This window comes from Equus quagga, chromosome 11 (assembly GCF_021613505.1).
Source record: "Equus quagga isolate Etosha38 chromosome 11, UCLA_HA_Equagga_1.0, whole genome shotgun sequence".
NCBI lineage: Eukaryota > Metazoa > Chordata > Mammalia > Perissodactyla > Equidae > Equus > Equus quagga.
The window spans coordinates 48,789,962-48,934,140 of record NC_060277.1 but is presented as its reverse complement, the minus strand read 5'-3'; positions in this window follow the sequence as shown (position 1 = coordinate 48,934,140).

The window sequence follows — 144,179 nt, the reverse complement described above, 5'->3', positions numbered from 1 at the left end:
GTTCATTGCAACATTATTCACAATAGTCAAGATGTGGAAGCAACTCAAGTGCCCTTCTACAGATGATTGGATAAAGAAGATGTGATATATATATACACAATGGAATACTACCCAGCCATAAAAAAGAATCATCCCATTTGCAACAACATGGATGGGCTTTGAAGGTCTGATGTTAAGCAAAATAAGCCAGACAGAGAAAGACAAACACTGCATGAATCACTCATATGTGGAAGATAAACAAACAGATGGATAAAGAGAACAGATTAATGGTTACCAGAAGGGAAGAGGATTGGGAGATGAGCAAAAGGGGTAAAGGGGCACATATGTATGGTGATAGACAAAAATTACACTACTGGGGGTGAGCATGATGAAGTCTACTAAGAAATTGATAAATAATAATGTACATCTGAAATTACACAATGTTATACAAATTATGATCTCAATAAAATTACTGGAAAAAAGTGTGTGTTAATTTGTGGTTATTTAAAATATTGATTGTTACTGAAATAGTTACAATTGCTAAGAGAGAGTTTGAGGAACTGCCTTTCTAAACGTGTTGAGTGTTTACTACATGGCAGGCATTATATTAACTGATTTGTAAGCATGATATAATTTAATTCTCACAGTTATTTATGAGACTGGTTACTATTACTTTTTCAGATAAGAAAACTGAACCTTATTCAATATAAGTAACTGCCCCAAAGCCACACAACAAACAAGTAGGCTTTAACTCCTCTTTCCTCAGATCTCATCTACTTGGAAGCCTTCTGCATCCTCCCTCACGTGGGCAGGGCGTCCCCAGACACCCTGTGCTATCATGGCATCATGTATCTCTCCTTGTTGGAGCATCTATTTTTATCACTAGATGATCCATGAGGGTATGGTTGATGAACAGAAATGCAACCTTGCATGATGCTTGGCATGTAATAAGCTCTTCATAATTATTTGTGAAATAAATGCATAAAGTGGGAAGTCACTGTCTGGTATCAGGAAGTCTGTTTTAGTACTGGTGCTCTGTACCACAATGCTATATTATGCTTATATTTGAGAATGATAATAAGTAAAATGGTTAAGTCATGTTTACATGAATATGAATTGCAGGCTTTATTCAGTTTGAATAATTGCCTCTGGACCATTGCATGTGGAGAGAAGGCAGACTAAAATTCACCTTCTCAAGTTATAGTCAAATGTGAACTTCACTACTCAATACTCTCAAGTTCTAAGAAGATAAACTCGTCATCTTTAAGGTAATCTGATGTTTTAATTACCCCTGTAGTATTTCTATCTGAGATAATTAATTGTATTTTCCCTATGTATGTTGTTAAAAGTGTATTGTAGAACTATCTAGCTAAAGGTATAGTAGGAGTCTAAATTGGTAATAAAGACTCCTAAATATAAGGCACAGAAATTGTTTCATAATTTGCTTTCTAATTAAATTCTTTTGTAAATTTGTGCTTTGGAATATAATGACTTTGGAATCAGGCAGACTTCAAATTTAGCCTCCTTAGGAATAATTGACTATTCCACTTTGTTAGAAGATGAGTTTAAAGCATAGTTCTAAGGGCATTTTCAATAGCTTGAGTCCATTGATTCGTATTTTTATGTATTTACAAATCAAAATAGTTATATTAAACATTAATTACCACATACTTTGATATATAAATATACTTCATAATTTTATGAGATAACTGTATTTTATGTTTTTATAGCCTACTGCTTTATATGAGGAAATTTCATGTTTAAAGGAAGTTGTTTTATGCACAGTAGGGAGTAAAACTGCGTTTGTTTACTCAAACTTCCTCTGAAAAACTACTAAAATAAGGAGCAGATATTTTTGGAAATTTTCAAGGCATATTTACATAGCTTGTGTTCAACAAATGGAAAATGATTTATAAATGATAATGTTACTTAATACCTTGAGAAGAAATCTTCAAGCGTATAGAAGTAAATATCTGATTTGGTGCCAACACTTTTTTAGCTGCAAAATAGCAAGACAAGTCATACAAAAAAAAATACTAGCAATCTTACTGTGTCTCCCATTTTAATTATTCTACCTTTACAAGTCTCTGCCTTCTAGTGTTTTCTGTTCCACTGATATTATAGTAAAATAGCTCCTATGCAGAATTCATCTCTAGCCGCAGCATCTTCTGGAATTCCACTGAGAATCTACACATTAATTAAAGAGGCCTTTGGTGGCCATATTAGATGTCCCAAGTTCCATGCACCCAAAGTTTGTATACTTTGTAGGAGGGATATTTTATGCTTGCACTCATGTCTAATTTATGTACATTTTAACTTCAAGTTTAATAACTTGCTTATTTATTTTCCAGGATAACGAAACATTGGAAGCAATATTGGAGGTGGAAACAAGAGCAGCTGTAGCCACGCACACTGGAAGAAGTGTTGATGGATTTGAGAAATGGGACAGGGACATGCAAATTAAAACACAAACTGGGAATAATCCTCACAGGCCAAACCAAACAACAACAACGACAAAAGAAACAGTGGCAACAAAAAGAACCACAGACACGTCATTTAGGCTCCTTTAGTTGAGAGGCAAACTTCTGTCTTTAACCAGTTCCTTCAAATTCCTGCATTGATATAATTGATGTTTATAATAATGACAAAAGATGATAAAAAGAACTTAAAGTTAAAATGAATTAAATATATTTCAACTGTTTCTTTAAGTTGAATGACAATATTGGTGCTTAAAGGAATTAATAAGGAACACTGGAATTCTTAATCAGCCAAAAAATGTTTTATAATGACTTCCTATAATCATGAAATTATCTTACAGTGCCCAATAATGTGATGGAGGTAGAGGGCGAAAAACAGAAGAAGAAACCATCATTTAGTGAGTATCTACTCTAGGCCTAGTACTCTGCTTGGATTAAATATTTTACTTTATTTAATAAAAAATGTTTTCTTGCTAATTTGTACAGGAAATTTACAAAAGAAGATTACAAAGTAACTGGATACACATGTTGTGAAATGCTGTCAAAGGGTCTTGAACAAGGCATTCTGGCAGCTCTCACCAGCGACGGGCAGTGAGCTGATGAGGTAAAGCTGACCGGATGTCCAATTTGAGCGCCCGGGGCAAGCTCATGCTGGGTCCAGCCTGGGATAATATGCAAGGAAAGATTCAATCTGTGAGGGAAGGAGTAGGTCTTTGATGAAGCAGAAATAAGAATTATATAGTTTGTTAACCAAACTGTCACTAGTTCCCAACTAACTTATATAGTCTGAAGTGAAGAGAAATCTAAGATGCGGTTAGCTCAGAAAACATTCTCGTCTCAAGAGAACTGTGTCTGTGTTGAGCAAGTGCCCTTCTGACATGTGAATTGACTAGCACATCCCAAACTTTCGTTAATGGAAAACTGTTCGGTTGAATATTAATAAGTGTAATGATAAAACAATAAAGTCTTCCCCTATAACTATATACATGCATACATGCACATATACGTATAGATGTGTACACATACACATAAATGTAATGATAAGAAAAACAAAGTCTGTATAGTCACCCTGATAAGCAGAGTTTTTGGTTGTTGTCCTTGTTGGGTTTGTTTTGGTTCATTGCGAAATTTCTCAGAGACTATACTATACTATACATTGTGAGTCTCCAAGGTGGAGATGAAAAGGGAATAACAATTGCAGTTACTACTCTTGGGCCCTTTCTACGTATCAAGCACTGTACTAATCACTTTAAATTCATTATTTGATTTTACCTGTAAAGTAAGAGGTAAAATTTTATTTCCATTTTACAGATAAAGAAACAGAAGAATAGAGAAGTTAAACAGATTTTCCAAAGTCATGGAGTCGGATGGGGTGGAGTCTGCAGTCAGCCTCCAGAGCCGACGTGTTACTTAACAGCATCCTAAGTTCATTTGGCCAGTAGCATTTTGTTCATGTAAAAATCGCTAACGTTTCTAAGAGCAGGTGTGTGGGGAAAGATCTTTAAGAACTGTTGGGCTAGATTGTGAGTAAGTCCAGATGAGAAACTATGTCTTGCTCATCTTTGTCTTTCTAGAGCCCTGAATAGAACTTACTACTAAATAGTTAAAGCATAATCATTATCATCATCATCATTATGGAAATAGTGTTCTAAATGCCACAACTTGGAAAATTATTTGAGCCAACAGTAATGACAGAACACTAGTGAGAAGATGGAATTGACAAGTGTGACAGTATGTGAATATGGCTCAGTTCAGGGGGTAGGTCGGTGACTATATGAGGGAGTGGCACTTACCAATTTTTTCTTTTACTCATCATTGAAAACTCATGGTAGAGGAGAAAAAAATTTAAAAATTAGTTTAAAATATATATTATGCTCTTTAGTACATACTTGAAGAGGTGTAAGATAATTATTATCCACTGGGCATCATTTATGCATTCAGCAAGGAATGCAATTGCCGTTTGAACACAAGATATTTGTACTAGCTATAAAAGGTTAACTTCTGTAACAAATAGACCAAAATATGTATAATATTTAATTGTCATATGTTATAATGGATTGCTCTTGTTCTGCTAGCAGTACTGGATGGGTGAAAATATTGGAGGCATCTCTGCTTTATACTGTTCTTCAGGGGCCAACACTGACAAAGTCTCTGACATCTTTAAGGTTACTCTGGGGGTCTTCTCCATGCTAGCTTGTCAGTAACAGAGAAGAGCAGAAAGGAGCATGATATTGGAGAATTTCACAGGCCAGACATGTACATGGCACTCATTTCCTCCATTCACATGGCAGTGGTTGGAACTCAGTGATGTGGCCACGCTTAATTCCAAGGAGACTGAGAAATGTGGGGCCTGGATAGCCAGCCACTTTCCAGTCTCAAATCTGGCATATGTGAAGGGAAGCAAGAATTTTGGTGGACTGCTAGTCACAGTGTTTCTGCTGTGCAACCTAAACTCCAATCCATATATTGTTTAGCTACCGATAACAAGTTTTCCTCTGGAACCTGATTCAGTGGTATAAGAAAAGCTGAAAACTGCGAATCGACTAGTCAGAATTTGGCCGCTAGACATACGTCTTTTCAACACGTAATATAATGACTGCTGCAAATACAAGATGATTCTGCTTTTGATATTGAACTACGCCTGGTGTTGAAGGAAAAGAGTACAAACACTTTTTGAAATGAGGAAAAAGTAAAATATTTTAAAGTGATACTAAAGCTAATAAAAACGTGTGCAAGATTTTCAGTGTTCATACGTAAGGCATGATATTTTCACTATTTTGAAATGTCATGATTTGTAAAAGCTGAGGATATCAAGATTGCTAAAGTAGGTTGGACTTGAGTGCAAATGTTCCAGTAGCTACTATCATGTCACTGTTAGACTAGGACAGACCTATGTTGCAGAGTAAAAGTTTCCTTGAAACTCCAGTAGCTCAAAATCATAAAGATTTATTTCTTACTTACTTTCTGACCATTGTGGGGCAGTCAGGGCTCTGCCTCACAGAGCCACACAGGAATCAAATCTGATAGAGGTTCTACGATCCTCTAGTTGCCTCATCTGGAACACACAACCTCCCAGTCACTACAGCAGAGAAGGAGAGAGACTGGATGCTGACCTGCACGCTTCTCAGTGCTTCAGCTTGGAAGTAATGTGCATCAATGTCACTTTCATTTTGTTGGCCAGAGCAAGTCACATGGTTCTACTTAATTGCAGGGAGACTGGGAAATGTAAAAGAATAATTAATGGGCATATTTGGTTAGTGTTACAGCTTCTGCTACAGGCGCATGACCATAGATTGATAAATTTCTTCACTCTAAAAGATAAATTGAGGTCATATGCCTAGTCATAATTTAGAACCATATCCAAATGTTGTTACAAAATATGAAGTAATAGTATTCCAGAGCCAAATACAACAACAGAGTAGACAAGGAATTTGTGCCTATCACAGGTTAAGACAGGCAACCTTCCAGCATTTGAGCAGGAAATAGTCATCTGTTGATCAATTAATGGAACTTCGAAAATGCTCTTTAGTGAGACATTGCTCTGTTATTCCTGGGTCCACGTCTATGTAATTATGCAAAACTATCTGACCAAGACACCAAATGCTTTGTTGCTGTCTCACAGATAGGAAACAATTATTAACAATAATTTCAAATTAGATGATATTTTAATATTTCTAAATTGTTATGGATTATTCTGCATGAGAACCAAAACCCATTAGGTGGATCATGGATGTCAAAACTTTGAGAAACAGTTCCAGACACAGTGTGGTCAAGCTCCAGAGGGTACTTGAAGCACTTGGAATTAATTGTGTGTGAGAATTTTGTGTGAATGGGCAAGCCTTCAGAGAAGACTCATTAAATTCTCAGCGAATTACTGAACATCAAAGGAAACAAATCACCGACTTTAATCAGTATTTATTTATTAAATGAATAAATAAATGAATGCTCACAGACGTCATTTAATTAAGAATTTCACCAAATGTGAATTATACAAGATTGAACAATATTTTGGAGCTATTTAGGCTGCAAAGGACTCCTATGCTGTTTTGGTACAGTAGTGTACCAAGTAGTGTCCTCTGAAACAAAGAAGAAAGGCAAGTTCCCAATGGGTTTGAGTACTATGTGAAGAAGGGAAGCAGAAGAAATTAACAAGGAGGAAAATGGTTAAGAAATTTAAAAGTTTAGGGGTGGGCCCCGTGGCCGAGTGGTTAAGTTTACGTGCTCCACTGCAGGCAGCCCAGTGTTTCGTTGGTTCGAATCCTGGGCACAGACATGGCACTGCTCATCAAACCACGCTGAGGCGGCATCTCACGTGCCACAACTAGAAGGATCCACAACAAATATACAACTATGTACTGGGGGGCTTTGGGGAGAAAAAGGAAAAAAAAATAAAATCTTTAAAAAAAATCCAAATATTTCTAAAAAAAAAAAAAAGAAATTTAAAAGTTTAAAACTTTGCAGTGTCTCCAAGTGTGTTATTTGTAACCAGTAGATAAGGAAAAAGTACTAAAAAGACATTCAAGACCCTGAGCACCAAATTAATGAGAGAGGAAGATGTCTGCTCTTCTCCCATTCACATTTATCATGGAGCAGGTCTGGAAAGCATTCCTTTTTGGCAGTATTTTACAGGAATAATCAGAAGACACTTAGTAGATGAATGGATAGTTTTGAAGACTTCAGGAAACCTTGGAGAAAGGGATCAGCTGCAGCTAGGGGGTAGATCAAAGCTCTGCTGTGGAATAAGGCACCTGGCCTTGAAACGCAGGACTTCAGCGCCAGGTCTTTTTGGCCTCTTCCACCCCAGGATCTCACAGGCTGAAGAAAATGGTCTGGGCTTCCAAGCATCCATTATTATGCTGCATGAATTTGGGTCTAAGATTCAGGTCATATGTTACTAGGAGCAATGGTAATTTCAGAAGAACGGCAGGCAAATTAGACATGTTTACATTAAAAAGACCTTATTTATTATATTTGTCTTGTATGGACATACTGTCTAGGTGGGTATTGTATATAGTTTAGGTAATTAGTTCACAGGTGTCAAAATATTTTGAAGATGAGCTTACAATTGCTTGCAGTGTTAGCCACTTAATTATTTTTCTCAGCCTATCCTTTTCTGTTTTTTGTTTCCCTTAGTAGATGTTAACTTAAGAACAATCTTGATAAATATTCATCTTGTTTTCAGCTCACTTTTGCAAACATTTATTGAGTGTCTATTCTGTGCTGCATTTGGTGGGCCATGGGAACACATAGGTGAGTAAGACCCTGCCTTCACATAGCTCTCAACAGAAAGTGTTTTAGGTGCTATGGTAAAGGCATATAGGAGTTTGGGAGAACACGAGGAAGGAAGTGAATTCAGGAAACACAAGAGAACATAAAAGATTTTACAGAGGAGAGATATTTGTAGAGTTTTGAAAGATAAGCAAGAGTTGGAAGGTAAAGATGAATAATGGAGACAAGGACATTTCAAATGAAATAGCAAAGTGCGAGAGCAGGAAACACATAGGGTGTGCTCAATGAATGGGAGACATTTCAGTAGATATGTGTGCAGTGCATACAGGGTAGGGAGACTGGAAGGAAAACTGAGAGTTGGGCAGAGCCAGATCATAAAGTCAGTGTACCCTGAAGGGAACTCAATAACCATATTGAAGCTCTGCAGCTCTTCTACTGGGCTGGAGTGCAGAGGGTGAAAGAAATGTGGGAAAGAGGGGAGGCAAGATGAAGTCTTAGGAGGCTCTCCAATGGCCTAAGGGAGAAACTTACGTAATCCTGGGCAGTGAGGATGGAGGAGAGAGGAGGGATTTTAGAGAAGCTAAGGAGGGAAGTAGGCAAGACTTTATGATCTATGTGAAATGGATGATGAGAGAGAGGAACAGAAATGGAATGAGTTCCAGATTGCTGTCTTAGGTGATTGGGTTTCATTAAATAAGAAAGGGAATATAATCTGGCAAATAACATGTTTTAGAAGCATCTGACAAATTCTCTTTCATCATGAATAGAATATAGCATATGCCAGACTGTAAATTATACCCAACATATTCTGTAACATGGAAATACTGTTAAGCTTCTTTCTGGGTAAAAATATGAAATCTATAACTAAACATCCATGAACAAATTGTTTCAATATGGCACTCTTGACAGGCCCATCCACCCCAGAGGCTTTGGTATAAGAATGTGCTGCTGTGTATTTTCTAAGATGGATGCAGACCTGTGTTTAGTTAAGAAACTTGCAGAAAACAATTTTACATTAAAAAAAAAAATCTCATTTCAGCTCTCTCCATTTAAGAGGTATAGTATAAAGTGTTTTTCTGCCTCTCTTATTCCTCAGAATTTTTCTAACTGTTCTCCATGCCTGTAGAACAATAGGGGTCAACACTGGTAAACATATTTCATTCTGTTAATGTCACACATTTTTCTTTTTTATAAAGATTTTTTTTAATTTTAATTTTAATTTTTCCTTTTTTCTCCCAAAGCCCCCTGAGTACATAATTGTGTATTTTTAGTTGTGGGTCCTTCTAATTGTGGCATGTGGGATACCGCCTCAGCATGGCTTGATGAGCGGTGCCATGTCCGCACCCAGGATTCGAACTGGTGAAATCCTGGGCCGCCAAAGCAGAGCGCGCAAACTTAACCACTTGGCCACGGGGCCGGCCCCAATGTCATACATTTTCCAAATGAAAATTTCAGTTTGAACTTCTTGTCAATTCTTCTTTTTTTTTCTGTGTATGAGGTGGAATAACTAAGAAAAATTTGCTGTTTGAGCCTACAAGAGATTTTTGGGGTGGTCCTTAGATAAAGTGATATGATGACATCTCCATTTTGAATTGTTAGCAGGGAGTGATGCAAGGCCTGGAAGTGTTGTGGTGATGATTGTGAGGACCTGGCAGGCAGCTACATCCTTTGCTGCGTATTTTGTTATGAGCTGAGAGGTTCCTTTGGGTCTCCCTCCTGGTCAGACATGGCCTTTTCCAGGACTCTCCCTGCATGCCCTGTTTCTGGTTCAGCTATAATTTCAAGAATTTGGCACTTGAAGGTGAAAACAAATTGTTAATATTGTGAGGTAGCATCAGGCAATTAACACTAAACACCTGATTTTTATACTCCAACTCTAGTCGTAAACCACTGGAATATAAATTAAAATGAGGTGGGAGAAGAAGGCATCTAGAGAAGTTTGTCTTTATTCTAGCTACCTTTTCTTAGAGAATGTATTCTTTTCTTTTATGTTTTTGCAAAGATAAATAACAAGCTTATTCAATTAATAACATTCATTATTTAAGATTATCAGTAGTAGTCTAACATGATACGTGTGTGTTTTATTTTTCAAATAATTCACAAGTCGGATGAGGAAGTAAAGCAATAAATGACTGTTATCATGATTTCTTTTCCATTGATATATTTTAATCTGTAGAATTTTGTTATTAAAGTAAATAATGAAATTATATAGCCATGGTTCACACTTTTTAATTTAAATTTCTAGAGTGTGTAAGAGTATAGTTCAATTAAACAGCACTTTTTTTGTTGCCCTTTAATCTTAGTCTTTACATAAGTTTGATCATGACTAATCAGTGCAATTATAAATTGTTCAAGTGTAATGTATTTTGGAATTTTTCAGAGAAGTTCCAGATAGTTAAGGTAAAATAACAAAGAGATTAAAACTAAGATCACACAATGCCTTTTAAAAAATATTCATTAGAGGGGCTGGCCCCGTGGCCAAGTGGTTTAGTCTGCGCGCTCCGCTGCCAGCGGCCCAGTGTTTCGTTGGTTCGAATCCTGGGTGCGGACATGGCACTGCTCATCAAACCACGCTGAGGCAGCGTCCCACATGCCACAACTAGAAGGACCCACAACGAAGAATATACAACTATGTACCGGGGGCTTTGGGGAGAAAAAGGAAAAAATAAAATCTTTAAAAAAAAAAAAGTATTCATCAGAGTTTTTACACCCTATATCATAGATCTTTATTCCACCTAGTGTTAATCCCAGAGGCTCTTTTTGATTTTGTTTTGTTGTTAATTTGCATTGAAAGATGCTGAATTTGGAACTGAGGGAGATGTTACTTCCATAGAGTCTATTGAGGAGGACTGCAGGATCAAGACATCTCAAGTTAGTGTCTGATGACAGAGATGTGTCCCTCACCAGGCCATAGTGAGCTTGAAGCCTTCTGAAGTAGGAATCAGAAGACCCGATTCTGGTCTCAGGACTGTCATTTACACTCTACGTCACTGAAACAATCACTTCACCTCTCAATGATCAGCTGACAGATCCCATCAAACCTCAACGTCCATGACTCTGATTCTAGTGTGTGCAAGCTTCCTCCCTGCACAGTGAGATCATTGAAGCTCTCTCTCTTCAGTCTGCCCGTGACGCCTTCATGCCTAATGTACTCCCCTGCTAACACAGAGGGAAGCATAGCCCACTTGATGGTCATACATCCTCACTCTTCCCCCAGAGCAGCTTCAGCTAGGCATCATGCTCTGTTTTTTTCTTCTTTCTCTCTCCTTATTTCTCTAGCCCAGGAACCTCAGCTTCTTCCTTTGCCCATCCTCCCACACCATGATACACCATGAGTTTTCAACTCCTAGCTAAATCTAAAAGCAGTCTTGTTTCTAGCATTCTTTGATAATATATCAATACTGGTTAGTGGCTTCATGCTCTACTGGTTCTGGACACTGTATATATTTTGAGTCTCAGGAAATAATGAACTTAAGGAAATGTCAAGAAAAGTTCTGATGTTTGTCCCTAACAGGCAGGTGTTAATGAGTGCACATAACCTCTGCAGCATGGATTATCCACTAAAAATAGTTAGGATGGAGAAACACTGTGGGAGACTTAGAGAGTCTTCCCATTTACCTGGGTTCAAGCCTAAGCTCCATGCCTAACTGGACTCCTTGTCATTTGAGTACAGATAAGAGTAGAAGATAGTCAAGTAGATTTCTTTCTTTGGTTTACACAAAATTTGAGGTTTTAAAGTATCAATTGAAAACACATGATTTCAAAAGCTCCTCTGAGCATGTTCTAGGGTTTAGCCAGTGACGGTCTTAAAAATTGATTCTTAATTTCTTTGTTCTTTTCTTAGTGTGTTGATTCCAACTTTCAGACCTTAAACTCACAGAAGCTCCCTTAGAATCAGCACCCCTCCTAGGCCCTGCAGAGTCATGAATTTCCCTGTTGGGGAAATAGAGGCTTTGGACCGTGACTCATGCAGGCATTTCTGGAATTTGAGGCTGGATGGGATAGGACTAGCCTATGGCCATGGGCATGAACAAAACAAAACCAAGATCTGAATTCCCAATAAGCAACTGAGGTGGGAGTTCAGCAGTAGGAAATCTCTTCAAAATATTAATTCCGGAGCAGGAACTGGATCCATAGTAGTGATTTACCATCAAGGTAAATGAGAAAAAATGACGGTGGTGAAATGTTGGCCATGGCATACAAGAGAAAGAGAACCTTTGGGCAGCATCTGCAGTAGAATTCCTAGCAAGAAGATAACTGGTGAAGGCACTGAGCCTGGTCAGATACTTTCACATTAAGCAGAAACTTACTTAATTTTTACTTTGATTTTTCCCATTAAATAAGACTCATGTATTACTGAAGAAACGGAAAATTCAGAAAATAAATGGAATTTAAAAATATGATATGAGAGTTAAGGAAACAGGTTGGGAGCCTGGGTATAGGAAATGTCTGCACAGAAATGTGCAACTTCAGATCTCTGAGCTCACTATGATTCTGATGAAGTTCAGAGTTCCTCTAAATGGGACAAGTCAAGGAAGGAGAAGAAATGTACCTGCTGGGAGAAGCTGTGGATGAGAGCACCGGCAACTACCCTTGTATACCTTGTGGGTGAACATGCTATTTTTAAAAATGCTGTTTGTGAATTGGGAACAAGAAGAACTGCCCTCCATAGAAGGAAGACTCATTGTCTGCAACACTGAGGTTTTCAAAATTGTGTAGAAACAACCTGGGTTCGTATGACAGGCTGTCTCTTTCTATAAAGAATACAACGTGCCCTCTTGCAGTTGTTTTTGGACTGACGTCTACAGAAGCTAGAAGATTTCCTTCAGTGTACCATGTGCTTTACGAGAGAGGGGCGTAGACCAGAGGCCACTTCTGTTAGTTTAAGGTACAGTTTATACTGGGCTTCTTTTTATTCCCTACACAGTGCTTCAGTTCTTTTATAAAACTCCACCCTGGTCTTCCTCTAGCCACAGGCTCTGTTGACCCATTCATTTTTTATTCCCATAAAGTCCCAAATTACTCTTCTTCTATGAGCACCACTGTAGTTTCCAGTGTCCTCAACCTCACCTTTCACACAAACAATTATAGATATTCAGGAAGAAATATTATTTGTAAGTGTAAAATGTTTTAAACAGAATAGCAAAGAGAACAAGAAGGTTAGAGAATCATGGCTAGGAGTGCTAAAGTGCTGTGACATTGCAAGCATGTTTTTTTCTGTGAGTCTGGTCACCACTTCTTCCAAGGACAAGTGGGCCATCTTAGATATGCCATTACTGCATCCAAAGCACTGAAGACCTGTCTTAAGCCACACTTTCTGTGCTTCTGGTCGTCCATGCATTTAACTCCTCTGTTAGGTTCTGGAATGCAATGATATGCAAATAAGACACACAGTCCCTGTCCTCATAGGATCTGGTTGGGGAGACATACGATTTAACGAAATCATACTCAAATATTAAACTCAAGCCGTGCTAAATGACATGAGAGAAAAGTACAGTGAGCTATGATGAAATCTGTATTGATGTTGCAAAAACAATTCCTTCACACGTGACACCTAACATTAAAGGCAAGAAGTGAATCAGCCCCACTTAACGTCGCTGGATTTGATATTTTGAATCACAGAAAAAAGACTCCAGTAAATAGTAAGTGTAGATTAATTCAGCTGTGATCCATATATCTCTAGTCCGTTACTTAACAACTTTGTAACTTTCCTTCGGTTTCTCTAAAAATGACTTTCTGTAAAAATGTGTGGAATTTTGATCACTAATTATCTGATATTTACATGGGTTCTATATATTCTCGATTCACTTGCCTTGGGGAAATCCCACACATCGCCTGAGAAATATTTTCTGGCATATAAATGAAGACCTTTTATGTTCAAAACCAGGAGACTGAATGTTCAGTCATAACATCATAATCATGATAGGTACACAGTGTTTTCAATGCGTAGTAAAAGGAGTCATTGAGCATTTCACTTTTGATAAATGTGTTTCTCAGTTCCTATGGTCTGGTCACGCTTGTGGTAGGACAACCCAGCATTGCGAGCCAAACCATGCCCTCAAATTACACACTGAAATACTCTAAAATTCAGCTGTAGCTATTTATGTGTTGACTGATCGCTATTATGATAGCAAAACATCCTTTTAGTTTAATGAAGTTATTTATAGGGCTGAATTTGTTTGAAAATACTACTATATGTATTATTATGTATTGTATAATATATTTGTATATATTATATGAAAAAACTTTATATGAAAAACATGAGTACTCAAGAAAGCACATTTTGTATTATTTTTTATTACATTCTTTGTTGGCTGATATCTAGTATATAATTACCAACTTTTATCAGTTATATAATAGTTAAGTTTTATAGACAGACAAGAAGGCAAGAAGGGGCATTTAAAAGATAAAAAATTCACTCAAGGTCATATTTGAGGTAGGCAAAGTATGTTTTCCTGGGAAGCTTTTGTCAATAATTCCATCTGTATTTCCACAAGAGAACATATATTTTCACTCCCTTGTTATTAGGAAACAGCCATATTTGGAATCTAATACCAACTCTATTTTTATTGTCACTTTTGGTTTTAACCTTGGCTCTGTCTCTTATGCCCTTGGGCAAATAACATATTCTCTGAATTTCAAACTTCTCGTCTAAAACTGGGGATAATAATTTCTCCATTGAATACTTCAAAGGGTTGCTATGAAGATCAAGTAAAATGATATTTGTAAAACAACTTTGTAATCTATGAAATGCTATGCAAATACATTACTTAAGTCATCTCCCTTCTTTCATTTTCAGTGGAAAAGCTGACCTATGGTAGAAAACTGCGTAGGATATGATGTTGTACCTAAGATCAGTCACTCTCAACTTCAGGCTGAGTTCAGAAGGTATGGGGTAGGAACCAGGGTTGGGAAGAGGTCGAGGGAATATCCTTGGCATGAACAAGTTTTAACAAGATGGAATAAATTGGTCTGATCAAACTCCAAAAATTTATTAGGATGTTCTTTCTTGTAGTGAGTAAAAATTTTCCTTCTTTCCAGAATTGATTCTAATTTTGATTTCTGAACACAGTGCTCCATACTTTGTTGATATTTCCAAAATTACAACACTTTATTCTATTACATATTATCTTGTTAGATTTCGCTGTTATTCTACAGCATCCTAAGAGCTCTTTGCATCTTATTTTAGTCAGTTAATCAAATGAGTGGATTTCTTGGTTTCAGGTCATTTTTGAGTTTGATAAGCATATTATCTATAATTTTTCTTTTAATTAAGATTATGATAGTTTACAACCTTGTGGAATTTCAGTTGTACATTATTGTCAGTCATGTTGTAGGTGCACCGCTTCACCCTTTGTGCCCTCCCCTCACCCCCCCTTTCCCCTGGTAACCACTGATCAGTTCTCTTTGTCTATATGTTAACTTCCACCTATGAGTGGAGTCATACAGAGTTCGTCTTTCTCTATCTGGCTTATTTCACTTAACATAATACCCTCAAGGTCCATCCATGTTGTTGCGAATGGGATGATTTTGTCCTTTTTTATGGCTGAGTAGTATTCTATTGTGTATATATATATATATATATATACACCATATCTTCTTTATCCAATCATCTGTTGATGGGCACTTAGGTTGCCTCCACATCTTGGCTATTGTAAATAATGCTGCAATGAACATAGGGGTGCATGGGACTTTTGGAATTGCTGATTTCAAGTTCTTAGGATAGATACCCAGTAGTGGGATGGCTGGGTCATAAGGTATTTCTATTTTTAATTTTTTGAGAAATGTCCATACTGTTTTCCATATACTATCTATATTTTTATTGCATTTTTTTATAGGAGATTAAGTGCATGCTAGTATATGCTAGGCCCTGTGCTAGGTCTTGGGTAGACTATAAAGATGAGTAAAAATCATGGTACCTAACTGCCATTTAGACTTCTCATAGCCTACTGGGAAGAGAGAAATAATATACTATGGCAGCTCAGAGAAAATAGTGATTTTATATGAAACAAAGCTAAACTTACCCAGTAGTCATGTAAGTCAACAAACCCTAAGGTTTTCAAAGAAAGCCCTCTAAATGTAAATGAAATCAAGAAATGGCACTAAAAATTTTGCTATCATTTTCTTTTGTTGGTTTTCAATTCAATTTCTGCTTATGGAGGGAATTTTAAATATGTTTTCTAAGAAAGGTATTTATGTTCCTTAAAAATTATAGCATTGATGTTTCCTGAATATAAAAGTTAGCAAGTTCTCAGTTGCCTGTCTCAGGGAGGCTGTTATGTAAGCTAGAAGAATAAAGATAGTAAAAAAAATGAAAGAAGTCAAAGAAGATTAGGGATTTCTATGAGAAAGAGAAGAAAGAAACAGGAGAACAAAGGGACAATGTAGAAGGTAAAGAGAGAGTGGAAGAAATACAAGATAATTGGTTCTGTGGTGAACTCATATTCATATTGAGCCATAGTGCTAAAAACTTTATGAATGCCTTGTTAATTCTAACAAAAAATATGTGATATAAGAACTCTTATTATCCTCATCTTTGGATAAGGAACCCAAGGTAAATATCATGCCGCAAATCCCTCAGCTGTTTAGTGATGGGGATGAGATTCTAACTCTGGGGAATTAACCTTTACCCTAGAGCTGCTCTGCTGGTGTCTATCTTTTCTGACATTTCTGAAGACATTGCCTTAGAATGAAACTAAGAGAGAGAGAGGATGAGAAAGTGAGAAAAACAAACCAGAATTGAGAGCTGGAAAGAGACAGCTGGGAATGTACAAGGTCAAGTTATGTCTGAGGACTAGCCTGTCCTGGACTTTTGATTTCCTTTGTGGTTGTCCTTAGAATGCCCTTAAAAGCCATAGCTGAAGTTTAAGACGCATGACAAAATCTAATCATAAGTAATTTCAATGTTTTTAAGAGTTCTAAACCTGGCTGATGAGAATAATATAATGTAGGATTTGTTCAAATTAAAAGAATGTCAAGATCCCATGCAATAGCTTTCATATCTTAGTAGAGGTCTCATCTAGGCTCACAGTTTCAGAAGGTCCTGCTTACATTATGGTCTATGGTGCTTCCTGGAGTTGTGCATGTGCAATGTGGCATCCAGTCTTAGAGCTAAAATAAGTGACATAAATGTCTCTACAGAGCTGAAGAACACAAGACCAACAGATCATTTAAGGAATTTAGTTGTGTGTGTATGCGCATGTGTGTATGTGCACATACACATGCATATAGCTACATTTATATACAGTGTACACACACACATAATGCTATGTATAATACTATACTGCAGTGTGCATGTGTGAGAGAGTATATATACAGATACAGGTATATACATATATATGTGTGAATGTATATATTTATGTCTATTTGTGTATATGTACAATACATATGTATATGTACAGTACATATCATATATGTAAATACTATGTGTATATATGTATACATTAGTCATTCAGAGAAATAGTAGTGTATCTGAAAAATTTTAATTTTCTGCGATAAAGTGCAAGAGTTAGAAAATGATAGGATTTAACCCAAAGATGTGAACTCTGTGGACTTCTAAGCAAACTCTATGACACACCAAACATAAGTTTAGCTTAGTTGGTCAGGTCATGACAAACATTGCCCTGGATGTGTCCAATTCCAAATTTCACACCCAAGACAACACCCCTGGTTTTTAAGCAACCTCGGCCTCGCAAGCTGAGCAGGTAGTTGCATCCTAGGGGTTAAGTCTCTTTAAATCTGAAGAGAATTAAAATTTTAGCTCTCAGAACTGAGTGTAGAGTAATGAAGCAAATCAAATCTACAATACTAAAATTTTTTTGTGATTAAATATAATTTGTGCAGATTTCAGCCTTTTAAAAATTGATGGGAGATTTTATCCTATTAGAGTAACAAATAAGTAACTGAGTAACAAATTGAATAATTTGCTTAAACTTGTGATTTTTAGTTGAAATCTTACAGCATTTTAAAATAATATTAGAATGTGTAGGAAATCCCAAAGCTTATAATATTTATAAGACCAGCTTTATGAGAATTACGGAAGTACATAGGAAGACTGCTTTAATAATTTGGGTGTAAATCAAATATGTTACATTTGTAACTACAGTTCAAAAGTATTTAAGGAAATATACATAATTACATTGCAAAAAATATTATAAATGATTATTAAAATAGGCTTAATTGATAAATAGAATAATAAGACGTAAATTGAACTAGAAGATTAAGGAACAAGTGTTTTGAACTGGTAACTTTTCAAAATGGAATATTAATATACCAAGGTTCACAGTGAATAATTATTTTGGCTCGCAACATCCACCCTCCTTGTCCTCAAAAAAACCTCAACTTGACGATACAACTATGCTTGAAGTAAAAAAACATCCTTGGACTTTTTAGCTATATAAACCAATATATTTTCTTTTTCTTTTTCTAAAATGTAAATTACTCTGCATTGGTTATCTAAAAGTTGGAACTGAAAGTGTTTTGAGTAATACGTCACATTTGAGGGGATTTTGGAGTGTAGGGGCAAAGAAAGACTTTAGGAGATATGTTGGGTATTTGAGAGTATTTAGGGGAATAGGATTTTTTAAAAGTTATGCTTTTATTTGAATAAAATTCCACATTGAAACTGAGCAATATTAGGAATTTGCTTTTTGATTGTTGTAGAGAAAATTTGGAAAATGCCAAAACATCTAAAACAATTCGGCCGTGACCCCACCACCCAGAAATAACTAGAGTTAACACTTTGGTGTCTTCTCTTCTAATCTTTTACTCTGTATATGTGTGTATATTTGTGTGTTTGTGTAAAATACATAACAAGACTACATATCAATATATCTGTTCTATGTCTGTACGTACATGTGATATATATATGTATTATACAGACACAGTTTTGTATCCTACTCTTTCAGTTAACTTCGTATCGTAAAATATTTAAAATCTATTTTTCAAAATCCTTTTTTTGGGATAAGCCTACCCTGGTTTTAAAAATGAAGTCTAATTCCTGCTCATTCCACACTACCCAGAAGAAGTGACCTAGATTCTCTATAGGCATTAGAGCCTGGTGTCAGACATTTATCCATATCCCATGAAGTACAACTGCCTAGAGTTTTAGATTTCAAGAGATCCTGGCCCTTAGAATCTGGACAGCTATGAGAACAATCACCTTGATTTGTGAAACAGGCTATGTGTTAGATGTGATAAAGGAGACACAAGTAAGACATTTTGAATCCTTGACTCAGGTGTCACCACCACTTACCTCCCTTCCTACCATCCATGACCAGGGCTACCAGACAAAATACAGGATGCTCAGTTAGGATAAATATTGGAAATGCCCTTAATGTTCGTTAACAGCAGATTGAATATATATTTCTACGTAATAGAATTTTACCTATTCACACATAAATGTTATAGAAAAAGTGGAAGGATATAAAACCAAATGTTAGTAGTGATTATCTGTGTGGCAAGATTACAAGTGATCTAATTTTCTTCCAGCTACTTTTATTTTCCAATTTACTATAAAGATCATGTATTACCTTTGAAATTCAAAAATATGCTAGTTAATAAACAGTTATTTAAATAAAATTATAGAATAGTGTTGCATGCCTTTGAATCTCAACTTTGGTGATGGAGGGAAAATCCTATTAAAACCATTGCTTCATGGTTTAAAAAACTGAAAGCAAACTAACAAGAAAAAATTCAGTTCTTCAAACCTAGGAGCCCACCTAAAATTTTTACATTTGGAGAGTTGATCTAAGTTTTCTAGTCTTGTCAAAAGACGACCTCCAGCTTTTAAAACCGTATTTTAAAAAGTGTCCCTAAAATGCTGGAAAGACTTTTTTGGACATAAAAATTGCTCTTTAAATAACATTTGATGACTTGTGTATAAAGGAACTAGAAACATAGATTTAAAATTCAAAAGCAAAAATGCTGTGAAAAATAGCTTTTAAGTTTTGTTCTGACCCTTTGAAAAATAGCTTTAAAAGGTGAAATTAACCTAAATTGAAAGTCACTGTAACTTGTAACTTGAGGCAAAGTATCTAAACCAAAATTTAACCATTTTACATGATTGATATAGACCACGTAGATTCCCTGTAAATCTATTCAGTCCCCAAACAAATGAAAATTCTCTGAAACCAAACTATAATGACTCTTGAAATAGAAAGTTTCTTGAGGTTATGGGGAACCACAACCTTGCAGCCACCCAAAAAACATTCTACAAGTAGGACTAAGTGTCTATTTTGGATGAAGTATTTTGAGTCCAATTCTCAGTGACAATGCTGAAGTTATTCCTTTGGACATTTCTAGGGTGGTGCTAGGAAGAACTAACATTGTGTGTGGTCTGCATTCCTGTCATCATGAAAAATGACTGAAAACATCTCAGAAGGCCAACAGATAATGCACCCAAGTCTCATTCGTGTCAGTGTTCTCTGGGCAATGATATCTTCAAGGGATGACACAAACAGAATCACTTTGTTAATTTTAGTGGGTATCGGTGTGATATCATCTGCCTGAAGTTTGTTAGGGAATACCAATTACTCAGTTTAAACAACTGCTTGCCCAAGTAGGTTATTCTTAAACTTAGTGTACTGCTCACCACTTACCATGGCCTCGTTTTATGGTTGCATGAGATACTGCTGATTCGGTGACTCTGAGCCAGTCTTTCTGTTAACAGCAGGGCTTATGCCTGAGCTGTTTCTGGAGGAGATGACTTAACACATGGCTTCAATCTCCTTTCCCCAGCACCCTGTGAAGCCATCCAGTTGGCAGATCTTAGGTCTACTAGCAGAAATATGGGCTGCTATTCTTGCACTGAGCTGGGGTCCTGTTGTTATAGCAGAAATTAGCTTCTCACAACATGTGGAGTATTATCTTAGAAGAAAAAAGGTAAGGCAGGGATGGCAGAGATGGGGGGCACAAGGAGGCACATATACACAATGAAATACAGAAAAATAATACAGAGCCGATGCTGTCAGTTGCGTACGGAGAGCTTTTGCGCAAGAACAAGCAGATCTCACAGTTCCAGTTGGTCGTGAGTGTAGTATCTGTTCAAAGTACACTGTTGTTGCAGTGGTTGATTCTCTCAAGCTTCGATAATTGTTTTCCAGGATGGAGATTGTCAAAAATATATTATTCCACTTCCATGTTTCTTTTTATGGATGAAGTAAAAATTGAACTGGGAAGAGTCAGAAATCTGGAGCTCTAATCCAGTTCCACTGTCTGTTAATTATGATATGAGGCAATTAATTTATCTTCGTTGGACTTCGGTTTTTCTTATCTGTAAAATGAGACATTTGGAGTAGATGATCTCCAAAATTTGCATTGTAATCCATCTTTCACAATATTGGCCTGTCCCACCTGGAATGGTGGTTCCTGAAAGACTGACTTGAAATGTCTGGTCTTCTTTTATGTAATTCCCCCTCTTGCAACTCAATCCTTCTCCTCAGGGTTTTAGGCTTAAGCCTCTTAATTCAAGTATATCTGACCAATATGAGTATAGGCTGGGAATAGAATGATTTTCCATGTAAGTAAAGAACCACTGGATGAGAAATTATGATAGATAAATCATAGCATAAATATATTTATTAAATAATTGAGTGATTTGGGGCAAGACGTTTTACCTCTTATGAAGTAAGTTTCATTTATTGAAAAAACATGACACATTCCCTACTTCTTTACAAAACTTTGAAAATATCAGAAGAGAATGTTTGAGATATGATAGAATTTTGAGAACATGTTAATTTCTGTCCATGACCATGGTGATTTTCTACATTATGCTTATGAAAGTAACAAAACAATATGACAAATAGTTGAAAACCTTAAGTCAAAGCTATTATTTCCTGGCATCAGTAAGATCAGAATTTGTTAAAAAAAAGAAATTTAAATATTTTGGCATTATTTGTTTATCCCGTTAACAAATATTTAATGAGTGCCTATTATGTAACAGGCACTGTTCTCAGTGTTTGGAATATATCAGTGAAAAAACAGACAATGATTTCTGTGCTCATGGAACTTAGACTCTGTTAGTTTTATTAGCCACTAAGGAACATGAATAATTTAAAAGATTCTGAAATAATTTTTTTCAGGAGCAAAAATTGATAGCTAAAGTGTAATTCTTAACAACTTCTCCATTTTATTACTTCTAAAAAAATACCATATGGTCTTTCTCCAACTACCTGATAACTTACTAAAGTCACACATGTTCTCCAATAACCTGTAAATGAGTTGTTTTAAATAATACAAATGACAGTGGTGTTCTCTTTTGGGTGGACTTTAGTGGGTCTCAGTGTCGCAAGAAGATTGTGTTTGGACAATTGAAGTATAGAGCTACAAATATTTCCTTAACAATACAACACTTCACAATAAAACAAAAACAGAGGCAAATAAACATATAGATAAAAACAAAGTTTCTTGTGGCATTATTAATCAGGTAATAGTTCTATTTTATGTAGACAATTTAAATGCAGGGTTCAATTTGCCAATCCTCTGGGTGGCATCAAACTATTAAACACATTTCATATTATACTTACTTTATTTGATTATTTATGACAATTATGTCATATAAATATAGGTCAATGGCATATAATTACCTTGGTTTTACACACTTTTTAAAATAAATGCATTAAAATGATTTTTTCAGCTGATAGTGACTGATAATTCATCTTACTAAATGTTACAGATAGTTTTCTTTTTTCCTCCTAAAATTCTGACGCATATTCTCATTTATCAATCTTTTTGCCAAGAGCTAAGAAGCTGTATGTATTTGCAAATAAAAAGTGGAGCAGCTTCCTTTTAAAAAATCTTTGGAAGTTTAAATTTCCTTAGCCAGTTCTGAGGTTCATACTGAAAATAAAATTTAATGGCTTTTTAAAACTTTCTTTTGCTTTGTCAGTACTTTGGCAATGAATTGTTTTCATGTATTCCATCCCTGTTTCCTCTAAGGATCATATAAAAACTAGGCATCAATATTATTCTTGGTATTAATTGCCTGAGGAATAGATTCCTTGATGAGTATTTGTTTATGGATTGATGATCCAGAGTTACCCCTGACATCCAAGATCTAGCACTTCATGAAATATTGTGGAAATATTTGTAACACCTCAGGAGTATTTTTTTCTGCTTCAAAAAGCTTCCATCGTACAGCAACAAAAAGGATGGCACAACTAGGCTGTGGCGGGTACCATTGTTCCTACCCCAAAGTGAACTAGAGATGAATCTGGCTTACTACATTTACAATAGCACATCTTAAAATTTTGGTTCAAGTGTTTTAATGTAGCTTTTGCAAGAAAACAATAATGTGGAGTACATGGCGGATTACACCTTTATCTTTTCTGAAACAGTTATGAGGGGCAGTGAACATTCCTCCATCTTTTTTCCTTTCTACTCAATTGTCATGTAATCAATAAAGATTCTTTGATCTGGAGTTTTGCGATTAGTGATTGCAATCATGAGAAGTCAATCATGTTTAGTCAAATTCTTTCTTCTTCTTCCTTTTTTTTTTTTCTAAACATGAATCATACAATTGGGACATACAAACAGTCTTACATTGCCATAGGGCTCCATCAAATATTTGAGCACCTCAATCCTGTGACTCTAAGAAAATCAATAAGGATCTGTTTTTTTTTTTTTAAGATTTCTGTGATTAATCATTTTTCTTTTCTTGGAGAATTTTTATAAATTATGGAACTGTCACTTAGAAATTCTCTCTGATAATCAGCTCATTTTGCATTGTATTCCAACAATTATTATGGCCATCAGAGAGTAATGTAACCAATTGGAGAAATATCCAGCTGATCAATCATTGATCAAGTTAGTGTTTTCTTCTACTGAATACCCAAAAACATGATTTGATGGATTACCCTACTCCTTTAGCTATTTTGGTGCTGGATTAACAAAACTAAAACTTTGCATATTCTTTCACTGATATTTATCATGAAAGGGCCTATGCTTCTGGTTACAAACCAGAAGCATAATATTGAGATTGTTCATGGTTTCTGCAACTCTGCCTAAAGAATAAACACAGTTACAGCCGATAGTAGTTTTATATAAGGTGATAAGTGTGTCAGACGAAATTATCTGGATAAACCTTGATATTTGTGCCACATCTGTGAACCCTGGGCCCAACTTGACCTTGAGTTTACCAATCCTGGCCAAAGCCAACTATTGAGGCCCCAGGCAGATAACGTGGAGGTCAGCAAGCTATAGATAGCCAGTCTGGGCCTGTAATTGCCAGAGCAGCCTTTAATGGAAAAAATTTTCTGTGTAGTTCTCTGATGAACCTTGTAGGCTCTCTGCAGCCTTGTAACTGTCACACTCAGAGTTGGAAGTCTCTTATAAGAAAAGACCCAGGGGGGTAGTTGAGTGAGCACAGGACTGGAAGGTAGCAATGGCAGATTCAGGAATGGCAAGGTTGATCGTCAGAGGAGAAAATCACAAGAGAAAAGAGATTCACGCAAAGAATAAGGGGAAGAGATTCAGAACAAATCAAGAGGCAGAGGGTGCGGAGGAAAGAACAGGCTTTGAGGTCAGCAGACCAGGGGATGGAAGTGCTAGAACGCTTCTACAGATAGGGATAGAAGAAGCAGTCCTCACTTGAAAAGGAGCCAGAGACTTGTCTCGAAGTTTCATTTCAAAGCAAATGATTTCAACTAGAGTAGTGGTTTAAACTTGAGCATGTGGCAAAATCACTTGGAGGACTTCTTAAAACACGGATTGCTGACTTCCACTCCATTCCTAATTCAGTAGGTTCCTACAGAGGACTGAGAATTTGCATTTCTAACAAGGTCCTTGGTAAGACTTCTCTTGCTGGTCTGAGAACCACTAACACAGCGAGCATGCTCAGGTGAGGAGAGTCCCATGGGGATTTTGAGGGTACTACATCCTGCCTGGCAAATGGCTGAATTTCTCCATGCCTCATTTCCCTTCTTGACAAAGGGGAAACAGTATCTACCTTAACTGTCTGGAGTAAAGATTAGTGAGAGCAAATGTTAAGTGCCTAACATAGTGTCTGGTTCATGCTAGGACTTCAAAGTACCGTAGCTATGGTGGGAAGAGCAATACAATTAAAGGATGCAGACAGAGGACTCAATCATAACACTGACATTGTAATCACCTCTGGAAGTCCTGAGGCTTCATAAAACAATATCTTGATAGTCTTCTCTGACTTCATTCAACTTCTGAGAAGCTTTATATTTTAAAAATTTAGTTTGCTCAAATACATCTTGTGTAGACTATTATTTCTTGTGATGTACAAATCCCCTGACCCCATAATTAGGTTAAATGCAGTTATTTAAAATCAGATTATAAAGGAAGAAAATGAATGTCTATTTTTCCTGTGAAACTAGTATGGAAAAAGTGTGTTTTCCAGGTAGGCTCAAGATTAATGGGAAAATATTAGATTTTTAATTGCAGTTGTTTTCTTATGAGCTGATCTTTTATCACTTATGGTCCTAATCTTGTGATTGCTACATATGATTCTATTCCAAAATATAAGCATGAAAGGATGATTGCTTTTAATCCAAACACATGTTTTACTTTAAAAAAATAAACTATTTATAAAGAATGATTTTTCCTGCCTTCACACCCTTCCAAGCCTCAAACTTCACTTTCAGACTATGAGCTTGTTATCAAGAACTTGGTTCAAAGAGATTCTTTTCATTGTTCTGAATGACAACTGAAACAATTTAGAGGTTCTTATGATTAAAGAATATGCACTCTTCAGCAACAGTGCTTACAAAATTAGTCTGTTTTACTTTAAAAAGTGCTTTCAAGGCCAGATTTTTTGACTGAGTAACATTTTCTGAAATCATAGACCATAGTTTTATAAAGTTCCAGATGTTTTCTGATTTTGCTATGATTGGGAAGAAAAGTAAACATGAGCACCTGAGGGACATTCGGCTTTACATGAGAGATTATAACTATCTGCACAAAAAGTGGAACTTTACGTTGCTGCTTGTTCTGATTTGTTTTTTAGATATCAAGTTTTTGTCTCGGTTTATTGTGGATGTTTTAAGGCATAAGTGCAGCAAGAGGAAGAAGTTATTTGTGTGCATACTCTGTTCATTCATTCATTTAGCAAACATTGTTGAATACCTTCAACGGTCCAGTCACTGTTCTAGGGTTGGATTTTTACATTTTGTGTATATAAGGACACTAATCAATTTTTTTTATATGTTCTTTCATTTATTTACTCCACAATCATTTATGGACAATGTCTCTTATGCCAAGCTCTTTTCTAGATTCTGGATTACAAAGATAGAATATGTCTTGGCACTGTCTTTCAAGGAGTTTATAGTGTAACAGGGAGAGAACCTAAGTCATTAATTAATTAATTAAACAAATCTTTAATAAGCTTCCACCATGGGTGGGACAATGGGCTGGGACTAGAAGATATGCTATGGCATACAATCAGGCAAGAGTCTGGTCCTCATGGAGTCCTCATGTTCTAGGGAAGAAGACAAAGAGTGAGCGAGTAAACAAATCAACAGAGCATTTAGTCTACATGGAAAATGTGGTAATGTGAGCTAGAGTAATTGAGGGAGGGACTACTTGATAGAGAGTGATGAGGAGCTGTTCTCCAGGTGATATTAAGCAGACCTGAGGAATGAAAATGAGAATGCCACGTGGGAGCTAGGAGACATTATAGAGATGAACAAGGGGTTATTTGGTGTTTGTAGAGCAGAATGATCCCAGTGTTGCTGGAGAATGATGGGCGTTTGGGCTTGGGGGAGTGATCTGAGATGAAGTTGGAGAGGCAGGAGGAGCCAGATCAGAAGGGCCTTGCAGGCCCTGGAGGCACTTTAGGTTTGATTCTTAAAGCAGCAGGAATGCATTAAAGGTCTTAAAGCAGGTTACTGATCTAATCTGATGATATTTTAAAATGATCGCTCTAGAGGCTGAATGGAGTATGGGTTGGAAAGGGATGGAAGGTGCCAGGGTGAAAGAAGAAAGATGAATTAGGACAGTATTGTAATCAACAAGACCAGAAATGATGTTGGCATGGATTGAGATGAGTGGTGGTAAGGGAGATGAAGAGAAGTGGGTATGTTGTGTTTTAGAAGTAGAACCAATGGGGCTTGCTGATGGATGGAACATAAATTGATATATGCAGTGAAGTCTTATAGGTGTTATGCTAAATGGCCCATATGAAAAAGTGGTGAGTCCTCCTCAGAATGTGTGGAGCACCAGGAAAGGCTTGAAAGAAGATGGTAATGCCTGAGCTGAGTCTGTAAGGTAAGTTTGTGTTACAGGCAGTCAGGGGAGGTGCAGAGCAGAAGAAGGGTAATTTGGATAGATGCACTGCGTGAGTGAAGACATAGCAAGGATTGTGGAGTAAATAAATGATTGTGAGTAAGAGCAGATATGGCAATTGCCAGGCAGGGTCAGGCACTGCAGGTCACACTGAGCAGTTTAGATGTTTTCTGGTAGGATATGGGGAGATTCCTTACCTGGAAGAAGAGGACACCATAATTGTAGTGTGAGGAAAGAGTACTAAACTTTCCTATTGGGAAATCTTTTACACTCATTATTGAGTCATAGCTCGAACAGTTTTGAATGCCATTAGTTTAAAAATTGTATTCTTAAATTTTTATCATATGTAAATTTTAAGTGCTCCAAGTCATTAATGTTCTCTAAACATATCGTCCTTTTCTAATGAACTACATTTACTCTGGCAAGAAAGTCAACTTCATTATTTGTGGTAAGTACTATAGTACATGGAGGGCATAGATCATTTATATACAATTCAAATATCTTTCTTTAACACCTTATTCTCAAATTTATTCTATCAAGCCAGATACTAATTAAACATTAACAATGGTGAACACAGAATTTATTTTCTCTTCTCCTTGTGCTCTGTAGCTGTGATTCTGATGATTGAAATGACATGATGGTCTGAAATCTTCATATCCTATAACAAATCTCTGATATTCTTAAGGCTTTTTTTTCTTGGTAAGAGATGTTGTTTTCCATTTTTTTACTATAAAATGTAAGTTTAAGTTTGTTTTTGTAGTATGAAAGTTCCTCAATGGAGAATTTTGAGAGCAATCATAAGTGAAAATGGGATTATAACATAGATTGTCTTGAGACTATAATGAGGTAAAAGTGTTTTGTACCACAAAAGCTACAATCATACTCATTTTGGCATGACCAGCATGTCATGCACTTTCAAGGTAATGAATACATTCCAGAAGATTGTCTGTATTTCTTCCACACTTTAAATAGCACGAAGATGGTTGAAGCAATTTGTTGTGGCATCAAAGGCATTGTGACGGGCGTTGCCCTCACAATTCTGAGGCAGAATTTAGCTTTGGCAGAGAGTGGGTATTTTAATGAGTACTAGCTTACATTTTTCTTGGCATTAGGTTTATATAGGGCCATATTTCTCCCCCTTCGGAAAAAAATACAAAAATGCAAAAAATGACTGTAATGGTTAACCAAAATGAATGTCCATTGCTGCTAGGTATTTTAAAGAACATCAGGTAGCATTTTGTGAAAGGTTTAGTGATTTGTTGCTACTGTAGGGGGGTTGTTGAAGTGAGAGAAACACTTTTGAAAATGTGAATAAATTTTTCTCAGGACTTCACTACCTGCAACAAGGTAAAATTCAGGAGAATGTTATATCTACAAAAGTTAATGGGAGTAGTTAGCAGTTTGACTTGCTGGTATTTTGATGTGTTACATTTGACCAAAAGAAGAGCTACGTTTATTTTAAGTGGTAAATCCTTGAGTTTCCCCAAAAGATATCCAGGGCAGACTTGTTGACTCCATAATCCCACCTGGGGTTATTTTCATATGATATATAGGTAGTTTAAGGAAACAAGTTTGAACCCAAGTAAAGATTTAATAATAAATTTGTCATAGACAGCAATTGATATAGACAGACTTTAGGTTTTCTCTAATTTTAGTCTTATGAGAGAATGGAAGAATATATTCTTATTTTTTCAGAGAAGCAAATGTCCCTTGACACATGCCATATAGGGATGTAGGATAAAATTCTTTCCAAGACTATGGATTTAATTGTACAAAGATCTCCTGACATTTCAGGGAATTTTTATTGCCGTTTGGTGAAGTATCCTACTTCCACAGTCTTTATATGTTTAGCCCTCTTGTATGCTGACGTTTGGTATAAGTTTTCAAACTAGTTTAAGTTGTGATTTTAAAACTTGATTTTAATTCTTTATAACAACTTATTTGAGAAATTTTTTGATCCTAAGTAACACAGGAGAGAACTCCTAACATAGAACTAAAAGTATGTGGCTTGCAAGTTTTACATCATGTGGCTTAAGGATCTAAATTAAAGAAAAAACTTTATCAAGACTGAAATAATTGTATTTTAGTCCATATGGAGCCCATATAATTTATAGACTATAAATACAATTTGAAGCACAAGCATTCACATTTTATCAAATGTATAATGAGGTGTGTGGTGTAGCATTATTATGGTCCAGCACCTCCCTCAGATGGGCTAAACAAACGAACAAACAAATCAAATAAGCAAATATTTTATTGGGAACCTTCCATGTGCCTAGACTCGGTGCTCAGTGCTATTGAAGAAGGAATTACCGTTAAGATGCAGCTTCCTTTCTCAAGGAGCTTCTAAGGTCATATCATTTTCTCATATTAACTGAAGGTAACACAGGCAGATATGGTAAATGGCGTCAAGGTAAACAAAGCCATGAGGTTTTAGAGGTGGAAGAGATTGCATTGATCAAGGGGAGCTGAATGGGGTGGCATTTTAAACGGGATTTGAAAGATTGAGGAGATTTTGACTATCAGGAAGAATACATTTCAGATGGAGAAACAAAGATGGAAATGTCTGGAGCATATTATGAAAGAATGAGTAGATCAATTTGGCTGAGAAGGGTTTCTGTAGAGGTTAGGATGAGGCTGGGGCAGAGGGCTGAGTTTCCTGTGGAAGGCTTTGATTAGGGGTCACATGGGTCCTTCATTCTCTCATCAATAGGGCCATTAGTGATTTTCGAGTAGGGTAGTGACATGATCAGAGGTTTTTTGGACAGATAAAATTTCCAACAATATTCAGGAAAAATTTGCTTAAGAAAAACATTGGAGGCATTAAGATCATATAGGATGTGTCTATAGTAATCTTAGTGAGCAGAAGTAAGGATCAGATGGTGTCAGGAAGATGGAAGAGTGGGTGCTGATCCAAGCAACCCTAAGAAATTTGACTATGGGAAGTTGGGATTCACAAGTGCTTTAACCTTTTTTCCTTTTATGGCAAGAATCTGTCTTTTTCTTTTTTTCCTTTCTTCTTTTTGTGGAAGATTAGCCCTGAACTAACATCTCCCACCAATCCTCCTCATTTTGCTGAGGAAGACTGGCCCTGAGCTAACGTCCATGCCCATCTTCCTCTACTTTATATGTGGGAGGTCTGCCACAGCATGGCTTGACAAGTGGTGTGGAGGTCCACGTCCGGAATCTAAACCGGTGAACTCTGGGCTGCCAAAGCAGAACATGCAAACTTAACCGCTGTGCCACCGGGCTGGCCCTTGTCTTTCACTTTAGCAAACATACTTCTTTAAAGATTTCATGCCCAAGTGGAAATAAATTCCGTGTGAAGTAAACTTAAAACTTTCTGTTTGTGCATAGAACTTAAAAAGGGAAATAGAGGAAAGGTGCTATCACTTATCAATTTAATCTGTTCCTTGGTGGGTACTCAGCAAAAAACAATAAAAATACCAGTACTGTGGATGATTAAGCAAATGGATGCATGTTTTTGTACTATTATGCCTATTGGTTTAACTGTAAGCTATTAAGATAATTTTGACAGTTTGTTTTCTTAATAATCTCTCAATAATTATGATTTTTTTCCTCACCAAGAAAATTTTCACCCATATGCTATTAATAAAGATTTCAAGTGTAGATGAAGGTGAGTAGCATTTTTAAATCTGTGATGAACACTTAAAAAATTATTAAGAAGAGTAAATGCAATAAAGTCCTGTCTTTTTATTGCAGAAGCTTTCCCAATGAAATAAACATCCTGACAAGGAAGTTCAATTTTCTTTAACGTTTGCAAATCGGTAAGATGTAAATGCCACCCATACTAAACCCAAGGTACACATTGTATTTCCCTGTAATTTCTTTTGTGAACTCTGTTTATATATTTTGGCTCATATATATATTATTATATATTTTAGCTCATATATATATTAGTATTTGCTGTTGAAAATGGCAAACCTTGATTATTAGCAAATAATATCATTTCTCAAATTACACCTTGACATTTATTCTGAAGTGCTTACCCTTGGCCAATCTATTTCATAATAAAGACTTTGCCAAGGTAGCACAAACAGTTGTGAAGCTTTTGAAAAGTGCTTTGCAGTAAAAAGATAAGAATGTGTTTTTCTAACAATTCTCAGATCTCACATAGAAAACAAACTGCATGTAAATCAGAATGGTATTTATTTAATTTACTGAAAGCATAGTAAACATTTGAATGAATATGTATAATGCAAGTGTAATGTAGATCTTTGGAATGATATTGACTATTTGGCACATTTTTGATTGCCCAAGTTTGCTCTCACTTTAACTTTGAAAATCTATTCAGAGCAGGGGCATATTAGCAAGATGTCAGCCCACAAGCCTTCTCACTTCTATTCCCTGTGTTTTAGCCTTCCTGCCCCTGCATAAATTAGGGGCAGAAGTTACCTTTAGAACTAGGACTAGTTTCATAGTATACACAGTACCTCTGAAACGAGGGCTTCTCATGCCACCTGACTTTCACTTGCCTTCCAACGTCTACAGGATCTGCTACTGCCTTTCTTAGCTAATTTCCCTGAGCTTGCTACCTTATGTGCTCAGTGACAGCTGAAAGGTCATTCATGTTTATCTGAACTGTCAGTCTTTTGTTCTTGACAAACTCAGTCCATTTCTTCATACATCCTAGAAGTGACTGAGGAACTTGGTGGACTGATAGTGCCCTTTCTACATTGTCTATTTTTATTAAGTCAATAAAAATAGTAATGAATTTCCTAGACTTCAAGATACTACTGATTTTAAGTTATTTCTTCAGTGTAGAATCTTTATATTAAATATATGCAACAATTTTATTATAAACCTTTATTAATATACAGTTATTCATTCTCAAAAAGCTACTTTGCTAGTGCCATATGTATGTCTTCTTTCATAATCCATGCCAGATTCATTATTTCTGAGGATTAATAAATTATTTGGAAGGTTATCAAAGTATATTCTTAGCTTAAGATATGAAGTATTGATTTGTAACAGACTACTACTTTGAGACATAATATATCATGTAAGCTTCTTTTGTAAAACTCTTCTCACCATTCAGAATGTAGACATGAAGTTTCCGTTTGGTGGGAGAGTAATCAGGAATCCAAATCTGCCAGATTATTGACTTCCGAGATTAAAAGCCTACTATGTGGGTGATGGATGGAGAAGATTTCAAACTACTATTAAAATGACACACTCTGATAGGTTGGCCTGATCCCCTCCAAGTGTGGTCAACCATTCCACATTTCTAGTTTGCCTAGGACTGGGATTTCAGTGTGGAACTTGGGAAAATCCTGGGCAAATTGGGACAGTAGATTATCCTACCTAGCCCTATGCTGCTTCTTACCCTTTGGAGGAGGCAGAGAGGACAGGGAAGGGTAAAGAAACTGACGTGAAGACAATGAGGGTTTCTGTTACCCAAAGTCATTCAGGGGCAAAGAAGAATAGGTAGAAATACAACTGGATTTTCCCTTAAATGATTTTTTTGGAGTTTTGGAGAGTGTGGACATGTACTACACCCTATTTTGCCAAGATTTCCAATATATGGAAGCCCAGCAGTTGGATCCCACCCCATGGGTGCTTAGGGAAAGCAAGAGAAATAACAAGAGTGGCCTGATAACAGGGCAGTGGAAGAGAAAGAAGTCAAGCATCCTGACTGGCATAAAGAGCAGAAATGTAAATCATTCCTATAGGCCTAAGTGGTAGAACCCAATGTATTTGAGGTGTCTGTTAGTAAGTGTTCTCCAGAGAGACAGAACCAATAAGAGATTACACACACACACACACACACACACACACTCACACATGCATGCACACACAGAGAGAATTTTATTTTGAGGAATTGGTTCATGTGATTACGGGGTTGGCAAGCCTAAGATCTGTATTGCAGGCCAGCAGCCTGGAAGTTCAGGTAAGAGTTGAAGTTGCAGTTTTGAGTTCAAAATCTGCAGGCTGGAGACTTAGGCATATCAATGTTGCAGTTGAGATGGAATTGCTTCTTCTTTGGGAAACTTCAGTCTTTGCTCTTAAGGCCTTCAACTGATGGGGTGAGGCTTAGCCACATTGTTGAAGGTAATCTGCTTTACTCAAAGTCTGATTTAAATGTTAATCCTATCTAAAAAATACTTTTAAGATGACATCTGCACTGGTGTTTCACCCAACAACTGGGCACCATAGCCTAGCCAAGTTGACACATAAAATCAGTCATCACAAAGCAAATTCAGTGACCCATTGAAGGGAAAATTGACCCTTTAAGGGGGTGAGATATGGACCCCCTGCTAGAGTCTACTTGATGCAGAGTGCACCTGGGCTTCAGGAAATTACTCATACCAAGAAGCAGTGTAGAGCTGGCTTTTCAAACCATTGGATGGAACTCAATTTACTTGAATGCATCTAGATTTTACTAATTAGTTAATTTAACATTTTTGCTATAAACAAAAATGGGATCTTGAGAGTTAATTTCAGATACAGAGAACTTTAAAAGAAAAACAACAAACTTCTATTATACCCCTGTGTTTGCTGATTTTCAATCATCCTAACTGAAATATCACACTTCTTACATTGAATACCTATTGCTGGAAGTCAAACAGTTTATCTTGAAATTTAGCCAGAAGTCTTACCCACCTCTTCTAACTTTGAAAAGTATTTTGCCAATTAGTAGTTTCAAATATGGCTGCATATTAGAATCACCTGGGGGTACTTTTTAAAAACTTCAAATATTTAGCCTCGCCTCCACACCCCTCCACAAATCTGATTTAATTGGTATGAGGCAGAGTCTGTGGCATTGGTATTTAAAAAAAAGCCAAGTGATTCTAATATGCAGGAAAGCTTTAGACTACTGATAAAAATATGGTAATTTCCGTTGCCTTTCACTGCATTGGCTAGTAAGTGGCAAGCATCGTAACGTTTCAGCTCAAGGTTGAATCACATTGTAGTTTTATACATCTGTTGTACAACAATTAGAGATGTGAATTTAAATTAAAAGTCAACTGCATGAGGCCCTGCTAATGCAAATAACTCAAATGTGGTTTAAATTGAATGAACAAATAACTTTTAATGCATGGCTTTAAAAAATCATGCAAGTGTAGAAAATATCAATTATTTATATGTTGCATCTCCTTTTAATCCCATTAACAAGTTTATTTTTATCTCACTTGAAAGATATATCTAGATTAGGGAAATGTTGAAATGAGAAAAAATATGCATCATAGAGTTAGGGAAGTAAGATGATAGAAATGATATTTTTAATAACCACTTGTACAGAATATTTGTTATATGCTAAATGCATATAAATTATTAAATATATTCCTCCCAATTACACATTTTACATGTGAGGAAACTGAGGTTTATGGAAGTCAAACAACCTGTCCAAGGTCACTTAGCTGGTAAGAGGTAGACCTCGTCCTCAAACCCAGGAGAGCCTGACACCAAAGTCTATTTCTTATTCATCTCCTTTATATCTTCCCATTTTTATGTTAAATAGCAACATCACTACATTGAAGCCAAAGCCTGAGATGGAGTAAATCTTTTGTTGTTACTCTGCAGCAAAAATCTTCACGTGTCCATAGTACAATGAAGGCAAGTCTTGAGAAAGGCAGTGAATGTGTTCTATTGATTAAGTTCTCATAGATTTTCCCATACATTATCTTTTATGTGGTAAGACAGTGTTGTTGACGTCGCTAGACATTTCAAAGCTTCTGAGCAGAACCCATCCCTACTCAAAATTTTTTCTTTCTTTCCAATTTGCATACTTTCTGTTTCTCTTTCTTGTCTAACTGCACTAGCTAGGACTTCCAGCATGATGTTGAGTAGGAATGGTGAGAGAGGACATCCTGCCTTATTCTCAGTCTTAAGAGGAAAGAGTTCAGTCTCTCGTCACTAAGCATTATGTTAGAATAGATTTATCATATATACTCTTTGCTAGGTTAAGGAAGTTCCTGTGTGTATTTAGAGGTTTTGCAAAAATGTTTAAAGAATCAAAACAGGTTTTCAGAAGTGGTTTATGAAAATATGTGAACAAGAATATATAATTTCCAGAGTTGTTGGATCATTTAACTAAATTCCCTATGTATATCCCTGTCTTTATCCTGAGCTGTGGTGAAATGGTACTGAGATTTCTATGGTTAGTCTTTCAGACCTTCTTAGGATGCCCACCTTATGTCTTTTATATGCCAGCCTATGGCAAACAGTGTTAGATCCATGTTCCATGATAAGGGCCTTTCCATTTTACATTAGACATGGTTCAGGAAGGAGCTTCTACCTCAGGGGCAATTCTGAACATCTGAGCATACAAAAAGGGCTTTCATAATCTTCCTTGGGGAGCAGTGGTAAATCAATGCAATATTAACTCTAAGAAGATATAAAGGTGGAAGAAACAGTTTAGAGGCACTTTCCTATGAAATACAAGCAGATAAAATTCCAGCATTATTGCTCAATTAATTAATTAATTCCTTTTTTTTTTTACTTTTTTTTGTGTGTGAGGAAGATTGGCCCTGAGCTAACATCTGTTGCTAATCTTCTCTTTTTTTTCTTGAGGAAGATGGTCCCTGAGCTAACATCTGTGCCAGTCTTCCTCTATTTTGTATATGAGATGTTGCCACAGCATGGTTTGATGAGTGGTGTGCAGGTCCACACCTCTTTGGTTTGCAGGATCCAAACCTGCAAACCCCGGGCCACCAAAGTGGAGCATGCGAACTTAACCGCTGCACAACAGGGCTGGCCCCATATTGCTCAATTTTAAATGAATGCAATTCCACTGCCCAAGCACAGATGCTTAGAATGATTGCCTCAGTTATTCTTAGATAATAATTCGGGATTGTATGTGTGTAGGCATTGCTATGGACTGAATGCTTTTGTCCCCTCAAATTCATATGTTGAAACCTTAACCACAAATGTGATGGTATTTAGAGAAGGGGCCTTGGGGAGGTAATTGCAGTGAGATCAGGTCATGAGCGTGGGCCCTTCTCTCATGGGATTAGAGCTCTTATAAGAAGGGACACCAGAGAGCTCACTGGCTCTCTGTCTCCACCAGCTCAAAAAGAAGTCAAGACAAGAGGTTTCAGAATGAAAGGTACCTTGCTGGTGCCTTGATCTTGGACACCCTGGCTTCCAGAACCGTGAGAAATAAATTTCTGTTGTTCTAGCCACTCAGTCTGTGGTATTTTATTCTGGCAGCCTGGGCAGACTAATACATGCACATATTCCAAAACTTTTTTATTTTACTTTCAATTATAAGGGTTATTTTATCTATCATAAACTATTGAAGAACACAGAGGAGCATACAGAAAAGTTCAATAATCTCTCTCTCCTGTTCCAATTCCACCTTTTGGTTATAACTCGTTTTAATTGTTCAGAACAGTACTTCCTAACATTAGTGGGCATACCAGTCCCTTTGGGAATCTTGTTAAAATGAAAATTCATGTGGAACAGTTCAGAGTGGGACCTGAGACTCTTCCTTTCCAAAAGGATCCCAAGATGCTACTACTGACTTGAGGACCACATTTGAGTAGCAAGTATTTAGAGTGTGTTTTCTATAATTTCTCTATGTTTATACAAACAAGTCCAAAGCATTTTAAACATACAGTGCTTTTTCCCTTAAAACAGAAGAGGTTATGGTATGCATATTATTTTATACATATTTGACTTTTTTCAATTAACAAAACAGTGGTTATCTTTTATAGGACAAAACATGCAGATTTGACTCACTTAAATTGTAGGTATAGCACAAACATTGAAAACTGGGGGAAAAAAAAAAAGAAACCTGTATAACTCATTCTTCCCCTGGCTTTTAAAATAATATAAAGCCAAATAATTGAGTCAAATGATGGCTGTGTATTGAGTTTACTAGATATTTGTATAATAAGACTATGACTGTTGAAGACCTAGGGAAGCCTTGGTTTCAGTGTTACAGTGGTGATTATAGTAATCAAGCTTCTCTGACAAGCAATAATCTGAGATTGTAAATGAATTTGTAGATTTAACCACGCCAAAAACGAAAGCTAAGTTAATTTAAAGTAAAAATATGATATAGTAAATGTATTTTCTTTTATTTTTTATGTATTATTTCAGTTGGGTATAGACAATGATTCAGACGTTATGGTAATATTTATAAGCACTTAAAAATGTGTAAGTTAAATGTGGCAAATTTTTAAAGGGAAATCTTGGGTTTTGTCTATTTAAATAATTACCTTTTCACTTCTAAGCTCTTAAAGCTTGTATACCTATTCTAAATATGTTTATAATCTATAGGCAACAAGACTGAATGAAAGTATAAATGTTGGAGCTGAACAGATAGGATTTCCTGTCTTAGTTTTCAATTACTTGCAAGCTCAATTTCTTTGTTCCTGAGTTTTCTTCTAAGTAAAATTAACATGATGGTAGCTACCTTTGAGAATTGTTGAGAACACTACAAATTATGGGAAATGCAAAACAAAGTGACTGCCGTATAATAGACACTCAATAAATCAAATAAATGATTATGCCTACTACACAGAAACTTTGAACTGCTCTTTCGAAACTCATTTTCAAACTGAGGTGCAATGCCTTCATCTTTTGAGGGAGATTTTGGCTTTTTAAGCAGTCAGAGTTACCTTTAAGACATATCTAGTAAATAAGAGGGTAATTAGAGTAGGCAATACCTGAAGTTATCTTCTTTTCCAAATTAGAGACTGTAATTATAAAGTAAACGCTCATTTTTTGTTAGTTTATGTCGGACGAGGTCATTGAGAGGATGTGACCACCAAGGTTGACCCATGAGCTGGACCCAGGCAATCCGAGGCTCCCCACCCCCTCCCTGTCCTTGGAATGTAGCTTCTGCCCACTGTTCCCACAGTGGCAGCTGTTTTCAAGGACACAGCCTTGAGAGAGCAATGTTGTTGAGACCATCTGTACAGTCTACATGACTGAGCCCAGTTAAGGCTTCCATGTAAACGTTGAAGATTCTCATACATGGGTGCAGAGATCTACTCATCTCGTGGCCACGCAAGACAAGCCTCATATACAAGTTTCCTTGCTTATTAAACCTGCCACCTGCCAATCTGGAGTGGTCTGCCTTTCTTCAGTCTCTCCTTGCCCTCTGTGTACATGGACCAATTTGCAAACCAATAGCTTCTAAGCTGATTCTGTAAATGATGTGAACAGGTTATATAATCTTATCAAAAGAATGTGACTTCTATAATTTTTTTGAAAAAATATCTGGTGTCATTGAAGTAAGTATAAATTGGGCTCTATGAGCTCTCATATAAATATTAAAAATGCTTGCTTTTTATTTTTAATATAATATATTTTAAAGGAAATTGTAGTTATCATGACATTTCACCTCTAAATATTTTAGCACGCATCTTATAAAATTAAGACCGTATTTTTAGATAATAAAACAAAGTCATCACATTTCACAAAATTAGTGACAACACCAGCTAATATCCAGTCCATATTCCATTTTCCCTGGTTGGTCTCTCAAATGTTCTTCACGGGTAGTTTGTGCAAAGCAGGATCCTGTCCAGTGCCGTCTGTCCCACTGGCTGATACATCCCTTAAGTCTCTGGCTCTCTGACAGTGTCTTTATTTATGATGCTAAATTGTTGAGTAGGGTGAATCAGTTGGCCTGTGAAATAGCCCACCTTTCAGATTTGTTCTGATTGTTCGGAAGAAGGAGTGTCATTTACTTTGTTTCTCTCTACCCTGTCTTCTCTGTAGCCCAGACAGAAGGTGTAAAGGCTTCAGGTAAATATTTTTGGTAAAATTTGGTAACACTGACTACTTTATATCGAATTTTAAAATCATATCTCAAACTGTCTTACTCAAACATTTTGAGAACACTTCATAGTATTTTCTGACTTGTAAATTTGTAGTGTTTATAATTTGTAGGCATTATCCCTAAAATGTGAACAAAAGAAAAAATTCCATAGTATATCAAGAGACTTCAAAATTCATCTCTAAATCCAGAACTCACTTCTAACTTCTTCCCTTCCTTCCACCCTCCGTGCCTCCCTTCCTCCCTCCCTTTCTTCCTTCCTTGCATCCTTCCTTCCTTCTTTCCTTTCAATACTGGCATTATAAATGATCTGTTATATGAAGGCTGCTACTTATGCAAAGACCTTGGGGTAATGGGACCATTCAGTCCAGAAGTAATGAATAGGGGGATTTCTTGACTTAAATTTATTTTGAATGCCTTTTGTTACAAAACTTAGATTAAATATAGAAATATGTCAGTACTGTAGTGTATTTTTTAGCTATGATTGGGCTAAGCAGCCTAATATAGCAAGAATAAAAATACATCATCTTCAAGACAGGAGCCAATTCTTGATCTGAGTCATCTTTGATGTGGCTGGAGGTATATAAAGTGTTCATATTTTTATTTTTAAGTATCTACCTCTGACCTCAGAGGATTTGATGGGATCAGCAACAGAAATACAGATGTCTCAGATGAAAATTGTTTTGGAAAGATGTTCTGCCTAGCTCTTCAAATCCAAGATACTTGAACTTTATGTAAGCTAAGCAGAAGCATTTTGATGGAATCAAGTCAAGCCTAAATGTCATGAAATAGATGCCTCATCCAAATGAAAAATGAGCAATTTTTAAAAACACTTGAAGCAGAATATACAAACAGAAAGCACAGAAATCACAAATGTGCAGCTTGATGAATTATCACAAAGTGAACACTTGCCTTATCAGCACACAGATTAACAAACAGAATGTCATCGGCACCCCAGAAGACCCCACTGCGCCCCATCCTAGTCTCTGCTTCTCCAGGGATAACAACTGTTCTAACTTCTAACACCATTGATTAGGTTTTCTTGCTTTTTTGAACTCTTTATTAAAAGAATCATATATGGAGTACTCTTCTGTGGCCGGCTTTTTAAATTAGTTGTAGATGTTTTAATATTAATTTTTACTTTGATATGTATGATGTGCAGGGTTCTACAGTGAACATAAGTATTTGAGTTGGGCATGCTGGAATGCAAATCTTGAGTCTGCCATTTACTAACTGTATTAGCCTCCAGTAAGTTACTTAACCCCTTTGGGCCTCAGTTTCTTCGCCTGTCAAATGGAAATATTAATACTCTCTTAAATACCTACTAGGAGGATTAAATGAGATACTCTGTGTAAAGTACCTGGACACTAGTAGAAGCTCAATAATTGCTAGTCTCTTCACCCCACCCTGCTTTGCCCTCCCACCTTGTCAATTAAATTGTACTAATGAGAAAAAACAAATTTTTTATTTTGCTTGCAAGCTAAAAAAGACTTGCCATGAGAGATCCACGTGTTGTTCAAGGGAACACAATAATCTTTGCTAGAACTTTTAAAGAACTATAGATTTTTTTCTTCCTTTGAATTCAGGCAAGTTAAATCTGTTGCACTGCTATTGATGTAACTTTGGGAAGACCCCAGGTTTTACCAAATGCCAAAGGAGATGTCAAGTGACCATAGGACTTATGCTAATTACAGGCAGTTATGAAGTAAGGAGACTGAATGCTACCTCCACCTTCCCATGGTGATTTCTTTCCCCTCTCCTTCCTAGTTGGCTAATGAGGGATTCTCAGACATTATTTTACTCTTAAATTTAGTGGAATAAGTGTTTCTCTCTGAGATATCAGTGTATTAAAAAATAAGGATACAATTATATTTAATGTGGACAGTTGTGTTTACACTAAAAATTAATGCTTGAAAATGATCAAATGTGATAAATTTATCTAATTCAAAATTTCAGTAAATTTATGTACTGAAAAACATAATTTTTTGAAAAACATTGAATTGAGTTATGGTGGTCTAACTGAATAGACAATTTTCAGGAAGGCCTAAAAGTTACTTTTTTTCCTAGAAATGGAAATGATAAACATGATATAATTAATAATATAATTTAATTGCTAATATTATTAATTATTTGGGTTACTGATGAGGCATCTGAGTATTTTTGCTCTATTTTAATGTAAAATAAATATAATTAAAGGTAGTTTTGTTTCTCCACAAAGTAGGAAGTATGTCAATTGGTGTTCCTCCTTACTCCTTATTGTTATTGTGATGTTCAGAAGATAACGAATGTTAAACATCAGAAGATAATGGATGTTAAAACTCTTTTTTATACTAATATAAGACGAAAATGTTTAGATTTTCCTTCTCACGGAGGCATGCATTACTAGTATTTTAGGTAGGGCAGGAATATCTGTCTATGCCAACCAATGTCCAAAGATTTTTATTCTTTATTCATAAAATGCAGTTCAGCATGGTGTAGGTCTTTTCAGCAACTTTTCCTATCTGCCCAGTCTAAGTGTGCATATCTCTAACCTAGACCACTGGCTTAGAAAATTTAAGTGAAAAAGTCCACCAGGGCCTCAGAACCCGAGCAGTAGACTGTAGGTCTGTTTCCTTTCTCTATTACCAAAACAACCAGCCACTTTATTGAAAAAGATAGGTCACCAAGGAACATATGTTATTCTTCTCACACATAGATGGCGCTACTGACCCACCATCACAGAGACCTTCACTCAGTTTTCACTACTGGCTGTGGATAAACATCAATCCTTCTATGTCTGGTCCCCAGATAGTTTCTATTTCTGGAGAGTTATGGATGGACTGAGGTCCTTAACAAGGAGCTGTTACTATTGTGTGTAACCAATCATGCTAATATTTAGAAACAGCAACATATTGATTGACTGGACTCTTCATGTTTCAAGTGATTAATTGGTTAGTATTGTGAGTGAAGGCAGAAGAGCGTGAATTGGACCCTTTTGCTTTAGTTTATTGTTTATAAGATGTTGAGTACTTCATTGCATCTTCTTTGCATCTGTTTTCCAATTCTGAATGGGAAGGAAGGAACTAACATTTAGTTATATGCTGTCTAGTATATGCCAGTCACTGGGCTATTTATAAATGATATCTTAATCCCCTCATCCCTAAGGGGCATGGTTTATTATCTTTATTTCACATGATAAAGATGGAGGTCAGAGATATTGCATGGCCTGAGATCTCATAACAAGTACGTCATCGTGGTGTTGTGGTTCAAGCCTAGTTCTATGTGACTTAAGATCTGACTTCAAGTATTCCTTTTATTTAAACCTGTTCTGGGAATAATAATACTAGTCTTATAATAAACCTCATACTAACATTGGCTTATTGCTGCTATGGGGAAAGGTAAATAATAGCCCTTTGGAAGGATAAAATTCATCAGATGTTATTTTAAAAACCTTCACTGAACTGAGTCACCAGATTAATCAATATTCTCTTTTCTTCTCTATAGAATATACTGACTTTGTGTAAGTGGGAATTTAGAAATACGTAAAATATACCTCTGGCTGCTTTACGTTATCTGGTGCAAACTATCAACTAGAACTGTGATATTTAAAATTTATGAATACACATTCACAATTTTATCAAGGATTCCAAGAAGCTGAACACTTCTAAGTCCATGGGAATCATAAGAGGTATATACATATACATATATATACACACACACACACACATTTGGAGGGAGGGTGAGAGAAAGCATTTTATAAAAAATTGTCTATTTTTGATGATTAGGCAAGATACTTTACTATATCACTTGTGCTGACCACTTCTAAAGATTATCAGGACCACTGTCTTCAGGGATAAGAGGGAAAAATTTGCTACCAATTATTTTGAAATTTGAAAATACCTAGAAATGCCTAGTGAGGTTCTCTCTCATATGCCCGGTCTAATGTGATTACATCAGATATACTTATTTCTCTTCTCTAAGTACCATGTTAGTGGGATTTTATGAAACATAGTGCTTTTATTCTGTGTAAATTTTCTAGATAAGAAAGGTGCATTTTGATTATATTCTGTTATGCGCTTCCTAAGTCTTTATAATTTAGTTAGATGATAAATTCTTCTCAATTCTTCGCATTTAGGCTACTTGTCACAATATTCAGTAAAGAAAGCCCAGGACAGAATCTATGGTGACCACTAGGAAAGGAAGCCCAACAAAGACACTCACACAGGAGCAGCATCAGAGGCCAGGGATTCTAGGCATGGAGGCACGGATGCCTGGGGGCGAAGGGAAATTTCAAAGTGAAAGTGGGACATCCTTCAAGAGGTAAACAACAAATAGAGAATGATCACCATGAGTCAGAAGTTCAAAGTGAGTCAGAGATTTGGTGTTCATTTAAGTGACCTTAGGCCTGGTGATTGGTAGATGGCTCTAGACCAAGAATTTGGTTGTGATCTTGACAGCTAGGAGTTGAAAGGAAGATAAAATGTAAGGCCTCAAACATGGAGAGAGGGTGGTGCAGGATACCCAGTTAATGGGAGAACTAGATATTAGGAAACTTGGTAACTGAGTAGAATATTGAAAAAGAATCTCAGAACTCAGATTGCATAGCAGGGGAATTCTTTCACCTGGGGAACATAAAGTTCCGCATACTATCCATTTTACATTATACTTGTCTCTCTTCATGTTACATATACCCTTCTGCTTTACAGTGGCTCTTACTAATTTTGCTTTTGCATGCCTTTTGATCTGTATTCATGCTCCTCTCGCTTCTACTTTAGCAGTTTTTCCCTCTTTCTTGGATTGTCTTAACAGCATTTAGAGTTTCAAACATAATCCAGGGGCTTTCCTTGTAATTGAAAAAGCAAAAAATTTCTCTCGTCACAGTCTGCTTCCAGATTCCACCACATTTCAATGTTTTCCTCAGAAGGATAAAACAAACAACAGTAACAACAAAAAACCCAACCTCTCAAGAGTTGTTTACATTTTCCTGTCTTCACTTCCTACCTTTTCATTCACTCTCCAGTGGTCTGGCTTCCATCTCCATTCCCTCTAAAATTGTCATTTCAAGTCTTCCGTGTTATCAGATCCAAAGGATACTTCTCTGTTTTCATTTTCCTGTATTTCTTAGCAGTATTCAACACAGATGACTGCTCACTTTGTACTGAAACATTTTTTTCCTTGGCTTCCAGGACACCATATTCTCTTGGTTATCCATGTAAGAAATAGTTTGACTTTGCAATAAGCAAAAGAGACCACTGGATATCCTTTTAATGCCATACTGGAGCCTCTGGGGTTATCTGATTCTATGGGGCCTGTGAGGTTTGCCTTTGAGCCATTTTACAACTGGGAATTATAAATAACTGAAAGCAATGGAAATAATTCTTGCCTATAGACATGAAAATAAGTTCTATCTGGTAGGGGAAACAATTCTCACCCTCCTCCCGTCTTCTGAAAAAGCCAGTTTGGGGTCCATTTGTACATTTATTTCATCATTCCTTTACTCCATCTAAACTTGTGGTCCTTGGACTTCTTCTTTGAATTGATTACGACATCTGTCTGCTTCCCTCAATTAATGAGTTAAAAAGAGTTTTGACACATATTCATATTGTGTCTAAATGAGAACTACAGTTTTTACTTTTTTAAAAAAATATACATATCCTTTGACACCACTTCTTGATCTGACTGACCACTGTTTCTCGGCACGATTGGCCGGCTTCTACTTCTTCTCCTGATGATTAGCTCTCGCTCTGTTTTCTCTATAAATGATGTTTGGACAACCCCAGTTTTCAGTAATATCTTTATGCTGATTACTCCCAAATATTTATCTATAGCCCTAACCTCTCATCTGAACGTCAGAATCATATATCCAGTTCCTTATTGGAGAGCTAGGTCTTATTGATATCTCACATTTCATGAGAAAAAAATGGACTTCTTGATTTCTGTTCTCTTTCCATTCATAAAACAACAACAGTGATAATAAACAATCTATCAAAAAATAAATAACCTTGTCCTCTCCCAGGTTTCTGCATTTCAATAAATGTTAATATCATCTAGCCAATTCCTCAAGCAAGAAATTCAAAACTCCATATCATTCTATCCATAAGTAATCTCTGTCTTTTCCACCTTAAAGAATCTCAAATCTGTTACTTGTCTTAATTTTCACTGTCACCACCACATCATCTCTTGCCTGGACCACAGTAATGGCTGTCTAGTTTGTCTTGCTTAGTGCTTCCATTCCTGCCCTTCGATATTCTATTTGCTATCAAGCAGCCAGACGAATCTTTTAAAATATAGTTCAGATTACTTCACTTTAATACTTAAGGCCCTTTAATACCTCCCAATTTCATGTGGAATAAAATTCAAGTTCCTTGCTATGGCTTACATAGTCCTTTGTCTGTCTCCCCAAATCATTTGTCTTGCTAATCTCTGCTTCACTTACTCTGCTCTAGCTATAGGGGACTGATTTCTTTTCCTTGAATAATTATTTCCAGGACTTTACACTTACTGTTTCCTCTGTCTAGAGTGTATTCTATCTGACTTTTTGTAAGTTTGACTCTTTCCTATTTGAATCTGAACAAAGCAGCTTCATATTTCAAATCATCCTCCTCGAAGAGGCCTCCCCTTACCCTGCCTAAGGTAGTCTAGCTCCCCTTATTTTCCATCATACCACTCAGTCTTTTTCCTTCACATTTACCACAAACCACAATATCTTTCTATGAATTTTTTAAACTCGTTTTATTTGTTTATGGTCTGCCTAACTCTGCCTTCTCCCTTCCCCCTTCCTCCATAGAATGAAATATACCAGGGAGGCAGACACCTTGCCTGGCCTTCTCATCCTCGTGTTCCTAGAATCCAGGATACGCCCTGGATCATAACAGACACTTAAAATACTTTTTAAAACTGAATGAATAAATGGAGTATTAATCTTATATTTTTGGTGTAATAATTTATCAATATCTACCTTGATTTCTCTGCTATAGAAGATGAAATGTAACTTGTAATTTTTACTCATTATTGTATTTCTAGGACTGGTATCATACCTGGTTCATAGTAGGCACTCAATTAATATTTTTAAAATAAGCTTATAAATGAATTATGTAATATAATCTCTAAGTCGGAACAGATTCTTAGCTGCTGCTGTCATAGGCCAGCTTATAGCTCCAGTATTTGAGGCCAAGTGGGTACCAAATTCTGGGGCAGGACTGAGTCTGGAGATGAGGGCTGATTAAATGTGGGTGACTTGGTTAGAGGATGAGGCAGGAAACAAGCAGACAACTGTACTACTTTCAGCACCTAAGTCATTTTTTTTAATGACTCGTTTTTGGCTCAGACTTAGGCTATGGGATCTCAAATTCTATGCACCTATGAAGTTAGAGTTCTTTCATATTCTTCTCAATTAATAAATACCCTTATCCATTTAATAATGGAGCACATTCTACTTTACACGCTTTCTCTCCAACCAGAAACTTTCCTGACAGAGGGATAACTTTGCTTGTGTTGGCTGTCTGATAATCAAATCCATAAGTTTTATTTGAGTTTATTTTAGTAGTTACAGGAGTTAAATTACACTGCCTAAATCAGGATAACTTTTTCTCAACTCCAAACACTGAAAAGTCCCCAATTAAAAATTTAATACAACTCACATTTCTGGAAAGCTTAACAGAAACTACAGTGAAAGTAACAGAGATTTGAGATATATTTTTCCAGAAATGATGTATAAAATATAAATTATTAGTAGGAAAAGTAGACATGGCTCATTTTTATTGCATTCATGTTTCTTAAAAAACACAAAACTGGAATATCCAAAACAAACCAAATGGAGCAGAAATGAGAGGATGTGGCGCACAATTTCTTTTGTTTAGAGCAGAAATCTTGAATGGGGAGCTTTTTTAAGCAGGGGGAAAATTATTTTTAATGTAAACAATGCAATGTAGACATACAAATCTGTTATATGAATAATCTCTCATTTCAATTAATTCTGATTGTGATGTTTTAGGATCAATTTGGCTTGGTAGAAAATCTTGAACTTGAGTAATTTTTAAATATAAATACTGATGTTTAAAAAAGAGTCTACTTTACTTAGAGCGAAAGAAAATTCAGCTTTGTTGGTGAGTGTTGATTAATGTGAGAGTGGAAGAATCGCTATGAACTCAGAGAAGACCTAATGCCTTAAACCTATTCATTATTTAGGAATAATCCCTTCATAGAAATTGGCCTAATATATAAAGATATAAAATAAAAAGATAAAAATTAAGTAAGAATTTAATAAATTCAATGAGAATCAGGTCCAACTAAGACAACTTTTGGGATAATGGAAAGGATCTTAGACAAAGCATGACCTCTGTATTCTAATTCTAGGTATGACCCTAATTTATTTTGTTCTAGGACAGATAAATGTATCCCAGTGAACAAGAAATCTTCCTCTACAAAATAAGGGGATAAAACACCTTAACTTTCAATGTTTATACTTAAAACTCAGGCCATCATTAAACAATAGGTTATAAGGAGTCATGATCAAGCCTTAATTTATTCACTGCTGTACTTAAATCTTATATTCAAGTAGAGGGAAAAAATCAAAGAATCTAGTCCAAGAGTATTTTTATACATCGCACTTCTTGTGAATTAATTGGATGATTATTTTTGCCTCTTTTTCCACTTTTGATTTCCTGATCCAACTGAGTCTTGTGGCTATGATCACGTCTTGGATTCCTTATTCTTAAACTTAATAAGGTCTAAAGAAAGAATAGTCTTGATTCTCTAAACCCTGCTCACTCAGTGTCCTCCTTTGAATTGTTTGTTTAATATACTACCTCATTTACTCTACTACCCACCTGGATTTGTTTATAAAATTTTTAAATTAACTGTGTTTTTTTCTTGCTTATAAAGTCTGTAAAGAATATTGGAACATATATGACTATGAATATAGAGAATATAACTAAATATAACAAATAGCTATTAAATATTTGGAAAATTTTTAACCTCATGTTAATGTTATTTATTCTTTTTTTGGAGAAAGATGGTACTGTAGTTGATCCAATAATCTTGTGAAGTAGGTAAGAAATGTTTTCTACTGCCTGCACATATTTGAAAATAATACAAGAAAAGTGTAAATAAATTTACCTAAGATGCCTAAGTGAGTAAATGGAAAACTAGGAAATAAACTTCATAGCTGAAATTAATATAAAAATACTAAGACAGTATATTAGATTACAGCTAAACTAGTTTTAAATCACTGAAACCTTGAATTCACTATGCATTGCACAGTGTATAAAGTGATTCATATAATAGATCAAGAAAATTTGTCCTATTATTTAAAGTTAATCCAAACCATCTTTAAGCTTGGTTAGTAATGAATGTTGAAAAAGAGAGAGATAAATAGTACAATTTAGAGCAGACACTTCTTACTAAGTTTTTCTGTTAAGCAGAATAAACCAGAAACATCATGATCCAGTGTGCCTACAGCAAATAATTGCAATTTTAAGAAAAGGCGGGTAACTTTCTCTAAATTTCTGTCAGAAGAACGCATGCTCACTGCATTGGAGAATTTTCTTTTTTTAAATTTCATGCTCTAGGAATGACAACCATTAGGGATCAAATGTTTAAGTCTCTTCAAAATTCATAGTTTGAAAAATCCTAATCTCCAATATGATGGTATTAGGAGGTGGTGCTTTTGGGAGGTAATTAGGTCTTGAGGTGGAGCCCTCATGAAAGGAGTTCCTTCTCTATAAGAAGAGACAGCAGAGAGTTTACTTTCTCTCTCTCTCTGCTTGCCATATGAGGGTACAATGAGAAGCCAGTCATCTGCAAACCAGGAAGAGGACTCTCACCAGACACTGGATCCAACACCTTGATCTTGGACTTCCCAGCCACCCAGTCTTTGGTATTCTGTTATAGCAGGCTGAACTGACCAGGACAACAACTTATCAAAGTTATACCGTAATTATGAAACTTACCAGCAGTACCTCATTGTACCAAAATCTATTGTCTATGCTCAGTTACTAAGTTTTGGAAACGCAGCCACGGATTCAGTCCTGCAGCTACTCAAACTCTGAAGTAGGCTTGAAGTAGTTTTGTTCTCTTGATCTTTGGTTGTGTATTCATTTTGACATTATCTGGAGTTATTCCTAACTGGTATATCTTTAACTGTTCCTACACCAACCAGTTTACCTACCATTATCTTGCCTGACCTTTGAACAATGCCTTTTATCACCTCACAATAAGTGGATTGGCTCACCTTCCACATTGTGGTGGTTAGGCCAGGTAGACCAGGATACATGGAGACCTCAGACCTCTAAGAGCATTTAACCTACAGTTAAAGGAGCTCTGAAAAGTTGGGTAACCACAAAACAGTAAAAAAAAAAAAAAAAGATTATTTTGTGAAAATATTCTAGTTGAATGTTTAAGTTTGACTTTATTTTAATAGAATCATTTGAAAGGTAATTGTGGTCCCAAGTACTCCCTTTGATTATATAGTTTAGGAATTTAGCCATTTTGAATTTTTGTTTTAAAATTTTATAGTCTTTTCAAATTAGGTTATGTAACTATCTTAATTTACTTTCAGATTGAATTGTTAAGGTGAATAATTTTATTTTGATTTGAACATGCCCAGAAAGCATATTTTGGTGTGAAATGTCAAAGTATGTTTTTCTTCCTTACGTGAAAATAGCTTGCAGATTTGGTTGACATTTGATATAAAGTGATTTCTATAGTTTGAGGCACAAGTGAACTTCGATTTCAACCTTGTAATGATTATATGTGTTTATGGAAAATGAGTTGAAATGTAGAACTGCAATCATTGTCTGCATTTTCCAGACTTTGCCAGGCCTAAATGCCTTCTTATTTAAAGAATTTTCCATGCCTTTGGGTTACTTAGAATCAAAATAATGTAAACTGGTACATTTTTATTTGGTTGAATCTGTAGCCAAAAAGGCAGTGACTATGAACTTTTTTCAGCATATCATATTTTGCATGGGCTTTTCCTGTGGCTCTCTGAACACAATGGTGGTGTCTCAGGAAGAGGGGAATAAACTATTCTGGAGAAATGTCCCCGCTTAGGGCTGACACTCAAGGAAGGAGGTCAGAAAGCATTTACAGTATTTCAGAGCACAATGCAATCTCTGGCTGATCTGTAGTGGTATTCACAAAGACTCTGCCTGGTGGGTGGGTGCTTAGCAGCAAATGAAATACTTATAGTTAGGCTGGTGGCACTCTCTTGGACCCAGAGGGAACTCAAGAAGTTTGAAATGAGACCTCAGTCAGTAGCTAAAAGGACTGAGTCAGGACCCATCTCCCAAAGGAGAGGGAACTGGCTAAAGCCAGGCAGGTTTTCAGGCCAACTTGGCCAAAGTTTGGGGTGCGAGCACCAGAGGTCTATTGGAACATAAACTAGGGAGTGAGGCAAAGCCCAAATATACAGAATTTGTAGAAATGAGGGAAACACAAACAAATACTGGATTTTATTCATCCAGTTATGGAGATTCTAGCTAACCCTAGACCCCACTTATTACTTTGGAGATGGTCTCTCAATGCAGTTCTCATTGGCTTAAGGCTAGAGGAGTCTTGAGCCTATGGTTGAGGGTCCTCAGTTACTAGTGATGAATAAGCAGAAATGGAATTACATGAGATCTCCAAAACAAATGTTTCCAACTCAGTTAACTAGTTGTTTTTTACAGTTTCCCCTTTCATTGGTATGATTAATTGATTGACTTAATCTTTTGCTTTAGGATGGTATGGACACTGTCTAAAGTATATGGTGTTTAGTTCTTCTACATGATCTTGAGCTCTTACAAACTGAATTCTAAAATTTCTTTTTTCATCTGAAATAGTTAAAACTATATAATAGAGACTGTTTGATGGTAAGCACATTTTTAAATGTTTGGGTCATCTCAAAACTAATTTTAAGTAAAACTTTTGGAACTTTTTATTAAAGTATAAAATACATTGAGGAAAGTGTACACATTGTAAGTGTACAACTCAGTGAATGTTCACAAAGCAAACATTCCCAGATCAAGGAGTAGAATATTACCAGCTTCCCAGAAGCCTGTTTAATTCCCTCTTCTAGTTATTAACTACCAAAGAATAGCCACTCTCTTGGTAATAAATAAGTTCTGTGCGTGTTTGAACTTCATGTGAAATGAATCATATAATATATTCTTTTGTGTCTGGTTTCTTTTACTCAATATGACGCTTGTGAGATTTCTCAATGTTGCTCTTAGTCACGGATCATTTATTATCATTGGCGTGCCGTATTCCATTGTATAAACAAATCCTAATTTCTCTTATCACTTCTACTGGTGAGCAATAAGGTAGTGTCTTATATTGGTGCTGTTATGCGTAGTGTTGCTATGAACATTCTAGTAAGTGTCCTTTGCTAAACATATGTACATATTTTTGTGAATACCATGGAGTGGAGTTACTTGGTCATGTATCAGTGAAACTTTTTAACATGGTATTGAAGTTTGTAATTTTATCAGTTGGCTAATTCCAAAGATTTTCTGTTGTCACAAGTATATCACAGATCTATCCTATCCTTGCTCTACATGATTTCTACTGGCTTACTTTTTGTCAAGTTTTTTACATGGAAGTTTAATTGTGTGCCTCTTTCCTTTGCTATACATTTATAATTTCCCAAATATTAACTCTGAAGCATAAGTACTGTAATTTTAATGAGAGATAAGTAATACAACAGCCATTTTTTTAATTTAAAAAATTAATACATCAGTCTATTTAGTTTTTAGGCCTTATCCACAAATGATAGAGAAGAAATATTAACATAACACAAGATTGTTCTTTTTAAAAGTTGACCTTATTAAAATCTGACATTTCAGAAGTAAATACATGAATTTTTATTTCCATTTAAACATTGTCTTGCTTTACAAAAGGGTCAATTCCAATCATTTTTCCTTGATTTTTTAAAACAAATTTCACTTTTAGAACAGTTTCAGATTTACAGAAAACTTGGGAGGATAGTACAGGGAGTTCTCATGTATCTCACACATTTCTCCTATTATTCGTATCTTACAAGTATGGCATGCTTGTCACAATTAATAAACTAATATTGATATATTATTATTAATTAATGTCCATCTTTATTCAGATTTCTATAGATTTTAACTAATTTTTCTGTCCCAGGAATCCATCCAGGATACCACACTATTTTGAGTCATCATATCTCCTTAGGCTCCTCTTGGCTGTGACAGTTTATCAGATTTTCCTTTTTTTGTGACCTTACAATTTTTGAGGAGTATGGGTCAGGTATTTTGTGAAATGCACATAAATTGGGATTTTTCTGATGTTTTTATTATTTTAATTAAAATTTTTTTAATTGTAGTAAAAACACATAAACTTACATTAACCATTTTTTTTCCAATTTGAACACATCCGTTACATCACCTTTTTACCAATATTTTTTTTTTTTTTTGGTGAGAACATTTAAGATTTACTCTCTTAGCAAATTTCAAGGATACAATACAGTATCATGAACTATAATCACCATACTGTAATTAGATCCCCAGAATTTATTCATCTTATAACTGAAAGTACGTACCTTTTGACCAACATTCCTATTCCCCCCACCTCCTGATGCCTAGCAACCACTGTTCTACTCTTTGGTTCTACGAGTTTAACTTTTTTAGATTCCATATATGAGTGAGATCATATAGTATTTGTGTTTCTGTGTCTGGTTTAACATAATATACTCCAAGTTCATGTATATTGTCACAAATGGAAACATCCCCTCCTTTTTATGGCTGAATAACATTCCATTATGTATGGAATATATCTATCGGTCACATTTTCTTTATCCATTCATCTGTTGACAGACACTTAGGTCGTTTCTATATTTTGGCTGTTATGAATAATGCTGCAATGAACATGACTGTGCAGATATCTGTTTGAGATAATTATTTCATTTCCTGTGGCTAAATACCCAGAAGTAGAATAGCTGGATCATATGATAGCTCTATTTTTACTTTTTGAGGAATCTCCATACTGTTTTCCATAGTGGCTGCACCAATTTACATTCCCACCAACAGTGCACAAGAGTTCCCTTTTCTCCACACCTTCGCTGAAACTTGTCATCTCTTGTCTCTGGTTCTAACCATCCTAACAGGTGTGAAGTGATAGCTCATTGTGGTTTTGATTTGCATTTCTCTGCTTATTAGTGATACCGAGCATCTTTTCATATACCTGTTGGCCATTTGTACGTCTTCTTTGGAAAAACGTCTGTTCACGTCCTTTGCTCATCTTATATTTGGGTTATTTGTTTTTGGCTGTTGAGTTATATGAGTACCTTATATATTTTAGATATTAACCACTTATCAGATGCAAGAATACTTTGGAGATATTGCAGGTTCAGTTTCCGACCACCACAATAAAGGGAATATTGCAATGAAGCATGTCACATGAATTTTTGGCTTCTCAGTGCATATCAAAGTTATGTTTACATTATATTGTAATCTATTAAATATGTAATAGCAATATGTATAAAAAACAATGTCCATACCTTAATTAAAAAATACTTTGTTGCTAAAAAATGCTAACCATCATCTCAGCCTTCAGCAAGTCATAATCGTTTTGCTGGTGGAGGGGCCTGTCTTGATATTGGTGACTGCTCACTGATCAAGGTGGTGGTTGCTGAAGGGCGGGGCAACTGTGGCAATTTCTTAAAATAAGACAACAATGAAGTTTGCCACATCAATTGACTCTTCTATTCATGAATGATTTCTCTGTAGCATGCAATACTATTTGATAGCATTTTAACCTACAGTAGAACTTTTTTCAAAATTGAAGTCAATCCTCTCAAACCCTGCCACTACTTTATCAAGTAAGTTTATGTAATGTTATAAATCCTTTGTTGTCAGTTCAACAATCTTCACAGCATCTTCACCAGGAGTAGATTCCATCTCAAGAAATCCCTTTCTTTGTTCATCCATAAGCAACTGCTTATCTGTTTTTATCACAAGATTGCAACAATTCAGTCACATCTTAAGGCTCCACTTCTAATTCTTGTTCTCTTGCTATTTCCACTGTTTCTGCACTGTTACTTCCTCCACTGAAGTCTGGAACCCCTCAAAGTCATCCATGAGGGTTGGAATGAACTTCTGCCAAACTGCTGTTAATGTTGCTATTTTGACCTCTTATCATGAATCATGAATGTTCTTAATGGCATCTAGAATGATTAATCCTTTCCAGAAGGTTTTCAATTTACTTTGCCCAGATCCATCACAGGAATTGCTGTCTATGGAAGATAGGTTTACAAAATGTATTTCTTAAATAATAAGATTTGTAAGTCAAAATTACTCCTTGATCCATGGGCTGCAGAATGGGTATTGTGTTAGGAGGAATGAAAACAACATTAATCTCATTGTACATCTTCATCAGAGCTCTTAGTTGACCAGGTATATCATCCATGAACAGTGATATTTTGAAAAGAGTCTTTCTGAGCAGTAGGCCTCAACAGTGGGCTTAAAATATTCAGTAAACTGTGTTGTAAACAGATGTGCTGTCATCCAGGCTTTGTTGTTCTATTTATAAAGCACAGGCAGAGTAGATTTAGCATAATTCTTAAGAGCTCTAGGATTTTCACAATGGTAAATGAGCATTGGCTTAAAGTTCCCAGCCACATTACCCCTAACAAGAGAGTCATTCTGTCCTTTGAAGCTTTGAAGCCAGGCATTGATTTCTCTCTAGCTATGAAAGTCTTAGATGGCATCTTCTTTCAATATAAGGCTATTTCATTTACATTGAAAATACATTGCTTAGCGTAGCCACTTTCATTAATTATCTTAGCTAATTATCTTAGCTTATCTTAGCTTTGAGAGATCTTGCTACAGCTTCCACATTCGCACTTGCTGCTTCACCATGCACTTTTATGCTATGGAGATGGCTTCTTTCCTTAAATCTCATGAACCAACCTCTGCCAGCTTCCAACTTTTCTTCTGTAGTTTCCTCACCTCTCTCAGCCTTCAAGGAATTGAAGAGAGTTAGGGCCTTGCTCTGGATTAGCCTTTGGCTTAAGGGAATGTTGTGGTTGGTTTGATCTTCTGTCCAGACCACTAATACTTTGTCCATACCAGCGATAAGGCTGTTTTGCTTTCTTCTTATTCATGTATTCTTGGAGTAGCACTTTTAATTTCCTTCAAAAACTTTCCCTTTGCATTCACAGCTTGGCTAGTTTGGCACAAGATGCTTTTGGCCAATCTTGGTTTTCAGCGTGCCTTCCTCACTAAGCCTAATCGTTTCCAGCTTTTAATTTAAAGTGAGAGATGTGTGATACTTCCTTTCATGTGAACACTTAGAGACCATTGTTGGATTATTAAATGGCCTAATTTCAAATTTGTTGAGCCTCATGGATACGGAGGCCTGAGGAGAGGAAGAGTGGGGAACAGCGAGGTGGTGGAGCAGTCAGAACTAACACATTTACCAATTAAGTGCCCGATCTCATATGGGCGCAGCTTGTGTTGCCCCCAAACAATTACGATGGTAAGATCGAAGATTCCTGATCACAGATCACCGTAACAAATATAATAATAATGAAAAAGTTTTAAATATTGTCAGAATTACCAAAATGTGGCACAGAGACATGAAGTGAGCAAATGCTGTCACTTGTGAATATGGAAGCTGTAGCAAGATCTCTCAAAGCTGGCACCAATGCTTGACACGGGGTTGCCACTAACCTTCAGTTTGTAAAAAACACAACATCTGAGAAGTGCAGTAACGCAAAGCACAATAAAGCAAGGTATGCTTGTATATTTATTTCCTCCTATTTTGTAAGTGGCCTTTTAATTTCATTGATTGACTCCTCTGCTGTGCAGAAGCTTTTTAGTTGGATGTAGTCCCACTTGTTTACTTTTGCTTTTCTTACTCGTACTTTTGGTGTCATATATAAAGAAATCTTTGCCAAGAGCAATGTTAAAGAATTTCCTCCCTATGTTTTCTTCCGGGAGTTATATAGTTTTAGGTCTTACATTTAAGTCTTTAATCCATTTTGACTAAATTTTTGTGTACGGTATAAGATAAGGGTCCAATTTCATTTGTTTTCCTAAGTGTCTTCCCGAGACATTTATTAAAGAGACGATCCTTTCCCTATTGTGTATTCTTGGCACTCTAGTCAAAGATTAGTTAACCATATATGTGTGGGTTTGTTTCTGGGCTCTCTACTCTGTTCCATTCATCTATATGTCTGGTTTTATGCCAGTGCAGTACTGTTTTGATTGCTATAGCTTTGTAATATAGTTTGAAATCAGGAAGTGTGATGTGTCCAACTTTGTTCTTCTTTCTCAAGGTTGCTTTGGTTCTTCAGGATCTTTCCTGGTTCCATATAAATTTTAGAATGTTTTTTATTTCTATGGAAAATGACATTAGAATTTTGATACAGATTGCATTGAATCTTTAAATCATTATGAGTAGCATGAATATTTAACAATATTAATTCTTATAATTCATGAACATGGGGTATCTTTTTATTTATTTGTGTCTTCCTTAATTTCTTTCATCAATGTTTGATACGTTTTAGTGTACAGATCTTTCATGTTCTTGGCTAAATTTATTCCAAAGTATTTTATTCTTTTTGATGCTATTGTAAATGGGATTTTTTTCCTAATTTCTTTTTTAGATAGTTTGTTGTTAGTGTGTAGAAATGCAACTGATTTTGTATATTGATTTGTATCCTGAGATTTTACTGAATTTGTTTATTAGTTCTAAGTTTTTTGATGGAGGTTTTACAGTTTTTTATACATAAGATTATGTCATCTGCAGCACAGAGACAATTTTACTTCTTTCCTTCCTACTTCTTCGTTCCTTCCTTCGTTCCTTCCTTCCTTCCTTCCTCCCTCCCTCCCTCCCTTCCTTCCTTCCTTGTCGCTCTCTCTCTCTCTCTTTCTTTCTTTCTTTCTTTCTTTTTTTCCTGATTACTCTGGCCAGGACTTCTATTACTATGTTGAATAGAAGTGGTAAGAGTGAGTACTCTCATTTTGTTTCTGATCTTAGAGGAAAAACTGTCAGCTATTCACCATAGAGTATGATGTTAGCTGTGGGCTTGTCATATATGGCCTTCATTATATTGAGGTACATACCTTCTATGTCTAATTTGTTGAGCATTTTTTTTCATGAACAGATATTCAATTTTGTCAAGTGCCTTTCTTGCACTTATTGAGATAATCCTATGATTTTTATCCTTCATTCTGTTAATGTGGCATATCAAATTGATTGATTTATGTATTTTGAATCATCCTTGCATCCCAAGGATAAATCTAACTTGATCATGGTGCATGTCCCTTTTAATGTGCTATTGAATTCAGTTTGCTAGTATTTTATTTTGAGGATTTTTGCACGTGTCTTCATCAATATGTTGATCTGTAGTTTTTTTTTTCTTGTAGTGTTCTTGTCTGGCTTTGGTATGAGGGTAATACTAGCCTTGTAAATTAGCTTGAAAGTGTTTCCTTTCCTTCAACTTTTTAGAGGTGTTTGAAAAGAGTTGGTATTAATTCTTCTCTAAATGTTTGGTATAATTCATTCACAAAGGTTTCTGGTCCTGGGCTTTTCTCTGTTGGGAATTTTTGATTATTGCTTCAATCTCCTTACTCACTATTTCTTTATGATTTAGTCTTGGTAGATTGATTGTTTCTAGGAACTTAGCCATTTCTTCTGGGTTATCCAATTTGTCAGCATATAGCTGTTGATAGTAGTCTCTTATGACTATTTGTATTTCTGTGATATAAGTTGTATGCCTTCTCTTTCATTTATAGTTTTATTTATTTGTCTTCTCTCTTGTTTTCTTGGTTAGTCAAGCTAAAGTTATGTCAATTTTGTTTATCTTTTAAAAAAACCAACTCTTAGTTTTGTTGATTTCTTCAGTTTTTTCTCTATTTTATTTATTCCTGTTCAAGTCTTTATCATTTCTTTCTGCTTACTTCTGGCCTAGTTTGTTCTTTTTCTAGTTCCATGAAGAGCAAATTAGATAGTTTATTTGGAGTCTTTCTTTTCTCCTAATGTAATTTTCATTATAAACTTCATTCTTAGAACTGTTTTTGCTGCATACTGTAAGTTTTGGTATGTTGTTTTCCCATTTTTGTTTGTTTCAAGGTATTTTTTGATTTTTCTTTTGACTTCTTCTTTGACCTATTGGTTATTCAGTAATCTATTGGTTAATATTCTCATGTCTCTGATGTTCCAATTTTCCTCCTGTTATTGGTTTCTATTTTCGTACATTGTGGTCAGAAAAGATAATTGATATGATTTTAATTTTCTTAAATTTGTTAAGACTTGTTTTGTGGCCTAATATGTGATCTATTCTGGGTAATTTTCCATGTGCACCTAAGAACAAAGTGCATTCTTCTGCTCTTTGCTGGAATATTCTATATATGTCTGTTAGGTTCATTTAATCTGTAGTGTTACTAAAGTCTGCTGTTTCCTTATTGATTTTCTCTCTGGATGATCTATCCATTGTTGAAAGTAGGGTATTGAATTCCCCTACTATTATTTCATTGCTGTCTGTTTCTCCCTTCAGATTTGTGGATAGTTGCTTTAAATATTTAGGTGCTCTGATGTTGGGTGCATATATATTTATAATAGTTATAAAGATGCTTATAATGGTTTTAAAAATGACTTGATCTTTTTATCATTATATATTGACCTTCTTTGTCCCTTGTGACCGATTCTGACTGAAAGTCTATTTTGTCTGATGAATATAGCCACCTCTGCGCTCTTTTATTTACTATTTGTATGGAATATCTTTTTCTATACTTTCACTTTCAGCCTATATGTGTTTTTAAATATAAAGTGAGTCTCTTGTAGACAGCATATAGTTGAATCGTGTTTTTATTTTTGTTCTTTCTGGACTTTTTTTTTTTCTTATTTTGCAGGGAAGATTAGCCCTGAGCTAACATCTGCACTCATCTTCCTCTACTTTATATGTGGGACGCCTGCCACAGCATGGCTTGATAAGTGGTGCATGGGTCTGCACTGGGATCTGAACTGGTGAACCCCAGGCCACTGAAGTGAAATGTACGAACTTAACTGCTGCACCACCAGGCTGGCGGCTGGATTGTGCTTGTTAATTCATTTATTTACTCTGTGTCTTTTGATTGAAGAACCTAATCCTCTACATTTAAAGTAATGATTCATTACTAAACACTTAGTTTGCTCATTTTGCTTATGTTTTCTGTCTGTTTTTTATTTCTTTTGTCCCTCTTTTCTTGTCTTGTTTTCTTCTTTTGTGATTTGTTGATGTTTTGTAGTGGTATTCTTTGATTCTTTACTCATTATCTTTTTATGTATACTAGAGGTTTCTTCTTTGTGGTTACCATGAGAGTTACATAAAACATCTCATAACAGTCTATTTTAAGCTGATAGCAACTTAACTTCAATTGCATACAAAAATTTTACACTTTTACTCCCTCCTCCACATTTTATGCCATTGATGTCATACTTAACATATTTTTATATTGTATATCCATTAACAAATTATTGTAGCTATAGTTATTCTAAATGCTTTTGTCTTTTAACTTTCATACTAGAGTTAAAAGTGATTTACGTACCACAGTACAGTATTAGGGTATTCTGAGTTTGACTATATAGTTACCTTTACTGTGAGTGAGTTTTATACTTTCATATGTCTTCAAGTTGTTACTTAGTGTCCTTCTATTTCAGCTTGAAGAACTTCCTTTAGCAGTTTTATAAGGCACGTCTAGTGGTGATGCTTTTGTTTGAATGAGAATACCTTTATCTCTTTATTTCTGGAGTACAGCTCTGCAATGTATAATATTCTCTTTTTTTTCTTTGAGCACTTAGTCCAGATCACTTCTGACTTGCAAAATTGCTGATGAGAAGTACACTGATAGCCTTATGGAGGTTCCCTTGTATGTGATGAGTTCTTTTCTCTTGCTGCTTTCAAAATTCTGTCTTTGAGTTTTGAGAGTTTATTTATAATTTTTCTCAGGATAATCTTCTTTGGGTTGATCTTGTTTGAGGTCCTTTAAGTTTCATGTATCCTGATGTTCATATCCTTTCCACGGTTTGAGAAGTCTTTAGCCCTTATTTTTTTTAGTAAGCTTTCTGCTCCTTTCTCTGTCTCTTCTCCTTAGACTCACATAATGCTTCATGGTGTCCTATATGTTTTCTTCATTCTTTTTCATTTTTTTCTTTTCATTCTTCTCTTCTAACTGGCTAATTTTAAATAACTTGCCTTTAAGTTGGCTGATTATTTCTTCTACATGATTAGGGCTGTTCTTGAGTGCTACTGAATTTTTAGTGCTGTCATTGTGTTCTTCACCTCCAGGATATCTGCTTGGTTCTCTTTTATGGTTTTTATTTCTTTATTAAACTTCTCATTTTGTTCAAGCATTATTTTCCTGATGTTGTTTAGTTGTCTGTATCTATTGCATCTCACTGAGCATCTTTAAGATGATTATTATGAATTATTTGTCAGGCAATATGTAGATCTCCATTTCTTTGGGGTTGATTACTGGAGTTTTATTAATTTATTTTGGTGGCATCATGTTTACCTGATATTTCCTGATTCATGTAGCCTTGTATTTATGTCTGTGCATTTGAAGGAGTAAACACCTTTTCCAGTCTTTAAGACAGATTAGTTTTGGCAGGTAAATATCTTCTTTTGTTGGGTCTCTGGGCTGGTACTGGTATTATCTCCGGGATCAAAATTGATTTGGGTAGAACTGGGTCACATGGCTGCTGCTGAGCCTGCAGTGAGGTCCATAGTTGATGGGTCTGTTACTAGGTTTGCAGATGAGTGTGGTTCTCTCTGGGTCCCCAGGAGGCCTCCTGACATGTCACAGGAAGGTCTCTGGGTGGGCAGGGTTGTTCCTTGACTGTTATTGAGAAGGGCTAGAACCAAGTAGCATGGCTGCTTCAGGGTCCACAGCTTGCACCAAGGTCTGCAGGTCTGCCTCCAAGAAAACAGACAGGTATGCTTCCTACTAGATTTTTGGTCAGACAGGACTGCCCCAGGAGCATGACTGAATGGAACTGAAGCTGGGTCACAGGGCTGCTTCAGGAACTTCAGTTGGATTGATGTTGGCAGCCTTGCCTTGAGAGGAATAGTCCAACATATCTCCTGTCATGTCTCTGGGTAGTCAGCACTGCTCCCAGACTGTAGCTACAAAGAGTTGGAGCTGGGTTTCAGGGCCACTTCAAGATCCACAGTCAGACCGAGGTCACTGGGCCTACGTCTGGGGGCACAGATGGGCGTGTTTTTGATAGATTCCTTGAAGGGAAGGAGTGTTCCTGGCCCATGGCTGAGAGGTTCTGGAACTGAGTTATAGGACCATTTGAGGATTTGCAAGACTGAGGTTGGACAGTCTGCGTCAGGGCACGATGTGGTTAAGCAGAGTTGGAGCTGGTTCACAGGACCCTTCAGGGTCTACCGCCAGGACCAAGTCAGTAGGCCTGTCACCCAGAGCAGAGGCAAGCATGACATCTGCTCAGTTTCTTGGCAGATGGTGCTGGTGGCAGGACCAACACCAAACAAGGCTGTAGCCAAGTCTTCATGACAACAGGGTTGTTTCCAGGTCTCTAGCTATGATTAAAGTCAAGAATTCTGCTCCCTGGGTACAGGCCTACCTCTTCAAAATGGCCTTCCTTGGTCTTGGGACCCACCAATGTTTCAGAAGCTCCTTCCTGGATCCAAAAGCTCCCCAAAAGGCACTTTTGTCCATGGATAGCTGTCAAATCATTGTTGCTGAGGAATTTGAGCAGTGGACCTCCTATTCTGCCATCTTGCTGATGTCATCTCCTTTCTTTCTTTCTTTTTTTTTTTTTTTTAAAGATTGGCACCTGGGCTAACAACTATTGCCAATCTTTTTTTTTTTCTTTTGTGTTTTTTCTAAGGATTGGCACCTGGGCTAACAACTATTGCCAATCTTTTTTTTTTTTTTCTGCTTTATCTCCCCAAAGCCCCCCTGTACACAGTTGTATATCTTAGTTGCAGGTCCCTCTAGTTGTGGGACGTGGGACGCCGCCTCAACGTGGCCTGAGTAGCGGTGCCATGTCCGCGCCCAGGATCTGAACCCTGGGCCGCCGCAGCGGAGCGCGCGAACTTAACCACTCGGCCACGGAGCCAGCCCCATCCTCCTTTCTAATCATTTTTGAGTGTACAGTCAGTAGTGTTAACAATATTCTCGTTGTTACATAACAGATATCTGGAACTTCTTGATCATGAAAAACTGAAACTCTATATTCACTGAACCACAACTCTCCATTTCCACCCCCATCCCAAGATTCTTTTAATTATTAAGCTTCCCAGTAGGCTTAAAATGCAATTCTAATTTGATATAACACATGAAAGAATATTGAAAGCCTACTACGTGCCGGGCATTTTGTCAGCTACTTTAAAATATGTTTCTTATTTAGTTATTATAAAACAGACTGAAGCTGTACATATTGTCCCCATCTTTCAGATTTGGGAACTATGGCTTTGTTGAGTAATATCCTAAAGATTACATAGCAATTGATGAGGCAGCTATTGAACCCAAACTGGACCTGTGGGAATGCAAAGTTAGCGCTCTTTCTTGCATAATATTTTACCTCTTACTTCCTAAGAGTCTGCCTATAACAAAACATAATGGAACAAGGGGATGAATGTCTGCCTACAGAAAAGTATTTTGTAAATGAAGCTATGTCCCTAAATGAGTGGAGTGATTAAAATCTTTGACTAAGGAAGTGAAGAGAGAATCTGATGATTTAATTACATATTTTATTGTTTCAGTAGAATATGGAGAGGTTGTATTTTAAGTATTCAGCGTTTTGGAGCTGGAAAACCTTCTTCCTCAGGGTCTGCCCCACTCTCGACCATTTCACATTCCATTCCTGTGACTGACCGATGTGCATGACTATGACAAACGCTTGGCAGCCTCACTGGGTGGGGCCTGTGAGTGTGAGGACTCAGACTGTCATTAAACTGAGGCCTGGTGCCAAGGACTGAGAGCATGCTGAAGACACCGCTCCAAGCTCCACCACCCTATTGGCCAAGGCACAAGTGCAAACTGTGCTTGTGAATTTATGGTAAATTATTTTTTTAATGGAACATTTTAAATCAGACAAAGAAAATGCTTTCCCTCTGGAATGGAATCCCACCCTATTGCAGTCTGAGTTTGACTTGATAAATAATGGGGCAGGCTACTGAGGGAGATTGCAAATTGTATCTCTTAAGGGATTTTAAAAAGAGAATAACCATCTGTCCATGATCCGTCCAAGGTAGAGTTGTGTCGATGAATCTGAAAAGCCCATGGTGTTGTTAAAGGAGACCGAGGCTTTAGTTCTCAACTTTCCAGTCGTTCTTCTTGTGACTTTAAGCAAGTGGCTTGAATTCTGTCACCGTATTGTGATATGTCCAGAAAATGGGCCCTCATCTTTATATCCTCTAGCACCTAGATATCAAGAAATCAATTATGACTAAATTGGGTTGAGAGGTTGGATTAAAATGTGCTCTATGGAAGACTAGCTCCATGGGAGATAAGTAACTACTCTGTGATAGAGGTGTTTTGTGATGAGTTGGGGGAAAGTGAGTAGAACAAAATTAAGTTTTTTTAAATGCTAAGGTTTCTCAGAGCCTTTATTGTGCTAAAGAGCAAAGTGATTTTCCAGGAGTTAACTGGCATTAAATGTTTCCCAAACATACTTGACCATGAAACTCCTTTTGTGTAACATATCATAGATCTAGTGTTCTATGAAACATTTGTTAATAATCACAGATTTCAAGCTCAATATTGTAACTTCCAGCTGTAAAAATTCAGTGTATCTGTGTTTTATACATATCTCTGCTTATTTTAATAGTTATGAAGGGATGTATGAAAATTTATTCATGCCTTAATTCATTCAATAAGGATTTATTAGCACTATTATGTGCCAGAATAGTGCTAAGTGTTGAGAATACATGAATGAGTAAACAACAAAAATAAAATTTCTGCCTTCATGAAGCTTATATTTTAGTTCAGGGGAAAGGCAATAAACAAGTAATAAGATATAAATATGTGCTATGGAGAAAAATAAAGGTGGAATTCTGAGTTATAAGTAAGTCTAATAACAAAATTTAGTAGAAATGAAACTGCATGATGCCTGAAGCTAGGTCAGAATACACCATGCCACTTCCTTTTATTTTCTTGGAATGGCCACTCTGTGGTTGCTTTCTCATGGGATGTTCCCTCTGGGAACTCATGCTCTGGAGACCCCAAGCTACAGGGAAAGGCTAAATGTAAGTGCTCTGGTCAACATTCCCCATTATCCCAGTCCTTTGAGTCATTTTGACCCTGGTGCCAACATGTCAGTGAAGATGCCTCCATAGAACTTCAGTGCTCAGGCCTGCAAGTTACCTCTGGCCATTTGAGTCTTCCCAACAGAGGCTCCAGAAAAAGAAACAAGATGAAGTTACTGTGCTCCCTCAATTCCTGACCTACGGAATCCTTGAGCATGTTTGTTGTTCTATGCCATGAAGAGTAGTTTGTTTTGCAGCAGTAGAACCTGTAACAAGGGTCATATCTCTATTCCTTAAGGTCACATCTGGAAGAATGGCCATGATTTGCTTCAACAGGCTCTTTTATGTCACTTCTTGTTGTAGCATTTAGAAGGCAATTATGAGGTCATATAGCATCTGAGAAAAGCCTGCTTGTTTTATGCCCAGGCAAGGGTAACACAAAAGCTGTGCCTTGCTTTTGTGTCAACTATCAATGACTTGGGGGACCCCAAACTTGACTCATTCAGTGTCATTAAGGTGAACCTGTCTTTAAAGGACTCATCATAATTAACATCATAAAAGACTAATATATTAAACAGGTTGCCTACTTATTAACTTATAGTGATTTACAACATAGTATGAACTAAGATACTCATGTTGACTGCTCTGCCTATCATCTCCGTTCAGAAATCTCTATTCAGGTAGTCAGATTGTTCAGATACCATGAAATTGGAACAAGAGTTGTTTGATAGATTTAAACAGCTAATAAAATTAAGCTGTGATAAGCTAATTATCCATTCCCATAAGAGGTACGAATCTCTGACAGTACAAGAAATTGAATTTAATTGGCTGGTTACTCCTCTACACAGTACTAGGTAAGCACTATGAATTTTGTTTCACTATATATTTTTTCTGTTCTATGCTGATCTGTAAATTCTGAGAGAAACATACATTCTTAAAAAATCCCAATGTCATTAATTGTATTATCATAAGACCTTTCTTTACACCTGAAATCCATTCTATCTCTTTAAAGTGATTTTGAATATATCTCATCTCCTAGCTTATACCATTGATTCCATATTCAAATTCCAAATACTCTGGAAGCCAATTAGCTCTACCCTCTTTATTGAGAAGGGTGAAATATCTATAATTACACAGGATCTTAAGAAGATACATTTTCTAAAAGTCCCATGAAGCCAATGAGTAGGACAGAGTTTTCTGAAGAAATCTGTGAGATGGCACATTTATTTTTATATTTGTTTTCTTTGAAATGGGCATGAATAAGTATAGGCAGTTCACAAAATATGAATGTGATATATGATAACATTGGTATTTATAATATGCCTAATTCTTGATTTGAATGAAGACTTTGGAAATTATTCTTAATGACTTTGATGACAATTTATGGTACCCACACTTACCTTCCCACTCGCTCCTACAATCAGTCCAATCAACTTTTAAAAATTTAAGTTAAAAACTTAAATTCTTCTTTCTCTAGGAGTAAAATTTCTGTGCCACTGAAATGCTAATCAGCATAGCTATGCAATTGTTTCATGTAGAAGAAGAATTCTTTAGCTTCTCAATTCCAGTTCTGCATAGTTGTCACAGTCATTAGGAAGAAAGTATATGGTCTCTGCAAGACTTCAGAATCAATCACCTGCAATTATGACTATGCATATATTTATTTTCAAGCAATCTTTCTTTGATTATCATAAATGAGCTATTGTCTCTTTTGACTGATGTCCTACAAAAAGGAAAGAACAAATGATATGGCAATTAAAGAGAAAAAGCAAACATTTTGGCAGCCTTTAAAATCTCACACAATCATAAAAACTGTAAAGAGACAAACCCAGCAGATCACACTGCCTGTAATTCCAAACATATTGGATTATAATATATTCAGTGTGCTTGATTTTACAGTAATTACCCTTTCATTGCTTCATTTAGGGGCTCATTCCATAGAATAAGAAAATTTTTGGTTAGGAAAAAATAGTTTTTCAGTATAAATTTTATTGTTCCTAACTGTGGTATTTCGAATACAATGAGATTGATATAATTGCACAAAATCCAGGTAGCTTTTAGAAAATACATAAAGGTAGATTTTAAGAATTCCAGTCTCATAAAACTTTCTTTGTTGCTTTGGTATTTGATGAGATTGGAGTGATTATAAATCAGCCTACCTGTATACTTCACTTCTTTCAGGCACACATTTTCCAGGATTTCTTTGACTTAGGGAAGATGATTATTGAGGTCAGAATACAGGAGGATCCAGGAGAAGGTTTGGATTTCAAATTATAAGCAGGTTACAGTAGGAGGTTAGACTGGAAACTATAAGCATTAAGGGAGTGTACGTGGCTTCTTTTTATGTTTTGCTGCCTGTGTGGTGCTGGGGTAGAGTCCATAAACGTAGAGTAACTTCTAGGGTCAGACAGCCTTAAAGCAAAGCTGAAAAATACTTTGGTTCCCAAAGCATTTTATTGTGAAAATTGGCCCAGATATTTGTAATATTATTTTATACTTTCAAGAATTTTTAAAAAGGACTTCTAATAGATAGAAACAAACACAGGACCATTTTTTTTGGTAAATTCTCTGGCTCCATTTTTTCCTAAGCTGGGATACTGTGCACATTTCCCTCTCTTTCTAATGACTTTAGTGATGCAGCGTGCTCTCTTTTCTTCATGTCTGCTCTATTATTTCCTCCCTTTCTTTATTCATTTTCAGCACATGTGCATTACGGGATTATTTTGTACTAGGTACTGGGCAAGTAATGGATACAAGCAGATATGCTTTCTGTCCTATAGAGTACAAAATTCTAGTAGGAGCGCCAGGCATTAAATCTGGGGCTGATGTAACAAAATGTAACATTTAGTAGTTCTGGGAGTGGATACAGGGGTGCATGTTGTATTATACTTTGAATATATGAATGATACTGAGTTAACATTTATAAAGTACCTATTCTGTGCCAGGCATTGTGTTAAATGCTTTACTTGTGTTAGCCAGTTTAATCCTCACAACGTCATATGATCATTTGAGGTATGTAGTGTTATTATGTCCATTTCCAGGTGAAAAAATGGGCACTTAGATTAAATAACTTTCCCAGGTGAGTACAACTTGCAACAGTCAAAGGCAGGACTTGAAATTATAGTAGGTAGAAAAACATTTCTCCTTTCTGTCTACCCCCTTTCCCCCTACTGCTTTCCAAGGACAAACTAATCAGAATTGGAACAAGTCTAAGCTGTGACTGGTTAGTACCTTGGATAGCTCCCAGGGCACAGTTCCCAGATGAAGCTCAAGGCCTCATTGGGTCTTTTATTCTCAGAGCATCCCAGTATCTGATGGAATTTGCCTTCTCCCTTTCCCACTCTCAGTGGGTCTCTGAGCCTTAAAGAACCTTAAAGAGGCCAGCTTCATTTAGTAACTCATTCATCAACACTTGTTTAATATTATCTGGAAAATGCTATAGTGGAAGGGTAGAGGAAGTACACATGGAGGTGAATATGCCAATATAGTCTGTGAGGAGGGTACTTTCCTCTCATTCACATCCAATACTCCTCTCCAACATACAGCATCCATTAGAAGAGAAAAGACAGACTTTTTTAGCTAGTAAGGTATTATACAGAGATTTAATGACCCCAGGAGCTCTGGCACACTTGTAATAACACATTTTGAACAGTTAATCAGGAGTTTAACCAACAAGGATTAAAAGCAGGAATTTAAAGTAATTTCCCAACATGGGGTATAATTGGTTTCTTTTGTGCTTTGCTCTGTTCAGCCAGATATCAAGCAATCATGCGTTTGCTCTAAAATACATTTTGCTTTTCTTTATGGAACTGCAGTAAATAATCTAGCTATGTATAGAGATATATAGATACAGTTATGCCTTACTTAACAATGGGAATATGTTTGGAGAAATGCATCATTAGGCAATTTTGTCATTGTGCGAATGTCACTGAGTGTAATTACACAAATCTAGATGGTGTAGCCCCCTACACACCTAGGCTGTATAATACTAATCTTATGGGATGGCCGTCAATATGTGGTCCGTTGTTGACCAAAATGTCATTATGTGGGGCATGACTGTATGTGTGTGTACATATGCATATTTTTTCAGTTTATAAATATACCTGATTCTAACCTTCTGATTATTTATTTTAAAAAATCCTTCCACTTTTTTTACCCATGAGCAGGAATAATGAGGAAAAAAATGTCTGGTCTATCTTCTTTTTTTCCATATGCACATAGTAGTTGTTCTGCCTCAAAATTTTCCCTTAACTTTGTTTAGTTTTCTGTACCTTTCTTCTTTCCAGACTCAGAAACAAAAAAGGATTAGCAAAGAATCTAACAAGTTAACAATAATGTGTGGACTTGAGGCACTCTCTTCTTTAAGGTCACTGCTAAACCAGATGTGTGCTATCACCAGAGACTTTATTCTGTTCTATAATCCTATTGGAAAACTTTTGGATCTGTTCCTTATCACATTCTGGAAGGAATTCCAGGAAACATCTTTGAAACAGGGGAAAAATGCAAAAACAGATAAAGAATCTCATGAGACAGCATTTTAGGGAAAAAATAAAGAGAAAATCCCACATATTTTGAGTAGTCTAAAATATCTTGATTTTAGTTTGGGATTTTTACTACGGTTGAGCAATAGTACTAATAAAACCAATCTGCTGTGCTTCGTTTGATCCTTGCAAGAGAGAGGAGGTTATTCGCCTAATTTACAGACGTATTAACTGATGCTCACAGAATGTGTTTCACTCAAAGCAGGTGAGGTTAAGTTTTCTCCACTTCACTAATCTGCTTTATATATAGTAAAACTAAATTATCTTTTTTAACACGAAGTAGAATATTATGAATTAAATTATGAGGCAAGACAATAACCAAACCACAAATCAGCATTAAATGTTTGTGTCTTAGGTTGATTGAATTATGTGATCCTAAAAATGCTCAGTTTAATATAATGTGCCACATAATAAAACTTTTTAAATTGAGGCTAATGCAAAGAGAAAGCTTTATTAAATTATGGAAAAAAATAATATATTACATTTATATTAACACGAACTAAGTTAAAAACATATTATTGATTAAAAGATGCATTTCTATCACAAATACTATGGATAACTCATAGTTGATTATTATTAAATAAATTCACGCTCCTAACATTCCTGAGTGCCAGATGTTCTTTTAAATAGGTTAAACACGTCTCTAGAGTGTCTTATAACATTAATTTGTTTTAGCACACGTATCCATGTAAATAGTGCAAAAGTGTTCACATATGTGACCAAATTATAAAGAAAGTCTAAATTAAGATATAAAAGTCAATGAAACACACCTCTGTTATTACAGTTTAAGGTTATTGCTGAAAGTGATCATCGTTACTGGTCCACAATGGTTACTTAAAGGAAAAGTAGCACTGGCCATTTCTATTTTAAAACTAACACAATAGTGGTTTTGCTCACTAACTGCATTCAGCATGAGTAATACTTTTTGTCAATCTGAACTGATACGCGAGTTTTCTTCACTACAAAAATAGCTGTTTTAAAGTATTGTTTACTAAATAATTTTCCATAGAATATTAATAAATATTGTTCATGTTCAGTGTTAATAACTTTGTCAAGCCACAAAAGCATTCAGATACTTTAGAAGATTAATCATTTAAAAAATTTATATGTTCTCATTTTGAAAAATTCAAGCAATTTATCAAAGTACTAAAAGGGAAAATACACTCAGTATTTCATTACCCAGATACAATATATAATTAATAGCACATCATTACTATGTATTTCTATGTGTGTGCATACATATTGTTTTGCATGGATGGATAGTGTATCAGTTAAGATTGCTTTCAACTGTAAGTAACTGAAAACTAAATCAATGGTGGTTTAAGTAAATAAAGGTTACTTTCTCCTCACATAACAAGAACTTAGAGATGGTATAGAAACTCAGTGATGAAGTAAAAAACCCTTTATATCTTTTTGCTGTGTTACTATTAGTATGCCCCTTTTTTTCCTCATGGTGGTAAAGTGGCTACTTTACATCCAGGCATCTATAGTCAAGGCATGAACAAAAAGGAAGCACTGGGCAGAGATGTGCTTCTCCTTCATTATCAAGAAAGCAACAATTTTTCCAGGGAATTCTCGCCTCCAGCAGATTTCTGTTTATGGCTCATGGCCAGAACTATATTACAGGTCCACTCCTAGCTGGAAATGAAGCTGAAAAAGTGAAGCATTAACTTTTGCAGCCTTTATGAGTGAAGATGGTAAGGTAGAAATAAATTTTTTATAAAAATGCATAGAAATGCAATCAATTTACTCTTGATATTTTAAAATAAAATATTTTAAATTTAGTTTTACAGAAAAAAATCCCAAAGTAAAATTCAAGGAAATGCTGAACTTTATTTTCTCACTAAAATAGTTATGATTTCTTTAAAGATACTTGTAAGATTAGAAAAAGTCAATGAAAACTATTAAAAAATTTAAATCACTATGGTTTTTAAACATCATATTTAAGTTTTATACTGAACTGATTAACTTGTGATATAAAGTGAAAGAAAGTTAGCACAAATTTATGTCCCTCATAGCTTGATTTTTTAAATTTATATTGAGGGTTTTACATTGTCATGATATCTAACTTTTACATTCTTTTTGGAACTGTAATTCCTATGGTTGTTTAAATGCATGTTCAAGTTGATCAATTATTTATTTAGTCATTACATGACAGCTTTTCCCTCACATTTATTTGTCTTGGACTCTTAATTAACTTGATTATTTGATGGAGATTTTTTAAAAGACATATTCTTAGATGGTGAATTCTTTAAGTTACTTAGCCTTTGAGAATATCTATTCATTGCATTTGTAAGTAATGGCCATCGTGGCTAGTTACAGTATCTCATCATAATTTCTTTCACTCATAACATAGCCATTCTTACTTTTCTTTTTGGCATTGTATGTTGCTATGGAGAATCTTAGGCTAGCCTATTCATTATTATTTTCCCTATTTAGATGAATTGCCTTTTTTACTTGTATTCTTGGAAAAAAGTAACTACTTTCGAGTTATTAACAGAATATAAGACCCAAATTATGTCATTTATATGGTATTTATTTTCAAATTGCTTTAGTTTCATTTCGTTTAATCTCCAAAGCAAATCTATAAAATAAATATTATCTCCATCTTTTATAAGATAAAACTAAAGCTCAAATAGTGTAACTGATTTTTCCAGGTCTTAGATGTAGTATTCAACTAAAATAGACCTAAGAAAACCGACTCTAAATTCAGTGCTCTTTCATTTATATGGCTTTGTAAGATAATTGTGGATAAATTGTCTCTAGTTGTCATCTACTGTACATTTTAGGTAGAGTTATAACCATTTTACCTTAAAAATCTTTCACCACTTAAACTGTATATGTTACATAGATTTACTATAGATCTCCCATGACAAAATCTTTTATTAGACAAAAGGAAAGATAAAATCTTTTTAAGATTTTAGTATTACTTTGAACCCATAGATCACTAATGACAAAATCTTCTTTTTCTTGCAAGTAGAATAATAACTCTGTTTTTTCTCACTAGTACATAAATAGAAAGGGTGGGAGGGTGAAGGAGGATGGGATGAAGAGACTAACAATTATTGAGCTTCTAAAATAATGCCATTGGAATCTTAATAGGGATTACATTGAATCTATAGATGACTTTGAGTAGTATAAACATTTTAACAATATTAATTCTTCCATGAACACAGGATATTTTCCTACTTATTTGTGTGTTCTTCAATTTCTTTCAAGAATGTCTTATGGTTTTCAGTGTACAGATATTTCATCTCCTTGGTCAAATTTATTCCTAATTCTTTTATTGGTTTTGATGCTATTATAAATGATATTGTTTTCTTTATTTCTTTTTTAGATAGTTCTTTGTTAGTGTATAGAAAGGCAACTGATTTTTGTATGTTGAGTTTGTGTCCTGCAGTTTTACTGAATTTGTGGCTTACTTCCAACAGCGTTTTTCATGAAGTTTTTAAGGTTTTCTATATATAAGATCATGTCTTCTGAAAACAGCAACAATTTACCTCTTCCTTTCCAAATTGGATGCCTTCTTTTCTTTTTCTTGCCTGATTGTGCTGGCTAGGACTTCCAGTACTATGTTGAATGGGAATGATGAAAGTGAGCACCCTTGTCTTGTTGCTGATCTTAGAGGAAAATCTTCCAACCTTTCACAATTAAGTAACTGTGGCTTTGTCATAAATGGCCTTTATTATGTTGAGGTACATTCATTCTACACCCAATTTTTTTGAGAGTTTTATCATGAATGAGTGTTGAATTATGTCAAATGCTTTTCCTGCATTGTTGAGATGACCATATGATTTTTATCTTTCATTGTATTAATGGTATGTATATTGATTTGTGTACATTGAACCATCCTTGCATCCTAGATGAATCCCACTTGATTATCCACTTGAATTGGTTTGCTAGTATTTTCTTGAGGGTTTTTGTAGCTGTACTCATCAGGAATATTGGTTTGTCATTTTCTTTTCTTGGTAGGGTCCTTATCTGGTTTTGGTATAAATGTATTGCTGACCTCACAAAATGAGATGAATTTGGTATTTCTCCCTCACCATCAATTTTTGGGAAGAGTTTGAGAAGGATTGGTATTAATTCTTCTTTAAATGTTTGGTAGAATTAATCAATGAAGCCCTCTGAGCCTAGGCTTTCTTTCTTGGGAGGTTTTTGATTACTGCTCCAATTTTCTTACTCATTTTTGTTCAGATTTTCTGTTTCTTCATGATTTAATCCTGCTAGATTGTATCTTTCTAGGAATTTATCTGTTTCTTCTAGATTGTCCAATTTGTTAGTGTCTAATTGTTTATAGTAGTCTCTTATGATCCTTTGTATTTATGTGGTATCATTTACGTCTCCTCTTTCATTTATTATTTTATTTATTTGAATCTTCTCTCTTTTTTCCTTGATTAGTCTGGGTAAGTGTTTGACGATTTTGTTTATCTTTTCAAAGTACCAACTCTTAGTTTTGTTGATCTTTCTATTATTTTCCTATTTTGTATTTATTTCTGCTCAAGTCTTTATTATTTCCTTTCTTCTGCTAACTGTAGGCTTAGTTTGTTCTTCTTTTTTTAGTTGATTAGGGCTTCCAGCTGTACCCCAATCCCTTATACATCTCTATCTGATCCCCATTGGCCAAGCTCTGCAGACTCCCCCAGTGATGCCTCTGAGATGAGACCCAAATGGGCCTCCCAGCAAGTGTCCTACAATGCTGAGAAAGCTGGGTGTCCACCTTGTGTTCTCTTTTTCCCACTGGGGAAACTGTAGGACCAGGGAGAGCCTCTTGGTGCAGTGGTTGTGCCAACCTGGGGGAGGGGTGATACAGTCAAAATGTAACCACTGCTCTTACCTAACATGGTCCTTCTTGGTCATTGTTGTCCAGGGTGGGGTGCTTCAGCATCACCCCCAGGTTCTGGGATTTTCACACCACTGTCTTTTCTATGGATAGTTGCTAGTTCATCTTCAACTAGTGGATACTTAAGTTGGGATGACCTATATCACCATCTTGATGACATCACTTACTTGTTGATTATTTTAAAGGAAGAAATAGTTGCAGTTAATGTGAAATGAAAAAAATCTGCCTTTGGATTAGAATGGATGGTGTTAAAATGTGAAGAACAATTTGCAAATCAATAAAAATAATTTCATGCACACTTCTACAGAAAACTATTCTTATATTGTATATAAAAAGTATATATTTTAATTTATGCATTTTATGTTTATATTAGGTTAGTAACTTTTATATTTTAATGTAAGAAAAAACACCAAAGGATGCTTTGTAGAATGTATAGCAGCAGGTAAATATATGTTCTCTCATAATAGCAATTGACCAGATAGTTTTATAATTTTTAATGGCTATTATTTTAATCAACTAAATTATATGTCTTAATGAACAATTCATTAAGTTTTTACTTATTGCCATTCTTCACTCTGGAAATTCCTATATTATTCAAAAGGTGTATTTTTCAGAACTAATATGTTGCCTATGCAGTTTTTTGAAGTTGGCAAAAAATAATATGCAGAAGCTCAGAAAATAAAAGTAATTTATCTTTTAGAAATATAAGCTATGTGATTTTAATTCATCTCATTATTTACCTTTGCTTTGATACTGAGGGAAATACATGCTTCACTTTATGGAACTTTTATTATTTGTCATGGTAGAGTTTTAATAATTTACATTTTTATTAGAAACTATTATAAGTTGGAGAGAGAAAGCAATTCAGATAATTTGCAGAATGATACAAAATGTTGTGTGTTTTAATTTTTTCCCATTCCTTTTCTGAAACAGACTATCACAGAAAGTAAGAACTGGAGGCGAAGTGAGAGTTAAGTTAATAAGCCCTCCCTCTCCCCATCCCTTATTTAACAAGAAGAAACAAAGATTAATTGCTTTACAGGGTCAAGAAAATGACTTAGGTCTCCTCATCCTTATTCAAATGCCAGTTGGGATTGAAACCTCATGGACTGATGGAAGAAGGAAGAGTTACAACTGCTGGTCCAGGGCACAGTAGACATCTAGAAGTGCTTGGAAGGTTAAGAAGCCTGAATTCCTGCAAGAAAAATGAATCAGAAAACAAGACATAGAAGAGAAAGACAGACGTAAAGATCCCATTTTTTGTCACTCTTCCCTGGTGGCTACTTTAATTTTTTGTCCATCCTTGCATGACCTTTAGTGTTGCCTTGGGTGAATGTAGATCTTACCAATTTAAGCCAGAAGAAACGTTGATAACTTATGTGTGCTACTTTGGTACAATATGATTATAATAATGAGGTGTCTCCACCAGGAAAGTTCTACTTATCTTCCAGATCCATCTCATATACTGGTCTAAGAGTGAAGACTGGTACAACTTTACTAGCTGATAATTTTATAATATGATTCTACAGATTAATATGTCTAGATATTTCAATTATGTTACTTGACCTATGTGATAGAAAAATCATACTTCTAGATATTTAGTGTAAAGAAATGATGGACGCTTTCTAAAACATTGTTTTTTTTTAAATTGAGATATAATTAGCATATAACCACATTAGTTTCGGGTGTACAAGATAATGATTCCATATATGTATATATTGCCAAATGATCACCATAGTAAGTCTAGTTAATATCCATCACCACACATGGTTACAATTTTTTCTCTTCTGATGAGAACTTTTAAGAACTACTCTATTAGGAACTTTCAAATATACAATATATACAATATAGTATCATTAACTATAGTCACCATGCTGTACGTTACATCCCCAGGACTTAATTATTTTGTAAATAAAAATTTGTACTTTTAACCACCTTCACCTTTTCTGCCCACCCTCCACCCTCTGCCTCTGTCTCTGGTAACCACCAATCTATTTTCTGTATCGATCATATGGTATTTGTCTTTTTCTGTCTTATTTCATTTAACATAATATCCTCAAGATCCATCCACATCGTTGCAAATACAACATTGTTTATATAGCAATATTTAGAGAAAAATATAAATATCCAACAACAAGGGATTGAATATTGGGAATATTATATATTAGTTAAATGATTGTATAAAAATATAATGCTGACATTAAAATATGTTCCTGTAATATCATACAATGTGAATTATAGGATACAAAATGATATTTATAGGATATATACATATATGCTATTATAGTCAGTGTAAATTCATGAGATTAAAATATAAAACATCAAAAAATAATTTTAGTGATAATTATAATGTATATGTGTTATGATAGCCAGATCTGTCAAGTTTCACAGGTCTCTTTCATGAAGCTTCTCTTGAAACTAAATAACAGAGGAGGACGAAAGAAGATAAGATAGAGTGAACATGGTCAACACTCGAGCTTAAACAGAGGAGCATGTGATTATTGAATCCCAGTGCATTTTTATTCACTGCTTTCAATTAATAAGCACTTGATAAACATAGGTAAATAAAGAAGGTTCATTTGCCCATTCTCAGTTTTTCTGTTATACCTTTAATAGATAATATTAGTTTATATTATTTTCCAGGGCCAGATAAAAATTAACATAACTTCGACTCCCACCCAATAAAGTAGGTCATATTCTCCCTGGGTGTCTACTTGTTGTTGTTTCTGATTTATTAGACTTAATAAATTTATGACTCCAACTAAGGAATTGATCAGTTTGGTGTTACTTTAGTTGTTGCCTACTTTCCAGTTATTTGCTATCATTTTGTAGCCATGGAATCTAAAGCCAGCTAAGCAATCTGCCTCTTAACCCAGTCACTTTAGTTCCTGGACTGAGTCCAATCTCACACATGGATGAAAACAAATCTCATTTGAATTCTCAACCGGGGGGGGAAATGCCTTTTTGGTATGATCCAGGAGAGGTCTAAATAGCAAGATTGTGTTATGAGTAAGGTTTGTTAACATCCAACAAGTTTGGCAAGATTTCACCTCTCAGTACCCCATGAGGGTGCTTGTGAGTGTAAAGTAGGATCTTATGCAAGAGTCTGAAGTTTATTAGTCATATTTACTTACCTTATAAAACCAAAATTATATCTCTCAATTGTTTTGAAGACAGCTGCAGCTAACATATCTCTCCCTCTGGGTACTCTCAGACTTGGGTTATGTTTTCTCAACTCTTTGGAACAGTTTAGACCCTGGCCACCACACTGCTATACTGCAGCAAACAAATTATTCAGAGCATATTATTATGATGATTCACCACAGAGAGGGAGCTTCAGATTAGGAAATTTCTAATGTCGTATGGAGTGAAAAACCTTAAAACAGTGGCATAACTGTCTCTGATTTTCCTGGGAAGGCAACTATTTAGAATGGAGACCTGGATTTGAGATACTCAATTTTTAACTGAGAAAGTTGATTCTTGAGAACAAAATGGATGGGATCTAAGAATATAAAAAGCAGGACCCAACCAACATCTGGATTCAGAGACTCCAGTTTCCTTTTACTATTAGGACTCAAATATCACTTTGATAGTTAATACATGTATCAGGAATGTACTATACTTACAGTATAAAAATTACAAATTGTAAAGTTACATATCCCACTTCATTTTTTATTGTCATTATAGTATTTATTCATTTTGTAAAAAGTTGAATTTGTTAGTTTAGGCCAGGAGTCAGCAAACTTTTTCTGGAAAAAGCCAGATACTTTAGCCTTTTTGGGCTGTATGATCGCTGTTGGAACTACTCAACTTTGCTGTGGTAGCTTTAAAGCAGCCAGAGGCAACATGCAAATAAATGAGTGTGTTTGCGTTCCCCAGATTTTTATTTCTAAATAACAGAAGGTGAGCGAATTTGACCTGTAGGTTGCAGTTTACACCCCTGGTTTAGGGTTATTCCCAGCTGAGGCAAAAAGGCCAGAGATCAATTCTCTTAGGTTCTTAATCTTTGTTATATTTTCAAAAACATTAGAAACTCTGAGAATGGTGTTTTTTGCGACTTGAATCATCTATTTTAAGCCTGCAACAGGTCAATTAAAAAATAGTCTAATTCTGAAATATTTTTGAGATATCTTAAAACTCAATTCTGCTTTTGCTTAATAAACAAGTAATTTGACAAACATTTGATTTATTAATGTCTCTATATCCTGTGACCACTCTCCCATGGGCTGTCTAAATACCTTCATGCGTTCTCTTTCTTACCACATCAAAGCTTAGTTTCATATGGGAAGCTGTCTCTTAAGGTACCTACTGAACACATTCACACGATGTTTGAATTATTGATCAAGTATAAGGCCCTGAATCACAGTGAGGGAAAATTGCTGACCAGCAGGCAATTAGGGATTTTCATGGGTTAAGAGGGGAAACTAGGCAAAGATGATTGCCTGGACCACTTACCATCTACTCTTAAACCTTTCATTATTAGAATATTATTATGCAAATAAATCAGTCCATTTACGTTGTTTTAATTGGGAATATTTGCCATCCTTGTTTTTTAGATATTGAAAGACAGGGAGATCCATGTGCTTCCTTGATTTACTCTGTCAAATTTTGTTTTTTATTCTGCTTTTAACTTCTTATCATTTTGTTTCTCCATTGCACTATAAATGCTTCATAACCAAACATTATATTGATAATTGGTTCTATAATTTGCCAATTGATGACATCATATGGAAATGTCATAGAATCAGAGAGCTAAAAGGGTCTTAAAAAGCATATATTTCCTCTCTTCATTTAATATCAGGTTTTGAAAATTCTCCAAATTTTTAAACATTTTTTTCTACTGGACACTAGTGAACATTTTACAATCATGTCATTGTCAGCAAGCAATAGGGAGAGAACTAAGAGACTTAGTACATATTAAATCCTATAATAAAACAAGTTAAACAAAAGAGATGTTTACCAAAAGTGGGCTATCTTTAACTACTGAATATCTGAATCTTTTCTTTTTGTACAGTAACTTGGATTATTCAGAGGTGACATAGGCACCCACATTCTGAATTTATTGAATTCAAACACAGCATAAGAGATTTTTCTGTTAAACTCAGAGAACATTCACTAAGAGGCAAAAAAATAAATAAATAAAGCCATCATTTTCTAAGTTATGGTTTCTCTGACCTTTACAATGTGCTTTGCCATCTTTCATTAATAGTTTACTATGTACTGTGATAAAGAAAACAAAACAATGACCCGCTAAGAGACAGAAAGAGAAAAAAAGATAGGGAGACCATACTCTATGGGGTAAATGTTTCAAAAGAGCCAGTTTCCAATGTCCCCTTATTTATCCAATAGTAGTTCAATTATTGTTTGATTAACTGCAAACAATAAGGGGGATTGCATTTTCTATAGATAATTCAAAAATAACAAAAATGAATCTACATTTTTTTAAAGTCACCATGTCCTGGAAATTCTAAACGATATCAGTAATTAAAATATTCCTCCTTTCTCAATTTTTTATCTAAATTCCAAACCAGTGAGGGGGTAGCAAGCTTTGGTCTATGGGCCAAATCCAGAATATGACATAAAATAAACACTTTTTTTTACAAGTGGTTGAAGGAAAATTGTGAACGCTTTTTTATCTCTTGTTACATAAGTACCTACATAGTATTCTCAATTTTGTTTGTTGGCTTGAAAAAAGCCAAAATTTTTACTATCTGGCTCTTTAAAGAAACAATTTGTTGACTCTTACTTCAAACAATTGCTGTGGTTAATGTTTCATTTTTATATATAAACAGAATAAACTTCAGATTTATAAGCTTGAAATTAGCACATTTTTATTATTTATCTTTTAATAGCATTCTTAATTTGGAAAGGAAGTATACAGAAGGCCTTCAGCACACAAAGATTTCATTACTTGCGTTAATTTCCAGAGTAAGTTCCTAATGATTCGGAGCCATTTGAACTACCTTCGCGTGCAGTTAGTACGTCCAATCCTGTGGTACGTATCTCTACATTGAAATATTTGAAATAAACAATGATAGCACGCTGATTGTAAATACTAAGAAATAGACCTTTAGTTATGTGAATTCTGACATTCTCTGTGACCACAAAAATATTTGCAAACAACAATTAGTCTTGAAGAGTGAGATACAACTCTAAAATTATTCCCGCATGATTGGTGGTAGACAAAAACTGTGAAGAATATTTGCCATGCAGCAACAAAATGTAAGTAAATTGATGTTTACATAGAAAAAAAGACACAAATATTGAAAAATACCAGGAGAAATGAGAAAACACGTTCTTACATTGCCAGAAGAAATAAAGACAAAGTTAATGTAGTCATTGTTTTCATCAAAAACTGAATGCTTTTTCTGAAGAAGGGAATCAAATCATGTCAGTGTTTGCCTCATTTAATCTTTTGCACTGATGTTTGCAGAAGGAGAAAAAATTTGGAAGTTTTTACAGATTATAATCAAGATTTATGACGATTTTTTCTGGTGAACACATTTTAGTGAAAGTTTTTCAAATTCAAAGGCATTTGAAAGCTGCTAGAATCAATCCTGATGAAATAAGGCAGGCCTTCAGTAATATTGCACATTCTGAAACTCACTGTGAAATGGGGTTTTTATTAATTTCTATTCAACCTTGCCTTTAATACTTTTCTTACCTATTTATATATCTGTTTCATAGAAACTTTTCAAAATTAACATTAAAAACCAGGTTTTTTTCAACCAGCTATGGGTGAAGATAGATTGACAAAAGTCTGGCTATATTGTCTATTGGACATGAATATGTAAAGAAAATCCATATTCATGAAGTCATTGGTAAACACAATATTGTTATTATTTTTTGCTGTGACAGATTAACATGTAGGTATAATATTTTCCTCTATTTTGTTAAAAATACATTAATTTAACTAGAAAGTATTAATCTAAAATTTTTTTCTTTTTTACTATAATATGTAACTTTTACTTTTTTTGCTGGAATGGTTTTACGGACATATGTACATATAGAAGATGCATGTGCTATGGATAGAGACAGATATACAAAGTTAAATAAAAATAAATTTCAAAGTCTGCATTTATTTTATTTTCATTGTTATTTATTTCATATTGTGATTTATTATTGAAAATAATTTTGCTGTTTAAAAGAGGAGGCTGTTTAAAATGAGATGTTCTATGTATCAAATATGTCAGCCTTGTTCCTGTGTTCACATGTATAGCCACTATAAAAAAGAAAAAAAGTCTTTTCTTAGCTGACATTTATATTTACTGCGTAACACCACAATTAATGACACTTTAAATTTTCTTATCATCTTCAACTTTTCCAAATAGTTTCTCATGTTATCTGTGGCTTAACAGATGTAGATTATTAGTTTGTTTGCTTTTTTAACTGATCAGGTTTTAGAATTTCAAATTTAAAAATATGTTGCATGCAGCTGAGGCAGTGATTTCTCTTCTTGCGATGTTTCCTTCCATCAGACAGAGAGCTACTAGCGAAACAATCCTGGCCTCCCTCCTTCTCAGGCGCCCTTTCCCTGGGACAGGGAGTTGAGGGGCAGAGAGATGGAGGGGAGGACAAGCTGGTTGCTGAGGTTGGAAGTATTACCTGGGCATGTGTAGCTCAGCCCTTTCCTGTCCCTTTATTCTGGAGCCTAGACATGGTCCCCCAGTGCAGCCTTCTATGTATCCTTATTACTATAACTCTGCCTATTTCCTATCAGCACTGCCATGATTGAGAGAGTGAATTCGCTTAATTCTGGGTTCAGGATTAGGAAGTCTACTTGTCCTTGGAAACAAGTCTCACTCTCCAATATCGGCTGAATGATTGGTGATGCTTTGGCCTTGTGTTCTTTACTCTATTGTCTTATTTCCCAGTTGGTTTTGAACTTGAGCAGAGAAGGGAATGCTATTTACTGGGGGTCCTTGGAGACCCCTTAATGGCAAACAACTGTCAATTTTGTGGAATATATCCTTTAAAATGATATCCTTTCAGCCTATAATTTTATATTAAGGGAATGTGGCTAATGGCAACAATACGGGCCAAATTTAAAGAGTGATTGGAAAATTTTGATTCATAATGTAATTACAAAGGAAATAACTTTGTGGGAAATTTCTCTGAAAAGTTAGTTATTAGAATAATTCACTGCAGATCTTTTTTTATTAACTGCTCATTGTCATTTATAACAACTATTTAATTAGGAGAAAATTGAGGATAAAGCTATTTTAATGGTCTTTCTACTGTAACTTAAGAGCAGTAAGTTTAAAGAAAAAATTTATTATTAAAATGTGCTTTCTGCCTACTGGATTATTTGCCTTCCATTTGAAACACAATTCAGAAAACTTAACAGAAAAAGCATAAAGACAACTGTATTTTAGTTATATACTTCTTAGATATTAATACCTTTTTCTTCTCTACACAATTAATTTCTAGCTATGTAATCTAATATGATTAAAACAAGTCAAGCCATTATATAATTAAAAATAAAAAGCCTATTTTCACAGATTTTGCTTGAAAATAAGGTACATCAAACTAATTTTACACACAGATATCCTATTTGATTTTAAACTCCCAGAATATATTAAATTGTTTTTAATAATTTTTTATAGTACCCAGTATAATATATATAGATATGGATAAATAGATAATGACAATAATGCTGCTTTCACATCACAAAACATTGAAATGTATTACATGAGAGTTTTCTTTTAAATATGATCAAGAAAACTTTTTCTTTGAACTTCTTGTTCCCATAGGTTATATGCAAGGCAAGATTTCTGGACAGTGACAGAGCCAAGGCAAAAATCTTGCTACAATGGAAGAAAATCCCCAAATCAGAACTATAGAAGCATATCAATTGAAATATATTCAACAGATAATTTATAAAATACTTCCATTGTGGTGGCATTGGGATTATAAAGGAAGACAAGAATTTGCACGTGAGTAGATGAGTTTAGAGAAAGCAGGATTTACAGTAAAGTTGTTTCATATTGGAGTCAATTACCTCCATAGTATATACTCCATCCCTTCTCTTGGCCAAAAAGAACATTTTTCTCAACAATCTTTTCTTCTGTCAGAATTCTCTTGAGGCTTAAAAGAGAAAATTTTAAAAATTTTACTTTATAGGCAGCAGAGAGTTAATGATAGAACTTACAGTGTATACTGTGTTGCAATATGTTCAAGATTCATTTGTGGTACTTATAGTGAAACATTAAAGGAGATAGAAGGTTCTTCAGTGTACAATATAAATATTGAAGGAAATGCCATGTCACAACCTGCTATGAAATCTAAAATGATCTTCCAGTGTCATGATCAGAGATGAATGGACCATCCTATAACTCAGAGTTAAGATTTCTTAAGGTTTAATTTCTCAAGGTTTAATGAGGCGGGTAAGGAATTGGGAAGATCATAGAGTTTTGGCTTTTCCTTCTTTTGGATTCTGATTTAAGTGAAACACATGCTTTCCTCTTCATGACACCATCTCATACTCATCACAATAAAGCCTAATTAACCTTTTCCTCATCAGTGCTCCCACATCCCTCTCGTCATATCTCATTTATCACACTAATAATCCTATAATAACCTAGAATTTTAATTACCTGTGACTATGCTTGCACTCTCCCACTTGCTAAATTTATGGAAGATAGTGACTATTCATTTTCATAGGCTCCATATAATTTAGCAACTGTACTCAGCTCAAAATTACTGAGGTAATTTTACTGTTAATACAAGGGGCGATGTCAACAAGATGGCAGAATAGGAAGTCCCAGGCCTCATTCCCCAACAGAAACACCAATTTATCAATGATATATAGACCCAAATACCTCTATGAGAGGTCCAGATTCCAGTTAAGAAGTTGCAATAGCCTAGATGAGCACAAACTAAAAATAGCTTCATTGAGATGGGTGAGGAGGAATTTCACTTTACTCACAGCAGCACTTCCCTGGAGCCAGAACAGCTCAGTGCTGAGAGAGACCACCTTGACTCGTGACTTCTCCTGGATGGGGAGGGGCACAGAGAAGGAGTGTTGAGAAACTGCCTGATATTCCCCATCTTTCCATGTGTTGCCTGAGGGGTGGGTTTCTTTCTTGCCACACACAGAGTGCTGAGGAAAGTTTGCATAGTTGGGAAGCCTGGGGTAACTAGGAGCAAATGAAAGGGTTGGACAGCTTGCTGGTGCTAGCATGGCTCTTTGAGTTTGGGAGAAGGCACAGAACTGAAGTTTCTCCGCCAGGAGGCAGTGGAGTGGACCATGCCTCCAACATCCTGGACCTTTCAGTGCTCTCTCTGGGGGGTCAGTTTCTGTCTTTCCACACATGGAGTGTGGAAGGAATCAGCATAATTTGGGCACGTGGGAAAGCTAGGAGCAAACGAAAAGGAAGGAGGCTGCTTGCGCTGGTAGACACTGCTCTATGAGACTGGGAAAAGGCACAGATCTTGAGACTTTCTCCCTCAGGAGGGAGGGAGAGGAGTGGAGCATGACTCTAATGCCTCCAATGCCTCCAACCTCTGAGTGTGCTAGTCAGAGGGCTGGTTTCTTTATTGCCTCACATGAAGCACTGATGAAACTAGCATAGTCAGACACCAGAAGGAGCAAGAGATTACAGGCTCCTGAACAAAAAAGACTGGGGGCCTGAGGCAGCTAGGAGCAAGGGCATCAAATCTCTAACTGGGTCCACAGGTGAAGGTCTTACCTTGTTGAAGCCGGTCCATAAAAATTGAGAGAGGTAGCTGTTTCTTCAAATGTGCAAACACCGGTGCAAAGCTACAAGGAACACAAACAATCAGGAAAACACGATACAATCAAAGGAACAAAATAAATGTTCAGTAACTGACCCTAAAGAAATGGAGATCTGTGAATTACTTGACAATTCAAAATGATCATTTTAAAACACTGAGTGAATTACAAGGGAACACAACTAAATGCAATTAGCAAATTCAGGGAGTTCAAGTTGTAACTAAAGGATGATGAAAAGCAACACAAAAGCATCTGAAAGTATAAAACTCACTGGCACAGGTAAATACACAATACTATATTACTATAATGGTGATGTGTAAATCACTTTTAACTCTAGTGTAAAAGTTAAAAGACAAAAGTATTAAAAACAACTATAACCAAAAAAATTTGTTAATGGATATCCAATATAAAAAGATGTAAATGTTACATCAGTAACATAAAGTATATTTTCAGTGACGAAGAAATTAAAGTGTAGAGTTTTTGTATGTGATTGAAATTATCAGCTAAAAACAGACTATTATAGCTTTAAGATGTCTTATGCAAGCTTCATGGTAACTACAAAGAAAATATCTATAGTAGATATACAAAAGAAAAAGACAAAAAAATCAAATCCTACCACCACACACACAAAAATGAAAAATCACAAAGGCATAAAACAAGGTAAGAAAAGAGAGACAAAAAACTACAAAACAGACAGAAAACAATTAACAAAATGGCAAAAAGTATGTCAGTTCTTCCCTATCATAATTATTTTAAATGTAAATAGATTAACCTCTTCAAAACATATAGAGTAGATGAATGGATTAAAAAAACAAGGTCCAACTATATACTGTCTAAAAGAGACTCACTTTAGATTTGAAGATACACATGGACTGAAAGTGAAGGCATGGAGAAAAATACCACTTGAAAATGATAACCAAAAGAGAGCAGAAGTGGCTATACTTATAGGAGAAAAAATAGACTTTGTCACAAACTGTCACGAGACATAAAAGATAATTATACAATGATAAAAGGGTCAATTATCAGAAAGATATAAACGTATATACACACAACATCAGAGCACGTAAATATAAAGCAAACTGACAGATTTGAAGAAAGAAATACAGAGCAATACAATAATAGTAGAAGAGTTCAATAGCCCACTTTCTATAATGGATGGAATATCCAGCCAGAGAATCAATAAGGAAACAGTAGATTGAACACTATAGAATAATGAATTTAAGAGACATAGACAGATGATTCCACCCAACAGCAGCAGAATACTTATTCTTCTCAAGGGCACACTTAACATTCTCCAGGATACGTAATATGTAACATGTTAGGTCACTAAATAAGTCTTAAGAAATTTAAGAAGATTGAAATCACACCAAATGTCTTTTCTGACCACAATGAAATGAGACTAGAAATCAATAACAGACGGAAAACTGGAAAATTCACAAATATGTGGAAACTAAACATCACACTCTTGAACAACCATTGAGTCAAAGAAGAAATCGAAAGGGAAATTAGAAATATCTTGAGACAAACAAAAACAAAAACACAACATACCGAAACTTTTGGGATTCAGCAGAAGCAGTACAAAAAGGAAAGTTAATAATAATAAACATTTACATTTGAAAGGAGAGATCTTAATAAACCACCAAATCTTACACCTTAAGGAACTAACAAAAGAAGGACAAACTAAACCCAAAATTAGGTGAAGGAAGGAAATAAAAAAAATAAAACTGGAAATAAATGAAATAGATAATATAAAAATAACAGGAAAAAATCCACCAAATTAAGATAACTTTTGAAATGATAAATGAAACTGATAAACTTTAGCTAGATTTATGATGAAAAAAAGAGAAGAGACTGAAATAAAATTAGAAACAAAAAAGAAATATTACAGTTATGCCACAGAAATAAAAAGAATCATGAGACTCTTATGAATAATTATACATCAACAAATTGGATAAGGTAGAAGAAATGGATAAATTCCAAGAAACATACAACCCATTAAGATTGAATCATGAAGAAATGGAAAATCTGAACAGATCAAAGATGAATAAGCATCTTGAATCAGTAATCAAAAACTTCCCAATAAAAAAAAGCCCAGGACCAGAATTCTTCATTGGTTAATCCCATCAAACATTTAAAGAAGCATTAACAATGTTCCTTCTTAAACTCTTCCAAAAAGTTGAAGAAGAATGAATCCTTCTGTATTCATTTTATAAGGCCTACACTATTCTGATAACAAAGTCAGACAATGATGTTATAAGAAAAGAAAACTACAGGCCAATATCTCTGATGAACATAAATGCAAAAATCCTCAACAAAATACTGGCAAATTAAATTCAACAGTATATTAAAAGGATCAGACAACATACTTAAGTGGGCTTTATCCGTGGGGTGTAAGACGGTTCAACATAGGAAAATCAATTTATGTGATAAGCCACATCAACAGAATGAACGATAAAATTCACGATTATCTCAATAGATGCAGAAAAAAGCATTTGACAAAATTCAGCACCCACTCATGAAAAAAACTTGCATCAAATAAGAAAGAGAATGACATTCCTCAACACAATAATGGCTGTATATGTAAAGCCCACAGCTAACATACTCAACTGTGAAAACCCACAAGCACTTCCTCTAAGAACAGGAAGAAGGCAAGAGTGCTCACTCACTACTTCTATTCACCATAGTACTGGAAGTGATAGCGAGAGAAATTAAGTAAGAAAAAAACATAAAATGTATCCAAATAAAAAAAGAAGTAAAATTATCTCTGCTTGAAGATGACAAGATATTATGTACAGAAAATCCTTTAGGAGTCTTTAGACTCCACCAAAATATCATTAGAACTAATAAATGAGTTCAGTAAAGTTGCAGGATATAAAATCAGTTGCATTTCTATACACTAACAATGAACTATCTGAAAATGAAATTAAGAAAATAATCCCATTTACAATAACATCAAAAAACTCCAAAATCTTAGAAATGAATAAACTTAACCAAGGAAGTGAAAGACTTCTATACTACAAAACATTGAAAAGAATTAAAGGTAACACAAATAAATGGAAAGACACCCATGTCATTGGTTTGGAACTTAAATATTGCTAAATTGTCCATGCTACCCAAAATGATCTACAAATTCAATGCAACTCCTATCAAAATTCCAATAACATTTTTTTCAGAAATAGAAAAACAATCCTAAAACTCTCGTGGAACCACAAAATACCCAATAGCCAAAAGAATCTTGACAAAGAAGTACAAAGCTAGAGGCATCGCATTTCCTGATTTCAAAATATATTACAAAGATATAGTAATTAAAACAGGATGGTACTGCATAAAAACAGACACATAGACCAATGGAATAGAATAGAGAGCCCATAAATATACCCATACACATATGGTCAAGTGATCTTCAACAAGGGTGGCAAGAATACACAATGGGGAAGGGATAGCCTCTTCAACAAGTGGTGTTGGGAAAACTGGATAGCCACATGCAAAAGAACGGAACTGGATCCTTATCTCACATCATACACAAAAATCAACTGAAAATGGATTGAAGATTTAAGTGTAAGATATGTTACTGTAAAACTCCTAGAATAAAACACAGGGGAAAAGCTTCATGGCAAAAATGAATTCCTCTTTAAACTTTAAAGGGAAAAGCTTTCTAAACATGACTCAAAATCCAGAAGCAATATAAGAAAACATTGTTAAATTTGACCATATGCATAAAGGAAATAAAAAAAAAATCTGACAAACTGGGAGAAAATACTCATAGCAAGGACTATTATACCTAATAATAGAATAATTCTTTAAAATTAAGTGTTAAGGGACCAAAAATTTGATAGATAAATGAGAAAAAGATATGAACAGTGAATTCACAAAATAAAATATAAAAATGATCCCCAAACGCATGTAAGCAATCTTCAAACTCCCTCATAATTAGAGAAATGCAAATTAAAACAACAGTGCAATAGCATTTCTCACCTATGAGACTAGCAAACATTAAAAACTATGAATCATATTCTGTTGGTGAGGCAGTGGAGAAGTGGACACTTTCATACATTGCTTGAAAATGCATTGGTGCAGTCCTTCTGGAAGGAAATTAGGCAATGTTTAACAAAACTATATATACACTTATCTTTTGATCCAGCAATCCTCCTTCTAGGAATCTACACTGAAGATACACCTCAACAATATGAAAGTTTATGTATACAGGGTTATTGATTTCAGCTTTGTTTATAATTGCAAAAGAGTGTTTCAATAAATTGTGGTACATCTGCAGAATGGAGTACTATGCTTCTGTAAAAAGAATGATAAATGTCTTTATGAACTGGTTTAGAGTGACTCTCAGGATAAACTGGTAAGTGAAAAATTAAAGTACAAAAAAATTAAAGTACTAAAGAGTACTTATAATATGGTATCCTACGTGTAATAAAGAAAAACTTCTTTATTGATAGAGAAGAACAGCTTCTTTATTACATGTATCTGTTCATTTTCGCACAAGCAATACCTACAGGTGCTGGGTGGGAAAGTGGGAAACGGAACCAGGTTAGTAGAGATGAAGATGGAATAATGCTACTCGGAGTATACCGTTTTATATTGACTCTTAAAAATGTAGTAATGTTTATTTGTCCCCACTCCCCAAATAATTAATAAAAATCAACCTGGATGTGCAGGGAGCCTCATATAGAATAAATGAGTAACAGGTGAACCCAACTGTATTACAAATAAATAATATAACCACACTGAAGGGGATGGGAAAGAGAAGAACTAAGCTAAAGAACTTTGAAAATAAAAGTTTGGCTGGATATTATAAGGTCAAAGAAAAAAAACAACAGTACATGAATACTGTACTGTAGTTAGTAAATTTATTTCTCACATGGGTATGGGTTAACAATACTGAAATAAATTTATGTGTATACCAGGTTTGAACAAGTAATATATTTTAAATAATGTGATCCAGATTTCTCGCTGTCGGAGAAATGGGTTTCAATATAGAAAGACGGAAGGCTTGGATAAAACTTGTGTTAGATGAGAATCAGAGATATTATTATGTATTCATATTCATATTTATATAGTTAACTATAGATACACACACAAATAGATAGATTTAAAGATAACTATAGATGTGTCTCTTCGTGAGTTAGTGTACATATGTGTTTCCTCGTTCTGTGTTCTGCGAAAGCCTCGAAGCAATAACGTTCCAAGAGCAATAGTACACCTAGCACCCATGTCTTGGTTTCTAAATACCAGGGTCTAATTAAAGGAACAAGGGCTGCAAGGGCTTGTTGGAGAAGTGGCTGATTCTAAGACTGGGGCAGGGAAAATACAAGATGGGCCTAGAATCTTTTGTGGTGACAGAGTATAAGGAAGTGCTTGAAAAAGGATAGGGGATGTCAAAAAGATACGGAAACCAATTGGAAAAAACTCCCAATGGCCAAAGGTAGAAAATTTGTGCAATAAAATAAATAAGGGTAGTATTGGATTATAACAAATAATCCATAAAATAAAATAAATACCCATGAGTTTATATTGATTTAAATAAGTGAATAAATAGATAAATGGGGCTGAGGAGACTACTCCTCACATAAGAATATCAATTAATAAATGTAGAATTAATGAGAGATGCAGGAAATCACCATTAGGCAAATACCATAATAACAATTGTTATAGGCAAGATCTGATTTATGCTAAACATCAGTGGGTAAAAATTTGAGGCCAACAGAATAATGTCATTTCAAATTATCTGCCCCTAGATATTTATTCTTTACTAAAATAACTTACTGAGGAGAAACACCCCTTTAACCAAGTGCCCAAGGTCAACATCATCAGTAATAAGTATGGCACACTGAGAAAAAAACAGTATTTCTGCGGCATCCTTGGTGACAATATATAATATCAACCTCTCTACGATAAAACATTGGATGGACCAAAATTGAAACACATTCTCCAAAATAACAGATCAGTATTTATAAAAATGATCAAGGTCATGTAAAACAAGGAAAGACTGAGGAACTGTCACAGACTGGAGGAGACTAAGAGACACACAATTAAATATTAGATCCTGGATTGGTTCCAGAAACAGAAAAGGACGTTAGGGGAATAACTGGTGAAATTCAAACAAAATCTTTAGTTTAGTTAATAGTATTTTACCAATGTTTGGCATCCTGTTTTATCCTATGTTTATGTAAATTGTTAACATTAGAGAAAACTGGTTGAAAGGTATATATAAACTTTCTCTACTATTTTTCAGCTTTCTGTATGTCCAAATTATCTCAAAAAAAGTTAAAAAAATGATTGTAAAGGTTAGAACAAAATAAAATAAATGGATGGTCCATTTATTAATATAGTCATAATTCAAAATAAACTATTGAGCGTACAAAGCAGTTTTCAGGATAAAGTTTAAATCAATACATACAGTACTATGTAATAGTATGCACACAGATACGTACCTATGTAAGAAAAGCGGCCTGATAAATACCAACTTCAGAATAGTTGTAATTTTTAGGAAGCAAGGGAGGAGATTAGAAGTTGAAGAATATCCAGTGGATTTTAACAGTATCTGTAATGTTTTATTTCCTTAAAAAAACGAAAGTGAGGCAAATGTGGCAAAGCTTAGGATTTTATGAAACTTGGTGGTGAGTACACACATGTTAGTGTCCTATAACCTTGAATTATTCTAATAAAAATATTAAAAGAAAATGTAATGGGTTAAATATGGTCCTTTAAATAAAGAATAAAAAACTTTCCTAAGATATACACGATGATGGAAAGCATTTTCAAAGTTCTAACTCTTATTTCTAGTGTTTTGCGATAAAACAGGCTAGTAATATTGATCTGATTTTGACTTTTTCCTTTAGATTTTAAACTAAAAAACACTGTTTTATGATTTTAAGTTTTTACGTCTACATACAAACATAAAATACCTCGACTCTACTGCCAATTACTTGGGGTAAAAGTTACACACTATCGCTCTATGGGTTGAACTTGGCCAGTATAACTATTTTGTTTGGCTTATGTGGTGTTTTTAGAAAATTTCTCCAACATTTAAAAATTGGGATATTTCACTTAGAAGTCCAGATTTCTGGCTTCTTGTGAAAAAAAAAAAAGGACAAAACAAAAACAATAAGGGGCTGACAGCACTGTCCTACATTCCCAATGCTCTGAGATGAGCAGAGATTGCCCCTTTTGGACAGGCATGAGTGCCCCAGTCGCAGAGTCCCCACTGTTCATACCAAGTGCATATTTATACCTGCATTTGTCATTTCATGTCTTGATTTTATCTGCCTTGACTTTGGAGCCTAGGAATTTAAGATTTTTGCCTTCGAATACGAAACATTTGCTGTTCTTCTTCCTTTGGAAATATCTGAAAATGTGTGTATGCCAGGCCGTGGGTTAGAGCAATGTAAGATGACTCTTTCTAATTAATTTTCCCAAATACTTTAAGTACATAGATTAGAGTGAACAACCTGAACACAGGGCTTGTTTTAGGAAGACTTGGTATCACAAGACCAATTAATCCAGCAATCACTAAAGCCATTTAAACAAGATCTGCTGAACTTTGTCCAGTGAGTGTAAGAATATAATATTTAATTTATCAAACATTTTTCTGATGTCCTCTTACTCCTCCTTTTTTTCTTCTTAACACGTTAGAATAGTATGATACATAGATAACTTGAACTTTATAATGGAAATTATGGTCTGTAGCCTATTAATTAAATATTATACAAATTAATAAACAAATTCTAGCAAAAATACATGTTTTCCATAACTTAAGGTTAAATTCTGACTTTATTACTGATTTATAATTGCTTTTAGTACTGGCAAACATATGTTACGCCCATAAAATTTTGTTCATTACCATGCAACACCTTCAAGGGTTCCTGTTCTTGGCAAACCTCCAAAATAGCTTCAGAACTGCCTTTTGTTTCTTTTTTTTTTGGTGAGAAACATCTGCCCTGAGCTAACATCCATTGCCAATCCTCCTCTTTGTTTTTTTTTGTGTTTTGTTTGAGGAAGATTAGCCCTGAACTGACATCTGCACCAATCTTCCTCTACTTTATATGTGGGATGCCCCACAGCATGGCTGATGAGTGGAGTAGGTTGCACCTGGGATCTGAACCCATGAACCCAGGCCACCAAAGCAGAGCCTGTGGAAGTTTAACCATTCAACCTTGGAGCCAGCTCCTCTTTTTTTCTCTCTCTCTCTCTCTTTCTTTCTTTCTTTCTTTTCTCTCTCTTTCTTTCGTTCTCTCTCTCTTCCTCTCTCTCTTGCTCACTCGCAGGCACTCTCTCATGCTCTCTCTTTCTTTCCTTTCTTTCTTTTCTTTTCTCTCTCTCTCTCTTTCTCCTACCTTCCCCTCCTCTTCTCTCCCTTTCTTTCCTTTCTTCCTTCCTTCCTTCTTCCCAAGGAGTTCTATAACTGTGGCCATGTGGACATAACAACGTTGACTGAATTACAAAATGAGAATTAACATGTCAGTAATCTCTTATGAACTTCTGAGGAAATCAGATCCCTTTGGAAAAGCTGCTGGACTGATTTCCCGAGTTTAACTTATAATTCCAGGGTAAACAGATGAGAAGACATCACTAGGGATAGATAGAGTTCCAGGCATTCTTCCTCCATTTCTGAACTTTGAGAAATCTTAGTATGTCTTCCACCTTCTTCCAAGCCTCATCTATTAGTCATCTGACTTCTGCTTTAAAGACCACTGTTCCCCTGGATTGTTGATCTTGTTCCTTGATTTCTGCAAGGCTTCCCCTAAACTGTCATTTCCAGATTCAAATGACAGCTCAGTAACCTAGGCCTTATTCCTGACTACACTCTTTAATGACTTGATCTTTTTGACTGTAAATCAGATATTCCAAATGCGTTTCCTGTTTTGATGCTCATAAAGGAAAGCATTTTCATATATAACACAATCCCATGGATGTGCCTATATTTTTGAAATAATGCCCCTAATTCCTCAAACTTTATATGTAGTAAAACAATTAGTACCACTGATTCTTTTTCTGGCATTGCATTTATAACACACTTTAGAAGAACATGAGTAATGAAATTATTGAATGAGAGATTATAAAGGGATAAATTTGAATTCTTGCTAATTTGTTTAAAAATAAAATATAGCAAATTTTGCTGTTTTAACTCTTACTTACATCACATCTATTGTAAAGTGATTTTGATGGCTCAGTTTATTGAGACTCAGTCAGTATGACCCAAAGACGAATATTTTTTTTTTTATTAATGTTATGATAGATTACAACCTTGTGAGATTTCAGTTGTACATTTTTGTTAGTCATGTTGTGGGTACACCACTTCCCCCTCTGTGCCCTCCCCCCACCCCCCCTTTTCCCTGGTAACCACCGATCAGATCTCCTTATCAATATACTAAATTCCACCTATGAGTGGAGTCATATAGAGTTCGTCTTTCTCTGACTGGCTTATTTTGCTTAACATAATACCCTCGAGGTCCATCCACGTTGTTGTGAATGGGCCAATTTTGTCTTTTTTTATGGCTGAGTAGTATTCCATTGTGTATATATACCACATCTTCTTTATCCAATCATCAGTTTCTGGGCATGTAGGCTGGTTCCACGTCTTGGCTATTGTAAATAATGCTGCGATGAACATAGGGGTGCAACGGACTCTTGAGATTTCTGATATCAGGTTCTTAGGATAGATACCCAGTAATGGGATGGCTGGGTCATAGGGTATTTCTATTTTTAACTTTTTGAGAAATCTCCATACTGTTTTCCATAGTGGCTGTACCAGTTTGCATTCCCACCAACAGTGTATGAGGGTTCCTTTTTCTCCACAACCTCTCCAACATTTGTCACTCTTGGTTTTGGATGTTTTTGCCAATCTAACGGGTGTAAGGTGATATCTTAGTGTAGTTTTGATTTGCATTTCCCTGATGATTAGCGATGATGAACATCTTTTCATGTGTCTATTGGCCATATTCATATCTTCTTTTGAGAAATGTCTGTTCATGTCCTCTGCCCATTTTTTGATCGGGTTGTTTGTTTTTTTGTTGTTAAGCCGTGTAAGTTCTTTGTATATTATGGAGATTAACCCTTTGTCGGATAAGTGGCTTGTGAATATTTTTTCCCAATTAGTGGGCTGTTTTCTTGTTTCAATCCTGTTTTCCCTTGCCTTGAAGAAGCTCTTTAGTCTGATGAAGTCCCATTTGTTTATTCTTTCTATTGTTTCCCTCAACTGAGGAGTTACAGTGTCTGAAAAGATTCTTTTGAAACTGATGTCAAAGAGTGTACTGCCTATATTCTCTTCCAAAAGACTTATTGTCTCAGGCCTAATCTTTAGGTCTTTGATCCATTTTGAGTTTATTTTGGTGTGTGGTGAAAAAGACTGGTCAATTTTCAATCTTTTGCATGTGGCTGTCCAGTTTTCCCAGCACCATTTGTTGAAGAGACTTTCTTTTCTCCATTGTAGGCCCTCTGCTCCTTTGTCGAAGATTAGCTGTCCATAGATCTGTGGTTTTATCTCTGGGCTTTCAATTCTGTTCCATTGATCTGTGGACCTGTTTTTGTACCAGTACCATGCTGTTTTGATCACTGTAGCTTTGTAGTATGTTTTGAAATCGGGGATTGTGATTCCACCGGCTTTGTTTTTCTTGCTCAGGATTGCTTTAGCAATTCGCGGTCTTTTGTTGCCCCATATGAATTTTAGGATTGTTTGTTCAATATCTGTGAAGAATGTTCTTGGGATTCTGATTGGGATAGCATTGAATCTGTATATTGCTTTAGGTAGTATGGACATTTTAACTATGTTTATTCTTCCAATCCATGTGCAAGGAATGTCTTTCCATCTCTTTATGTCATCGTCAATTTCTTTCAAGAAAGTCTTGTAGTTTTCATTGTATAGATCCTTCACTTCCTTGGTTAAGTTTATCCCAAGGTATTTTATTCTTTTCGTTGTGATTGTGAATGGGATTGAGTTCTTGAGTTCTTTTTCTGTTAGTTCATTGTTAGTGTATAGAAATGCTACTGATTTATGCACGTTAATTTTATACCCTGCTACTTTGCTGTAGTTGTTGATTATTTCTAATAGTTTTTCTGTGGATTCTTTGGGGTTTTCTATATATAAGATCATGTCATCTGCAAACAACGAGAGTTTTACTTCTTCGTTACCTAGTTGGATTCCTTTTATTTCTTTTTCCTGCCGAATTGCTCTGGCCAGCACCTCCAGTACTATGTTGAATAGGAGTGGTGAAAGTGGGCACCCTTGTCTTGTTTCTGTCCTCAGAGGGATGGCTTTCAGTTTTTGTCCATTGAGTATGATGTTGGCTGTGGGTCTATCATATGGCTTTTATTATGTTGAGGTACTTTCCTTCTATACCTATTTTACTGAGGGTTTTTATCATAAATGGATGTTGGATCTTGTCGAATGCTTTCTCTGCATCTATTGAGATGATCATGTGGTTTTTGTTTTTCATTTTGTTGATGTAGTGTATCACGTTGATTGACTTGCGGATGTTGAACCATCCCTGTGTCCCTGGTATAAATCCCACTTGATCATGGTGTATAATCTTTTTGATGTATTGCTGTAATCGGTTTGCCAAAATTTTGTTGAGGATTTTTGCATCTATGTTCATCAGTGATATCGGCCTGTAGTTCTCCTTCTTTGTGTTGTCTTTGTCCGGTTTGGGGATCAGGGTGATGTTGGCTTCATAGAATGTGTTAGGGAGTTCTCCATCTTTCTCAATTTTCTGGAACAGTTTGAGGAGAATAGGTATTAAGTCTTCTTTGAATGTTTGGTAGAATTCTCCAGAGAAGCCGTCTGGTCCTGAACTCTTATTTTTGGGGAGGTTTTTGATTACCGTTTCTATTTCCTTACTTGTGATTGGCCTATTCAGATTCTCCATTTCTTCCTGATTCAGTTTGGGGAGATTGTAGGAGTCTAGGAATTTGTCCATTTCTTCCAGGTTGTTCAATTTGTTGGCATATAGTTTTTCATAGTATTCTCTTATGATCTCTTGTATTTCATTGGTATCTGTTGTGATTTCTCCTCTGTCATTCCTAATTTTATTAATTTGCGATTTCTCTCTTCTTTTCTTGGTGAGTCTGACTAGGGGTTTGTCAATTTTGTTAATTCTTTCGAAGAACCAACTCTTTGTTTCATTGATCCTTTCTATTGTCTTTTTTGTTTCAATATCGTTTATTTCTGCTCTTATTTTTATTATTTCCCTCCTTCTACTGACTCTGGGCTTTGTTTGTTCTTCTTTTTCTAGTTCTGTTAGGTGTCGTTTGAGGTTGCTTATGTGAGCTTTTTCTTGTTTAGTGAGGTGGGCCTGTATTGCGATGAATTTCCCTCTTAGGACTGCTTTTGCTGCATCCCAAATGTTTTGGTATGTCGTGTTCTCATTTTCATTAGTCTCCAGATAAAATTTGATTTCTTCTTTAATTTCTTCAATGATCCATTGTTTGTTGAGAAGCGTGTTGTTTAGTCTCCACATTTTTGCACCTTTCTCTGCTTTTTTCTTGTAGTTGATTTCTAGTTTAATAGCATTATGATCAGAAAAGATGCTTGATATTATTTCAACTCTCTTGTATTTATTGATGTTTGCTTTGGTTCCCAAAATATGGTCAATCCTTGAGAATGTTCCATGTGCACTTGAGAAGAATGTGTAACCTGCTGTTTTTGGATGAAGTGTTCTATATATATCTATTAAGTCCATCTGGTCTAATTTTTCATTTAATTCTATTATTTCCTTGTTGATTTTCTGTCTGGATGTTCTGTCCATTGGTGTTAATGGTGTGTTGAGGTCCCCTACTATTATTGTATTGTTGTTGATGTATTCTTTTAGTTCTATTAAGAGTTGCTTTACAAATTTTGGTGCTCCTGTGTTGGGTGTGTATATATTTATAAGTGTTATGTCTTCTTGGTGGAGAGTCCCTTTTATCATTATATACTGTCCCTCTTTATCTTTCTTTATCTGTTTTGCTTTGAAATCTACCTTGTCTGATATTAGTATAGCGACACCTGCTTTCTTTTGTTCATTATTAGCTTGGAGTATTGTTCTCCATCCCTTCACTCTGAGTCTGTGTTTGTCTTTGGGGCTGAGGTGTGTTTCCTGGAGGCAGCATATTGTTGGATCTTGTTCTTTGATCCATCCTGCCACTCTGTGTCTTTTGATTGGGGAGTTCAATCCATTTACATTTAGAGTGATTATTGAGATGTGGGGGCCTACCACTACCATTTTGTGTCTTGTTTTCCGCTTTTCTTCAGTTTCCTTTGTTTCTCGTCCCATGGTTTAATCTGTTCTGATGTAGAGCTGCTACTCTCTGTTGTTGTCCTTCTACTTATCTCCGCTGCTCTTGGTTTTGTAGCCCCTTTCCTTTTTTGGATTTTTCAGGAATGAGGATTTTCCTGAGGATTTCCTGAAGAGGAGGTTTTGTGGCAATGAACTCCCTTAATTTTTGTCTATCTGCGAAAGTTTTTATTTCTCCATCGTATTTGAAGGATATTTTCGCTGGTTAGAGAATTCTTGGCTGTAGATTTTTGTCCTTCAGATTTTTGAATATATCATTCCACTCTCTTCTAGCCTGTAAAGTTTCTGCTGAGAAATCTGCTGATAGCCTGATGGGGGTTCCTTTGTAGGTTAGTTTCTTTTGCCTGGCTGTCCTTAGTATTTTCTCCTTGTCGTTGACTTTTGCTAGCTTCACTACTATATGGCGTGGAGTTGGTCTTCTTGCATTGATAAAGTTTGGAGATCTATTGGCTTCTGTCACCTGAAGATCCATTTCCCTCACCAGATTTGGGAAGTTCTCAGCCATTATTTCTTTGAATAGGCTTTCTGCCCCTTTCTCCTTCTCTTCTCCCTCTGGTATACCTATAATCCTTACGTTGCATCTCCTAATTGTGTCTGATAATTCTCAGAGAGTTTCTTCATTTCTTTTTAGTCTTGCTTCTCTCTCCTCCTCTGCCTGCAGCAATTCTATATTGCCATCTTCCAAATTGCTAATTCTTTCCTCCATATTATCAGCCCTACTGTTCAGAGCATCTAGATTTTTCTTAATCTCCTCTATTGTGTTCTTCATTTCCAATATTTCTGTTTGGTTCTTCTTTATCGTATCAAACTCTTTTGTGACATAGCTCCTGAACTCGTTGAGTTGACGATCAGAACTCTCTCTTAACTCATTGAGAATTTTAATGATGGCTGTTTTGAAGTCATCATCATTTAGGTTATATATCTCATTTTCTTTGGGATTGTTTTCTGTGTATTTGTTACTTTCTTTCTGTTCTGGAGATTTAATGTATTTTTTCATATTGCTTGATGTTGTTGATTTGTGCCTCCACATGGAGATAGAGTTTAGTTGCTCCTTTCACTTGTTTCAGCTGCTGCGGTGGGGGAGCAGCTGTTTATACTGCACCAACCAGGAACCCTGTCCGCAGTTGCTAACTGGGCCTGGGCCCCTCCTCGTAGCCACGGTGGCCCTTTGGATTCCCTCCTCTGCTGTGGGGGCCGTCACAGGGGGGCTTCAGGCTGCTGGTGCCTACTGTTGCAGCCCACCTAGATGTGCTCTCTCCTTGGGGTCTGCAACGGTGTTATGGGCTTTTCCAGCGGCCAGGGGTGGGATCACTTATATTTGTCGCTCCGTTGCTGTCGGCGCCCACAAAATCTCACTTGTCCTCTATGGGTCGTAGGAGAGCTATTGGCATCTTCTACAGTCTGTGGTTAGTTCACCTAGCTATGCTGCTTTTGCCCTGGGGTCTTCCAGCTTTGTGGCTGGTGGCTGGGTGCCTTCTACTGGTGCTGTGCAGAGGCTTTCCCTAAGGCTGCTGTGAGCCTATAGGGTTTCCCCCTAGGCTACGAAGCTGGGTCTCTGGAACTCCCCCCAGCCCCAGTCCTCTCCGAGATCTCCGGCTATCCCTAGACCCATGGGGCGAGCAACGGCAGCTGGGGGTCGCCCCGCCCTCGGGGATTCTCTCCGGGCCTCTCCCGGAGCCGTGAATGCTCGGCGTGGCCCCTCTGCTAATGGCAGACAGAGAGTTTTGTCTGCTGCCCGGGCGGAACTCCGGCGCTTCCTGTCCCGGTCGCAGAGCCGGCCTTTGAAACTTCCCCCAGCCCCAGTCCTCTCCGAGATCTCCGGCAATCCCTAGTCCCACGGGGCAGGCAACGGCAGCTGGGAGACCTCCGTACCCTCAGCGACTCTCTCTGGGACCCTCCGGGCGCCGCGAACACCTGGCGGGGACTCCCCGCCAATGAAGGGGAGAGACTCTCCCCGCGGGCTCAGGTGTGCAAATCCAAAGTTTCCCTCTGTGTTTAGGAGTAATTGCGGGGGGTTTAGGTAGGGTTCTGGTCACCTGTTTCCACCGTCGCTCCTCTGTTGTGTGCTCGCTCCTGCCCTAGATGTGTGTAGATTCTCTGGGGGCGTCCATTGGAAGAAAGACGCTTGCGGGCACTAGGCTGCTCGTCAGGGTCGGAGAGTTTTCACCTATTTCCACATCCTCCCGGAGGAAAGTCCATCCGCCTTCCGATGTATAGTCGCGTGGGTCTCTCAGACGTCCTGAGATGCTGTCTGGATATCCTTTGTCAAGCGATAAGTGTCCAAATAATTGCAGACTCGAAGGGGGAGAGACAAAGAGGACTACTCACGGCGCCATCTTGGATCTTCTCCAAAGACGAATATTTTAACAGAAACTTGCATACCCATAGTAAGTGGTGTGAGGCAAGGCATGTTTGAACTTCTTCCTAGGTGAAGTGAAGTACTTATAGCAGTGTGTAAACCAGATGGTTGAAAGGAGAATCTAAAAAGGAGATGAGCTAATGATTCATGCATCCACCTGAGTATCAACAGAAAAAAGCAAACTTACTCGTAGTAAATGGGGGCGAGCAGGTTCTATATAATCACCTAAAGAGAGTGGTCACTTTTACACCATTGATGAACTTTGGCACATGGACTGGATAAGATTAAGCTAACTGGAAAACCAGGACAAAATGTAAAGCATTTTGGACAGGGGCACAAAAAAGTAGAACCTTAGGCAAGGTGTTCTTTGTCCTTACATGAAAGCAAAATTTAAACCCAAAATGCAAATACTTGTAACAATTTTTAGAGCTCTGCGAAATTAAGAAAGCTTCTTGAGTTTTGAGTCTAAGTTAGCACACTTGACACTAATTGTACAGATATTGGTATCGGGAAAACTGGTTGAAGAGCATACTTCTTTAAGAACAAAACTGTTATCTATTTGAGACACAAGTCTTCTAAATTTGGAATTAAGTTTATGGCCTAAATGACAAACTTGAATGAGTATACGGGAAGATGTTGAGGACTTTTCCACTGCATATCCTCTTGTGGAAGAAACAATGCTCTGAACTACAAATGGGCTCTTTCCTAAAGATAAACTATTGAAGTAAGAGAACTAGGAGAGAATTCAAAACCATTTGATAGATACGTTCAACTTGTAAATTTTTCCCTACTCCAATGGGTGAAAAGAACATGGAATTTTTACATTTTGAGGGGTAGTTTTTAAATCCTCTCTGTGATTTCTTTTTTATGACCTGCTTTCCCACTTCCATCAAGTGCTAGGTATAGTTATTAAGACTATATTATACTGATTTACTTTGCTGGATTCCAATGATCATACAAAGATGCTCAAGGTCCTGCTTTTGTCATTAACTGATGGACAATAACTTTTAGAAATGTCCATGAAATATCTTCATCATTAGAGTTATATTTGGCCTAAACTAGTGTTAAATCTGGAATGAAATCAATACTACACTGTGAGAAGGGTTTTTAGAGGTTTTAATTCTTTTCTATATGAATAAACTTCAGCAGCCAATTCATTTTTAGAATACTCATATTGTGAACGTAAATTATAACTATCTAAAATGGTTTTAGATCAACAAATAGCTACTACTTCTGGCAACTTTATCTTATGAATAATATCATTCACTTCTGTTAATGTATTTCTGTTTTTTTTACAAAACTTGGACAACTAATTTCATGTGTATTTATTGACCAATATGTATTTAGCCCCAGAAGGCACACAAAGCAAATATGAGGGAAATTCTCCAAATTTTTTATCTTTGTATCTTTATAGGTGACAGATTAAACTCATTACTTATTTGTCTCTTTTGTTTGTTTATTTTGCTTTCTTATCTATTTCTTACAATACAAGTATTCTAAACAAGCACTAAAACAAAACAAAATAGCAACAGAAATGCTGTTAGTTTGGGTTTATTTGTCCTCATGAACACTTACAACACTGTGGTCATTTCTTCATTTTTTAAAATAAATTTTTGAGCAGTTTGAGATTTACAGAAAAATCAAGCTAAAAGCACAGAGAGTTTCCACATATCCCCTCACCCTCAACCCCCAATTTCCTCTATTATTAACATCTTGGAATAGTGTGATGCATTTGTTGCAATTGATGAGCCAATATTGACACATTTATTATTATTAAATAAATTCCATAGTTTACTTTAGGATTCACGCTTTGTGTTGTATAGTTTATGGGTTTTGACAAATGTGTAATGACATGTATTCACCTTTACGGTATCATACAGAATAATTTCACTGCCCTAAAAAATCTCCTGTGTTATACCCATTCTTCCCTTCCTCTCTCTCTCTGCTTGTACCCCAGCAAACACTTATCTTTTTACTGTCTCCATAGATTTCCTGCTCCAGAATGTCATATAATTGGAATCACACAGCATGTAGCCTTTTCAAATTGGCTTTTTTTTCACTCAGTAATATGCATTTAAGATTTCTCCATATCTTTTCATGGCATGATAGCTCATTTCTTTCTATACTGAATAATATTTAATTGTCTGAATCTATCACAGATTGTTCAATTCATGCACCTATTGAAGAGCATCTTGGTCCCTTCCAAGTTTTGACATTTATGAATAAAGCTGCTATAAAAATTCACGTGCAGATTTTTGTGTGAAAGTTTTGAACTCTTTTGGGTAAATACCAAAGAGCACAACTGATAGATCATATGATAAGAGTATGTTTAGTTTTGTAAGAAACTGTCAAACTGTCTTCCAAAGTGGCTATTTCATTGGCATTCCCACCAGCAATGATGAGAGTTTCTATTGCTCCACATTCTTGTCAGCATTTGGTGTGATCACTGTTAGGATTTTATGCATTCTAATAGGTGTGTAGTGGTATTGCATTGTTTTAATTTGCAATTCCCTAGTGACATATGATGAACACCTTTTAATATGCTTGCTTACTATCTGTATATCTTCTTTAGTGTGTTGCCGGTTCAGCTCTTTGTTCCTTTTTTAATTGGTTATTTGCTTTCTTGTTGCTAAGCTTTAAGAGTCCTTTGTATATTTTGCACACCAGTCCTTTATTAGATGTGTTTTGCAAATATTTTCTCCCAGTCTATGCCTTGTCTTTTCATTCTCTTAAGTCCAACTTATTTTTTTCTTTTGTAGATCATACTTTTGACATTTCTTCACTTTTTGAATGCTCACTATCTTTGATGACTTATTCTAAATATTTACCAATCATTTCAGGTCATATTGATGTTTTCCCTTGTCCCTTCTGTTATGCGCTTCTGAAAGTTCTCTGTTTCTAAGTATTTCTATTAGATAGAAGGAAGGCAGAAAATTATTCCATCTCACTACTTATTACTAAAGTGTTAAAGGTAGAGGAAGAAAGTTAAAGCTGGAAAGAGGTTTTATGACATTCTTGAGCATCATTTTAGTTTTAGCACTCACCCCTCAATAATATAGATAAGAATGGATTGAGTGAATAGTAGACATATTTCATGACTCTATGTGATACAAATATAATTGTTGATTCCAAGCATTTTCCCTATCACCTCCAGGCCACTGATTCTTAGTATGTGTCTTTGAATTCTAGTCATTTCCCATCATGTACACATGAAATGTGTTGTCAGCCACAGTGCTGTTGACTCTAGCAGACCATGTTGACAAGGCTCCTGGTTGGTCTGCCAGCCCTTATGCACCTTACCTCCACCCTACCTCCTCATGTTCTATCCCTGTGAGCCTGCCACAAGCTTTCCATGGAGCCTATGAGTCACTTCTTCAAGTTTGGTAGGGTTGTGAGGCAGTCCCATAAATGTTGTACTTAGAGATTTTTAAAATAGACTAACAGACTTACAAATGGGCTAGATTTCAGAAAAATTTCATCAGATTTTTGCAGAAAAAGGGAGTTTTGAGTGGAATAGAATACTAGTTACTCAAAACACTGGAAAGGTTGACTCCAGCCTGGAAGAAAAAGTTCACTGATGACGAATTTTTCTGAACTGGCTCTGGGTAACCCAGAAGACCTGGGATCATGGTAGTTTATCTCCTTTTACATTGCTTAATTGTTATTGCTTACTGTATGAATTTTTTTTTATTCTGTTGTGAATTATTGTTACTTTTAAAGAAATTAAATAATTCTTTTAATAGTATGAAGTTAATGAAAAGTGTCTGAGTCGCAGCTACTGAATAAATCCTTAGAGACCCCCAGAACAATTGCAGAAACTGGGAAGTTTGCCTCTATAATTTTATTTCTGGGTTAAATTACAAAGGTTCATGTTACCAATGTCAAGCAAAGATCTGTTTTTAATAAAGCACATTTAAACATGTGGCTTGATAATAATGAAATGAATAAGCGGATAAGTCTAGGTCAATGTTTTGCACACAGTTGGCATTCTTTAAATTGTATCTGCTAAGTTCTTTTCTTTTTTTGAGGAAGATTAGCTCTGAGCTAACATCTGCCACCAATTTTCCTCTTTTTGCTGAGGAAGACTGACCCTGAGCTAACATCCATGCCCATCTTCCTCTACTTTATATGTGGGATGCCTACCACAGCATGACTGACAAACAGTGCCATGTCCACACCTGGGATCCGAACTGGCGAGCTCTGGGCCACTGAAGCTGAACGTGCGAACTTAACCCCTGCACCACCGGGCTGGCTACCTATTTGCTAAGTTTTTACAAATGTAGTTAGATGCAAAAAAAGTAACCTCATTAAATATTATTAAACAGTGGGAAAACATCCTATTGGTTTTTTAATCCATAATATGAATTTCTTATTCTATCCCAGAGGTTTTAGTGATAATGAGATGATGATGGCATTAACAGGCATGGATTAGGATAATAAAGTTAAAATATTTGATGCTTTAAGAATACTATGAAGTCACATAAAACCTCACTAATGTTTTCCTCAGAGTTGTATTTAGAAAAATTGCATATTTTAATAAAATTTTGCAGGCTATATTATAGCCTTTCTAAATGATAGTTCAAAAGTTATTTATCACCTTGTATATGGGGCTTATGATCTTATATGTAGCCTTGAAGAATATATAACATAGGAAACATTTCATTATGGGGCTTAACAAAAATATTTTAACACACATGATGAAATTTTTCAGTGCTTAAAATGCACATACATTTTCTGGAGTAGATGAAAATTATAGAAGTCTAGAATTAAACTTCTAGGATAACTTCTCTTTTACAGATTCAGCAAAGGAGGATCCAAGAGGCCAGGTGACTTACTCAAATTCTCACTGTTGACTGTTTGGGGAAAGAGCCTGATCTTGGCTTCTTCCTCACATTTTGGCATGCTTTGAGCAAGGCCATCACGTCTTTAATATGGGACCCAGACTTGTTGGTTGGGGGTAAGGACATGAGTATTTCCTTTTCCCACCTCAGTATGTGTACCTAAATATGGAGTACTGTTGAAAAAGAGCATACATCAGTAAATATTCCTTGTAAGCTCCTTTAGTGATTGATTATGATGTTTGAGTACATAAAGTTATACATAAAATATACGATGAGTGTGCTTCTGTTTTCACTCTCATTCTCTTTTAAATCTTTTCCCCTAGACTTTGATTGCCTCTCATGGCAGCAAAGAACCTGTACTCTAAAGTCAAATGACTTGTGTTTAAATCTTGACTTTTCTATTCTTCATCTATATGGACCTAGGAAAAATTATTTAACAGCTGTGTAGATTATAATAGTACCTCCCTCATGAGGTAGTTATTGGGATAATTCATGAATAACAACTATACATTTGATTAATGTTGATGGTGAGGATGTTGATGTCAATGGCAATGATAATAATGGCACACTCTCTTGGTTTCCCACCCATCCCACTGGTCACTTATTTTCAGTTCTGTTGATTGATACCTCATCAGCTTGACTTCTCTTAACATTGTTGCTCCTCAGGGATCACCTTCTGTAACTGTAGTCCCTTCTCGGTGAAATCAATGTAATCCTATGGCTTTTAGTACTGTATTAGCCAGGATTCTCTAGAGATTCAGAACAGAACCAATATATATATGAGGAGACATAGAGATAGATAGATAGATAGATAGATATGTATACACACATATTCAGTTATTTATTCTAGGAATTGGCTCATGTAGTTATGGAGACCAACAAGTTGCACAATCTGTTATCTGAAAGCTGGAGAACCAGAAAAGCTGGTGGTATGATTCAGTTCAAATCCAAAGGCCTGAGAACCAGGGGAGCTGGTGGTGTAATTCTCAGTCCAAGGCTGAAGGCCTGAGAACTATTAGCTCTGATGTCCTAGGGCAGGAGAAGATGGAAGTCGCAGCTCAAGAAGAAGAAGAATTAGCCCTCTGCTACCTTGTGTTCTATTTGAATTCTCAACAGATTGGATAATTCCCACCCACATTGGTGAAGGTGGGTCTCTTTACCTAGTCTACCGAATCAAATGCTAATCTCTTTCAGAAACACCTTCACAGAAGCACCCAGAAATGTTTTATCAGCTATCTGTGCATCCTTTAGCCCATTCAATTTGACACATAAAATTAACCATTACAAATACCATCAATCAACAACTGTCAAAATAACTTTTACGTGTCTCTCCAAGATTTGCACTTGAATATTTAATAAGCATTTCAAATTGAAAGGGGACAGAGCTTAACCTCTTAACCTTACTCCAAACCAATAACCCCCCAAAGTCTTCCTATAGCCTCAGTTAATGACTAGTAGTTAATGACTAGTCTATATTTTTGTCTCCCAGACAGAAAATCTTGGTATGATTCTTTTTTTTTGTAGTTTTCTCCTAATCCCCATATCCAGTCCATGAGCAAATCCAGTCAGAATTTATTCAAAATGTATTCAGAAAATGACTGTTCTCACCCCTTCTACTGCTATTATCATCATTTCTGCCCCCCGGATCATTGCAGCAGAGTGATCTTTTAAAAGTTTAAAACACAAGTCAAATCATGTAATGCCCCTGCTTGACACTCTTCTGTATTTCCCTAACTCACTATAAGTATACCCAGACTTTCCCCATGGCATAAAAGGCCAACCTCCAGGTACATCTCTGCTCTATCATTTACTATTTCCCCCATTGTTGACTCTGCTCTAGCCATGCTCCTCTCCTGGGAGTTCTTCAAACACTCCAGGCAAACGTCAGCACCACTGCTTTTACTGTAGTTGTTTTCTCTACTTGGAACCATCTCCTCCGAGGGAACTTTCCATCTCACTTCCGTTAAGAATCACTTTTTCAGTAAAGTCTTCCCTGTTATTTTATTTAATAAATGAATGAATGATGTTGACTTTTTAAAGATAGTTATATCTAGTAAAGAAGTTCGTAAAATCAAGTTTTGTTGCACTAGGCAGCCATAAAAGTTCAAAGTAATTGATGTTCGATCAAGCACTTAAAAACTTACAGGAGTGGATGAGATCAATTATGATCCACTCTTCTGCATTTACTCCCTCTCCCCATACTTGTTTGTTTCTATTAGAAGTGCCGTGATTTGAGAAATTCAAATGGAAGAATAAGGTGCTCAGCTCTCAACTCGGTGTGGGATTTAGGAAGCCATAAAAACCAAGAAAATTATGTTAGAAAGTTTTCCATTTATTGGCTTATATAAAGCATAGATTCTATGTAATTAACAGAGTTTATGTTTTAGACTGCAAGCAATACGCAGGAAGTCTATCATTTTAACACTATATGCCATGCCTTGTACACAGTATGTCCTGAATCAAGTCAATAATTTTGGTAAACTACAAGCATCAAACTAAGTAGGAGTCACATAATAGCAATTAAGATTTTGTGTTCCCAGAGAAGAAGTACTCGAAAACGTAAATGCTAAAATATATGGTCTTCAAATACAATATAAGTGGTCTCCATATGCTGTTTCACTGTATATAGGATTAAAAAAATATGTCTGTCACTTGGAAACTTTGATGACCTCAAGGATGTTGCATTGAATACAATAATGGTAAACAATTTTGGTTTTATGTAAAAGCATATTTTGGGTGCTTTCAGGATAAATCTATTCATTAAGCATTTTCACTGTGTATTACAACGTTTAATAAAGTTTCATACCATTTCTTATAAAATAGATTGAAAGGAAACATTTTAGAAATATTATTACAAATTAGTTGACAATTTAAATGTTATCTTTGTTTATATACCTATAACTTTGATCTTTGTGACCTTTATCTTTAACTTAGCCACATGATTTCAGGAAAATTACAAAGGCAAGCATTATTTCTTCAAAATGAAAAGATTTTTAAGGAGAATAGTCCATTAGGTTAAAAAGAACAATAGCTTCTTGCATAGTCTGACTACTTGTTTATTTTGGGAATACAGCACCCTGGAGGTGCAGCCTAATATCAGGTGATGAGGGAAAGGACGTCTATAAGAATAAAGAAGAAGGCAGAAGTTTGGTTATCCAACAGGTATAAAGTGGAGAATAATCCTCAATATAGGGTAGAAGCACAATTATTCCATCAGGGTAACAGGTGACACGGCCTTGAGATTTGGAATTACATCTGTTCAAGTAACACCAGGAGCATTTCCAAATTGATCCTGGGAAACTAGGCTGGGAGAGGGGCTGGGGCAGAAGTCTGCTGGGGATGTGGAGGGCTGGAGAGTCTGGGAACCACCTGCCTCACGAAAAGCTCTTGAAAGATATAAAACCTAAGTTTTGGCAATCAACTGTCTTCTTTCCCTTAGAACTTACTTATGATTAGCAAGTTTTTCCTTTAATTTTTAACAGCCTTTATCACATGAGAATACTTTTTTATTATCAAAAATTAGCAAATGAAGACAAAAAACAGAATTTTCCCTTGATAATCATTGTTACAGTTTTGGTGCCTATAATTTTAGTTATTTACTCTGCATATGTATTTATATCCCTAACCTTTTAACATTGGAGTTCAGGTCTCAGTCTTTGGCCCTTTTTTTTTTTTCTATCTTTACTTGCTCCCTTGATAATCTTATCTAATAACAAAAGCTTTAAACATCATTCATATGCAAACAACTTCCAAATGTGTATCTCTACCCAGATCTTTACCATAAACTCCAGGTATGTATCTATGTATATCTATATGCCTATAATCTCCATCTATCTATATATAGTTTGTGTGCATATGCATGTATATATGTGTATGTGTGTGTGTGTGTATTTACTGTCTTTTGAATATCTACATTGAGCTCCTGTTCCCTACTCTTACCCATCGCACATAATGAAAATTATGCTTTTGAAATTGCTTTTTCTAAAAAGTTGGGAGCTGTCCTTGATTCCTCTTGTTCTCTGACACTCTTCTTGCAGTTTATCTGTATAATTTTCTGGCTTGAATTTCAAAATACATTCATAACCTGTCAATTTCTCACCTCCTCCTTTGGCACCACCTTCAATCAACCATCAGCATCTCTCCCTTAGATTACCACAATTGCCTCCTAATTCACAGTCTGCTTCCACAGTTCCACAGTTTCACAGCTTCCACTGCTAGTTTCTTTATCAGGGTGCACCTTATATCATCCCATGCATCTGTCTCTCTCATAATGTCCTCCTCGCTATTGAATTTATCTAATTTAGAATCTGTCTCTATTTCTTGACTGTAAAGATCCTGAGGACAGGAACCCATATTTTATTCAGCTGTGTCTCTCTAGAGCTGGCACATGGTAGGTGTTCAATAAGGGTAAATGGAACTAAACAGAGACACGTGGTCAAGAAGAATGAATGTGAAGTTTGGACTTGGACTTGGGAAAGTTGATGACCTGGCATTTACAATAGATATGCAGATGTGTAGATGTGTAAATAGATATGTGAAGATATGAGTGGTAGGAGAGACAAAGATGTTGGAATAAGAGAAAAGGAGACATAATAAGATGGGGCTGTCCCAAATGATGATGCGATTAGGGTGTTCTCATATGGTTGATAGATGTAAAATTCAGAAGATGCTGATGTTTGAGAAGTTCAAGCTGTCAGAACAAGATGTCAGAATTCTTATGAGGCAATTCAAGTTAGTGAGGATGATTGCAAGGGAGGAAACAAAGATTTAGATTACCGTGTGAACTTCTAAATCATAGGCATGATGAGAGGAATGTTAAATATGTTTATCTCACTAAATCCTCCAGTAACTTCTAAGACAGGTACCATTGAGGAAAATGAGGCCCAGAAGGGTAAAATGACTCTCCCAGTGTCCACAGATAATAGAAGGTGGAACTTAAATAAAAATGTTTTGTTTAACTGAATTTAAAACCCTACTGTTTGCCACTCTGCTACCACTACGCCATCATGGGAAAATGGAAGCATGTGATGAAATGTTATATTAAATGGGAGATTGAACTACAGTAAGATTTGGATGGAAAAAGTTGAGCCAATTAAGTAGAAAGAACTATTGATGTTGCAGGAACAGAAAACTTAATCCAAACTACTTTAAAAATAATATTAATTCTCCTAATTGAATAGCCCAGAGGCAGTCTGACTTTTGGAATGTCTTCTTGCCAGGCTCAAATAATGTGTGCAGGATATGGTTTCTCTTGCCATTTCCTGACTCTGCTTTTTCCTTTTAAATTCCACTCTCAGAAGATGGTCACCAGCAGCTTTTGAGGTTCCATTCATTTTTCTTTGATCATGTGCATCAGAACAGAAATGATCTCTTGCAATAGGTTCTACAAAAGAAAAGGACATCTCTTCCCCTCAAAGTGCTATGAACTCTCACTGGCTGTGACTGGATAACATGCACGCTCTTGAAGCAGTTCCTTTGGCTAGGGGGTAGGGAACACAAATTGTTTGAAGCCCTTCCTAGAAGGAGTCTTGGATCACTTCCCCCAAATCCACAAGGCTGAAAAGATAGGAAGGGTTACTTCACTGTTGGCCTCAGGACAGTTGCCATGGGGTAGGTGGTGGGGAATGGATGATAGAGAGTCAACCAGAAATGAACACTTCATCTGGAATAAATACTTTCTGCATTAATTTACTCGTACATTAACAATTCCTGTGTTAATTTACTCATGCAGCAAAAATTTATAGACCATAAAGTGTGTTGGACACTGTGTTAAAGGCTGATTATATAGTCAAAACACAGTACTTATCCTCAAGAAACTTAGGATCTACTATAGGAGACTGATGTAGTAGCAACTAAAAAACAATATAATAGATATTAGTGTAACAGCCACCTGGGTGTTACACGAGGAGGCATTTATCAGGAGTGGCCAGAGTGAACAGTAAGCAAGGAAAGTTTTCTGGAAAAGATGCACCTGAGCTAAGAGTTTAAGGCCCAATAGAAATTAACCAGGCAAATAAGGGTATTTCGGATGAAAAGAACAGCATGTACCAAGCCATGTAAGAGAAAGACAGCATGGTTCACCTGCCAACTAAAAGTAGCATTTTGTGAAGAACCTGATCAAGAACTTTTAGGCTTTTATACAATGTTCTTATGAACGTGAGAGCAAAATTACATGACTTAGTAGCTGGTTGTTCAAGCAGTGAATTGTGGCTGGCAAATGCATTCCATTTTGAGTAGTCATTTTCTTTACCCTTTGCAACTTGTGAGTGTGTTACTATTTTCTTAGGCATAGAGCCTAGTTACTTTGTGGGGCGAGTCAGATGGGGAAAAAAGGACAGAATGGAACGGGATCACTTTTTCCTAATTTCAGTCCAGTTATTGTGGAAGTAAAAATTCCAAATATGCTGTTATGGAGAGCAAGCATGTTCAGATCCTCACAGGTAATGCTTATGAAAACATCCACTGTTAATTCTCATTTCCAGGTTGTTCCCTAATAAAATCTTTTACTTTTCACCAAGGAAGAGAGGGAAACAGTAGCTCTATGTAAGGTCATGTAAGAGCTTTTCAGAGAATTGAGGCAGCCATTCAACCCCAAACAATATTTTAGTTTTGTTCAAAAATAACCAATTCAATAGGCTTTACACTGATACTATCATGCCTGAGCCTAAATATGAATGGAGAGAAAAATAAAACTTTAGAAATCTTAAGAAAAAGTAATTTGATAATTTGTGATAGAGAATATTCTACATTCAAATATAATTGCTCTTATTCCTAGGCTCAATATTGGGAATGTTAGTTTAAGAAATCCTCTGGGATAATAGACCGTTTCAAATCATTTCAAGGACAAACACTTCCCTGGTTAAGAAAAATAAAGAAAAAAGTAAGGCAAACAGTGTTTGCCCGGATGATCTCGTCTGCCAACCCCTTGCTAGGGGCTGCTGGAGGGGGGAGTCCTGTTTGCATATAAGACGCCACTTTGATGTGACCATTATCTAGCCATTGTCTTGTCTGACGCTGAGAAACACAGCTGGAGACATTTGGAAAATGTTTAGGAGAAACCTGTATAATTCTGCATTGGCAATGCACTAAGAGTTCTGATAATAATGACAATTATATTTTTACTGAAATTACAATATTATTTTATGATTAATGCAAAAAAGTCTGGGGAAAATTTTTAATGAGCAAATTCATATCACAGCACACTAAAACAAAGAAAGATACTCTTTTTTCACAGTTTCAGAGTCTATGTTATTCCTTAAATAGAATTGAATGAGTGAAGAAGGTAAATGATTACCCTGAATTCAGAGAGAAAAAGAAAAAAAAGATAAGAAGTCAGAATTTTATGCAGTAAAAAACAATTGTTAATGTCAATGTATAGTCAGTGCTGACCTGGAATTGTAGGATTTTTTAAAAAAAATATCAGATCCATGTGGTAATAAAGAATCCAGATGTAGATGTATCTAATTTACTTGTAATTATTGAAACTAAATTCAACACATTTGTTGAGCACGTACTTTAACAGAGACTGTTTTGGCTCAGAGAATGTAACCATTAGCAAGCAAAATGGACTTTATATTCCAGAAGGGAAACCAACAATAAAAGTAAAGAAAAATATGTTAAAGATATAATTTTAGGTAGTGCTAAATATTACAAAGAATCAGGTCAGATAGGATTATGGATATTAATCTAAGTTTAACAGGAATTTCTCGAAAAGTTGAAAATGTGTCATTTTCCTATAGGACTTGAATGATGGTTGCAAGAAATAGCCAATACCACCACATAATTGATGCCATACATTTTTATTTAAAAACCTTTTATTTTACAGTTTTAGATTTATAGAAAAATTACCAACATAATAGAGTTCTCATGTCCTCCACATCTAGTTTCCCCCGTTAACGTTAACATTAGTATAGTATATTTGTCACCACTAATGAACCATTGTCAATATATTATTCTTAACCGAAGTCCACAGTTTATTCAGATTTCCTTAGTTTTACCTAATTTCTGTTTTCTGTTCCAGGATCCCATCCAGGAAACCACATTACATTTAGCCATCAGGTCTCCTCAGGCTCCTTTTGTCTGTGACAGTTTCTCTTACTTTCTTTCTTTGATGACCATGACAATTCTGAGAAGCACTGATTACGTATTTTGTAGAATGTTCTTTTATTGGAATTTGCCTAATGATTAACCCATGATTAATCTGGGGTTATGGAATGTTGGGAGGAAGAGGTAAAGCACCATTTTCATAATATCACTTGAGTTATCATTGTGGATGTTAACCTTGATCACCTGGCTGAGGTAGTGTGGATGAAATTTCTCTTTAAAATTATTATTTTTCCCCTAATCATACTACACTCTATATCACACTTCCTTTGGAAGGAAGTCACTATGTGCAGCTCCTGGTGACTGGGGCTTCACATAGTGATGTGGAAAACAAAGTGCCACCTCTTTGAAGTGAAGTTTCTACATAAGTTATTTGGAAGATGTCATACACATTTTAACAGTATTTCTAGTTTTTCTTTCATCTAAAAGGAAAAAAATAAAGAATAAAGAAAATATGGATTCCATTTTCATTGAAAAAAATTTGAAACTAGAAATTTCAGTGAGCCTTCAAAGATGATATTTAATGGTAGAAAAAAGAACAAAATTATGATAAGCTTATGAGATTATGATAAAATCAGAATAAAAATTGTCTGAATGAAATGTGAAATTTAAAATCAACTGAATACTAACTAGATATGTGATTCAAGCTGAATAAATTAGGAAATGTGAGATCACGATAAAAATAAATTAAACTTAAACAAAGTAAAAAAAAAAAAACCCTGAGGTTTAAAAACGAGAAGAGATAGTTTATGGAAATTCTGCTTTAAATGTGTGACAAGTAATGCCGCATGGTAGTTCTTTCATAATCCTCACTAAAATACTTAAAAAGAATCAAAACTACACAAGACAGACTTCCCGTTATCACCAAATAGCAATAGTTAACTTATTTCCAGAGGCTGCGTTATCGATCTCCCTATATACATGCTTATATAGATAGAGCTGGATTGAGAAAATTTTGCTAGAGCTTTGGTTCGTGCAACAAAAGATGCCTGGGAAACTCTGGAGAACTCTTTATACCTTCCAGACTGTTTAGACTCAGAGACTTAAGACGTGAGCCACTGTCCTTCCACCCTGATCTTCTCTTGTTTTAAGGAAGCTGGAACTGGATTCCTCATATAACCTCATCTTCCTCATATAACTCTTCACAGATAGTAATTTCCAGAAAACAATTGGGTATTAAGCAGCATGTTTACGTGTGAGGGAGGGAGAGGGCAAAGTTGTCTGTTGCAACTCAATAAGTAATCAATACGGGAGAGGTTCTTTAAATGTAGAGAAATTTCTGAAGGAATACTTAATGAGAATTATAGCTTCCACAGACTACATTGATGTAGAGCATCAGTAACCAGGCACCTGGGTCAGGAAATGATGTTATCTCATCAAAAGGAAATGAAAATTTAACTAGGAGCTATGAACTTCCACTTGCTTCCCAAGTAAGAATATAAACAAGGCTTGAAAACAACATTAGTGCTGATCAATGGATGAATGGATAAAGAAGATGCAGTATATATACACAACGGAATATCACCCAGCCATAAAAAAGAAATCTTGCCATTTGTGACAACATGGATGGATCTTGAGGGCATTATACTAAGTGAAATAAGTCAAAGGGAAGAAAGTTAAATAACGTAAGATCTCACTCGTAAGTAGAAGACAAAAGCAATGACAAACAGTCACATACAGACAGAGATTGGATTGGTGGTTACCAGAGGGGAAGAGGGGAGGGAGGGGAGCAAAAGGGGTGATGAGGCACATGTGTGTGGTGATGGATTGTAATTAGTCTTTGGTTGTTGAACATGATGTAATCTACACAGAAATAAAAATATAATGATGTACACTTGAAATTTATATATGTTATAGACCAATGTTACCTCAAGAAAAAATAGAGAAATAAGAATATGTCAAGATAGGTGAAAATCCACATGTATGTATTTATGAAGTATATGAAAATCTCACAAGGGCAGAACACACTATATATTGGCAAATTAAGTTTGAAGAGACTAAAACAGTCTGATTTTGTCATATCGGAACAAGGAAAAACATAACTACATGAGGCCTGGTAGCTAGTGGTGAAGAAATGGAGGAGGATAAAGAAGTAGTGAAGGAAAACAGACCATCTCTGAAAACTATGCTTTAGGATAAAAAAGATAATTTCAGAAAACTTTGAAATTCTCAATAGATTTAATGGAACAGCTCTAAAGAAAGAACAAGCTTAGATGAAAATAAAAGATAAGATGAAAGATAACAGAATGAGTTGGAAAGTCATAATGAATAAAATGGAATAAGGGCCCACATTGCATGGCCCTGGGAACACATTGCCTGAGTTTGAAATCTGGCCCTTTGACTTATTTAAAATAGCCATGTTTCACGTTCCTCTTCTCTAAAAGGAGGATAACAATAATATTTAGTTCACTTGGATTATTATTATGTAAGGGTAACGTATTTATAAGCGTGTGGTGCATTACAAGTATTTGATAAGTGCTAGCTTTAGCAATTGGAAAGGATTGCAAAAAATCTAAAAATGCGATATAAGGAAGACAGGCAGGAAATTAAATATTTTATGTGAAAATAAAAGTAACCAAAAAAATGTGGAAGGAAAACTTCATAATCTTGCAGTAGATAATTTCTTAGGACAAAAGGCATTAACTGTAGAAGAAAAATTTGATGGCATGGATTTCATGAAAACTGAAAATGTATGTTCTTTAGAAGACACCATTAAAAAAAAGTAAAAAGACAAACCAAAGACTGAGTGAAAATATGTGCAATTCATATATTTGATAATGAACTTGTGTCTAGAATATATAAAGAACTCTTAATAGTAACTCAAACAGCCCAATATAAATGGGCAAAAGATTTGAATAGACGCTTCACCAAATGAGATATGTGAATGGCCAATAAGCATGTGAAAAGTTACTCAATATAATTAATAATCAGGAAATGTAAATTAAATAACAATTAAAAAATCATAATGAGAGACCATTACATACCCACTGGAATGGCCGAAATTTAAAAAAAAAAAAAACCACTAAACAAAAACAAAACTGTGTTGAACAAGTGGGTCAACTAGAATTCTTACACGTTGCTGGCAGGAATGTAAGATGGTACAACTGTTTTGGAAAACATTTAGCAAATTTCTTGAAAGTTAAACATTCAGCTACCACATAACTCAGTAATTTTGCTTTAATGTAGCTATCCCAGAGAAATGAAAACGTATTGACACAAAATTTTACACAGGAATGTTTAGTGGCTTTATTTGGAATCATCCCCAAATGGAAACAACCCAAATGCTTATCACCAGGTGAATTGTTAAACAAATTGTAGTGTGTCCATATAAGTAAATTTACTCAGCAAAAAATAGGAACAAACCCCTAATATGTAGAACTAGGCGAATGTCAAAAACATGCCAAATACAGAAGCCAGGCATACAAAAGTGCATACTATTATGTTATTCCATTTATGTGAAATTCCCGAACAGGCAGAACTAATCTATAGTGACAGAAAGCAGAGCAGTGGTTGATTTGGGCCAAAGGAGGGGATGGGATTGCCTGCAGACCTTTTGGAATGATACCCCAATTGTGATGGTGGGAATGTTTTGACCTTTGTCAAAATACATCTACTTAAGATGAGTATTATTATTTTATCTAAATGTTACTTCAATAAAAAAAAAGGTTGAAATGGTTTTTAAATGTCATCTCTAAACAGCACAGGTATAAAGTTAAATATTTCCTAGGAAGTTTTTCTAATATGCCAGGACTTAAGAAAAACATAGCGTATATTTTGTTTTCCTAAAAATAAAAAGTTATTTAAAGAAAAACTCTTATTACTGAAAAAGAGAGGAAAGTTGAAGTCTCATGGTCTCCCAAGTGTAAACTACAGGTTCTAGGGCTGTGCGAAGAGGCATTTGATGAGGAAGCCCAGAAGTCACTGGAGGCTGTGGGAGGTGGCAACCCATACCTAGTCATTAAGCACGTCTGTAATGATTATAATGAAGAAATGGGTCCTGGTAGTGGTATTTCTGAGTTGAGAACCCTGACATTCTTGAAAAAATAGAGATCTCAGTGTCAAGAGTTGGGGCTGTTGGCTTTAGATACTCTATGGTCAGACATACTTCACTTGATGCCTGTAGATTCCGGTTCACTACTTCTCTGTAAAATGTGTGCTCTACTTCACAGGGTGGTTAGGAGGTCAAAAGAAAATGAAAAACAAGATGAAATGTAGCCTACATCTGGTTTTGATCACTGACACAAATCACTTACAAAAGTGCATATAAATATCAAAAATGACAATGGCTTATTATGTAAAACCAATAATTCAATAATCTGGGATTAAACCACATTATATATCTTAAAGAAGACCAAGAAGTGGGTGAGTGCATAGGTGGAGAAAATTGTGTGGAGTAAAGGTGGATTCAATTTTCATCTTAAATAGAAACAACACTAAAATATCAGATCGTGCCTCTGATTTGATCTTAAAATCTTTATGATATGACCTTTAAAACTTAACTGGTTGTTAGATTTTAAATCTAAAATCTGGTAGGATTAGAAATGGGACACATACTTATGCAAAATTCTGTAGAAAATAAAAGCAAAAATAATGTAATTTAAATAGCAAAAGCCAGACAAAAAGGAAATACAAAAGCACACAGAACAGAAAGAGCAAAATAAGTCTAAAGTTGTAAGTACAAATAGCTGAAGCAGTGAGTCAAATTCTCCAATGCTCATGTAAATAGGCAAAATACAACCAGAGAAGTGCTTTGAATTGAGAAGTAACTGATTTGTTTAATCTTCATTATTCCATCTTAGAAAATGCAGATTAATAAAACAGGTATTTTATTTAAACCATAATGGTAAATGGTAAAGAGGGAGAGTAGAGACTGTAAGCAACCGTCCATCCTCAAAATCTGTGTGGATGTCCAGATGAGTCAGGTCTGGCTTTCTTGAGGAATAGCCCACCGCACTAGCAGCCCTCCCTTCTCAGTGAGGAAAGAATCCAGGCAGGGAGAGCCACGCATTGTCAACGACCTACTTATCCTTCTTCTTATACCCAGAAGTGTCTACTTCAGTGTGTGCTTTAGTATAATGGGGCATTTTCTTCTACCTGTGGAAGAAGAGGGTGCAGCTTCCCCAAATGAAAAACTGATGTCATTTACCTTGCTGCAGGTAAGGCAGTTTCTTATTACAGAAAACATACTGCCCCCTCCTGCGCACTGAAGAAGATCTAAGGGAAATTTCAGGCATTGTCCTGCCCTCTAACAGTTTACACCTTTGTTGTTGAGATGGCATTGTCTGCATATATAAAACAAAAAGAGGTTTAGGGAAAACTACAAAATAATAAAATACATAATAATGCAGCTTTGGAAAGGGAGTAATCAGTGTAGGCTGTTCTCCTTAGAATGTCTTCATGGAAACAGAGCAATTGAATGTGGTCATGGAGGATAAATAGGCTCTAGAGCATGGAAGAGAGGGAAGAAACAGGAGAAATCAGAGAGGCAGGAAGGAGCAAGCAGTGAAGGGGTGACAGAGAGCAGGATGGCATTCAGGGAGTGAGGCATGGACTAATCTACCAGGAGAACTATACAGCAAACTCAGGTAAACCTTAGTATGTCTTGATTGCAAAGCCGCACGCCTCACAGAAGTCAAGGCTGGATTGTATGCATGCACATATATAAAATGGGAATCTTGAAGTTAGCCAGTGGTTTTCCATAAAGCTGTCTCCATTAACAACACTAACTCTGTGACTATGGCTCCAAGCTAGGAGAAAAGGGAAATGAAGATTAAGACTGATATATGAATGTATAGCTTTGAGTGACTCTAGCAATTGTTTCATCAACACTAACTTGAATTGCAAAGAAATAATATCAGAGTTTTGTGGAAGTAAAAGAAACACCAAAAAAGGGTGCATGCTGTAAGCTAATGATGTATGAACTATGAAAACGTTTTTATTAACTTAATGGATGGTAAGTAGAGATCTACATAAAGGTTTGGCATGGATCATTCAGAGGTAGATTTTTTTTTCTTTTTTTATCTGTCTCAGTCATAACAAGTATTCCTTAGATCTTGATTCTTCTTGCATAATTTTTGAAGTCTCCCAGAGGCTCTTTAGAATTGGAGGACCCATATAAGAAACGGATGGATGCTCTCTCAGACCACAATAATTCTGCTTTGAAATAAAATGCCATTCTTCAGCATATGTCTGAGGAAATAGTGAACCTGACCACATTTTAATGTTCCAATCATCTTAAATTAATTTTTTACAGTGCCACACTAAGAAAAACCCAATGCATATGTCATATGTATGAAAATAAGGGAATTTTCAGACATGTGCTTTTAATTCATTTGTGTTTATATCATCAACTATTAGTTCCATGACCTTTTTGATGTACAACCAACTTTAGCTGCCTTTTCATTAAGGTATGTTTCAGTATTTTCCCTTTTAGGAACAGGAGGACGTGCTTTGCCAAAGACAAATGAACTCAAATATGCAAAGGTTTAGATTTGATCTCGAACTGAAAGCTCATGTGATTTGCCTACCTAGAATGACCTCCCTTCACTAGTACCTGCATAACTGAAATAACCAGATTCTAAAGCTACTCCTGCCAGATACTAAACAAATAAAGGGCTTTGGCAACAAGCATTGACTAAAAACTCCAGAAAAAAAAGTGAAACTCTTAAAAAATACTAGCAAGGCTTGAGTGAGGATGGAATTTCTCTCCAGTATTTAATATGTCTGACCACAATGTTGCCTAGGCAAATTACAGAAGCTAATATCATCCTGTCTGAAATGTTAAAGAATTACCATTAAAGATAAACATCAGCTAATTCAAGGTTTCCTCAGTATCTCAGAATGGGATCTTCCTGGGAAGTATTTGATTTTTTTTACTTGTTTAGTATTATGCTCTCTTTGAAGCATATTTTTTCCTTTTATTGCCTGTTGAGTAAGGAAACAGAATACTGCATTTCTGAGTCTAAAAAATTCCTTCTATAGAATTCAAGAGAAATTCCCCAAATCTGCTAGTGTCTGCTGGGATTCAGTCACAAAATCTAAGTTTATCTTCTCCACTACATTTGTGCTTTCATTCACTTTAATCTTAACCCTTTCAATCTGTTTCTTTATAGTGAACTAATTCAGAAGCAAGTGAGCATGTGGACATATGGAAAAGGGAAACAGCTCGATGTTACTTCAGTTTTGGAAAAGAAAAAAAAGGTTTCAAACAAATTTCTTTGTCAAAGTTTTATTGTCAAATGTTATTTAAAATGATGTATTAAGGGACTGGGAGAAATCTTTAGTGATGACTGAAGGAAATATCTTAGTGATAAAAACAGTGTCGAGGTGAAAGTAGCTTTTCTGAATGGCAAACTACATGAAGTAATATTCCCCTATGGAAAGAATGTATTAAGCCCTTTGTATCTTTCCAAGAACAGCAAAGAGCTTATGTTTGAAAAGACATGCATCTCTTCTGTGTAAACAAATGCAGATTGGATGGGTCTCTGAAGTGTCGTGAAGCATTTGTAAGACAGAGAATTTAGGAATAAATCACTGTGTATTAGATATGAGTTATGCAGCACATAATGATCTAGGAATCTATAATCCCTCTGTACCAGACTATTTTCTGAAGACACTGGCTGTACACTAAGAGATAAGAGGATAAGCAGAAAACATATTAGAAACCAAAGAGGACACATTAACCACTTTCTCCTTCGCTTTCTGCCTCAGCCCTACACCTGCAAATTAGTAATAGCTAATATGTGTTCAGTGCCTACTGTGTGTTAGGCAGTCTTCTAGCACTTTACAGGTTGTATTTGTCACAGATTTTGAGGCCCATACAATTATTCCTATTTCACAAGTAAGGAAACCAAGACACAGAGGGGTTACTAACTTGTTCATGATGACACAGTCAGTAGGTGATCAAGGCAGGATCTGGACTTGGACAGCCACACTCCAGAGCATGTCTTTTAAGCACTGGTCGGTACTGCCTCTGCATACAGCCATGGCCCGTGCACACAGGGGATTATATGAAACATTTGTTCCAAATATCACAGAGATATCAACCCAGCTAGATGATGTTCTTGAGAAGAAACGTCTAGGAGCTAAAATATTTCAAAATGGAAGCAAGTATGGTTCATCCAAGAAGAATTACACAGAACAAAACAAGGCACAAGTAGAAGACACTGAAGAGGTCAGACTCTGTATCTAAAAGCTCAATGGTTTCAATGGAATGTTGCTTTTCTTATGAGCCTGGCAAAGGAATGAAATTCAATGGAAGTGAGACATGCTTGGCCCAGGCCAATTCCATTGTGTTTGTTCTGTGGGAGAGCTGCTAACTTATAAGGAATGAGACCTTTGTCAGAGGGAGTATTTATTTTTTTTCAGTAGGTAGAAGTTAAATTTCTAGCTATTAGGCCCAGAGTTACCGGCAACCTGTGTTTAACACCTCCTTTTGTTGAATGGATTTTTCAGGCATTTAAAACTTTCAAATGGAAACTAATTTTCCTCTATTCCTTTAATGTATTCAAACTGATCAAACTGAAAGAAGCATCACATTTTATATAGAATCGTGGTCAGTTTTGACAATCTGACATTTAATTTCACTTTTTTTTTAAGATTTTATTTTTTTCTTTTTTCTCCCCAAAGCCCCCTGGTACACAGTTGTATATTCTTCCTTGTGGGTCCTTCTAGTTGTGGCATGTGGGACGCTGCCTCAGCATGGTTTGATGAGCAGTGCCATGTCCGTGCCCAGGATTTAAACCAACGAAACACTGGGCTGCCTGCAGCGGAGCACCCGAACTTAACCACATGGCCACGGGGCCAGCCCCTAACTTCACTTTTAAACTAAAAATGTCCAAGGGACCATATTTTCTTTCACAATTTGGGTGGTGTTGCTTATGAATCAGACTAGTATTTAATATTTACAGAGAGTCTCTAGTGTTCCAGGATTGCGCTAACTATGAGACTGAGTCTTCAAGAATGTCTCATATTTTCCTTTATGGGACAGAGGTATAAAAAAATTTCAATTGTAAAACGCAAATGTTACGAAAAGGAATTTAAATCCTTTTATTTTATATTTGTATAAAGTGATTTTAAAGTAGCTTTTTTGAAGAAAATGATTTTGTGTGTTTCTGTAGGAGAAAGGAGTATGAATATTCATTAGAGAGATTCACTAATATTTTACCAACTGTAAAAAGAAATTCAAAAGATATAGGAAAAAAGATAATCTATGTTTTTTAGAGTTAGTCCAGTAGTTAAACGAGTTATAAAATATTGCTGTCATGTATACTACAAGTCGTGAAGAAGACCCAGTGAGAGGATATGAACCGAAGTTACATCAATCCACTATTTGCTTTTTGTGTGTGTGGTAGTGTCCGTCTGTAGCAACTGGGCAGTAGTTGCAAGGCGACTTTGAGATAAAATTTTCAGCAGAAAATGTGTCTTTTATTCTGGCTAATGTGGTGTTTCTAAGATCGTCATTCAGGAATTATTTCTATCCTCCCTACTCTCTCTCCTTATATATCCTCCAATGCAAAAGTAAAACTGGAACACTCACTTATTTCATTCTGTGTAAATATACAGTAATGACTATATACATGCCTACACACACAAGCCATCTCTCTACATTTTTTCCGTACCTTTTTTCTTCTCTTGAGAGTCTATATTGTATTTCTCTATATAAATAAAATTATTGAAGGAAAATCTATATATTGAAAATCTCAATCACACTCTATTGCCTGAGTAATTAGAGTTATTTCAGATTCAGATTATTAGAGATTATTTCAATATCTATTATTAATATTCTTACTGATACAAGATAATCGTATTATATGTTGAACAACTCTGCTGAACTCTTAAGCATCAACACAGTACTCATGACACCGTGGTGCCGTTGCTTCACATTGTGAACATATGCAGACAATTTCACTTTGCATGGGGTTTTGTTATATATCTCTGATCCACAGAAAACTGAATTTCTTTGACTTCCAATCAGCTTTCGGTTACCTTAATTTTTCTTTTTGATCTGGCTGTTTTCTTGGTAATTCCCTCTAGAGATATTTAATTTAGCATGTTTTTCTTTTCCTATAACGTTAAGTTTTTCTCTTTGATTAGGACAGCCAAATTGGGAGGGGAAGATTGGACAAAGCTGTCAAGGACACTGAAAATCTGTGTATGTGTGCATTAAATATATGTCTATCTGTGCATTGGTCATTGGCACATTGTTCAAAATTGTATAAAATGAGATTTTTTCTCTTATAGGGTGATTGTATTGTCGTCAGTAGCAGCCACATTAAGCTTCCATACTGAAAACAAGAAGACTGAACAATTTTCTCTGCGTATAAAATTGAACTGATGGCTGAGGCTTAAAGGGAGCATTTTAAGTTTTCCTGTTTGTACTTTAGGTAACTAACTAGAGGAGAGAAATGCGTGGGAGTGGCACCTCAGTTGTAAATCCACCTCCACCTCTTAGTGGAAAATATAGAATCATTAGAATAGAATCGCGGCCAGATAACCTCTCTGTTCTTGCCTTGAACTTAAGTCATTTTCAGTTTGAAATTTTGGGTGCTTTTGTTACACCCTGGCTGACAGCAAGCATGTAATTTGGTTCTAGCCAAAGGCATATATTGCCCAGAGAGAAGGAAACTAACATTTAACTAGCATATACCACATGCCAGGTACTCTGTGAAGGCAATTTTACCACACAAGAAGATATCTCGTTCTCAAGTCAGAGGAGATACTTGCTTAGTTTAGAGCCTTTTAGCTACCAATAATCAAAAGTTAATTCATCTGTTTTGGGTGCAGTTTTATAGATATTATGCTAAATTTTTCCAGTAGAGTGCTTTGTGCCAGAATTGAAGAGACCTGAGATGCCCTGTGAGAAAGCAAAGGAGAGACTGTATTGGAAAGTTGAGGTGGGGAACTAGGTGCCACCAACTATATTAGATAGAGACCATGAATTTATTTAGTGTCTAGAAGCAGAGCAGAATGGTTTATCATGGACTTAAAAGGGACCTTTGGGATCAGATAATTGTTTAAGTTAATTTTACAGGTAAGGAGAAAGAGCCCAAAGCAGTTAAATGACCTTGTAAATAGCTACTTCACGGAAGACACAGAAATCAAGTTGAATTCAAGTCTGCTGACTCTCATTTCATTGTTTTCTTCTTTATCTTTTTATAATTTGTTAGTTACTACCACCAAGATATTCTTTTCTTTACCTCTTTACCTTTTCTTTCTTTCCTCTAAGAGGGAATTTTCCGATTGAAGATGAAGGACAAAAGCATTGAATTATTGACTTTCTAAAAGGCTGAGTCAGGATTGAAGTGAAAAAAAAAAGTTGTAGAGGAAATTTAATATAGTATGTTTGAAGGTTATTAGAAAAGTAAGTGAGCCCTTTAGCCCTGCACTTTAAGCTGCATTCTGAAGGTGAGGAAAGACATAACGGAATTGCATGTTTGAGATTAGAATTTCAGAGCAGAGAAGACCTATGCCTTGCCTTTCTCATATACGATTCTCATGGTTGACAAACCTGCAATGGTGGTAGGAAGTTGGGGTCAGCAAGAATAGATCTTTTGGAAATTAATTTTTTATTTTTCCAAGAAAGTTAATATTTATTTACATATAATAAAAAGCTTTTAGTGAACATGTTCTATGTTATAGAAGATCATAAAATTATGTCTCCACACTCAAGGTACATAAAGGTGTCAAATAATAAACATGTAATTCAAGCAGTACTGTACTCAGCAGATCTGGGGGCTACATCCTATGTGTTTACTTTACCTCTCTCTTTCCCACAGCTTCCCACAGAAAATTTCTCTCCTTCCTTATGAAAAATTCCAGCTGCGTATGAGGCTAATGCATTAGACTATAATTGTCTACTCATTTGTCACTAAATTATATACACATCTTGATTATTCTCCTAATTTTTGAAGTTGTTGGCACCTATTTCTAACTTCTTAACATTCCAAGTGTCAACATTCTCCCAAACAAAACCAATATTCACAAAATTGAGTATTCTACTTTTCTGGACACCTGTATCTCCAAATCTCCAGCAACTTTCTTTTCTGTTCTTCTTTTTGCCATCATTCACATAGCCACATCTTTGAACTTATCTTTGAAATTACAACTTAGCAATCCTTCTGAGTCCAATCGAATTGTGGACTCAATTACACCCACACACATGTTCTTTTGCTACTTTGGAACTTTCATTCCTTCTACTTCTGTCTACTTCACATCCTTGTACTGTTGTTGGGCTATCACTGATTATTCTTCTGTTCATATTCTAAACTCTTTTGCTCAATGACATTTCTTTTGTACATTCATGGAAAAATCCTAGTAACTGCTTCCTCCTTGCCTAGAGAAAACTCCACAACTGGATATATTGGTCTTTTTACCCTATCATGGTATTCAACTCAAGGAGGCCTTAGTGCTACTTTACAATGCCATTATGTTCTGTTGCTTTTTTAAAGTCAAACTTCCTAAGTAATGATAATTATTTCAAAGTTTGACTCTCTCATTCTCTCTTCATCTCTCTTTTTCTTTGGAAAAATATTTTCCCTCTTAGTAGAAGACAGTCCCTTTTTAGCAGAAACCTTGTCTCTTATGACACAAAAAAAATATAATTTATTGGAAAGAAATTCTATTGGTTTCTGAGCTAAAATCACATATCTGTTTGTGTCTCAACTGATCTATTTCTTTCCTGGCAAAAGTCAGTTTTATCACCTGTTTTCAGTCTCATTCCTTTCTACCTTAGAGAGTCTTAGAGCTTCAATTATCCTCTCATTTTATTTAATTTTTAATATTCTCTTGTAACTCATTTTATCCCATCAGTATTTAAAGTTCTTTAATCTTCATTATCTTAAAAAGATCTTGCTCTCAACTCAATATTCTTGTTCATAAACCTCCTACCTCTTTCCTTCTATTTAATTATCAGCCTCTAAACTGTGGCTGCTGCCATCCATTCTCACTGAAACTGCTCTCCATTGCCAAAACCAGTGGATATTGTCCCTGTCCTTATCTCACTTGGTCTCTTGGTAGCATTGCATATGGTTGATCATTAAGTGATAAATTTTTGAAGGACAGGGACTCAATTTTGAATCAACAGTACCTAGCACAGTGTCTGACACAAAGGAGACACTATTTGTTAAAAATAAATATTAGGATGGCAACTTTATAATATCAAGAGAGAGATAAGTAAAATGACAGATTTCTGGTTTCTGGTGTGACATGTAAAGATCTTGGAAATCGTTAATTCCATTATTGCAACAAGAAAACACTGCACAAACTGAGAATAACTTCTGACATCTATCAGAGAATTGAGATTATGGGTAACCACAAAGCAATACCCAAAAAAACTGCAGAGGCAGGTGAAGTCAGAAAATTACAGCTTACCAGGAGCAGAAACCAGTACTGGAGCCAGCAACTAGCATGGGCAATTAAAATGTAACTGACTAATTGCTGTAGAATAAACATGGACTAGCTTGAGAGATAAAAACTCTTTTAAAGTGGCCCAGTCTTTGTGGAGTTCCATCTTCAGGCACCTCAACAGGTGGTCAAGGTGAAGATTGGAGAAAAATCCCCATGTGCTTCCAGCAGAAAGAGGAAAAAAGTAATAATCATTTTAAACTTCTACCAGATTATTCTGTCCTTGACATAGTCCTGCCCTCAAGAACAATTATTTTACCAGAACCTAACAAATTTGATTTTATCAGTGTGTAAGAAGTTGTGGGGAAGAGATATACCCAACTCCAGCCTTCCAGTCTCACCTAAAGGGGTGTGAAACTGAGAAGCACTTGGGACCGTCACAGTCCAGGGTCAGTGGCTCACCAAAAGACTGAGACCTATTCATTGGATTACAGAATGCTTACCCTCCCCACACACCTTACCATCACATCTATAAGCCTCCTGTAAAATAACAGGGAATTACAGCTGAAAAGAGACTCAAGCCTCAGACTTTACTTAAGACAGAGTCTCTAGGGAAGCAGAAAACCAACAGGGGAGACAGATACAAGGACATTGCAGGAAATATTTACCTCTGATTCTAGATCTATCACAAACTATAAACAAAGCCTAACTCCTAGTCAGATAAACATAAAATCACACACTTAAAAGTTTTCTTACTTCAGTTCCTTTTACCTAATAAAATTACTAGGCATGCAAAAGGAAAAAACAAAAATTAAATATAACGAGACAAAGTAAGCTGCAGAACCAAGTTCAGATATGGGAGAAATTTAAGAATAATCAGAGCAGGAATTTAAAACAACTATGATTAATGTACTAAGATCCCTAATGGAAAAAGCACACAACATACAGGAACAAATGGATAATGTGAGCGGTGAGATGGAAACTCTCTTTAAGAAAGAATCAAAAGGAAATATAACAGAAATGCAGAACTTCTTTGACAGATGCATCACTATATTGGTCATAGCCAAGGAAAGAATTAGTGACTATGTCAAGAGAAACAGCCAAAACTGAAAAGCAAAGAAAAAATAATAATAATAAAGGAAAAAATATCCAAGAATTGTGGGACAATTACAAAGGTGTAACATACATGCACTGGGAGTATCCAGAAGAGGAAAAAGAAACAGAGAAAGGAACAGAAGAAATATCTGAAGTAATAATGGTTGAAGTTTTTCCCAAGTTAATGACATAAACCAAACCACATATCCAGGAAACTCAGAGCACACAAACCAGGGTAATTACTGAATAACCCACACTTAGTATATCATATTCAAACTGCAGAAAATCAAAGAAAAAGATAAAACTTTGAAAGAAGTCAGAGGGGGGGAGATCTTACCTACTCAGCAACAAAGGTAAGAATTATATCGAATTTCACTGCAGAAACCGTGCAATCAAGAAGTGAAGTACTTAAAGTGTTGAGAGAAAAAACCATCAACTTAGAATTCTGTCTCCAGGAAAATTATCTTTCAAAAGTGAAACAGAAAGCCTTTCTCAGACAAACAGAGATTGAGGGAATTTGTCACCAGTAGACCTGTCTTGAAAGTAATGTTAAGAGAAGTTCTTTAGAGAGAATAAAAATGACACAGGTAAGAAACTTGAATTTACATATAAAGAAAGGAAGAGCATTAGAGAAGAAATAAACAAAGGTAAAATCTTCTATTTTTCTTATTATTAATTGATATAACAGAAAACAGTTTGTTCAAAATAATAATAGCCACAATATATTTGGTAATTATAACTTATGAAGAAAAAAATGAATGACAGGAATGCTATAAGTAATGAGAGTGAGGATTTGGGTATATTGTGTTATAAGGTACCTGCACTACCAATGAAACAGCATAGTGTTAGTTGAAACTGGGCTTAGGAGCCAGTCTAAAATGGTGACACAGGAGCCTCCTGAACCCATTACCTCCCATAGACATAATGAATCTATAGCTAGACTAACCAGAGCAAAAAGAAAGAGGATCTCAAATAAATAAGATTAGAAATGAAAGAGCAGACATTACAACTGACACTACAGAAATACAAAGGATCATAAGAGTCTATTATGAACACTTATATGCCAACAAGTTGGACATCCTAGAAGAAATGAACAAATCCCTAGAAACATACAACTTACCAAGACAGAATAATGAAGCAATAGAAAATCTGAACAGACAAATAATGAGTGAAGATATTGAATTAATAATCAGAAACCTCACAACAAAGGAAAGTCCAGGACCAGATGGCTTCATGGGTGAATTTTACCAAAGATTTAAAGAACTAACGCTAATTCTTCTCAAACTCTTCCAAAACATAGAAGAGGGGGGAACATTTCCAAATTCCTCACTCACAAAAATCAACTCAAGATGAATTAAAGACTTGAACATAAAACCTGAAACCATAAAACCTCTAGAAAAAAGCATAGGGGTAAGTTACTTGACATCAATCTTGGCAATGACTTTTTGGATCTGACTCCAAAAGCAAAGGTAACAAAAGCAAAAATAGACAAGGGAAACTATGTCAAATAAAAATCTTCTGCACAGCAGCAGAAACTGTCAACAAAATGAAAAGGCAACCTGCAGACTGGGAGAAAATATTTGCATATCATATGTCTGAAAAGGGAATAATATCTGAAATATATGTAGAACTCATACAACTCAATATTAAAAAAACAAACAACCCAATTAAAAAATGGGCAAAGGATCTGAACAGACATTTTTCTAAAGAAGCCATACAAATAGCTAACAGGTACATGAAAAGGTGCTCAACATTGCTAATCATCAGGGAAATTTAAATCAAACCACACTGAGATATCAAGTCACACCTGTTAGAATGGCTGTTACCAAAAAGAAAAGAGATAACAAGTGTTGGTGAGGATGTGGAGAAAAGGGAATCCCTGTGCACTGTTGATGGGGATATAAATTGGCACCGCCATTATGGAAAACAGTTTGGAGTTTCCTCAAAAGATAAAGATAAAACTACCGTATGATCTAACAATCCCACTTCTGGATATATCCAAAGAAAACAAAATCACTATCTTAAAGAGATGTCTGCATTCCAATGTTCATTTCAGTATTATTCACAGTAGCCAAGATATAGAAACAACCTATGTGTCCATTGACAGATGAATGGATACAGAAAATGTGTTATATACATACAATGAAATATTATTCAGTCTTGAAAAAGAAGGAAATCCTGCCATTTGCAACAACATGGATGAACCTGGAGGATATTATGCTAAGTGAAATAAGCCATGCAGAGAAAGACAAATACCACATGATCTCACTGAAATTTGAAATAAAAAAAGTAAAAGTTGAACTCATAGAAACTGAAGGTGGACTGTGGGTTACCAGAGACTGGGAGGTGGGGCAAAGGGGAGATATTGCTCAAAAGGTCTAAATATTTAGTTATAAAATGAATAAATTCTGGAGACCTAATGTACAACATGTTGAGTATAGTTAATAATAATGTATTTTATACTTGAAATTTGCTAAGAAAATAGATCTCACATATTCTCACTCCCTCCAAAAAGATAATAACTATGGGAGGGGCTGAATATGTTAATTTGATTGTGGTAATCATTTTGCAATGTATACATGTATCAAAATATCATGCTGTATACTGTAAATATATACAATTTTTTATTTATCAAAAATAAATAAATACAAAAAACACAAGGCAAATAAAAAGAATGGCAAGGAGTAATAGATAAATCTACTATAATAGAGAGTTCACTACACCTCTATCAGTAATATACAAATTCAACAGGAAAAAAATTAGTAAGGATATAGTTGAACTTAAAAGCTCCATCAGTCAACTGTATCTAATTGACATTTATAGAATACTTTATCCGAAAACATCAGAATACACATTCAAGATCAAATGGAACATTCACCAAGTTAACCACATCGTGGGCCATAAAATACACCTTAAAAATGTAAAAGAATAGAGGGGCTGTTCCTGTGGCTGAGTGGTTAAGTTCAGTGTGCTCTGCTTCAGCAGCCTGGGTTAAGTTCCCGGGTGTAGACCTACACCAAATGTTTGTGGCCATGCTATGGCAGCAACCCACATAAAAAATATAGGAAGATTGGCACAGATGTTAGCTCAGGGTGAATCTTCCTCAAGCTAAAAGAGGAAGATTGGCAATGGATGTTAGCTTTGGCAAATCTTCTTCAGCCAAAAAACAAAAAGTAAAAGACTAGAAATCATATCAAGTATGCATTCATAGCACCATGAAATCAATAACAGAAAGATAGCTGGAAAAATCCCTATATGTTTGGAGATTAAATAATACATTTTTTTAAAATTTTTTTATCTTTCCTTTTCTCTGGTTTTTTTTTTTTTTTTTGGAACAAGATTAGCCTTGAGCTAACATCTGCTGCCAATCCTCCTCTTTTTGCTGAGGAAGACTGGCCGGTCTTCCTCTGCTTTATATATTGGATGCCTACCACAGCATGGCATGCCAAGCAATGCCATGTTCACACCTAGGGTCCGAAATGGCAAACTCCAGGCCACTGAAGCAGAACATGTGAACTTAACTGCTGCACCACTGGACCAGCCCCCTAAATAATACACTTCTCAATAGCAGATGGGGCAAAGAAGAAGTCTCAAAATAAATTTTAAAGTATTTTGAAATAAATGAAAATACCACATCAAAATTTGTGGGATACAGAGAAGACTGTGATTACAGAGAAATTTATAACATAGGATGCATATATTAGAAAAGAAGATCTAAAACAAATAATCTGAGCTTCTACTTTAGGAAAGTAGAAAAAGAAGAGCATATTAAATCCAAGGTAAGCAGAGGAAAGATATAATAAAGATTAGGTCGGAAATCAATGAAATTGAAAATAGGACATCAATAGATAATCAAATCAAATCAATCAAATGTTTCTTAAAATGATCTATGAAATTAATAAAACTGTAGCCAGGCTAACTAAGGGAAACAAGAGAGAAGATACAAATTACTAATATCATAAATGAAAGAGGGGCCATCACTACTGGTCTCATGTAATTTAAATGACAATAAAGGAATATATGAACAACTTTATGTCCACAAATTTGAAAACTTAGATGAAATGGCCCAACTCTTTGAATGACACAATGTACCAAGCCTTACACAAGGAGAAATAGATAATCTGAATAGGCCCATATCTATTAAAGAAATTGACTCCATAATTAATAACACTCCAAAACAGAAAGCACCAAGCCTACGTGGTGAATTCTACCAAATATTTAAGGAAAACATAGATCTTTTTCCAAAGATGATATGCAAATCATCAATAAGGACTAATGAACACATCATTAGTCATGTGTGAAATGCAATACCACTTCACTCCCATTAGTGTGGTTCTCATCAAGAAGACATACAATAATAAATGTTGGCAAGGATGTGGAGAAATTGGAACCCTCCTACAATGATGGTGGGAATGTAAAATGTAGTCTTGTTGTAGAACAGTCCAGCAGTCCCTCCAAAAGCTAAATACAGAGTTACCCTGTGACCCAAGATTTTTTTCTAGTTATGTATCCAAGAGAAAGGAAAACATAATAGCCAAAAAGCAGAAACAACCCAAATATCCATGAAATGATGAATAGTTATTCATACAATAGAATATCACTAGGCAATAAAAAAGAATGAAGTACTGATACACACTATAAAATGGATGAATTTTGGGGCTGGCTCTGTGGCCGAGTGGTTAAGTTCGCACGCTCCGCTGTGGCGGCCCAGGGTTCGGATCCTGGGCACAGACATGGCATCACTCGTCAGGCCATGTTGAGGCGGAGTCCCACAACAACCCACAACTAGAAGGACCTGCAACTAAGACATACAACTATTTACAGGGGGGGTTTGCGGAGATAAAGCAGGAAAAAAAAAGAGATTGGCAACAGTTGTTAGCTCAGGTGCCAATCCTTAAAAAAATAAATATATTAAAAAAATAAAATGGATGAATTTTGAAAACATTTTGCCAATTGAAGAAAGTCAAACCCCAAAGACCATATATATTCTGTGATTCTGTTTAGACGAAATGTCAAGAATAAGAAATCTAGGGGGGTGATGTCAGTAACACGGCAGAGTGAGCTGTTCCCTTCGTCTCTCCCCCTTTTGAACTACAACTAAATGGACACTCACTGAACAATAGAGGAAGCCCACACAGAACAACAGGATACCTGAGCGATACACACAGCTATACACCTGAGGGTGGATGGACGGGCCCCTGGGGAGCGGCAGAGATAGGTGAGCACACCCTGCTCTCCCCCAGTAGCCCTGTGCATGCACAAATATGCTTTCCAACCTGGTGCAAGCTCCTGGAATGTGGGAACATGCAGCAAGGTGACTGTAAGAGAAGAAAGCAGTAACCTTTAGCCTGAACTCATAGTTGCTCTCCTGGCGGAGAGAGGGAGCCCACCATGCCCCTTCACCATAAAGGAGCAGCAACAGTCTAGGTCCCACTAGGGAAGCCCCACCCCTAAGGTCAGTGGTCCCATGGACTGTGGATCCTAAACAGATTTCAGCACTGGGGCAAACAAGGAGAAATAAATGCTTTTCTAGATAAACAAAAGCTGAGGGAGTTCATGTACAACTAGACCTTCCCCACAAGAAATAATTAAAGATGCTCTCACACCTGCATCAAAAAGGCAAAGGTCTACAGAGCTCTGAGTAAAGAGCTTAATAGACAGACATTATCAGAAACCTGCAGCTCTCTACAAGAATAGGGAGGCAAAGTATCAATTCCAACTTAAAAGAGAAAAGGAAAGAAAGCATCAAACATAATGATAAACCCTTCGACTTCGCCACAAACTAACAAAATTAAAAACAGAAAATTATGTAACAACAATTACTCAGAAGGGGAGAGGAAAGGGAAGGAACCTGCTTAGGTTAATGGAGATAAGAGGCTATAAGAAAATGGACTATCTAATCTCCCATATCGTTCATACAATCCTCACAGTAACCACTAAACAAAAAATCAGAGCAGAGCCACAATTCACAAAAAGAGAGAAAACTGAGAAATTCCCCTCAGAAAACTACCAAATGAAAAGACAGTCAGATATACAAAGGAAGAGAAACAGTAGAAACATAAAACAACCAAAAAACAAGAGATACAATGGCAGCATTAAGCCCTAATATGACAATAATCTCTCTAAATGTAAATGTACTAAAATCTCCAATCAAAAGACACAGAGTAGCTTGATGGATTAAAAAACAAGACCCAACAATATACTGCCTCAAGGAAATGCACCTTACCTCCAAAGACAAACATAGGCTTAGAGTGAAGGGATGGAAGACAATACTCCAAGCTATTGTCCAAAAAAAGAAAGCAGGTGTTGCCATAGTTTTATCAGACAAAGAAGACTTCAAGTTAAAAAAGACAATGAGAGACAAAGAGGGGCAGTATCTACTGATAAAAGGGACATTCCACCAAGAGAATATAACACTTGTTAGCATATCTATGCACCTAACACAGGAGAACAAAATCACATAAAGCAATTATTAGCAGACCTAAAGGGATAAATTAACAGGAACACAACAATAGTAGGGGACCTCAACACACCACTTACTTCAATGGACAGATCATCCAGACAAAAAGTCAACAAGGAAATAGTAGATTTAAATGAAACACTTGACCAGAAGGACTTAATAGACAGATATAGAGCATTCCATCCAAAATCAGCTGAATACAAATTCTTAAGTGTCCATGGAACATTCTCAAAGATAGACCATATGTTGAATAACAAGGCAAGCCTCAATAAATTCAAGAAGATTGAAACCATCCCAACTATCTTTTTCTGACCACAATGCTATGAAGCTAGAAATCAACCACAAGAACAAAACTGGGAAAGTCAGAAATATGTGGAGACTAAATAACATGCTATTGAGCAACAATTGGATCATTGAAGAAATAAAAGAGGAAATTTAAAAATACTTGGAGACAAATGAGAGTGAAAATACAATATACTGACTCTTATGGGACTCAGCAAAAGCAGCCATATGAGGGAAATTCATGGCATTACAGGCCCACTTCAACAATCAAGAAAAATCTCAAATAAGTAATGTTAAAATGCACCTAACAGAGCTAGAAAAGGAAAACAGACAAAGCCCAAAGTCAGAAGAAGAAGGGAAATAATAAAAATCAGAGAAGAAATAAATGAAATAGGCACTAAAAAATAGTAGAAAGGATCAATGAAACTAAGAGGTAGATCTTTGAGAAGATAAACAAAACTGACAAAACCTTATCCAGACTCACCAAGAAAAAAAGAGAGAAGACTCAAATAAATAAAATTAGAAATGAAAGAGGAGAAATTACAACAGACACTGCAGAAATACAAGGGATTATAAGAGAATACTATGAAAAATCATATGCCCACAAATTTGGTAACCTAGAAGAAATGGATGAATTCCTAGACTCATACAACCTCCCAAAACTGAATAAAGAAGAAACAGAAAGTCTGAACAGACCAATCACAAGTAGAGAGATTGAAACAGTAATCAAAAACCTCCCCAAAAACAGAAGTCCAGGACCAGATGTCTTCTCTGGAGAATTCTACCAAGCATTCGAAGAAGATTTAGTCTTCTCAAACTATTCTGAAAAATTGAAGAGTATGGAATGCTTCCTAACCATTCACCATTCTATGAGGCCAACATTACCCTGATACCAAAACCAGATAAGGACAATATGAGGAGAGAAAACATTAGACCAATTTCACTGATGGACTTAGTTGCAAAAAGCCTCGACAAAATATTGGCAAACCAAATACAGCAATACATTAAAGGAATAGTACACCATGATCAAGTGCGATTCATTACAGGGATGCAGGAATGGTTCAACATCCACAAATCAATCAATGTGATACACCCTATTAACAAAATGAGAAATAAAAATCACAGGATCATCTCAATAGATGCACAGAAAACATTTAACAAGATCCAACATCCATTTATGATAAAAACTCTCAATAAAATGGGTATAGAAGGAAAGTACCTCAACATAATAAAGGCCATATACAGAAACCCCATAGCCAACAGCATACTTAATGGTGAAAAACTGAAAGCCATCCCTCTGAGAACAGGAACAAGACAAGAGTGCCCACTCTTGCCACTCCAATTCAACATAGTACTGGAGGTATCTGCCAGAGCACTTAGGCAAGTAAAAGAAAGAAAATGAACTCAAATGTGAAAGGAAGAAGCGAAATTTCACTATTTGTTGATGATATGATTTTATATATAGAAAACCCTAAAGAATCCACAGAAAACTATTAGAAATAATCAACAACTACAGCAAAGTTTCAGGGTACAAAATCAATTTTAACAAATCAGTTGCATTTCTATTACACTAACAATGAACTAGCAGAAAACAAAATCAAGAATACAATCTTTTATTATTTAGGACAAAAAACTACAGAATATTAGTTGGCTTCAAAAAGTGAGTTACATCTATATATTTTTACCTGTTGAATTATCCAATTTAAAAACATAGTTCCTGAAATGTGTAGTTTGTTCCCATTTTGTTGTTGCTTGTTGTTGTAAAAATTAAATGAAACTTTCCAAGCAGTATCTGTGTATACTTATGAGTTCCAAGAAGAATGTAAAAAAGATGAATTCAAACTTTTAACAATTTTGGCCTGTAACTTTTGAACAGAGGTGACAAATATTACCTCCAGGCCAGTGCATTTAATTACTAGTTTGAAACTCTCCAAAGCTCTCTTTCCTCTGTCATATCATTTAGCAAGTTTCAAGATACTGACTGCTCCGTCAGTCTGGAATTCAAAGTGAGAAAATGTGTGAGAAGTTGTGATGTGGGTAAGAAATAGAACTTTTTATCTTAAGCCATTTGGATTGTGGATTTGTTTGTTAAGATGACGACCAAGACTATACGATGCATGTTAAATTATGGAGACTCACTACATATACTCAAAATTGGTAAAAAGATAGCAATTTAAGATTATGAAATACATTTATAAAAAGTAGCCAGTAGAAGAGTTAAAAATAACACAACAAAACAATATATAACATCAAGGAAACCATCAACAAAACAAAAATACAACCTAACGATTAGGAGAAGATATTTGCAAATCATATATTCAATAAGGGATTATTATTCAAAATATTTAAAGAACTCATACAACTCAACAACAAAAAAACAAAAAAACCAATTAAAAAATGGGCAGATGATCTGAACAGACATTTTTTCAAAGAAGATACACAGATGGCCAACAGGCACATGAAAAGTTGTTCAATATCACTAATTATTAGGGAAATGCAAATCAAAAGCACATGGGACCTCACACCCGTCCAAATGGCTATTATTAAAAAGAAAAGAAATAACAAGTATTGGAGAGGATGTGGAGAAAAGAGAACCCTCATACACTGAATGCAAACTGGACACAGCCACTATGGAAAACAGTATGGAGATTTCTCAAGAAATTAAGAATAGAACTACCATGTGATCCAGCCACTGGGTATTTATCTAAAGAACATAAAAACTAATTCGAAAAGATCTATGCTCCCCTATGTTCACTGCAGCATTATTCACAATAGCTAAGACTTAAAAACAATCTAAACGTCCATCAATGGATGAGTGGATAAAGAAGATGTAGTATATATATACAATGGAATACTACTCAGCCATAAAAAAGATGAAATCTTGCCATTTGCAACAATATGGATGGACCTTGAGGGCATTTTGCTAAGTGGAACAAGTCAGACAGAGAAAGCCAAATACTGGATCATTTCACTCATATGTGAAAGATTTAAAAAAAAATCAACAAACAGGCAGACACAGAGAATAGACTGGTGTTTACCAAAGGGGAAGCAGGGGAGGAGGGTGAAAGGGGGAAAAGGGATCATGAACACAATGGAGCGCAATTAGACTGGGTGTCGAACACGATGTAGTCCTCACAGAAATCAAAACGTAATGATGCACTCCTGGAATCTGTGTAATGTTCTAAACAAATGTTACCTGCCAATAAAAATAATAGTAACCATAATAAAGACATACCAAAACTCATGCATGAAGCTAGGTAGAAAGATCATAAGTAAAATTTCAAATTTTTCATAGAAAAAAGACATGTACGTGTCCCAGGGTTTATAAATCAACAAAGCAAGATAAAGTCAAATTATTTGAAATTTGGGTGAAGTAACCATAGCAAGATTTAAACCCAAAAGTGATTGAAAGAGGTTAGCTATCAGAATTGGGACTGAGTACAGAGAGGATGAAAATTTCCTTTTTATTTGTTCTTTTCTGAAGTGTATATGGATTGTTTTCATAAATAAAAAGAATACATACAGGCATGGCCAGATATGTTTCTCCAGCCTCTGCATCCTTCTCCAGTCCCTCATGGATTTGTCTATGAGTTTCTCCAACTGTATGCCTGAGTCCTGTTCCCTGTCTTATTATGCAATGGCGGCAAAGAATAAATGACCCACTTAGACCTTTGATGGACCAGCTTAGTATTAAAGCCACGCTTCTGAACGTGCTCCCTGGATCGTCTTTGTTCTAATGACAACTGTGCTTACTAACCCAGGGACAATTCCAGGCTGCCCTAGTTGTCTGTAGGTCCCGATTTTTTGTTTCCCTGAATGCCTAAGTGGGGTCCTAGTCTGCAGGGCTGGGCTTCAGCCTTCTCCCCCAGTTTTGCTTACTAGCCTATACCTAATCGACAGTTATGCTGCCATGATTCTCAGGATCTCTGCTACTCAGACTTGATATGGCTCCTTTTCCTCCCCTGACGTGAGTCCCTGTCCCACATCTCAGCCAAGGGCAGGGTGAATGGCATGCAGAAGTTTGGATGGCAGTCTTCCTAAGTGACTCCTAGGTCTTGATTGCCACATGGAATTTCCACCAGTGTGCTCTTCCTCTGAATGATGCCTATGAATGCCATCTTAACCTAGTGCCAAGTAAATCCAGAATAAAGCTGAAGCTAGGGCATCACTGAGTGCTGTGCCCAGGCACCTGGCTGACTCCCATAGATGAGTCAACTTTTCCTATTCCTGACGCATGGGTTACTCTTGGTTCCAGGTTGCCTGACTGGCATGTATATTTTATTACTAAATTCTGAGTTACAGATGCCATCATAATGAATGAATTTTTTGCAGGGCTTTTTTTGTGTCAATTTTTAATCACATGAGTACTATAAAAGAGTGTCTTCCTAAAATAGAGCAAAGCAAAAAGCAATAACAAAATTAATGCATTGCATACAAGTCTAAAATCTGCTTTGATTAAATTTCTAACTTCTGCTTCTGCCTCACTTCCTAAAGGCAAACATAGTAATGAGTTTAAAGTGTGCACTTCTGAAGGGTTTTTCTAGAAATTATTATAATACTACTAGGTGTGCATACACGTGGTTATAATACCTCGATTTCTCTGTCTCCTCAAGAGTACTAATCATTCAACTTTTTAAAAAAGTTTTATTGAGTTAATGATAGGTTACAATCTTGTGAAATTTCAGTTGTATATTATTGTTTGTCAGTCGTGTTGTAGGTGCACCCCTTCACCTCTTGTGCTCACCCCCCACCCCAACTTTCCCCTGGTAGCCACTAATCTGTTCTTTGTCCACATGTTTAAATTCCTCATGTGAGTGGAGTCACACAGAGATTGTCCTTCTCTATCTGGCTTATTTCACTTAGCATAATTCCCTCAAGGTCCATCCATGTTGTTGCAAATGGGACGATTTTGTTCTTTTTTATGGCTGAGTAGTATTCCATTGTATATATATACCACATCTTCTTTACCCAATCATCTGTTGCTGGGCACTTAGGTTGCCTCCACATCTTGGCTATTGTAAATAATGCTGCAATGAACGTAGGGGTGCATGGGACTTTTGGAATTGCTGACTTCAAGCTCTTTGGATAGATACCCAGTAGTGGGATAGCTGGGTCATATGGTAGTTCTATTTTTGATTTTTTGAGGAATCTCCATACTGTTTTCCATAGTGGCTGCACCAGTTTGCATTCCCACCAGCAGTGTATAAGGGTTCCTTTTTCTCCACAACCTCTCCAACATTTGTTACTATTAGTTTTAGATATTTTTGTCATTCTAATGGGTGTAAGGTGATATCTTAATGTAGTTTTGATTTGCATTTCCCTGATGATAAGCGATGATGAACATCTTTTCATGTGCCTATTGGCCATCCATATATCTTCTTTGGAGAAATGTCAGTTCATGTCTCCTGCCCATTTTTTGATTGGGTTGTGTGATTTTTTTGTTGTTGAGTTGTGTGAGTTCTTTATATATTATGGATATTAAGCCTTTGTCGGATGTATGACTTGCAAATATTTTTTCCCAGTTAGTGTATTGGTTTTTTGTTTCAATCCTGTTTTCATTTGCCTTGAAGAAGCTCTTTAGTCTGATGAAGTCCCATTTGTTTATTCTTTCTATTGTTTCCCTTTTCTGAGAAGACATGATGTCTGAAAATGTCATTTTAACACTGATGTCAAAGAGTGTACTGCCTACATTTTCTTCTAGAAGGCTTATTGTTTCAGGTCTCACTTTTAGGTCTTTGATCCATTTTGAGTTTATTTTGGTGAATGACGAGAAAGAACAGTTAATTTTCATTCTTTTACATGTAGCTTTCCAGTTTTCCCAGCACCATTTGTTGAAAAGACTTTATTTTCTCCATTGTACGCCCTCAGCTCCTTCGTTGAAGGTTAGCTGTCCATTGATGTGTGGTTTTATTTCTGGGCTTTCAATTCTGTTCCATTGATCTGTGCACCTGTTTTTGTACCAGGACCATGCTGTTTTGATTACTGTAGCTTTGTAGTATGTTTTGAAGTCAGGGATTGTGATGCCTCCGTTTTGTTCTTTTTCTTCAGGATTGCTTTAGCAATTAGGGGTCTTTTGTTGCCCCATATGAATTTTAGGATGCTTTGTTGTAATTCTGTAGAGAATGTCATTGGGATTCTGATTGGCATAGCATTGAATCTGTAGATTGCTTTAGGTAGTATGGACATTTTAACTATGTTTATTCTTCCAATCGATGTACATGGAATGTCTTGCCATCTCTTTATGTCATCATCCATTTCTTTCAGAAAAGCCTTGCAATTTTCATTGTATAGGTCTTTCACTTCCTTAGCTAAATTCACCCCAAGGTATTTTATTCTTTTTGTTGCGATTGTGAATGGTATTGTGTTCTTGAGTTCTTTTTCTTTAAGTTCAGTATCAGAGTATAGAAACGGTACTGATTTATGTAAATTAATTTTAAACCCTGCAACTTTGCTGTAGTTGTGGATTACTTCTAGAAATTTTCCAATGGATTCTTTGGGGTTTTCTATATATAAGATCATGTCATCTGTAAACAGCGAGAGTTTCACTTCTTCCCTCGTATTTGGATTCCTTTTATTCTTTTTTCTTGCCTAATTGCTCTGGCCAAGACCTCCAGTACTATGTTAAATAAGAGTGGTGATAGAGGGCATCCTTGTCTCATTCCTGTTTTCAGGAGGATGGTGCTCAGTTTTTGTCCATTGAATATGATGTTGGCTGTGTGTTTGTCATATATGGCCTTTATTATGTTGAGGTAGTTCCCTTCTATCCCCATTTTGTTCAGAGTTTTTATCATAAATGACTGTTGGATCTTGTCAAATGCTTTCTCTTCATCTATTGAGATGATCATGTGGTTTTTATTCCTCAGTTTGGTGATGTGGTGTATCACATTGATTGATTTGTGGATATTGAAACATCCCTGTGTCCCTGGTATGAATCCAACTTGATCATGACGTATGATCCTTTTGATGAATTGCTGAATTCAGGTTGCCAAAATTTTGTTGAGAATTTTTGCATCTATTTCATCAGCAATATTGGCCTGTAGTTCTCTTTTTTCATGTTGTCCTTGTCAGGCTTTGGTATCAGCATGATGTTGGCCTCATAGAATGTCTTAGGAAGTGTTCCATCCTCCCTAATTTTTTGGAATAGCTTGAAAAAGATAGGTATTAAATCTTCTCTGAAATTTTGATAGAATTCCCCAGGAAAGCCATCTGGTCCTGGGGTTTTAGTCTTTGGGATGATTTTGATTGCTGTTTCAATCTCTTTCCTTGGGATTTGTCTGTTCAAATTGTCTGCTTCTTCTTGAGGGAGCTTTCAGAGATTGTAGGAGTCCAAGAATTTATCCATTTCCTCTAGGTTATCCATTTTGTTGGCATATAGTTTTTCATAGTATTCTCTTATAATCTGTTGTATTTCTGCAGAGTGTGTTGTTATTTCTCCTTTTTCATTTCTGATTTTGTTTATTTGAACTTTCTCCCTTTTTTCTTTGTAAGTGTGGCTAGGGGTTTGTCAATTTTATTTATCTTCTCAAAGAACGAGCTCTTTGTTTCATTGATCCTTTCTACTGCCTTTTTTGTTTCAATAGCATTTATTTTGGCTCTGATTTTTATTATTTCTCTCCTTATGCTGACTTTGGGCTTTGTTTTTCTTTCTTTAATTCAGTTAAGTGTAGTTTAAGATTGCTTATTTTGGATTTTTCTTGTTTGTTGAGATGTGTCTGCATTGTGATTAATTTTCCTCTTAATACAGCTTTTGCTGTAACCCATATGAGTTGATTTGGCATGTTATCATTTCATTTGTCTCCAGGTACTTTTTGATTTCTTTAATTTCTTCAATGATCAATTGCTTGTTCAATAGCATAGTGTTTAGTCTCCACATCCTTGTGACTTTCTTAGCTTTTTTCTTGTAATTAATTTCTAGCTTCATAGAATTATGATTGGAGAGGATGTTTATTATCATTTCAATTTTTTAAAATTTGTAGAGGTTCATCTTATTTCCCAACATATGGTCTATCCTTGAGAATGTTCCACGCGCACTTGAGAAGAATGTGTATTCTGCTGTTTTTGGATGAAGTGTTCTATATATGTCTAGTAAGTCCAACTGTTTTAGCTTTTAATTTAGCTCCACTGTTTCCTTGTTGATTTTCTGTCCGGAAGATCTATCCATTGATGTGAGTGGGGTGTTGAGGTTCCCTACTATTATTGTGTTATTTTTGATATCTTCTTTTAGGTTTGTTAATAGTTTCTTTATGAACTTTGGTGCTCATGTGTTGGGTGCATAGATATTTATAAGCATTATTTCTTCTTGATGAAGTGTCCCTTTGATCATTATATATTGGCCCTCTATTTCTCTCTTTATCTGCCTTATTTTGAAATCTGTTTTGTCTGATATAAGTATTGCAGCACCTGCTTTCTTTTGTTTGCTATTAGCTTGGAGCATTGTCTTCCACCCCTTCTCTCTGAACCTGTGTTTGTCCTTGGGGCTGAGGTGTGTTTCCTGGAGGCAACAAATTGTTGCATCTTGTTCTTTAATCCATCCTGCCACTCTGTGTCTTTTTATTGGAGAGTTCAATCCGTTTACATTGAGGGTGATTATTGATGCATGAGGGCTTAATGCTGTCATTCTGTTGCTTGTTATCTGGTTTTCCTGCATTACCTTTGTTTCTCCTCCTGTGTGTTTTAGCATACCCATTGACTTCTGCAATTTCTTATGCTGGGTTTCTTAGATTTTTCCTTATTTATGTTTTGTGTCTCTGTTCTGTTTTTTACTTTAGTGGCTACCCTGAATTTTGTATTCAGAATCTTGTATATAATATCGTCCATTTTCTGGTGGTCTCTTACTTCCTTGGCCTAGACTGATTTAGGCCCTTTCCTCTTCCCCTCCTAAATTATTATTTTCATCACTTATTCCAACTCGTGTTGTGACTTTGTGGTTAGAGTGATAAGATCATCTTTGCTTTGGTGGTTTCCTTCCCTTTATCCTAATGCTATAGTTGAATATTTGCTATCCTATTCTGAGTCTATCTATTTGTCTCCCTACTCTGTGTTTTGTGACCCCTGTCTCCCTTTTTTTCTTTTTTGAGGTATGAGAGGCTTCTTGAGGGTTTCTTGTAGTGGAGGACTTTTGGTTACAAAGTCCCTTAGCTTTTGTTTGTCTGGAAAAGATTTAATTTCTCTCTCCTATCTTAAGGATATTTTTGCTGGATAGAGTATTCTTGGCTGAAGATTTTTATCCTTTAAAGTTTTGAATATGTCCTTTCATTCTCTCCTAGCTTGTAAGGTTTCTGTGGAGAAATCCACTGAAAGTCTGATAGGGGTTCCTTTGTAGGTTATTCTCTTCTGCCTTGCTGCCTTGAGTATTCTTTCTTTGTCATTCATTTTTGCCATTTTTACTACTATATGCCTTGTAGTAGGTCTTTTTACATTGACAAATCTAGGAGATCTGAAAGCTTCCTCCACACACGTCTCTCCCTCAATCCCTAGATTTGGGAAATTTTCTTCTATTATTTATTTGAGCACACTTTCTGTTCCATTTTCCTCTTCCATGCCCTCAGGGATTCAGATAATTCTTCAATTGGATTTCCTCATTGAGTCCACTATTTCTCAGAGATTTTCTTCATTTTTTAAAATTCTTAGTTCTCTTTCTTCCTCTGTCTGGAGCCATTCAGCCTGTCTATCTTTGATTATGCTAATTTTCTCCTTTATGGTGTCTACACATGCATTCAGGGAATCTGTATTCTGTTTTATCTGATCCATTGTATTTCTCATCTCTAATATTTCTGATTGATTCTTCTTTATAATTTCAATCTTTTGGAGGAAGTAACTCCAGAACTCATTGACTTGTTTCTCTATATTTCCCTTTACCTCATTGGGTTTTTTGATGATAGCTTTTTTGGACTCATTTTCACTTAGTTTACCTATTTCCAAGTCCTCAGGACATAATTCTGTGTTTTTATTGTTTTCCTTCTGGTCTGTAGCTTTTACAAATTGCTGGTAGAGGAGCAGTTTTTGCGCATGCTCCTGTTATGCAGTTGCAGTTACAGCCTGTTGCCACTAGATGGGGGTTGAGAGCAGCGTGTTCTGTGACCTGCACCTTCAGCCCCGATGGCCGTGTGCCACACAGGTTGGGCGAGGAGCGGCACTTTCTCTCGTGCACAGACCTGGATTCCGATTAGCTCTCGCTCTTGTTTCCTGGGGCCCTGGCTTGATGGGGTCCCCCCACACGAAAGCTTTCCCCCATTAGAGGGTTTCCACTGCACGGGTCTGTGGGAGTCCTGGAAGATCCCCGGATGCGCAGCCCCTGCTCTGCTCCTTCCCTCTCTCTCAGCAGCAATCCCAGTCCCTAGGGGAGGGAGCTAACTTCTCTCTTACCCCATTCCTACTCCTCCAAGGGCAGCTCCAGCCTCTGCCCTCCATTGTTTGGCTGCTGTGGGTCTC